This window comes from Coregonus lavaretus (genome assembly GCF_964263955.1).
Source record: "Coregonus lavaretus genome assembly, chromosome: 1".
Classification (NCBI taxonomy): Eukaryota; Metazoa; Chordata; class Actinopteri; order Salmoniformes; family Salmonidae; genus Coregonus; species Coregonus lavaretus.
The window spans coordinates 31,514,144-31,658,322 of NC_139988.1; the positions used below are offsets into that span (position 1 = coordinate 31,514,144).

The 144,179-nt window shown below is 42.0% G+C and overlaps 2 protein-coding genes across 3 annotated transcripts in view; one reads left to right on the plus strand and one right to left on the minus strand.

Annotated features, from left to right (window-relative positions):
• Nucleotides 1–28,415: 28,415 nt before the first annotated feature.
• Nucleotides 28,416–98,081, plus strand: LOC311134872 (testican-2-like; the record flags this gene model as incomplete). The annotated part of the gene is made up of 10 exons (XM_084168643.1): nucleotides 28,416–28,604; nucleotides 67,856–67,904; nucleotides 85,094–85,208; nucleotides 85,924–86,029; nucleotides 86,515–86,626; nucleotides 86,765–86,902; nucleotides 87,363–87,581; nucleotides 88,484–88,546; nucleotides 95,532–95,669; nucleotides 97,960–98,081. 10 exons carry the CDS (start codon nucleotides 28,416–28,418, stop codon nucleotides 98,079–98,081), a joined length of 1,251 nt encoding a protein of 416 aa, XP_084024769.1.
• Nucleotides 98,082–142,558: 44,477 nt separating this feature from the next.
• The window catches only part of LOC311134931 (small COPII coat GTPase SAR1A-like), an 11,610-nt gene continuing 9,989 nt past the window's right edge, over nucleotides 142,559–144,179 (minus strand). For both annotated transcript variants that reach the window (XM_084168696.1, XM_084168697.1), the window contains exon 7: nucleotides 142,559–144,179. This exon is cut by the window's right edge and continues 238 nt beyond it. The gene's annotated coding sequence lies outside the window, so the exon portion shown is untranslated.

Here is a 144,179-nt window from a genome sequence, read left to right on the forward strand (position 1 = left end):
CACCTGCTTATGACTTCTTTACACAAAAACTTGGCAACCCACTTAGCTTCTTTTCGCTTGGTTAAACAGGCCTCCGGCCATCGTGAAAATCTATCCACAACCACCAGCATATATATTTTCCCTTCAATTGGTTTTATCATATCAACAAAATCGATAACCAACTCACACATAGGACCTCTCGGTGTAGGAATGTCCCCAGGAAGAACAGTCACACCCCTGCGAACATTATTTTTCAGACAGATTGTGCACCTGTCTATGACATAGTCAACCTTTTCAAGCAAATATGGTGCCCAAAAACCATACTCCTTTGTGATCTTTCTCCTAACCTCCCCCTTGCAACATTAGCTAACCCATGTGCTTCCTGAATCATCAGACCTAATAGGTCTAGAGGCGCTACTATCAACCCCTCATGGTTTCTCCAAAGACCAGTAGCATCTTTGACGGCACCTCGGTCTAGCCATAACTGTTTGTCAATCGTAGAAGCAGCTTCCTGCATCAAAATCACATCCTTAAGCATAATTTTGTCTTCCAAGTCCACTCCATGAGTGACCAGAAAAACCTTGCCCAATTTGTCCGCTCCTGTGACGGCTTTTGCAGCTTCATCAGCAGCTTTGTTCCCTTGTGTGACTTTTGACACATCGGTTTTATGAGCTGCACACTTAGCTATCGCTATCTCTTTAGGCTTCATCATAGCATGCAACAATTTCATTATTTGCGCATGATGTTGTATCGGAGAACCATCCGTTTTCTTAAACCCTCGACCTTTCCACACTGCTCCAAACAAATTACATACACTATGTGCATATGCAGAATCAGTATATATCGTCACTTGCTTTCCTTCTGCTAACAAACACGCTTCTGTTAGCCCCACAAGTTCAGCAAGTTGTGCGGACGCAGGCTGTGGTATTACTTCAGCCTTTTCAACAACAAATCCAGTTCCTTGGGCTTTAACTACTGCATAGCCAGCACACAATTTATTTCCCACACGATAACAACACCCATCAGTCCAATACTCCAGGTCTGCCTCACGTAATGAAAAGGCTTGCAAATCTGATCTAAGCCTCGAGTATTTCTCTGCTTCTTGAACACAATCATGTGGCTCACCATCCTCTGAAGTTGGCGAATTCTCGGCTGGATTCACCGTATCACACCTCACTAGGGTGACATCTTCCTGCTCTAAGAGCCTATGATAGTCTCTGAGCCTAGGCATAGTCAATGTATATTTTCCATAGTTCAGAAGATTTCTGAGACTATGATGGGTAAGGATTGTTACTGGGTAACCCATCGTAACAGATGATGCTTTGTCATACATTGAATATACTCCCACCATTGCTCTATAGCACAGTGGTAGCCCTAGTTCTACTTCTGAATAGGCAGTAGAGTAGTAGGAAATAGGTTGAGGATTCGTCCCTGTACCTGTCGGCTGACAAAGAACTGCACAAGCATATTTACCTCCAGTAGAAGTAGACACATATAGCAAGAAATTCTTAGAGTAGTCTGGTAGTGTGAGTGCAGGTGCCTCCTGTAGCCTCTGTTTGATCGTTTCAAATGCTACAAGGCCTTCCTGTGTCCAGGAAAGATTACTATGGAGTTGACCATTCCCAGTATCTTTAACCATAGCTCTCAAAGGTCCCTACTTCATTCACTGCTCTCAAATCATGAACCATACAATAAGTCTCATCGGGTTTCTTCAAAGGCAACAAAGGTGTGTTACTCTGAGGATTTTTTATTGTCTTCAAAACAATAAAAAGACAAGTCCTTCAATTTGTGGTTCGATCCCTTGGATTGCTTCATCTTTCAATGGATACTGATTCTTCCAAGGAGGTCGGGCTCCTGGTCGAAGTTCAACTTTCACCGGTTGGGCTGATTTCACAAGTCCAATATCGGCACTGTGTTGAGACCACAAACCTTCTGGAACTTGTTGCAACATCTCCTCTTTCATAGTCTGAATCCATCTTCGCACTGCAAATAGATTCATGTGTAATCCGTACAGCTTGTGGCTGTCCTTGTCCTTGAGCCGAAATCATCATTTTGAGAAATCGCTGATCTTCACTCCTCCAAATCGCCAAATTCTCTTTCATTGGTACGAAAACAGCTTTCTCTGCTTCTGTCATCATTTCTCCTATATGTTTCTGCTCATAGTCTTCAGAAACCAACAGGGTCACATGTGGCACACTCTTCTCAATCTCAAATTCTTTATCCAGATAATCATCTGTGTTTATCTTCATAGCTGCTCCTTGTGGTCCTAAAATTATGCAACATGAGCTGAGTTGAACTTTCTTTGGTTGATGACTCAACCATTCCTCTGAGTTCGATTGGCCAGCATTCTTGAAATACTTGAGCGTACAATGAAATGGATATTCAGGAAGCCTCGCATCTGGCATGTTTGCCACAATGAATTTCTCCCATATTTTAGCCTGCTTCCAAAAATCTGCACTGAGATTTCCAATCCAAAATACTGAAGAAGAGTCAATCTCTGTCGTCATCAACAATTGGTAAACCTTTTCTTTTGGCACTTCTACCAGACAGCCGTCTGGCGTACATTTTATTGTACAATTCAATCTACACAATGCATCTCTTCCCAACAATGCAATAGGTGTATGTTTCGATACCAGTATGGGTATTGTAATTTTCTGATTTTTATAGAAGAGCTCAATTGGTTCCGTAAGAGGAATCAGCTGTTTCACTCTCTCAAATCCAATTGTCCAAATCAGTTGATTGGACATAGTGTGATGTGTAGCATCTTCAGGCCTAACACAGTTGAAAGCAGCTCCGCTATCCGCCATCACTTCCAATGGTTGGTTGTTTACTTTCACCTCAATTGTTGGATCTTTTTCCGGTCCTGATGCTACCAGCTGACACCCCCCTTTCGGATCTCTGGGCACCTCTAGAATCCTTGCTCCGGGCCCCTATAAGGGTTCACCGGTCCTCCAAATGATCTTGACTGGCCCCTGTATCTTCCTCTGAAATTCCCTCTGGTGTTTCCTCCTGGCCCATTACACTCACGGGCAAAGTGACCAACCTGTCCACAATTATAACACACTTCTGAAGATTGCTGGAAGTATGGCTTAAATCTTCCTCCTCTTCCTCTTCCTAAGCCTTCTCGTCCTCTTCCTCTCCAATTATGTGTCTGTCCGGAAACTGGCTGTGGATATGAAACAACTGGTCCCACTAGTGGTGGCTAGGACAATTACAGTTGGAACTGGTTCGGTTGAAGCTGTAGCAGTGATTGTTGATTTGATGAACACTGATTCTACATAACCAAAGCCTATTTCTTCTCCTTCTTCTTATTCTCCACCAGTTGTATTTGATTTAGTTTTCTGAGAGTTTCTTAGTCCTGTTCTTTCTGGTTGTGTTCCTTTTTCCTGTATAGATCCACTTGATGGGCTATATGATCTGTATAGACACCTTTTGCCATGCTTCCAAGTCCAACCACCTCTGCCAGTTTGCTCCTTACTGGTGAGGGCAGCCCCATCTGCAATTTAGCTTGCAAAATTGACTGCTCAATTTGACTCACATCTGGATCATTTCCAGTAATATTTCTCCACACTTGATGAGCTCTTGACACATAGGCTCTCGGATTTTCTTGTTGTCCTAGTGGGTCAATCAGAATGTTGTCAGGATGCACATTTGTTGGAAACGTATCTTTCAGTGCTCTCCACAGCCTATTTCTACTTGCAGCTAACAACTCAGGATCATTCACCGCAGTCCCCATATATCGATTAAGTCCAGCTCTCTGAAAAATGTCTTCCATACCTGGAATCCCAAGGAGATTAGCCAAAAGTATCTTAATGTCTCCTATGGCAGACTGTGTTCCCACCGTAATTTCTTCCAACTTTGAAATCCAAGGATATGCTCCATCTTGAAGAGTAGGCAGCTTCTCAAGTATATCTGACATATCGGTATTCTGCAAAGGCTTATACTCCAGGTTTTGTCCTTGAATTATCACTGGCATCATCTTCTTACTTGTGTTCCCTTTTCTTGGCCGCAATGTGTACTTCCTCTCCAATTTTTGGGATTCTTTTTTCAGCAGTTTTTCCTTCTGTATCTTCAACTTCTTGAGTTGTTCTTTCAATTCTCTTACTTCTTCTAAATTATTTGCGTTATCCAAGCATGATATGCATCGATCCATATCTCTTTCTATTTCTTCTGTGCTAGTCATTGTAGGATAAAATCCTCTTGAACATGAAGCACCTTTAATCTCCAAATTTTCATCGCTGTCTCCATCTTCACTTTCATCAGAGCTCGGATCTCTTGTATCCATCTTCTTCCAACTTCCGTCACCCCTTCTTTCCGCTCTGGCCGACCTCTGTCTGATCACAGGGTCATATCTACCCATGATCTCTTCTGAATCACTCTGATCATCATCATCATCTTCAAATTCCATCCTCCTGAACCTCACTCTACCCTTAGTTTCCAGACATGTCGTTTTCTTCTTACTTTTGGAGTTTGGATTCATCTTTATGGTCGTTTCTGCTTGTCCTCTCTCTATTATTCGTCCCTCTTCATCTCTGATGCAATAATCACCCTCCTGAATGATCACTGGAAGTTGAGGATAGACATCCTTAAACTCTATTTCTTCCTCGTAAGGTGGGGGTCTTTTTGCTGAATCCATATGTGAGAAATGTGTATTGACTTCTGCCATTAGTTTTTCTGTTACCTTCGGCTCTTTTGCCATTTTCTCTATACCTCTGTATCTTTTATCAGTTTTTGTCAATGTCAGGCCAAAGTTTATTCCATTTTCCAGATAACCTTGCAATACCATTAACTAATGGATTACTATTTTGTACTACATCAACAGGAGTAATTACTTTCATAGTTGTTATGTCCTTTTTCCCCATTGTAATAACTCTTTTATATTCCTTTATTGTGAATTATTGTATTATTATTATTATTATTATTATTATTTTAAACTAATTAATTTGTAAACCAAAAAATACTTTAAGCTATGTAGTTTATCATTCCCTCCTATTTTTTTTTTCTTCTACCAAATTATTGATTAGTGGCAATCTTACCACATCCGATAAAGAAAGGTAAAGGAAACTAATCAACTTCAGAGCAATCAAAAAAGAAAGACCTGTAATCCAGCAACACTACAGCACCCACAAACCAATTGCTTAATAAGCACCCAATCACTTTAATTTTACAGAATAATCTCAGTGCTGGATTTCCAACACAACTCTAATCAAAACAACCCATGCACAAAAAACCCTAATGTGCAATTCTCAATTACATCAATTGATCAGTCTGTTGCCAAGTCCCTGCCAAATGGTCACAACATGAAATATTCTATGCATACAAAATGTATCTATTATATCCTGTAGGGGAAAGTAAGTTTGTGGATAGAACAGTACTGGCCTTAATTGGACTGGATCCGGGGCAGCACACGCTATCGCGTGACGCACTGGTCAGCACCTCCTCTCTCTCTGTCTCCTCCTTCTCGTTTCTCACATCACAGGAGAACAAAAGAAACAGACAAGAATTTAGTCTTTTATGCACTCACTGGGTTATTTCAACCATACAATACCCTTTTAGACATACCTATGTTCACATTCGCGCTAAGAAATAAGCAAACAGCTTAACTCAGGAATATTATAAATAGCGCAATAATATTTTATTTTATTTATTTATTTTAATTTTTTTATCCATCAACATAGCTCTCATTTATAAATTCAATGGATCTCAATCCAATGGTTTCATAGTTAAGCAAGAATACTTTATTGTATGTACTCAGTCTCCCCCTTTCTTTTTTCAGCTATAAGTCTGCGTCTCCCAGCAGCTCAGTGCAGGCAGGGGAGTGGCCTATTCGCTCTATGCAACTCTAAACTCATAAAATCCCACACATGCGCAGCTCATTTACTAGTGCGATTTCAAGGTGAGAGGAGCTCTCCCACAAGTATTTTCTCTAAGTCAAACAGCAGACAGACCAGCTGTCCCTCCGTTCTTTCCAACACAGACAAACAGTAACACTGAACAAAACGCACAAACCAACACAAAACATAGAACACAAATCCTACTTTGAAGTTTCTTAACTTTACTATCTTCACTTTTCTACTCTAATCTGCAGATTTATAGTTATTTTCTTATCCATTACAAATCCTCTCTATACAATCATAACGTCCTCCCGGGGGCTCATAGTTTTTAAACAAATTTGAAAACGTTCTCTCAAATGGAGACTCATAAGGTTTTAACCGTAATTAACACACACTCTCTTTCTCTCACACACACATAATCAACAAGAATGCATCCATTCATACCGCATGCTTCCGTCACTCCTATTTCCTTTATAGTCCTTCCTAAATTTGTGCTACCTTGAGTTGCAGATATTCAATGAGAGGCTACTTCGAACATATACCTCGTCAACTATATACCGAGAGGTAACATACAATTGAATGTATATTCTACAATCTCACAGTTCCTTGAACTGACCTGAAAATTCACCTAGTGACTCTCCAGGATTTGTGGCCCATCTAATGATCGCCTCGTTTGAGGGCTTCCGTAGATCAGCGACGTCCTAATTAGTATACATTTTTCCTTAGTTCCTTATTCCTGTATTCTATTCCTTTTTCCCTTTAATGTTATTCAAGCCAAATATCCCTGGGCCCAGTGTTATCAATTCCTTTTTTCCTTAGATCTTGTATTATATTCACACTCCCCCCTGTTTGCGTTGTTTCCAACGCAAACAAATTTAGAAATTTAGAACGGAATCTTATCACACAGCAAAAAACAGCAAGGCGCACACACAAGTTCTCAACGGTGCATCCCCCAACGCACACACAGCCACACGAACTGACCAGTGCCCAAAGTGGTGAGAAAGCTCACCCTTATCTGCCGGACTCTGGAGCGAGAGTCAGCTCGGAGCCCATGATGCAACGCTGAAATAGACGCAACACGTCCCAAAATCCTCGTCGCCAATTTCTGTGGTGGCCGAACATGCTGCAATGCTGTGTTGGCAAGGAATCCGCTGACACTGTACTTGATTATAACTTTTATTACATCATAGATTACAGCATCAATTTACAGACTTCTGCAGAGTCTGGAGAACAACTAACCCAATCTCAAATATGATTATTCTCCCCGTCCTTTGTTCCAACATGGTATATATCCTATGTAACACAAAATGGCGTGTCTTGAATAGACCAATCCCTGGCCTCCACATAGGCCCATGTCCACCCTCTTAGGGGGCCCCTATAGTAACACTTTCCAGATGTTTCAGCAAAGTAGAGTTCATTTAACCAACCATATGAAAACCTCAGCCAAAGCTATAAATTGTTCAGATACTACAAGAGCCCAGACGCTCAGTCTGAACATTAACACACATTGTTTGCGGGACGGTTTTGGAAGCATAAGAACCTTATCTCTCCCGAGTGGCGCAGTGGTCAAAGGCACTGCATCGCAGTGCTAGCTGTGCGACTAGAGATCCTGGTTCGAATCCAGGCTCTGTCGTAGCCGGCCATGACCGGGAGACCCATGGGGCGGTGCACAATTGGTCCAGGGTAGGGGAGGGAATGGCAGGCAGGGATGTAGCTCAGTTGGTAGAGCATGGCGTTTGCAACGCCAGGGTTGTGGGTTCGTTTCCCACGGGGGGCCAGTGTGAAAAAAATAATGTATGCACTCACTAACTGTAAGTCGCTCTGGATAAAAGCGTCTGCTAAATGACTAAAAATGTTTTTAAAAATCTTTCATATCAGTGAGAAATCTTTTTCAAAAAACAAAAGCTTAAATTGATACACACCTTTATAGGGTTAAGGTTCCCACACGGCCATATTTCCATGTTACAGCGCTTGTTTAGGGAAAACAGACGGAAGACAGAGTGGACTACCTGTGCTAATTAGCTATCTGCGTCTCCGAACACCTGTGTGTAAACGTAAGACGGACGCCACAAACATGTTGAACTGCAAAATACTGTCGGCTGCAACTGTGTTAAAACTGGTTAAAACAGTGTACAGTAAGTGTGTATTTTGCATTAGAGAAATTATTTTGATGTGATATCAATCAATTTCAATCAATTTTATTTTATATAGCCCTTCTTACATCAGCTAATATCTCGAAGTGCTGTACAGAAACTGTATATGAAAGTAGAAGAGGGATTTATGCTTCTAGAAACATACTGCAATTGAGAATCGATTCACGTTTAGATGGAGTATTTGGCGGTTTTGGCTTCCAGAAACAATTCGCCATTAAACAGAACATATAAGGTCCTAAGGAGTAACGTTAGGCTCCTTTAGTCCAATAGTGGGCTATGTGCAGGGGTACAAGGTATTTGAGGAAGATATGTACATAAAGGCAGGGTCAAGTGCCTAGGATAGATAATAATAAGAGTAAAGTAAGAACCGAGTAGCAGCAGCATAGGATGAGTGTGAAAGTGTATGTGTTGTGTCAGTATGCATGTGTGTTGTGTGTGTGCGTGTATGTAGTACATGTGAATGTGTAGTTTTTGTGTGAGAGTGTCAGTGTGTGTGAGTGTGTACTGTATATAGTGTGTATATACAGTCTTGTGAGTGTGCATAGTCAGTGCAAGATGGGGTCAATGCAGATAGTCTGGGTAACCATTTAATTAACTATTTAGCAGTCTTATGGCTTGGGGGTAGAAGCTGAAGTCTTTGGCAATTTTTTCGGGCCTTCCTCTGACACCACCTGATATATAGATCATAGATGGTAGGGAGCTCGGCCCCAGTGATGTACTGGGCCATCCGCACCACCTTCTGTAGCGCTTTGCGGTCAGGGCGGTACATTTGCCATACCAAGCGGTGATGTAGCCAGTCAAGATGCTCTCGATGGTGCAGCTGTATAACTTTTTGAGGATCCAAGTGCCCATGCAAAATCTTTTCAGCCTCCTAAGAGGGAAGAGACGCTGTCGTGCCCTCTTCACGACTATGGGGGTGTGTGTGGACCATGTTAAGTCCTTAATGATGTGGACGCCCGCTCCACAACAGCACTGTCGATGTAGATGGGGGCATGCTCTCCCCTCTTTCTCCGGTAGTCCACGATCAGCTCCTTGGTCTCACTGACGTTGAGGGAGTGGTTAGTTGTCCTGGCACCACACTGCCAAATCTCTGACCTCCTCCCTGTAGGCTGTCTCATCGCCGTCAGTGATCGGGCCTACCACCGTCGTGTCGTCAGCAAACTTGAAGATGGTGTTGGAGTCGTTCGTGGCCACGCAGTTGTGGGTGAACAGGGAGTACAGGAGGGGACTAAGCACACACCTCTGTGGGGGCCCCGTCTTGAGGGTCAGCGTGGCAGAGGTGATGTTGCCTACCCTCACCACCTGGGGTAGGCCCGTCAGGAAGTCCAGGATCCAGTTGCAGAGGGAGGTGTTCAGTCCCAGGCTCCCAAGCTTGGTGGTGAGCTTGGAGTGGACTATGGTGTTGAAAGCTGAGCTGTCGTCTATGAATAGCATTCTCATATACTGTAGTTATTTCCCCTCTTGTCCAGTTGGGAGAGGGCAGTGTGAAGTGCAATTGAGAAACATGCTACTGGTGGGGAAATGCTGCATATTTTCTTTATGCAGATGTTAGAATAGTCACATGAAAATCTGTCGCCAATTGGATGGGAAACCTAGCTGATATTTGGAAGGGAGCTATAATCCAGTTATAATAAAAATAAAAATAAACAATGTGTGTCGTTATTGCTCGAAATCAGGCTTGGCTGCACTGCCTTCAAGATTGCTTCCGTACCCCGCTCCTCCACGCATGCGTAAATTTAGTTGAAAACGGCAGTGTCACTACCGTGTGGACCAATTGTTGTCAAAGATGGCAGATAAATGAAGATAGTTCACTCAGGCCTTTTACCACTGAAAATCCAATGTGATAGCAGCTGTGTCTAGTCTACTTAGTTCATTGACTTCCATTGAAACAGAAAAAAAAGGGCGTTGGATGTCTCTATTCTTTTGTAACTTTGTGAGTAATGTTTACTGTTAATTTCTGATTGTTAATTTCACTTTTGTTTATTATCTATTCCACTTGCTATGGCAATGTAAACATGTTTCCAATGCCAATAAAGCCCTTTGAATTGAATTGTCTTGCTTCCTCTTCCATCTCTGTTGAGACCCTGGGACAACTTCAGAGATTCATCTTTTGACTGTAGAAAAACAGGAATCTCTGAAGTTGTCCCATCTGAGGCAGGCATGCAAGGGAGGTGAAACTGCGAATGCGCAATTAACCGTCTTAGCAAAGGAACAAGGCCTTATTCTTGTGGGTTTTTTGGTTGCAAGCAAGTTTGCTTTAACACGCACAAGCATGTAATCTCCCATTCGTAGCTTTTTAAGAAATACAGCGGTAATGGCAAATATGGTGGATAATGAAGATGTCGCATAAAGGCCGTTTACCATTGAGAAAATTGGTCAAGGTTCATGTCTGTGTAAGTGGGCGTTCCTTCTCTCGCGTGAGCATGCGTTCAAGCATGCTCAAAGATGGTCACGCAAGAGAGGGAACACCCAGAGACAATGGGAAACTGCCCAATAACAGCTGGCTCTGGTCTTATTATTCAGTCTCTGGTAATGGCTATGTTCGAGAGCATCAAATTCATGATTCATTGTGGCTGAATAGTGACTGACTGAATGATCTGCAAATAATAATGAGTAGTTATGATGCAAGGTGATTTGTAGAATAGTCCGCCTACACTGTCGGCTGGAATGTCGAACAAGCCCATTGCGTAGCACAGCGCTACATTTTGCCCATTGGTTGCAATTGGCCACTTACAGTATGTCTCTACTTTGAAAATTGCTGATTTGCATGCCCCATGTAATACTGGATCTGTCCAGAGGATGGCCACAGTATATCACTGAAACACCTTTGCATTCAACCCAAGTTAAACATCCTTACCTGGTTGGACTCTGCAGTTTCTGATGCCTTGATAAAGGACTCCAAGGTAATCCTGTCAGAGTGTCAAATCCATGGAGATTTAACACTGATCAGTAACAAGGGCCAAATGTATTTCCCCTATGCTTGTCTTCACCTATTTTGTTGCTATAGGCTACTACAACAATCCCATGTATTAATTAATCTGGGAAAACAATGTGTATTTTGAAGCAGAAAGGGAATCAATCCTGGTCCAGTCCCTATCATTTGGTCTGCAGCTGACCCTGTGCCTCTCAACCCTTGTGTGTGTCTGGAAGTGTATTGATAAAGGCAGAAGACAAAGAATTTCCACTCTAACCAAATGGATGATGAAGTATATTTTATTTTCTATTCTATTCGACTTATTCTATTGTGTTCTATTCTATTTGGGTGTAGAGAGCCAGCAGTATAGTAGTGGTTTGTACTGTTGGCGTATAGTGCCTGGGGTAGAGAGTTAACTGTAATGTTACGTAGGAGAGGAAATCAAGTGTGACAAGGCTTGTGTTGTTCTTACAATCTGCTAGCAGGCCTGTGAGAGATGTTAGGCTGCTTTGGACTGCCCCAGGTTAGGCAACATGAATAATACATGATTAGACTGGCAACCGGATGGTTAAGTATGGAGAAGTAGTACTGAGAACTGTTCTACATCAAGGGACTGGGAGTGGTTAATTGTAGCACACTGAGCTGAGCACTCCGTGTGTACATTAATTAGAACAGGCTATTCAGAACAGCCAGTGGCATTCAAACAATCTCGCTCTCGCTCTCTCTCTCTCAATTTCAATTTCAGGGCTTTATTGGCATGGGAAACGTATGTTAACATTGCCAAAGCAAGTGAAGTAGATAGTACACAAAAGTGAAATAAACAAATATTAACAGTAAACATTACACTCAGAAGTTCCAAAAGAATAAAGACATTTCAAATGTCATATTATGTATATATACAGTGTTGTAACAATGTGCAAATAGTTAAAGTACAAATGGGCAAATAAATAAACATAAAATGGGTTGTATTTACAATGGTGTTTGTTCTTCACTGGTTGCCCTTTTCTTGTGGCAACAGGTCACAAATCTTGCTACTGTGATGGCACACTGTGGTATTTCACCCAGTAGATAAGGTAGTTTATCAAAATTGGGTTTGTTTTTGAATTCTTTGTGGATCTCTGTAATCTGAGGGAAATATGTGTCTCTAATATGGTCATACATTTGGCAGGAGGTTAGGAAGTGCAGCTCAGTTTCCACCTCATTTTGTGGGCAGTGTGCACATAGCCTGTCTTCTCTTGAGAGCCAGGTCTGCCTACGGCGGCCTTTCTCAATAGCAAGGCTATGCTCACTGAGTCTGTACATAGTCAAAGCTTACCTTAAGTTTGGGTCAGTCACAGTGGTCAGGTATTCTGCCACTGTGTACTCTCTGTTTAGGGCCAAATAGCATTCTAGTTTGCTCTGTTTTTTTGTTAATTCTTTCCAATGTGTCAAGTAATTCTCTTTTTGTTTTCTCATGATTTGGTTGGGTCTAATTGTGTTGTTGTTGTCCTGGGGCTCTGTGGGGTCTGTTTGTGTTTGTGAACAGAGCCCCAGGACCAGCTTACTTATGGGACTCTTCTCCAAGTTCATCTCTCTGTAGGTGATGGCTTTGTTATGGAAGGTTTGGGAATCACTTATTTTTAAGTGGTTATAGAATTTAACAGCTCTTTTTTGGATTCTGATAATTATTTGGTGTTTTTCGTTGTAGACAGAGGATATTTTTGCAGAATTCTGCATGCAGAGTCTCAATTTGGTGTTTGTCCCATTTTGTGAATTCTTGGTTGGTGAGCGGACCCCAGACCTCACAACCATAAAGGGCAATGGGTTCTATAACTGATTCAAGTATTTTTAGCCAGATCCTAATTGGTATGTCAAATTTTATGTTCCTTTTGATGGCATAGAAGGCCCTTCTAGCCTCAGATCGTTCACAGCTTTGTGGAAGTTACCTGTGGCGCTGATGTTTAGGCCGAGGTACTGTATGTATAGTTTTTTGTGTGCTCTAGGGCTCTATTTTTGTCTTACTGAGATTAAGTGTCAGGGCCCAGGTCTGACGTAATCTGTTGCGAAGATGTAGGTGCTGCTGTAGGCCCTCCCGGGGAAGGACTGCCCGCTCCATGATCTCGCCATCACGGTTGACAACTCCTCCTCGCAGAGTGCAAAACTCTTGTGTCCTCCTCGCAGAGTGCAAAGAACCTTGGCGTGACCCTGGACAACACCCTGTCGTTCTCCGCTAGCATCAAAGCGGTGACCTGATCCTGCAGGTTCATGCTCTACAACATTCGCAGAGTACGACCCTACCTCACTCAGAAAGCGGCACAGGTCCTAATCCAGGCACTTGTCATCTCCCGTCTGGATTACTGCAACTCGCTGATGGCTGGGCTCCCTGCCTGTGTCATTAAACCCCTACAGCTTATCCAGTACGCTGCAGCCCGTCTGGTGTTCAACCTTCCCAAGTTCTCTCATGTCACCCCGCTTCTCCGCACACTCCACTGGCTTCCAGTTGAGGCTTGCATCTACTGCAAGACCATGGTGCTTGCCTACGGAGCTGTGAGGGGAACGGCACCTCCTTACCTTCAGGCTCTGATCAGACCCTACACCCAAACGAGGGCACTACGTTCATCCACCTCTGGCCTGCTAGCCCCCCTACCTCTACGGAAGAACAGTTCCCACTCAGCCCAGTCAAAGCTATTCGCTGCTCTGGCACCTTTAAGGAATACCTGGAATAGTATAAAAGTAATCCTTCTACCCCTCCCTCCCCCACAAAAAAAAAGTGGTTGTCCCACTGGCTATCATAAGTTGAATGCACCAATTTGTAAGTCGCTCTGGATAAGAGCGTCTGCTAAATGATGTAAATGTAAATGACAGAAGCACCAGATCATCAGCAAACAGTAGACATTTCACTTCAGATTCTCTCTCTCTCTCTCTCATATATATATATATATATCTGCATTCATTTGGACCCCTGGTCTCCTAAAATCAAGACCTGTACTGATTTGATCAGCATCACAAGCAGGATATAGACTTACGGCCAATGATGTGCATAAACACTGGATGACGAACAGCGGGCGCCATATTGAAGCCACCGCGCAGCCATCTTCATTCTACACTGAACAACAATAAAAATATAAACGTAACAATTTTATAGCGTTACAGTTCATATAAGGAAATCAGTCAATTGAAATAAATTCATTAGCCACTAATCTATGGATTTCACATGACTGGGAATACAGATATGCATCTGTTGGTCACAGATACCTTTAAAAATAAGTTGTGTCATGGATCAGAAAACCAGTCAGTATCTGGTGTAACCACCATTTGCCTCATGCAGCGCAACACATTTCCTTCGCATAGAGTTGATCAGGCTATTGATTGTAGCCTGTAGAATGTTGTCCCACTCTTCAATGGCTGTGTGAAGTTGCTGGGTATTGGCAGGAACTGGAACATGCTGTCGTACAAGTTGATACAGAGCATCCCAAACATGCTCAATGGGTGACATGTCTGGTGAGTATGCAGGCCATGGAAGAACTGGGAAATGTTCTGCTTCCAGGAATTGTATACATATCCTTGCGACATGGGGCTGTGCATTATCATACTGAAACTTGAGGTGATGGCGGCAGATGAATGGCATGACAATGGGTCTCAGGATCTCTTCACGGTATCTCTGTGCATTCAAATTGCCATGTATAAAATGCAATTGTGTTCGTTGTCCGTAACTTATGCCTGCTCAAACCATAACCCCACCAACACCGCCACCATGAGGCACTCTGTTCTATTGTCCCCAGCACAAGGTGCACCTGTGTAATGACCATGCTGTTTAATCAGCTTCTTAATATGCCACACCTGTCAGGTGGATAGATTATCTTGGCAAAGGAGAAATGCTCACTAACAGGGATGTAAACGAATTTGTGCACAACATTTTTAATTTTTTTGTCATTTAGCAGACGCTCTTATCCAGAGCAACTTACAGTTAGAGAGTGCATACATTACTTATATATTTTTTTTAAATCATACTGGCCCCCCGTGGGAATCAAACCCACAACCCTGGCGTTGCAAACGCCATGCTCTACCAACTGAGCTACATCCCTGGGATCAACATGGGATCAACACATTACATGTTGCGTTGATATTTTTGTACAATATAAAATAGTTTTTTTGTAAGCTATAGAAATGCATTTATTAATGTCTACATTTGATTTTGACACGTTTATTCAATTACAGACACATTAATGCATACTTATAAATTATATTATGTGAGCTAAACATAAAAAATAGAAAATATATAAACATTTTCCTTAAAGTATATTTTTTAGAGTACTAATGTTACTGTCCCCATTTCAACAACAAAAATACTTAAAATTTGTCCTTGACACATTTTATTGAAATACTGTAGAATTCCATTCATTCCTATGAAGGACTGCTCCTACTGGGGAGTGCCAATATGACCGACCGGTGGCTTCAAAGCCCGTCAATGGCCAATAAATAGCATCAGCAATCCAGGATTTATATACAGGGCCTTCTGAAAATATTCAGACCCCTTGACTTTTTCTAAATTTTGTTACGTTACAGCCTTATTCTAAAATGGATTAAATAAATACAAATCCTCAGCACAATACCCCATAATGACAAAGCGAAAACAGGTTTTTAGAATTTTTGCAAATGTATTAACAAATAAAAAATGGAAATACCTTATTTACATAAGTATTCAGACCCTTTGCTATGAGACTCGAAATTGAGCTCAGATGCATCCTGTTTTCATTGATCATCCTTGAGATGTTTCTACAACTTGATTGGAGTCCACCTTTGGTAAATTCAATTGATTGGACATGACTTGGAAATGCACACACCTGTCTATATAACCTCCCAAAGTTGACAGTGCATGTCAGAGCAAAAACCAAGCCATGAGGCCGAGGCAATTGTCCGTGGAGCTCCGAGACAGGATTGTGTCGAGGCACAGATCTGGGGAAGGGTACCAAAAAAATTCTGCAGCATTGAAGGTCCCCAAGAACACAGTGGCCTCCATCATTCTTAAATGGAAGAAGTTTGGAATCACAAAGACTTCCTAAAGCTGGCCGCCCGGCCAAACTGAGCAATCGGGGGAGAAGGGCCTTGGTCAGGGAGGTGACCAAGAACCCGATGGTCACTCTGACAGAGCTCTAGAGTTCCTCTGTGGAGATGGGAGAACCTTCCAGAAGGACAGCCATCTCTGCAGGACTCCACCAATCAGGCCTTCATGGTAGAGTGGCCAGATGGAAGCCACTCCTCAGTAAAAGGCACATGACAGCTCGCTTGGAGTTTGCCAAAAGGCAAATAAAGACTCTCAGCCCATGAGAAACAAGATTCTCTGGTCTGATGAAACCAAGATTGAACTCTTTGTCCTGAATGCCAAGCGCCACGTCTGGAGGAAACCTGCCACCATCCCTACGGTGAAGCATGGTGGTGGCAGCATCATGCTGTGGGGATGTTTTTCAGCGGCAGGGACTGGGAGACTAGTCAGGATCGAGGCAAAGATGAACGGAGCAAAGTACAGAGAGATCCTTGATGAAAACCTGCTCCAGAGCGCTCAGGACCTCAGACTGGGGCGAAGGTTCACCTTCCAACAGGACAACGTCCCTAAGCACACAACCAAGACAACGCAGGAGTGGCTTCGGGACAAGTCTCTGAATGTTCTTGAGTGGCCCAGCCAGAGCCCGGACTTGAACCCGATCGAACATCTCTGGAGAGACCTGAAAATAGCTGTGCAGCAACGCTCCCCACTCAACCTGACAGAGCTTGAGAGGATCTGCAGAGAAGAATGGGAGAAACTCCCCAAATACTGATGTGCCAAGCTTTTAGCATCATACCCAAGAAGACTCGATGCTGTAATCACTGCCAAAGGTGCTTCAACAAAGTACTGAGTAAAGGGTCTGAATACTTATGCAAATGTCATATTTCCATTTTTTATTCTTAATAAATTAGCAAAAGTTTCTAAAAACCTGTTTTTGCTTTACCATTATGGGGTATTGTGTGTAGATTGATGAGGAGGAAAAAACGATTTAATCAATTTTAGAATAAGGCTGTAACGTAACAAAATGTGGAAAAAGTCAAGGGGTCTGAAAACTTTCCGAAGGCACTGTACATAATTGGTTACAGCAGAGTTGGCAGTAACCATAGAAATACCATGCTTTTGTAGAGTGAGGGCCACCTGGTATAAGAAGGGCTATGGTTGGAAAGCGTGACTGTGGATGTGTTTTAGAAGTGGGGTGTGCTGTGTTGGATGGGACTAACATAATGTATTGTGTTTACTCAATTTCTTTAAAGCAAAACATTGCCTGTTGCATCTTCATCCCTGCTATAAATTATAACTGAATATTTTACATTTACATTTTAGTAATTTAGCTAACTGTAAGTCGCTCATCATAAAAAAAACATTTAGCCTAGAAGAACAAGTCACCTACACAGTAATAAAACACTTTCAAAACAACTTCAAAATATAATATTTGTATAATATAATTTGCAAATGACCTGTGCTATAGGCTGTTAGTATGAACATTTGAATTAATAAATAACTAAACACAGCTGTTTTCAAATACAATGTAGTCATCTCTAATTTAATTGAGCGTAGGCATGAACATTTTAACATTTATTTAGCAGATGCTCTTATCCAGAGCGACTTACAGGAGCAATTGGGGTTAAGTGCCTTGCTCAAGGGCACATTGACAGATTTTTCACCTAGTCGGCTCAGGGATTAGAACCAGCGACCTTTCGGTTACTGGCACAACGCTCTTAACCACTAAGCTACCTGCCGCCCCATTAGGCTTAATAAATAACAAAACATGGCTGTCTACAAACACCAGGGCCGGCCCGCCCTACTCCCCATTCCCCAGTCCACCTACTCCCCATTCCCCCTACTCCCCAGTCCCCCTACTCCCCATTCACCAGTCCACCTACTCCCCATTCCCCCTACTCCCCATTCCCCAGTCCACCTACTCCCCATTCCCCCTACTCCCCAGTCCCCCTACTCCCCATTCCCCAGTCCACCTACTCCCCATTCCCCCTACTCCCCATTCCCCCTACTCCCCAGTCCCCCTACTCCCCATTCCCCAGTCCACCTACTCCCCATTCCCCCTACTCCCCATTCCCCCTACTCCCCATTCCCCAGTCCACCTACTCCCCTTCCCCCTACTCCCCATTCTCCCTACTCCCCATTCCCCAGTCCCCCTACTCCCCATACTCCCATTCCCCCCACTCCCCATTCCCCCCATTCCCCTCTCCCCATTCCCCCTACTCCCCACTCCCCATACCCCCCACTCCCCATTTCCCCCACTCCCCATTCCCGCTGCCTTTCAGCACCACAGCAGTGGAAAGAGGCCACTCTAGCCGGCCACAAAATGAAGAAATTGTAAAACTGATGTTGGACAATCAAATTCAATATTTAATACATTAAATTCGTTAAGGCTGGTTCATTGAGAGAAAGCTTATTTTACAATACTCCTGTGAAACTAGGCCTGCCCATGCATTTATGAAAGCACTTGTTTCCAAAGCTCAAATGATATCTCTCTTTTTACAGTTATACTGGATGATGTTAATAAATGGTATGTTTATTGTAATTTGAACTATCGTGGGGTCGTGACTCATGTCATATGTGATATACGTGGCTTATTGATAACAACTCTGGTTCCTATAGGCAGTTGGCTGCCTAGTGATTGCAACATTGTAACTCTCCAATGTGAATAGTTGGCAACGATGTTTCGTTTCCAAGTGCTGCTAAATAAGGTCAACTGAAATGCACCAATTGCGCATGATACATATCATTACTCTACTCTAGTTTATCAATCCATTCCAAATCTTTATACTATACATGACACAGGGGCGTCATATGTTGATCTTACCTAGGGCAGCAGTAGAACTGCTAGGACCGGGCCTGACGAACACAATAATGTGCCTCATATTTACTTGCATTTGCAGCGGACCTTGTCCTGCTCAAAGTGAGCCGCTGCTGTTGGGAAGTCAAAACTGTCAAACTCCTTGGAGCAGCTTGCGATTCGCATAAGCCTCCTTACTTTGTCCTCAAGAAGGTGCGATCTTGCGGCCATCTTCACACTGTTTTGGAGAAAGAATCCCCTCTCAGCGGGCACACTGGAAACGGGGATAATCAACACAATCTTTGCCAATTTTGTCCAGTCGGGGTACACTGAGCTGAAGTCCCTTATAAGGACCTGGCGTCTTTTACATGAGTAAACATAGAAACACCCAACACTCATGTCCCAGCAGCTTGAAGATTTATTAGCCTATGAAGTATATTTGCCTTTTAAGTAGGATCACATTGACTGGTTTTTCCATCAATCAATAAAAAGCATTTTTCTGTAATGGATTTAATTTTTTCGGACAATTTGGCCGGAACAATTTTATTTATAGACTTGTATTTATTTTTTACGGCCAAAAGCCGGCATTTACCTGCTAACGGAAACCCTGTGACTGCCATGCTTTACCAGATAAGACTGTAGTGTTTGATAAGTGAACACCTAGGATGGCAACAGTTCACGATATTAACCCCTAAACCGAGTCCAGTCCAGAATGCCCAGATAGTCTCCAATTACTCTACATTAGGCTTAAAGCGCACCTAGGCTATATCTAAAGTTGCTGTGGGCAGTGTAACACCGTTTTAGCGTTGGGATAAAGAACAGTGGGTCTCAGCAAGATTCGCCAAACATCACAGTTTCTCCTGTCACCCCAGGGAGAGCAGAGCAGATTTGTTTCTGCCTCCTCAAGCAATAAATCACACAACCCTAAATGGTGCATTGCCTCCACTCCAGTCACAAAGGCAGAGTCAGACAGAGGCAGAGTCAGACAGAGACTGAGAGAAAGAGAAAAGCAGAAAGAGAGAAGCAGAGACAAAGATAGAGACAGAGACTGATATTTTCATAGTATTAAACCATACCATGTCTGTGTAATATATTCCCTTCAGATGTTTTCTCCATACAATATCAGTTGAATAATACAATGTCTGTGTAGTCCCGTGTAGCTCAGTTGGTAGAGCATGGCGTTTGCAACGCCAGGGTTGTGGGTTCGATTCCCACGGGGGGACAGTATGAAAATGTATGCACTCACTAAAACTGTAAGTCGCTCTGGATAAGAGCGTCTGCTAAATGACTAAAATGTAATAATAAACAATGTCTGTGTAATAATACCTGATCTGTCTCTTCAAGCCCTAGGCGTTATATTATATAATTAGATGTGTCTCTTCAGTACTGAGTCATGCAGAGGATTGTCAAGGACTGAATTGTCCTCATTATTAGACCTTGAGATGAGAGAGGGAGGCTTTGTCTATTTGATCACGTAATCACTGTCTCCTGCTTAGTTCCAACTATTTTCAGATCGAGGACTTTTCTATGACCATATATTCCTAATAGAAGCAGTAATACTGTATGTACATGGGGATGGGAAATTTACATTCAAGACAATTTGTAAAGGGTGTAATAGGTGCAAAGGGTGTGACAGTACACTGTGTCTTGCATATCTCCCATTCATAACGACCAGAAATCTATTTCAGACGTTGAACTTTTGAATTTCATAATGCATTATTTAAGCACATTTATAACGCCTAATGAGCTATGCATGCTTTATCATGTTTCGTTTTTCTCATAATACATTTCTCACAAAATAAGCACTATGTGCAGAGAAATACATGGGTATAAAATAGGTCACTTCAGGACAACTTTCGGTGTAAAGGGATCAGACCTGGGTTCAAATACATGTGTATTTGAGTATTTGTTATTTAAAATACTTTTTTCTGTGTATTTGACTCTTTTAAATACACAGCCCAAAACAAGTACTTTTATTTGAGTATTTGAATCGTTATTTGTAGAAACCAAATAGTCTTCCAAATTGTATTTGGAAGGATTTTCAAATACTATTTTCAAATATCTGGGTAAAATGTATGGGATTGTATTTGAGTCAGAGTATTTTCAAAAACTTTCCAAGTGTATTTCCAAATACATTCCAATATTTAACTACTTGATTTTTCAAATAAAGGTTATCTGAATACTTCGGAATGTATGTAAAAGTAATTTAGATATTATGAAATACTATTTGAACCCAGGTCTGAAAGGGATGTGCAGTCTGTATTAGATAAAATCCTAGAGATAAGAAAATCAGATCATATCTGGTTGTGGCTGCCTGGCGCTCAGGGATCAGAAGACCATTACACATCCCAGATCTCTGTAATATCTGTGAAGTTAACAAACCAGTGGTGTGGTAGCCTAGTTATCAGAGAATCAGATCAAGCACTGTAAAACTAATGTGCACTGTAGGGAAATAGCTTACATGCTACTCTACTCACTGCAGCATTTAACTTGTCTAGAAAAAAAAGTGACACGGAGGTCGGTCAGTGCAGTCCCTCAGAAGTGCTGAGAGTAGGGGAAAACACACACGCATGCACGCACACAGCCACGCACGACACACACAGCCCCTTCCTCCCTGCTTAGAAGAGAAGAGCTGTTAGGTTGGGTGGGTCATTGATATTGAATCAATTTCAGTAAAGAGGAAAAAGCTACTGTACTGTAGCCTATGTAACGAGCCCTGCTAGCAGCATGACGTCAAGGCCAAGGACAGGAAGGAAAACGATGATGATCATAATTTATAAGCAGCTAGCCATACCTTAACTTCTCTCTCCCTTCGAACAGCACAAGCTGTTTCATGATGCCGTCTCTCTCTTTAGCACCACCTATACATTATTTAAGAAATAGGGTGTGTCCCAAATGGCACCATATTCTCTTTATAGTGCACTACTTTTGGATGCATTCATAAGATATTCTCAGAGATAAATCAGTCAACTCTAATGACTGCTGCTGTGACTGGCTTTATATATATTCTGCCGTCATATGAGGTCGACTATGTGTATTCTGCTTTTTGCTGGACAGACATGAAAAACAGTGTGGTGTATCACTCATTTCCAATAATGAAATTATGTTATACCACCTTATCTGTGTAATGTAGCATCCATAGCTACGGGAAGGAGGGGGTGCTGAGGGTGCTGCAGTATCCCCTGGAAAATCGGAATATATATATATTTTTTTAATATATATTTTTTCACAAAGGTAGTGCACTGGGCCTTTGCTTGTATTAGCGGACCGATTATATACTTCTGTAGCACTGGCAAAAACAGTATCTTTCAGGATTCAATAGTTGGACTTGTAAGAGTTGTTGCCCTGTCCATTTATGTGCAATTGTCATTCTAATGGCTTCCAGAAAGATCAAAACCCTGTCCTCAAACATCAAAAGGTGCATAAGTTATGGGCAAAGACATAAAACATCCTCATCAATTAGTTATTTATTGTTGATAAAATAACATGGAAAACAACCACTTTCTGTGCAGTATTAATTTACCATCCTTACAAACCACTTAATGTAAATGTACATGACTGTATTGTACATAGGCTGGTTGTAACTGTAGACTTTCCATCACCATGAAGAAAAACAATGCACAATACAGTAATTGAGTACATTGAGACAACTAATTTGTGATGATGTGGCTGATTAAGTTGCTCTGGATAAGAGTGCCTACTAAAATGGAAAAGGAATGATGAATAGACCATCTCAGTTTTCACATAGAAAACATTTGCAAAGTATTTTTTTTTTAAACTGGAAAACGTATATAAAGCAAGTATTTTTTATATTTCACAAGTATTATCAGATGAACTTTTCCGTACAAATAATTATCAGACTAAAGTTACAAATACTGGTAAACAATCAAATACATTTAGTTTAAATTGCTTCACAAAAGTAGTGCACTGGGCCTTTACTAGTCTTGTATTAGCGGACTGATATAGACTTCTTCAGTGCAGGCACATTTTTTTTTGTTGCATTCCCTCTCGGCAAAAAAAAATCGCAGCACTCCCACCCTTAAACTACTTCCCGCGGCTATGGTACAAGCTTTAGAATTAGAGCTCACATCCTTCCCTTTGGGGGAGCATTTAACCTAGATCAAGCACAGTCTGTTAACATAAAATGAGTTGTCTGTTAATTACTTTTTGAGGTCAAAGTAACTGGGCCTATTGCATTAACTGTCTTACCTTACCTTTGGGACTGCTTCTTCTAATGGATTACACAGTTCCTTTAGCACACACACACACACACACACACATTCCTAATGCACATTTATTATTTTGTTTATTTCTCAGAAACCAAGTGTATGTTCCAAATGACAGTCTATTCCCGATATAGTGCACTACTACCCCATGGGACCTGGTCAAAAGTAGTGCACTACATAGGGAATAGAATGCCATTTAGGATAGAACCATTGTAATGGGGACTCACTGAATATACCTAAATAGACAACTAATGAAAAACACAATGAAAGAACACTGGGCTTAACCACTTGAGTGTCAACAATCACTTAAAGAACTCTCCCTGCATCCATTTCTGATACTGACTCCATTGGTTGCCCACGGCTACAGTTTCCGTACTGACCATAACTCATATTTTCATAGGAGGCATGTGGAAGGTCATCATGAAGTACAGTACCGGTCAAAAGTTTTAGAACACCTACTCATTCAAGGGTTTTTCTTTATTTTTACTATTTTCTACATTGTAGAATAATAGTGAAGACATCAAAACTATGAAATAACACATATGGAATCATTTAGTAACCAAAAAGGTGTTAAACAAATCAAAATATATTTGAGATGTTCTAAAACTTTTGACCGGTAGTGTACATCCAGGGCATTTTTTTTTTTAATAAGCCTAATTGGATCTCACATATCTTGACCCTGGAGCCGAGCAGCATTCCAGTTATTCTCCCTCTCCTTGAGAAAGAATCGGACCCGAGGAAACTGGAATCACAGGGATCGTCATCATGATCGCTGCCATTGAGAGACAATATTTAGTCCCAGCTGCTGTAAGGAGGGTATACTGTACTTGATCTCCCACCTCCCCACCCTGGACCCAAGCATTCCCAGCTGATGTACTAAGGAGGGTACCTGAAACCGAGACTAGAATTACTCAGCCTTTTCTTCTGGCTGGCTCCTTTATTAAATAAGATGCTGTTTAATCAGCTTCTTGATATGCCACACCTTATCTTGACAAAATATACAATACTCACTAACAGGGATGTAAACAAATTTGTTCACAAAATCTGAGAGAAATAAGCTTTCTGTGCATACAGTATGGAACATTTCTGGGATCTTTTATATTTTTGTTCAATGTATTGCATTAGATGCTTCCTTAAGACCTAGAAGTACTGTAGCCCTAGATCCAGCAATGTCTTTTCTGGGATAGTGGTATTGTGGTCTGGACCTAATTGCCATCGTTACACCTCACTCCACTCATTTTGTGTCTTGTTGGTCTAGCATCCTTAACGCCAGTGTAGGCAACCTTATTACCAGTAGATGTATCCTTATCATACTGTATATTTGAGGTACTGTTGCTAAGATTCAGTTACTTGTTTGATTGATGTATGGTGTTCATTTCACTCTATTCTAGTAGCAGTGCGTGGGTAAAATGACATATGATCACAATGGGATTTGACAGGAGTGACGCCAAATCCAAGCTGGCTTCCCTTGACACTTTTTTTTGTGCGCCATGACCATTCACAGTTGAGCTCGATCAGTTTAGCTCAACGCTGATTGGCAAAAGTTTTAAACTTTTTTGTCAAGGGAGGCCCTTGCCTTCAATGCTACGGGTGGCAACAATGTCATACTCGTTTGGATCAGACAGCATCAGATCGATGGCCTACACGTAGAGAGACAAAGGGGCGCTGTTTCAATTGGATGCTTTCTCCTGTGAGATACATTCAGCCTCTTGCGAATTAAAAGAAAATTATGAAACAGAGACTAAATATATATATATATATATTTTCAATTTTATGGGGAAGCCTGGCTTCCCTTGGCACTGCTCTATACATACAGTGCCTTCAGAAAGTATTCACACCCCTTGACTTTTTCCACATTTTGTTACAGCCTTCATTTAAAATGGATTCAATTGAGATTTGTTATTCACTGGCCTACACACAATACCCCAAATTTGTACAAATTAATTAAAAATTAAAAGCTGAAATGTCTTGAGTATTCAACCCTTTTGTTATGGCAAGCCTAAATAAGTTCAGTAGTAAACATTTGCTTAACAAGTCACATAAGTCACATAAATTGAATATCCCTTTGAGCATTTTAAAGTTATTAATCACACTTTGGATGGTGTATCGATACACCCAGTCACTACAAAGATACAGGCGTCCTTCCTAACTCAGTTGCCGGAGAGGAAGGAAACCGCTCAGGGATTTCACCATGAGGTCAATGGTGACATTAAAACAGGTAGAGTTTAAAGCTACAATATTCACATAGAAATGTGAGTTATAGATCTGTCATTCTCATTGAAAGCAAGTCTAAGAAGAGGTAGATATGTTGTATGTGCCCTATTTCTATGATTCCCGTGAAGTTTTGTTTTTGCATCTTTTACTTTCGGTTTTGTACACCAGCTTCAAACAGCTGAAAATACAATATTTTTGGTTTTGAAAAATATATTTCACAGTGGTTTAGATGGTACAATGATTCTCTACACTATACTTGCTTGTTTTGTCACATAAACTGAAATTAGGTGAAATATTAGAATTTTAGCAACCAGGAAATTGTGGAGGGATTTCTGCATAGTGCACCTTTAATGGCTGTGATGGGAGAAAACTGAGGATGGATCAACAACATTGTAGTTACTCCACAATACTAACCTAAATAACAGAATGAAAAGAAGGAAGCTTGTACAGAATATTCCAAAACATGAATCCTGTTTGCAATAAGGCACTAAAGTAAAACTTTTAAAAAATTGACAAAGATTTTTATGTCCTTAATACAAAGCGTTATGTTTAGGGCAAATCCAACACAACATATCACTGAGTACCACTCTTCATATTTTCAAGTATGGTGGTGGCTGCATCATGTTATGCATATGCTTGTCATTGGCAAGGACTAGGGAGTTTTTTAGGATAAAAAGAAACGGAATAGACCTAAGCACAGGCAAAATCCTAGAGGAAAACCTGTTTCAGTCTGCTTTCCAACAGACACTGGGAGACAAATTCACCTTTCAGTAGGACGATAATCTAAAACAGATAAATCAAATCAAATCAAATCAAATCAAATTTTATTGGTCACATGCGCCGAATACAACAGGTGCAGACATTACAGTGAAATGCTTACTTACAGCCCTTAACCAACAGTGCATTTATTTTAAACAAAAAAAGTAAGAATAAAACAACAACAAAAAAAGTGTTGAGAAAAAAAGAGCAGAAGTAAAAATAAAGTGACAGTAGGGAGGCTATATATACAATAGAATAAAGTGACAGTAGGGAGGCTATATATACAGGGGGGTACCGTTGCATAGTCAATGTGCGGGGGCACCGGCTAGTTGAGGTAGTTGAGGTAATATGTACATGTGGGTAGAGTTAAAGTGACTATGCATAAATACTTAACAGAGTAGCAGCAGCGTAAAAAGTATGGGGTGGGGGGGCAGTGCAAATAGTCCGGGTAGCCATGATTAGCTGTTCAGGAGTCTTATGGCTTGGGGGTAGAAGCTGTTGAGAAGTCTTTTGGACCTAGACTTGGCACTCCGGTACCGCTTGCCGTGCGGTAGCAGAGAGAACAGTCTATGACTAGGGTGACTGGAGTCTTTGACAATTTTGAGGGCCTTCCTCTGACACCGCCTGGTATAGAGGTCCTGGATGGCAGGGAGCTTTGCCCCTGTGATGTACTGGGCCGTACGCACTACCCTCTGTAGTGCCTTGCGGTCAGAGGCCAAGCAGTTCCCATACCAGGCGGTGATGCAACCAGTCAGGATGCTCTCGATGGTGCAGCTGTAGAATTTTTTGAGGATCTGAGGACCCATGCCAAATCTTTTTAGTCTCCTGAGGGGGAATAGGCTTTGTCGTGCCCTCTTCACGACTGTCTTGGTGTGTTTGGACCATGATAGTTCGTTGGTGATGTGGACACCAAGGAACTTGAAGCTCTCAACCTGTTCCACTACAGCCCCGTCGATGAGAATGGTATACACTGGAGTTGCTACTAAGACGACATTGAATGTTCCGGAGTGGCTTATTTACAGTTTTGATTTAAATCGGCTTGAAAATCTATGGCAAGACTTCAGAATGGCTGTCTAGCAATGATCAACAACCAACTTGCCAGAGCTTGAAGAATGTGCAAATATTGTACAATCCAGGTGTGCAAAGCTCTTAGAAATGTACCCAGACAGTCTCACAGCTGAGTCTAATGTGTATTGAGACAGGGGATTGAATACTTATCTAATCAAGATATATTAGTGTTTTATTTTTCATATATATATTTATTTTTTACAAATGTTAGAACTTTTCTTCCACTTTGACAGAGTATTTTGTGTAGCTCATTGACAAAACATTTATATTAAATCCATTTTAATCCCACTTTGTAACACAATAAAATGTGAAAAAAGTAAAGGGGTGTGAATACTTTCTGAAGGCACTGTAAGTACTTGCCCTCCACTTGCAGGTTGTGATGAATGTGAGACATGCAAAGTCTTAACAATAAAGAAAAAGGCTATATGCAGGCCTGCTAGTCAGTCACGATTCCCATCTGAATTCAATTTAACTCTGTGCATTCATGTGTGCGTTTTAAATCTAAACGATTTTCTCTCCCCTCGCTCTCTTTTACTGGCAAACTGATTGCTTTCTGTGGAGAGATTAGATTATCTCCTTCGAATACTAGCTTTATAGAGAGGAACACAAAAATTGTATTTTCAGTGAAGGAATAGTAAAGACAGCATCAATTAATCCATTATTTAAATTACAGCGCGTCTACAACAGAACTCTCTTGGGGCTGGCTGATCCCACCTAGGTCAGCGATAGACAGGTAGGAAAGTGATAGAGGAAATTAAATAGGCAGGATAGTAATAGATAGGAGACTGATATAAAGTGATAGGTGACTCCCAGCTGTGAATTATTTGCACAGATTCATGATCTCTGTTACATCTGAACATGACCAAACGGGTATTGGGTTGTCCGTGTACCTCGAGAGTGACTGTGTTAGCCCACTAAGCTAAAGCAAATGGCAGTGACTTTGCTGATAACTTCTTTATTGAGGAAAAATTTGCTTACTACGACTGTGATGTGGTTATCTTCAGATGAATGCTCTAACTGTAAATCGCTCTGGATAAGAGTATCTGCTAAACGACTCAAATGTCAAATGAGTGGTCACAATAGGACGTTTTAACTGCATGATGTATTGCTTTCTTTAAGACAGTGGTATATTAATATCATACAATTAATCAGTTAAATTAGGTAAGATATGATTACACCATCCACCCTTTATCAATTGAAGCATGAGTAATGTCCATATATAGGTCCTATTCAATGGGAGCAATGAGAGTAACCTCGCCAGGTGCTATACATTTCGTAACACATGACAGCGTCATTTCCCCCCACTCCTCCCCTCTCTCTTTCGCGACAGCAGTAGTAGGAAGGCGCATCTGCGTAAACAGGTCACATTTCACTCTAGTCGCATCCTCGTCTTCTCGTCCATAAGGGAAGCTAGAGCGAGTGCCGCGCGCCTTTTCTAAGCGCTTACCATGGTGGGAATGACGGGATTGGTGGTCCTTCTCGTCCCGGTGATGATGATGGTGGGATCCACCTTGCAGTCGGAAATTAAGAACGGGAAAGAGCCTGAAAAAACGGGGAATTTCATGGAAGACGAGCATTGGCTGTCCACCATTTCACAGTACAGCCGCAAGATCAAGCACTGGAATCGCTTCAGAGACGTAAGTCGCTGTTCTGGTTGATTGAGAGATCCGCGGTAATGCGGTAAGCTGTGTTGATAGGGAAACAGATGCCAGCGGCAGGATTCCGCCCGAGGCACGTCCTTATAATAACCATGTAACGTTAGCTATTAAAAATATCGCCTAGTCAGACCATTATTACTGTTCCAGCTGGCTGATGTGCGTTATTATAGGTAATGTTAAAGAGATACATCGGGATTTGGGCAATGATGCCTTTTATCTACTTCCCCAGAGTCAGATGAACTCGTGGATACCATTTTTATGTACTGTGTCCAGTATTAAGGAAGTTAGAGATAACTAGCATTAGCGCAATGAGTAGAAGTCTATGGGTATCTGCTAGCCTGCTTATTTGAAACAGGAACAGTTTCGTTGCACACAATACACACTGATTTGGCATTGGAGATATAAGATTAACACACAGGCATATATCTATGTCCATTCTTAGCCTGTAATTTCAGAAATTTGTGTGGTATTAAAAAATATTCTGCTAGTAAAATTATGTTGAGTTGCATGACATGTTTATAAAAGGCAATTTTTTTCTCAGATCGGCAAATACGATGATAGATTAATACAATGCTTTTACTATAAAGGATATCTTTCCACCCCTACTCTTGTCCATGGTGGTCTGCGAACCCACAACCTTCTGGACTGCAGCCCTGTGCAATATCAAAATTCCTGTGTTGACACAATGCTTACAGGATGAAGAACAGTTTCTAAAACTGCATATCTAAGGCTCTAGTCTGTCCAATAAATGAGGGTAAATGGTAGATGTTCTCTGCTATCCATATTTTACATTTACATTTTAGTCATTTAGCAGACGCTCTTATCCAGAGCGACTTACAGTTAGTGAATACATATTTTTTTATACTGGCCCCCCGTGGGAATCGAACCCACAACCCTGGCGTTGCAAACGCCATGCTCTATCAACTGAGCTACATCCCGGCCGGCCATTCCCTCCCCTACCCTGGACGACGCTGGGCCAATTGTGCGCCGCCCATGAGTCTCCCGGTCGCGGCCGGCTGCGACAGAGCCTGGATTCGAACCAGGATCTCTAGTGACACAGTTAGCACTGCGATGCAGTGCCTTAGACCACTGCGCCACTTTGTTTACATTATTATTTTGGTTATTGGGGAGGATAATAGTCAATGTCCAAAATAATTGTGCCATTCTGGGTCAATTGTGTCATATTGTAAAGGGCAATTACGCTTTAACTCAAATTTTTCACTTTAAAACCTCTTAGATGTAAAGTCCCCTGTTTAGGGTACCTGCGTGGGTCTGGTACTGGTTCCAACTGACATTTTTGCTTATAAATCGATCGGTGGACACCGTAGATCGAAATGGCTTGTATTGAGCGATAGCCCTGGTTTCCACAGACATCAAAGAAACCACAGCGAAATGAGTGGGATCTCGCATTTTGCAACACACAGTTTGAAAAAGCATGTGATCAAACAAAGCTTCGGACGTCATTGATGACGTACTTCTGATAAAGTGATGCGCATCGGCACACTGCTTCAAAGTTAGCTGCTTAGCGATTTCGATGCATGCCTCCGAGCTCCGGTATCAAGCGTAACATCACTAGCCAGCACCCCATATGCCTAAGGTTTGAAGCTCTCTCTGCCCCGGGATAAGATATTATCTTCCCCAGTTATTTAAGTTGAAATTATTGCCTTAAAGGTAGTGTGGTATCTACATAATATGATGCTAATTATGCTGTGAGACCAAGGAGTCCGCTTACACTGTACTTTGATTATAAAGGTTTATTTATATCACAAGATTTCAGCGTAAATTGACAGACATCTGCAGGCATCTGGAGAACAACGGACTCAAAATAATATGTTGTTCTGTCCTCCTTTGTTTTAACCGTGGTATTTATATCCTATGCCCTATGTAACATAATATGGGTGTTTTCCCATAAACCAATCCCAGGAGGCCACCTAACAGACTTCTTCTAACACACCATTTGCAAACATCAACAAAGTCATAAACTGTTTAAACACGACATATTTCCCCCCTTCGAGACTTATTAAGTCTCGAAAACAAAAAGAATAGGATGACAAATAACAATTTCTCTTATTGAGTAACTTTTAACAATAAACCAAATTTTATGGAGTGTAAATACATTTCTATGAAATATGAACAAATCTTTATGGAGTGTGAGAGCGAAAAACCTGTCTGGCAGCTTTCTTTCCAAATATCCATCAATCAATCAAGACAGTAAAATTCTCTCACGGCCCCTCTGCCCCAGGCAACCACTTAAGTACTCCAGATCAATTCATACATCTTTATCAATGCATTTTAAACTATGATGCAATTTGAATACACATGAAAGCCTCAGCAAACAAAATACAATCAAAAATGTCCACATTCAGGCTGGTCGACCCATCGGACTCTCCTGTGGATTCTCTCTATCCCTGCCTAGACCCAATATCCCTAAGCATCCACGAAATAAACAAAAACATCTGAGATCCCCACATGTACCCAATAACAGCAAATATCATTCTTCAAAAATTAATACAGAAAGAATATGACACAAATTATGTATTACACATGCAAATATGTCTATATATCATTGCAGACACTGGAATGTAGTCCACTACACTTCATCTCCTCAGCAGTGTCGACTTCCAATGCATCGTCGATGATGGAATCTGAACATTTCCACACCTTCCTTGTTCCACTTCCTCCAGTCCATTCATATTGTCCCTTCACATTGTCCATGTTTGAGTATTTGAATCCCCTCTACACATTCCCCCATATGCTTCTGGAAGAAAAGAAAAGACCAAACAGTATCTTTTGCAAAACAACACATTCAAATTAAAACATCAATATCAACTAAAAATGATATATAAAATGATATATAAAATGAATCTCATTCCATTTCCCCCCTTGGATTCATCACAAAATACTAAAATCACCATAATATTTAAAAACGTGAAAAATGATCGGATATTCAAAATTGATATCTATCCATCAATACTCCTTTGAGTCTTGACAGAAGGTTAAACCCTCTTATCGTTTCATTTGCAAAACCCTTCAAATTATAGGTAATATTATCTATGTTATCTTCCCAAAATTTTACACCATACCATGGAAAAAATCCCCACTTCTCTCCTAGACTTATCCTCCAATGGTAGGCTTCCCAGACTATGAAACTTCTCTCTTTCAGAATCAGATTTATCTCTTTCCCCGAGCTTCCCTTCTTTTAATTTTAAAACCTCATATGGAAGCTTCAACTTCAACATGTAACAACATTATTTCCATCCATAGGGTAAGAATATATTCTTTCTCACCACAAACCCCTAAATATCTCTAAAATTCCCAATAGTCACCTTACCATGCAAAAACTTCTCTCCTTACTAAATGAAACATCAAAAGTTACATTATATTTCTCCTTACTAACCTTATGTTCCTGCTTACCCCAAAGTCATCATATAATCATCACCATCTGATATTCCCCTAAACATCCCCTTTCCATCATATGTTTTATTTTCAACAAAAACGGCTTTTAGCCCTCACTGGTTTCACCTCCAATGCTTCAGGAATCGCTGTTAACTGATTTTCCTTCCCATCTAACAAATTCACATAGGGTAATTCATTTAACCAAGAACACTTAAACCTAGGCCTAAACAAATGTTTCGACAACGACATTATTGTATCTGTTAATGATTGTTGCTGATACAACAGCCATGATAAAGCATAAGATTGACACGTACTTGATAGAGGTTTAGCCACCGTCTCTAAGATAGAACCCCATGTGCCTGGTGCTGGAATTCTCAACAGACATGGACCCTCAAGATTCCTCACTGATCTTACAGAATGAGTTAACTGCTTGAACCAAAGATTCCTACCTGCCCATCCATCTTTAATTTGCAAAACAGAAGAATCAAATCCATATGCCTTCCATTTAGTTTCTCTCTTCCCTAACGAGCGGTATTGATCAGATATATCTTCTTGTCTTCCATTAAAATCAAAGAACTCATCCTGTACCTCCATGATAGTATTCTCCCTAATCTTTCCCTCTAACATTACTCAAAATAAGTTAGCAATCACTCATAACCCTCTTCCACTTCATATCATTTTACAAAATATACTTCCTTTCACTAGGTGAAACAGCTTCTACTTCTTATCCTCATAACAACACTTCTTCTCCATAATTATCTCTCCATGTGGGAGGAACGTCACCTCTACACATTCCATCTCTCACATCTACAAGGAAGATGAGCTGTACCACCCATCCTAACCCTAATGACAGTCTTTTCCTCTAAAATTGGTGCTGGAGCGATTGGCTCCCTTGTAATCAAATGTGATATATTTATAGCTTTAATAACTGTCAATGTTGAAAGAGTTGAATTGCTTCTCACTGTTGTTATAATAGGCTGAAGTGTTGATGTCATTGTTGTTGATTCATCCATTTTCCCTAAAGCTTTGAACTCTTTTCTTGTATTTCCATCTATCACCACTAGTGTCACTACATTAACTCTCAGTCCCAACTCTAATCCCTCACTTTCAAACTGTGGATTATAAAAATTACATTTATAATCACCTTGATAACCCTGCTGGGAATTGTACACAGAGACTACAATCACCCTCAATCTTCTCTTATCATTCAGCAACGCATACTTTCTCAATGCAACTGCTCCTAACAGATCTAAACTCCTGCCATATCTATCTTCCCACTGAACTCTAAATTTCCCTTCACCACTGTTCTCTCTCCCTACTAACTAACATTGAAGCTGAGCTGACTGTCCTAGAGTTCCTTCAACCCTAGGTTTCCTAACTTTTTAGTCTGACTTTTTCCCTAATTTTTCCCAAAACCATTTCACTGATTTATCCACAAATTCCTTTCCCACTAATTTGAGGATATGTGATCGGGTAATCCCCACCTGCTTATGGCTTCTTTACACAAGAACTTGGCAAACGACTGAGCATCTTTTAGCTTAGTTTGACATCTTATTCCCCTCTTGGTGTAGGAATGTAACCAAGAATAACAGTCACCCCCTGTAAACATTATTTTTCAGACAGATTGTCCACCTTCCTATGACATAGTCAATCCATTCAAGCAAATATGGTTCCCAAAAACCCTGCTCCTTTATAATCTTTCTCCTAATCTCCCCCCTTGCAACATTAGCTAACCCCTAGCTTCCTAAATCATCAGACCTAATAGGTCCAGAGGCGCTACTATCAACCCCTCATGGTTTTGTCGTATCGGGTGAATGCTGGCAATTATTGCTGATAAACAAAGGAGTCTGCTCATACTGAACTTGGATCATAAGGTTTATTCATATCACAAGCTTCAGCATAAGTGACAGATGTCATGACATCCGGAGAACGGCGTCCCAGATTGCAATGGCCGCTCTGACTTCTTCTTCGTTTAGCCCCTACTTATAAACAATGCAAAAAGGGGGGTGCTCCCTCTTCTGGCCAATCCCCAGTCTCCCCTGTCTACAACACACTTCCTGTCTGTTGTATGTGGCGTTACACTAAAACATTCCCTCTTGATACTAAAATTAACGTCCTCTCTGGTTCCACTTAAAACATTAACAACGTCATAATCTTCATACACGACAGTTTCTCCCAAGACAACAATTGATTCCTACTCTAAGGATTTTTTCTATTGTCTTCAAAACACCTGCTTTTGAAAGTCCTTCAATTTCTGGTTCAATCCCTTCTTTCCTCTCTTGCCAACTTCCTTCTGATCACAGAGTCATATCCACCCATGATCTCTTCTCAATCACTCTGATCATCATCATCTTCTTCTTCATCTTCAAGTTCCATCTTCCTGAACCTCACTCCACCCTTAGTTTCCAGACATCTCGTTTTCTTCCTACTTTTGGAGTTTTGGATTCATCTTTATGGTCGTTTCTGCTTCTCCTCTCTCTATTATTCAATCACTTTCATCATGTTGATGACGTCAGGGTTAAAAATCCCTTTCACTGGCCATGGTTGTTCAATGTCAGGCCAACGTTTATTCCCTTTTCCAGATAACCTTGCAATACCATTAACTAAAGGATTACTATTTTCTACTACATCAACAGGAGTAATTACTTTCATAGTTTTTATGTCCTTTTTCCCCCTTGTAACAACTCTTTTATATTCCTTTATTGTACATTATTTTATTATTTTAGACAATGTAGCTTATAGTTTCCCTCTTTTTTTTCCTATTTTTTCCCCAAATTAATAAATTAATAAATTAATTTATTCATCAATTTACTTATTTATTTATTCATTTTATTTTATTTTACCAAATTATTGATTAGTGGCAATCTTACCAAATCCCATCAGAAAATAAATGAAAGTAGTAAACTTCAGAGCAACCCAAAAAATAAAGACCTCTAATCCAGCAACACTACAGCACTCACAAATCAATTGCCTAATAAGCACCCAATTACCTTAATTTTACAGAATAATGTCAGTACTCGATTTCCCCCTCAACTATAATCAAACCCACTCATGCACAAAAACTCCAAAATGCAATTTTTAATTACATCAATTGATCAGTCTGTTGCCAAGTCCTTGTCAAATTGTCATAACATCAAATATGCTAGGCACCCAAAATATCCTCTATGGGAAGGTAAGTTTTGTGAATAGAACAGTACTAGCCTTGATTTGACTTGATCCGTTGCAGCACACTCTGTCGCATGATGCACTCGTCAGCACTTCCTCTCTCTCTCTGTCTCCTCCTTCTTATCGTCTCTCATATCACAGAAGAACAAAGAAACAGACAAGAATTTAGTAGTTTATGCACTCACTGGGTTATTTCAACCATTCAATATTCCTCTGTTCACATTCGCGCTAAGAAATAAGCAAACAACTTAACTCAGGAATAGTATAAATAGCTCAATAACATTTTATTTTATTTATTTTTAATCCGTCAACATATCTCTAGTTTATCAATTCGATAGGTCTCAAGAAAACAGTTTCATCGTTAAACAACAGCCAATTTAACACAAAATACACTATTAGTGTCTAAATCTTTCTCCTTTCTTCTCTGTCTGCTCTGAGTCTGCGTCTCCCAGCAGCTCAGTGCAGGCAGGGGAGTGGCATATTTGCTCTACGTAACTCTAAACTCATAAAATCACACGCATGTGTAGTACATTCACCAGTGCGATTTCAGAGTGGAGGGAGCTCTCTCCCAGCTCTCTCCCAGCTAGACAACAGAAAGTAGACAGTCCCGCTGTACTTCCTCTCTTTCCCCTCATAGACAAACAGTAACACTTAACAGAACTCACAAACCAACATAAAACACAAATCCTACTTTGAAGTTTCTTAACGTCACTTATCCTAATCTGCAGATTTATAGTTATTTTCTTATCCATTACAAAACATCTCTATACACTATTAAAAACTCCTCCCTGTAGGCTCATGATATTCTAATAGTTAGTTAACGTTCTCTTTTTATAGAGAGTCATAACATTTTTTAACCTTAACGTCCTTCCAGGGGGCTCACATATAGTTAACAACCACCAACGTTCTCACCCACGGAGACTCACAAGATCTCCAACACAAATCCCATCCCAACATGAGTCGACACACAGCTCAGACACAACAGAGACGTCTCCACTCCACCATTTTTCTCTCTCCCACACACACATACACAGTTTAAGAGGCTTTTCCATTGCGCCGTATATTTCCATTACCACGAGTTCGCGGACATTCAATGAGCGGTTACATCAAACATATACTTCGTCAACTATAAGTTGAGCGGTAACTTGCAACCGAATATATATATATATATATACCACAACCCCAAGTCCCCGGGACTTACCTAAATTCACCTAATGCGCTTTTAGGATTTTCGGCCCATCCTAATGATCGCCTCGTTTGAGGGCTTCCATAGATCCGCAATGTCCTAATTTGTATACATTTTCCTTGGCCTTATTCCTTCAATAGTTATAGACACTCCCCCCTGTTTGCGTTGTTACCAGCGCAAACAAATTTAGAATTTTAGAACGGACTCCTATCCCACAGCAAATAACAGCAAAATTGCACACATAAGTCTTTTAAACGGTACATTTCTCCAGCGCACACACCCATAAGCAAGCGAACCAACCAGCGCACAAAATTGTGAGAAATCTCACCTTATGAGCCGGCGTCTTGAGCGGGAGTCACTTCGCAGCTCATGAATGGAACACTGGAGAGACGCATCACGCCCCAAACGTTCCTCGTCGCCATTCTGTGGTATCTAAATAATATGATGCTAATTATGCTGTGAGACCAAGGAGTCCGCTTACACTGTACTTTGATTATAAAGGTTAATTTATATCACAAGATTTCAGTGAAAATTGACAGACATCTGCAGGCATCTGGAGAACGGACTCAAAATAATATGTTGTTCTGTCCTCCTTTGTTTTAACCTTGGTATTTATATCCTATGCCCTATGTAACATAATATGGGTGTTTTCCCATAAACCAATCCCAGGAGGCCACCTAACAGACTTCTTCTAACACACCATTTGCAAACATCAACAAAGTCATAAACTGTTTAAACACTACAGTAGACAGTGAAATGACGTTGTCACGAGCAGCACCGCAGATATTGAGATGAGCAAAATGCAAGACTTCGCTCTCACACATAAACACAGTATCTGCGCCTGTGCACGAGTTTGCTTCAAGAGCTGTTCACAACGTGTTAGCCAGGGCACCAAAACAGCAGAGAAGTTGAACCTTGCGCTTCAACATTTAGTTGTTGCTGACACTATGCCAGGGGTGTCAAACTCATTCCATTGAGGGCCTAGTGTCTGTTGGTTTTTGGGTTTTCCTTTCAATTAAGACAGATAACCAGGTGAGGTGAGTTCATGACTAATTAGTGACCTTATTTCATCAATCAAGTACAAGGGAGGAGCGAAAACCCGCAGCTACTCGACCCTCTGTGGAATGTTTGACACGTGCTTTATGCTGTTTATGTTCTGCATCTAGTTCATATCGCTGAGTCTACCTTTAAAGGGGCCAGTAGTTGATTTTGAAGGTTTGACATGTTTTTTTGAGTAAGAACGTCTTTTGGGACCTGAAGGTTCCCCAAGCTACCTGTCGAGACTTTTGAGTTGAGTTAAATAAATCCCCATTTGAGAACTGAACTGCCTTGTCTGACTCTTGGTCTGACTCTTGGTCTTGCACTACCACACATGTGACACAATCCTCCACCTACGGAGTTGTGACACATCTTTGAACAGAAATAAATGAAAAATGCCAGAAAACAAGTTAAAATAGTATTTTTCAGGTTAATCTATGAAGAATCACCAATGACACTGTTTAATAAGCCAAATTACTAAAATGAATGTTGACCCTCCTTTGAGGGGCAGAAAGTTGAATATTAATGCAACAATGGAAAACCATATTCAGAGGCAGAACATAAGAACATGCACACAAATATGCTTCACACACACACACAAACACAACAACATACATGAATATTAAGTATGTATTCTATTTCAAAAAGAAGACCTACAGTATTCATCACTTGCATTGGATTGTGTACGACCGACAGCTGTTTCACATTTGATCAAATCTAATCTCCCAACTGTAAATAGACTTCATCCTTGATTCTTCTGCTTTCTATATTCCTGGTATAGTCTTCTTCTTCTGTTCTGTGAATCACGGTTGAGCAAACATGCATTATCCCCTGGCCTCCTCTTCATATGGCCATTGTGATGATGAAACAGTCAATTTGCACTCAATTAGTAGCCCATGTTCAATTTGAAATCTTACCGCAGAGCAAACGGACACTGAAAGAGGCAAATCAAATTGTATTGGTCGCTTACACATATTTTGCAGATGTTATCGCAGGTGCAGTGAAATGCTTATGTTTCCCCGTTGTCTCTAACTCCCTTAAATGTCTCAAACTCTCCTTTTCCACCCAGGTTTCACAGTCACACAAACTGGTCAAAATGTTAATTTGGTAAGATGTTCAATGAGAACTCCATTATAGGGGTGATGAGCTATGATTGCTGATATTACTCTATCAACCTGGATCAAACTCAGATAGGCACATCCGATGAGTCTGGCTACGTCTCAAATGGCACCCTATTCCCTATGTAGTGCACTACTTTTGACCAAGACGTATAGTACTATATAGAAATAGGGTGTTATTTGGGACGTAACCGCCATCATTGTGTAGCAGCTTACCAGTCAAGCCACCATCTTACCCATTCTTGTTATAAAAATAAATTAGATGCCACTGCATGGTTGAAATTGCAGTCGTTCTGCACATTATGCATAATTGATCGGATTTAGTCTCTCTGATTGCGGAAGCCAAATCAACAGTGAATACAATTTTATGCTCAACTAACTTCCCCTTATTAACGTCACATTGTGAAGTCATACTTTTGAATCAGTCTGATCAGCATTGGAGACAGTGGGCATGTCCCAAATGGCACCCTATTCCCTACATAGTGCACTACTTTTGACCAGAGCCATATGGTGTTTTCTATCTTTGATCAGTTTAGAATGTTGACCAGACAGACTGCTAATGAGACGCACCTGTGGGAGAGGATCACACACTCATTATTTTTAGGAGAGTGTGTAGTGGCACCGAAATGCACTCACACAGTAGCACACTGTTGGAATAAAAACAAACAGAGCTGACCTATCCTTAGGTCTCTCTCTCTCGTTCTCTCTCTCTCGTTCTCTCTCTCTCTTTGAATCAGTTCTCTCTCTCTCTCTCTCTCTCTCTCTCTCTCTTTGAATCAGTTCTCTCTCTCTCTTTGAATCAGTTCAATCTGCATTCCCCCTCAACCAATTCTTCCCACTTTCTCTCTTTATATCCTACTCCTCATCACCCGTCTCAATTCAATTTAAATTTAAGGGCTTTATTGTCATGGGAAACATGCCCTCTCTCTCCCTCTCTCTCTGTGCTGGTTCCACAGCAGCGGGCCAGGGCTGTGTGGCTAAGTCCCTGCCTGCACCTGTTATTTTCCTCCACTTCATTTTTAATTAACAGAAAACGTTCAGTGCATTCACACAAACCTCAGTCCCCCATGCAGTCAATGCCAGCCAAATAAAAAATGCAGGATGGCTGGATAGATCGGTGGGCACGCAGGTGGGGGGGGGCAGTTTGGTTGTCAAAGCGAAGCTCATTATGAAGACTCAGTGATTCAGGCCAGGATGTGGTAATGATGGTGTTGGGTTCAGTGTGTGTCTGTTGTTTGCCAGCTTGATCATCAAATCAGTTGGATGCTGTTTCGCAGAAGGATACATTTCTAAAGTATTTGAAGAAGGCCAATGGGTTCTGTTTCCACTTTACAATGTGGCCTTAACTATTTCTTTTTGGGAGGACTGAAGAGGCGGCTGTTTGTTGGTGACAGTGCAGCCAAATACTCCATTAAAGATGATCCTATTCAGGAGATTACTGTGTGGGTGATGTCAGGGAATTATTACTGTAGCCTACTGTACCAGTCCTGGATATTGCCCTTGTTTGGACTGTCACAGAGAAGCTCAATGCATTCTTTCCCTTTAACAGCTGTTTATTTAATTATTATTTATTTAAAGTATGTTTATGTTTTTAGATTGAGATATTTCATGTACTGCTCTCATTTGGTTCATATTTACAGCTTTGTCAAGAAAGACCCCCTCACCAACATTCTTTGTTGTCTTATTTTAGAGCTCTGATAAGCTTCCGGCCCTTTTCACATGCAGAATACGTTTGTCAGATCTAAGGCAGCGTAGATATTGTGAACACAGATCAGCAGGCATGGCGTAGATAGAGTGCACCTAGATAAGCACTGACAGAGAGAGGGGTTGAGAGCATCATGGGGGTGTTTTGGCTCAGCATCAGAGATTGTGGCTCTTTGACAGCATATATTGAGTGTGCCTAGATCATCAGGCATGGTGTCGATAGTGTGTATAGATCAGTACAGACAGTGAGAGAGGTTGAGAGCACAGTGCTACACTGTGGGGTGTCTTGTCCCAGCACCAGAGAGAGAGATGGGATGTAATTGAGTGAGGACAACAACAAACCAAAAAATCCTTTCATCATCCTCCACTATGCACTCTCAGACGGCATTCCAAATGACACCCACACCCTATTCCCTGTTTAGTGCACTACTTTTAACCAAGGCCCATAGGGAAGGACACTATTGTGAATTGCTGTAATTTCCAGGAAAGACACAATAATTTATAAGTGTCATAGTCGGTCTCTGAAATGCCACTGAACTTGTTGTGTTGTTTTGCCTTGAGGCACCTGGGCCCTGGTAAAAAGTAGTGCACTATACAGTGAGGGAAAAAAGTATTTGATCCCCTGCTGATTTTGTACGTTTGCCCACTGACAAAGAAATGATCAGTCTATAATTTTAATGGTAGGTTTATCTGAACAGTGAGCGAGAATAACAACAAAAAAATCCAGAAAAACGCATGTCAAAAATGTTATAAATTGATTTGCATTTTAATGAGGGAAATAAGTATTTGACCCCCTCTCAATCAGAAAGATTTCTGGCTCCCAGGTGACTTTTATACAGGTAACGGGAGTGCTCCTAATCTCAGCTTGTTACCTGTATTAAAATACACCTGTCCACAGAAGCAATCAATCAATCAGATTCCAAACTCTCCACCATGGCCAAGACCAAAGAGCTCCCCAAGGATGTCAGGGACAAGATTGTAGACCTACACAATGCTGGAATGGGCTACAAGTCCATCGCCAAGGAGCTTGGTGAGAAGGTGACAACAGTTGGTGCGATTATTCGCAAATGGAAGAAACACAAAATAACTGTCAATCTCCCTCGGCCTGGGGCTCCATGCAAGATCTCACCTCGTGGAGTTGCAATGATCATGAGAACGGTGAGGAATCAGCCCAGAACTACACGGGAGGATCTTGTCAATGATCTCAAGGCAGCTGGGACCATAGTCACCAAGAAAACAATTGGTAACACACTACGCCGTGAAGGACTGAAATCCTGCAGCGCCCGCAAGGTCCCCCTGCTCAGGAAAGCACATATACAGGCCCGTCTGAAGTTTGCCAATGAACATCTGAATGATTCAGAGGAGAACTGGGTGAAAGTGTTGTGGTCAGATGAGACCAAAATTGAGCTCTTTGGCATCAACTCAACTCGACATGTTTGAAGGAGGAGGAATGCTGCCTATGACCCCAAGAACACCATCCCCACCGTCAAACATGGAGGTGGAAACATTATGCTTTGGGGGTGTTTTTCTGCTAAGGGGACAGGACAACTTCACCGCATCAAAGGGACGATGGACGGGGCCATGTACCGTCAAATCTTGGGTGAGAACCTCCTTCCCTCAGCCAGGGCATTGAAAATGGGTCGTGGATGGGTATTCCAGCATGACAATGACCCAAAGCACACGGCCAAGGCAACAAAGGAATGGCTCAAGAAGAAGCACATTAAGGTCCTGGAGTGGCCTAGCCAGTCTCCAGACCTTAATCCCATAGAAAATCGGTGGAGGGAGCTGAAGGTTCGAGTTGCCAAACGTCAGCCTCGAAACCTTAATGACTTGGAGAAGATCTGCAAAGAGGAGTGGGACAAAATCCCTCCTGAGATGTGTGGAAACCTGGTGGCCAACTACAAGAAACGTCTGACCTCTGATTGCCAACAAGGGTTTTGCCACCAAGTACTAAGTCATGTTTTGCAGAGGGGTCAAATACTTATTTCCCTCATTAAAATGCAAATCAATTTATACAATTTTTGACATGCGTTTTTCTGGATTTTGTCGTTGTTATTCTGTCTCTCACTGTTCAAATAAACCTACCATTAAAATTATAGACTGATCATGTCTTTGTCAGTGGGCAAACGTACAAAATCAGCAGGGGATCAAATACTTTTTTCCCTCACTGTTGCAACACACTGTTGACATAGCAAAACACTGCTGACATAGCAAAACATGTTGGAGAGAAGAACGTATACAATGTTCTGGAGTCCAGAGACGTCCCACGTGTTCTCCTCTTAGACCATGACTGATTAGATCCACGATCAAAGGAAGGAATCTGTGTTACTTATCGTGGAGAGTCTGTGTCTGGTTCTCAGGAGACTAGATCGTAAGACCATGATGTAGCACAAAGCCTGTACATGTGTAGCAAAGCAGTACTGCAGTAGAGGCTCCTACGGATGGAACTGAAGGTTTGGTTTTAACCTTTGATCTATTATGAAAGATGAACTAAGGGCTATCAGGGTTACAACCTCTACTCAATGGCTGGATCCGTGTTAAACTGAGACTGTATGTTATCATCAGTGATATGACATGAGAGAGGGAATGAAAGCGGGGAAGAGTAGTTTGAGATGCAGAGGAAGGAAGATGGGAATTAAGAAAGAGGAGAGGAGGGATGGAATGAGGTAAGCGGGAGAGAGAAAGAAAGAGAGAGAAACCGAAGGAGAGCGAAGACCGAGAGCCTCACATATAGAGAATGAAACAGAGACTGAGAGGAAATGGAGATGAGGACAGTGCAGAGTCTTAGATGGTCTAAAATCATCTTTGGGTCGGCGGTCGGATGCCAGGCGAAATGATAGCTGCCCAGCAGGTAGTGTGAAGCAGCAGGGTGGAACTGAATTTACTCTGAAGCAGAGAGGCAAAGCAGAACTCACTTTATTTTCCTCTCTCTGTCATCTCAGAGGGTAATAGCTTCTGTAAAGAAATAACCCCCCATTTACCTCAATGATGAACGGTTGGAGACTCAGTTGGTAAGAGTGTGGTGCTGGCAACCCCATGGTTGTGGGTTCACTTCCTGCAGAGAACACATACTGATACTGCGGTCAGTCATTGAGTAATGTTAGAAATGAAGGTGTTGATGGTCTTTCCCTATGAGATTAGTGTTGCTGATTGCTCGTGTTTTTAAATGCCTCCTCTGATAAGATACTGATATTTGCTCCTTCCTCGTCTACAGATGATGGAAGACCTTTTGGATCACCAATAGTGTATGAATAGTCATGCATACATAGATTATCATCTGAGGTGCATGTCCCACTACCTTGGTATTGTGATCCACCCCATCCCCAGTGCTTTCTTTGGGACAACTAAACAGGATACAGCATGTGACAGCTGACATCTACTTAGAAATACCTGTCATTCACAGACAAGCATGTGCACGTGAGTACATCCACACACACTGGCTGAGTCTCGTCCCAGTGATATGAGGGATTATAACCTGTCAGTCAGGGTGTGGATACACAGCAAGGGGTGGAGCTGTCTGACATGTCAGATACTGAGACAGCCAAAGTTAAGCAGATTCCTGTCATATACATATAGCTACACACACAGAGAGAGAGAGTAGACATCACTAAGGGATTCTTACATGACATCAGGTGTTCGGCTCATTCATTTAAAATAGTTGAAACTGACAGTGTTACTATATCCCGCTTTCAACAGACCTGTGATTGTGATACGAGTGGATATATTTTTTGGGGGGTATTTTGTGTTCGCTGCATACAGGCATTTGCATACCAGAATGATTTGTGATATCGTGACCCTCTTTCACCCTTTTGACATTGCCTTGTTGCCACAAACTGCAATTAAACCTTGTGACATTTTCCCAAATGATGATGCCACCTTGCTACCGTGTGCACTTTAGCAACTATATGTGTTTCGCAGTCAATTTCCATGATACACGTACACAAAATAATCAATTCTCCCTGAATAAATGTTTTGAAGCCTGCCCTTCCCTTCATAAAAACATTGATTTCCACTTCTTGACAGGACAGCTATTCCACTGGGCCTGGAAGAATACCAAAAACCACACACGCACACACACACTGTTAAATAATGCACAAGCCACAGCATCAATAACAGGAACATCAGAGGTGTCCGATTAATGGTCGGGCCATAAACTCTGTGACACACACACAAGGCCCGCTAATGTGTGACTCCATAAGGTCGGATAAGGTTAAACTACATGAGCCAATAATTCACAGATCAGACTTCCGGTAGACAAGATGGCGTATTGAATACACAGCGGTACAAATCACCTCAAGATAAAAACATAATATCCAATATCAGTAAGTTAGACTAAATATTAGCACTTCATATATTCGCGGGTAATAACATTCAATCTGGATAATAACACAAAACAAATCATAAGGCTAGAGAAAGTTAGACAAATATTACAACAACAAGCAACACCCAAACATGACAGAAGATAAACGAGGAGAATCAATCTCCAAGAGAACGTGACTCCTCGACTGATACAGATGATTTATGCTTTTCACCACTGGGACTGGTAAGTGTGGAAAGCGATCTGTTGAAGTCGATAAATGACAAACTGGGCATACTAGAGTTGGTCAGTAATGATGTAAAAGAGTTGAAGGCGAGTCTTGAAATAAGTGACGGAAAAGCTGTGAGAATGGAGAGCGATACAAAAAAACTAAAAGGGACAGTCACGAAGATAGAAACAGATGTTAAGGAACTTAAAAAGGAGAACAACTTTCTGAGAGAAGCCTTACTAGACATACAAACTAGATCGATGAGAGAAAATCTAGTACTTACAGGTATCCAAGAAAAAGGAGAGGTTACCGAAAAAATTGTGAAGGACTTCTTTTTTACAGCGCTTCAAATCCCACTCGAGGCTGTTGATAAAATCCAACTCGAACGTGTACTCCGTTTCGGACAAAGAGGACAGATATGAGCGTCCAATCGTTGCCAAATTTGCTTTTTTTAAGGATAAAGTAATGGTTAAAAGCCTAGGTAAAAGGCATGAAAATAGGCATCAATTATCAGTTTCCGAGGGAGATTGGGTACAGAACTTTGCGCCGTTCTGCAATCTTCAAGGAAAATAGATTAAAAGGAAAACGTGTTGCTCTCATTGTCGATAAACTGTATATTGACAACCAAATGTTCCGCGACACAAAGACTACTCCATGGTTATTCTGAAAGTTCTAATAGAGGAGTCGAATAATGGAACACCCAATACTAGCCATGGTAGGGATTGTAATAATAATAAAGCACTTTTATAGTATGTATAGTATTTTATAAAGGGATAAGACGGTATTACAAGAAAAGATAACAAGCAAAATAATACATCTTCAAATACAACTAATTAGAACACAAGTACTCAATCAACATAGTAGAGATAAAAACATAGCAAACAGAAGACATAGAAGGTACAGTATGTTGGTATGTGTGGATGTATTGTGAGGTGTGCGTTTTTGTGTTTTGAAAAAGTGTGGCGTTAAGTGAGTGAGAAAGGAAATGGTTGCATATTCCAGAACCAACGTGTGTCTGTGAGCAGGGGTTGTGAGAGAGCTTTCAATTTTGTGCAGATGAGGGATATACATTTTAAAATATAGTATACAGTATCTCACAAAAGTGAGTACACCCCTCACATTTTTGTAAATATTTGAGTATATCTTTTCATGTGACAACACTGAAGAAATGACACTTTGCTACAATGTAAAGTAGTGCGTGTACAGCTTGTATAACAGTGTAAATTTGCTGTCCCCTCAAAAACTCAACACACAGCCATTAATGTCTAAACCGCTGGCAACAAAAGTGAGTACACCCCTAAGTGAAAATGTCCAAATTGGGCCCAAAGTGTCAATATTTTGTGTGGCCACCATCATTTTTCAGCACTGCCTTAACCCTCTTGGGCATGGAGTTCACCAGAGCTTCACAGGTTGGCACTGGAGTCCTCTTCCACTCCTCCATGACGACATCACGGAGCTGTTAGAGACCTTGCACTCCACCTTCCGTTTGAGGATGCCCCACAGATGCTCAATAGGGTTTAGGTCTGGAGACATGCTTGGCCAGTCCATCACCTTTACCCTCAGCTTCTTTAGCAAGGCAGTGGTCGTCTTGGAGGTGTGTTTGGGGTCGTTATCATGTTGGAATACTGCCCTGCGGCCCAGTCTCCGAAGGGAGGGGATCATGCTCTGCTTCAGCCCCAGACCATGACACTCCCACCACCATGCTTGACTGTAGGCAAGACACTTGTCTTTGTACTCCTCACCTGGTTGCCGCCACACACGCTTGACAACATCTGAACCAAATAAGTTTATCTTGGTCTCATCAGACTACAGGACATGGTTCCAGTAATCCATGTCCTTAGTCTGCTTGTCTTCAGCAAACTGTTTGTGGGCTTTCTTGTGCATCATCTTTAGAAGAGGCTTCCTTCTGGGACGACAGCCATGCAGACCAATTTGATGCAGTGTGCGGCGTATGGTCTGAGCACTGACAGGCTGACCCCCCCCCCCTCCCCCTTCAACCTCTGCAGCAATGCTGGCAGCACTCATACGTCTATTTCCCAAAGACAATATGACGCTGAGCACTCAACTTCTTTGGTCGACCATGGCGAGGCCTGTTCTGAGTGGAACCTGTCCTGTTAAACCGCTGTATGGTCTTGGCCACCGTGCTGCAGCTCAGTTTCAGGGTCTTGGCAATCTTCTTATAGCCCAGGCCATCTTTATGTAGAGCAACAATTCTTTTTTTCAGATCCTCAGAGAGTTCTTTGCCATGAGGTGCCATGTTTAACTTCCAGTGACCAATATGAGGGAGTGTGAGAGCGATGACACCAAATTTAACACACCTGCTCCCCATTCACACCTGAGACCTTGTAACACTAACAAGTCACATGACACCGGGGAGGGAAAATGGCTAATTGGGCCCAATTTGGACATTTTCACTTAGGGGTGTACTCACTTTTGTTGCCAGCAGTTGAGACATTAATGGCTGTGTGATGTGTTATTTTGAGGGGACAGCAAATTTACACTGTTATACAAGCTGTACACTCACTACTTTACATTGTAGCAAAGTGTCATTTCTTCAGTGTTGTCACATGAAAAGATATACTCAAATATTTACAAAAATGTGAGGGGTGTACTCACTTTTGTGAGATACTATACAGCTAATATTTGTTTTTTATTGTCCTATCATGATGGAACGATCCCCAACCCTATATCCTAGACACCCACCTGAGCGACCCATACACCAAAGAGAAGTCCCCATCTGTTTTATGGGCCTGCTGTGAGTTGCCTATATGCAGCCAAAACAGAAAAATAAATGCGGTCAGAGACCTACTTGAGCAGCACTGCCCCCTCAAGATTCTGAGCCTGCCTGGCAGGATTGGTCCTACAAAGCCAGAGCCCCCTGATGGGAGAGCATAATATACAAGGAAATTCTCAAAGCTGCTGAGAACCTTGACGACCTTGTACCTAGCCGGTGTGGATTCCGTAGTCCCCTGTAGCTCAGTTGGTAGAGCATGGCACTTGCAACGCCAGGGTTGTGGGTTTGTTTCCCACGGGGGGCCAGTATGAAAAATGTATGCACTCACTAACTGTAAGTCGCTCTGGATAAGAGCGTCTGCTAAATGACTAAAATGTAAATGGGTACCCCCACCCAGTGCTGGCAACACTGGCTGCAGTAACCCATGGGGAGGGGGTCACACTCAGACAATCAGAGAGGGGGCTTATTATTGTGGCCCAGTTGGCACAAAATAATCAAAGGTTTGACTGCACGGAGGTGCTTGGGAAAAATGGTTACAACGGGGGACCAGAGTGTTTGTGTCTCAGCTAAAGAGGGTGGATCTGATCTCAATCACCTAGGACTTGACATAGACATCTCACATTGTTGTAAATTTTTGCTCAATCTTGCATGCTTTCTCAAACAGCTGTAACTGTATACAGTGAGGGGAAAAAAGTATTTGATCCCTTGCTGATTTTGTACGTTTGCCCACTGACAAAGACATGATCAGTCTATAATTTTAATGGTAGGTTTATTTGAACAGTGAGAGACAGAATAACAACCAAAAAATCCAGAAAAACACATGTAAAAAATGTTATAAATTGATTTGCATTTTAATGAGGGAAATAAGTATTTCACCCCTCTGCAAAATATGACTTAGTACTTGGTGGCAAAACCCTTGTTGGCAATCACAGAGGTCAGACATTTCTTGTAGTTGGCCACCAGGTTTGCACACATCTCAGGAGGGATTTTGTCCCACTCCTCTTTGCAGATCTTCTCCAAGTCATTAAGGTTTCGAGGCTGACGTTTGGCAACTCGAAACTTCAGCTCCCTCCACAGATTTTCTATGGGATTAAGGTCTGGAGACTGGCTAGGCCACACCAGGACCTTAATGTGCTTCTTCTTGAGCCACTCCTTTGTTGCCTTGGCCGTGTGTTTAGGGTCATTGTCATGCTGGAATACCCATCCACGACCCATTTTCAATGCCCTGGCTGAGGGAAGGTTCTCACCCAAGATTTGACGATACATGGCCCCGTCCATCGTCCCTTTGATGCGGTGAAGTTGTCCTGTCCCCTTAGCAGAAAAACACCCCCAAAGCATAATGTTTCCACCTCCATGTTTGACGGTGGGGATGGTGTTCTTGGGGTCATAGGCAGCATTCCTCCTCCTCCAAACATGGCGAGTTGAGTTGATGCCAAAGAGCTCAATTTTGGTCTCATCTGACCACAACACTTTCACCCAGTTCTCCTCTGAATCATTCAGATGTTCATTGGCAAACTTCAGATGGCCCTGTATATGTGCTTTCTTGAGCAGGGGGACCTTGCGGGCGCTGCAGGATTTCAGTCCTTCACGGCGTAGTGTGTTACCAATTGTTTTCTTGGTGACTATGGTCCCAGCTGCCTTGAGATCACTGACAAGATCCTCCCGTGTAGTTCTGGGCTGATTCCTCACTGTTCTCATGATCATTGCAACTCCACGAGGTGAGATCTTGCATGGAGCCCCAGGCAGAGGGAGATTGACAGTTATTTTGTGTTTCTTCCATTTGCGAATAATCACACCAACTGTTGTCACCTTCTCACCAAGCTGCTTGGCGATGGTCTTGTAGCCCATTCCAGCCTTGTGTAGGTCTACAATATTGTCCCTGACATCCTTGGAGAGCTCTTTGGTCTTGTCCATGGTGGAGAGTTTGGAATCTGATTGATCGCTTCTGTGGACAGGTGTCTTTTATACAGGTAACAAGCTGCGATTAGGAGCACTCCCTTTAAGAGTGTGCTCCTAATCTCAGCTCGTTACCTGTATAAAAGACACCTGGGAGCCAGAAATCTTTCTGATTGAGAGGGGGTCAAATACTTATTTCCCTCATTAAAATGCAAATCAATTTATAACATGCGTTTTTCTGGATTTTTTGGTTGTTATTCTGTCTCACTGTTCAAAAAAACCTACCACTAAAATGATAGACTGATAATTTCTTTGTCAGTGGGCAAATGTACAAAATCAGCAGGGGATCAAATACTTTTTTCCCTCACTGTGTGTGTGTATGTGTGTGTATGTGTATATATATATATGTGTGTGTGTGTGTGTGTGTGTGTGTGTGTGTGTGTGTGTGTATATGTATGTGTATATATATATAGAGAGAGAGAGAGAGGTGAGAGCATTGGAAATGCTTTTGGCGGTTGACCTGCTTCTGTTTTGTGGGTGGCACTGTGTGCTGTTTTCGATGGATGGGTCCTGGCCTCACGGGGGCTTAGGGATTAGTGGAGAACAATTGGAGGGTTACTTAGTAGCAATGCAAATATTATGGTACAGCTATATGGACACTCAATCACTATGGTATTTTGTATTGGTACATTTACAAACATATATAATGATAAATAGATTTGAAACTTGTATCTCATTATGGTATGTGGTGAAATAAGTATAGCCAGTTATAATTGTAATGGCTTAGCAGATAATAACAAAAGAATAACAATATTTACATGGCTCAAAGAGAAGGAATATAATATCTATTGTTTACAGGAAACTCATTCAACAATTCTAGATGAAGTTGCGTGGAAAAAGGAATGGGGGGGGGGGATATACTTCTCCCATGGGCAAAGAAACTCAAAAGGGGTGATCTGAATTTGCAAACTTTCCAAACAGATACGCAAGGTAGATGGATTATTTTATATATGTTATTGGACCATAAACAGATATGGCTCATTAACCTTTACGGACCAAATAATGATGATCCTCACTTCTTTGACAATATATATAATCAATTATCAACCCTGCAAGCAATTCAAGACTCTATTATTATGGTGGGAGATTATAATCAGGGGTGCACATAACTTTTTCAGTGAGTTACTCAGGTGAGTACCAGCATATGTAGCGTGGTCTTAATAAGTGCAGTCTTCCTCACTGTCTTCCTCAGTGCCGCCACCACTGTCCTCTTCAGTGTCGCCCCCACTGTCCTCCTCAGTGTCGCCACTACTGTCCTCTTCAGTGTCGCCCCCACTGTCCTCCTCAGTGTCGCCACCACTGTCCTCTTCAGTGTCGCCCCCACTGTCCTCCTCAGTGTCGCCACCACTGTCCTCTTCAGTGTTGCCCCCACTGTCCTCTGCTTCAGCTTCCTGCATGGTAGATGATGAAGATGCTGCAGATGCACCTCCCTGTCCTTGGTTGAGCCTCCGATTAGCTGTCTCCATCCACAGGTCAACAGCAGGCTTTGGGTCAAAAGTCTCTGTGGTCTGCTTTGACAGGTGAATGTGCATCAGGGCTGAGAGACGAGCATGTGACAGATGAGATCTGTACTTGGTTTTTATTATGTTGAGATGTGAGAATCCCCTCTCCCAAGCTGCACTGCTTAAAGGCAGTGTAAGAGACAGCTTAACCACCTTGTTGATTTTGGAGTTAGCATCTGGGTTACTTGTATTTACTATTTGGACCAAGTCATACACAGAAGAGGCTCCCAAGCGTTTTCCTGCCTGCTTTAAGCGCACCCATTCTGTCACAATGGTATCTTTGTCAAGTTGCAAGGTGGCCTCATATTTCTTGAGAATGCTGCAAACTGTTGTGTTTCTAAAACTGTGGAGGTCTTGCATTTCCTGAGGCCATGTTGAAGGATCAAATAGTAAGAAATGATCACATGACTTGAGGGAGTCATATCTGATTTCAAACATTCAATTAACCCCCTGAGTAAGTGTGTCTTGTCTCTGTCAGCATCAGCATTGGAAACAGTGTGTGCCCTGTGGCTTTCCCCATCAAGCAGAAGTGTGAACTGTCCAATGGCCACCATGAGTTCATCCTTACATTCTCCAATGGTCAGCTTTTCCTTCTGAAACCTAATGGATGTGGTCTTCAAAATGTTGCAAATGTCAAGCATGTTTGACAGAAAGCACTGAAAACGCTCTGTGCAGATATGCTGCAAGTCACTGTTATCACTCGTAACCAGTTGCATTTTAATGGCTGGCAATAGTCTTGATATTTTTAAGTGTTTCATGCCTCCATGCAGACCATCTGATATTATGAAACTTACCCAGTTTCACAAAGGAGATCCCATTTTCTTCACATAGCTTATTCAGTGCAGCAGTTTTTTTTGCTCCACCTTTTTGTAAATAAAACTGCAGCAGCTTGACCACAGAGCGATTAAATGTCTCACAGTAAGGAACGTTACGATCAGCTGATTTCGCGCAATTCTCCAGTGTGTGTGCGGTGCACAGAATGTGCACAAGGGAGTCTCCAACCACAGCAAGTTGCCAGAGTTTTGGCACAACGCCGTTGTAGATTGACAGCAGCCCCGTCTGTGCACACAGCGACCAACTTTGTTGTCCAGTCATCCAAGCCGGTGTCCTGGAAAAGTCTCACAAGTCCGTCTGTTATGGCCTGCACGGTTCGGTCAGCACCCAATTCAATCAGTCCAATAAAGTCCGAAGTAAACTCTCCGTTGCTGGACACAGACACAATGTAAACGATTTCCTGCTCAGTTTTTGTGATGTCCTCAGATCCATCAAAAAGCAGCCCCCAAAATTCAGCAGACTGCAACTTGGCTCGTAACTCCCCGATGATGGTGTGAGCGATGCTCTGCATGATCCGTGTGCCCCCTTCACGTGAATGATATGCACCTCCGACATTTACTCCTAGCCGCTTCAGTAAAGGAACATCCTCAGAATAGGAAGACATGGGACGTGCGTGTTTAGCTTTATGGAAGGCGAGGAGAAAAATATTAAACAGAGCTTGCCGCTGTTCTTCATTCAGCTTGTCTCGCCATCTGGCAAGTGGGCGACTGGACATTTCTTCTCGGCTAGCTTAGCAATGGCTTGCGCCACATTCGTGTGCTCCTTGCTCTTTTCATGTTTGTCAAATAAAGGATGGTTGAAATTCTTTGCCTTTATAAAATGCACCCGTTTTGTCTGCTAGATGTGGATTTGAGCGGCAAATCTTGCACCACATTTCAGTGCGCTCATCGTTCGCTTCAAGCCACTGCACATCTTGGAGCCACTTTTCCCGAAAAAAGTATTTTCTTCAGTTCTGGCTCCAGTTGGCGTTTCTTTGTAGGTGGCGAAACGCCAAAGAAGCTGCTTAATGTCTGTTGCTTTTTGGACATCCCTGACAGTAGTTGACAAGCAACATGTCATTTGTAAGGTTAGATGAGAAGATCGGTCAAGTACGCAAAGGCGCGTAGTAACACAAGTGGCATTACGCATTCCTGATTTTTGTCGCGCTTGCGTACCTGCGTACCAGTTATGTGCACCCCTGATTATAATACCGTTTTAAATAGCTCAATGGATCGTAAAGGAAATCACACTACAAACTATCACCCTCATGCTCTTAAGGAAATTGTGAATGTCATGGATACATTAGAACTAGTAGATATATGGAGGCTTAAATATCCTGATCTAGTGAGATATACATGGCGGAGACTCAATCAAGTTAGTCGTCTTGACTTCTTTCTTATGTCATTCTCGTTGGCACCAAAAGTTTTAAAAGTGTTGATAGGGGACAGAACGCGGTCGGACCATCATATAATTGCCATATACATTACTCTTTTATAATTTATAACTGATTTATAACTGATTTTTTCCGACATTAACATAGGTACAGCAAATCCCCTTATTGTATGGGACACCTTTTAAATGTTCCTTTTAGAGGCCATGCAATTCAGTACTCATCTCGAAAACAAAAGCAATTTAGGTCAAAAGAGTCCATACTAACAAAGGAAATGGGTCTAACAGAACAGATAGCAATAAAAACTGTAACATAGAGGCTCAGAATAAATTAGAGGAAAAACCAAAAATAAATGGAGAAACTTATTCACGAAAGATCAAGTGTAATATATTATAAAAAAATAAAGCAAGCTGGATGGAACATGGGGAAAAATGTACCAAATTATTTTTTAATCTTCAACATAGAAATGCTACCAAAATTAATTTACTGAAACTGGTTACAAATGAAGGAGTCACCCATGATTCACCAAATGATATTTTGAAGGAGGAAACAAAGTACTTTAAGCATATGTTTTCATTTCAATCCCTTCCATCTCCTCTAACTGAAGCTAATTGTAGAGATCATTTTTCTATTGATAATGTAAAATTAACAGCCATGTGAAGGTGAAATTACAGAGGAGGAACTTCTGGATGCAATTAAAGACTTTAAGTCCGGGAAAACTCCAGGGTTGGATGGCATACCAGTCGAGGTAAACCAAACCTTTTTTGATATACTCAGAGGACCGTTATTAGCATGTTTTATCCACTCCTATGTAAATTGTAGATTATCAGACACTCAAGAAGAAGGTCTGATTTCATTATTACTGAAACAGGATACAAGTGGGAAATATAAAGATCCAGTCCATTTCAAAAATTGGAGGCCCCTTACACTTCAGTGTTGTGATGCAAAAATTCTAGCAAAATGTATAGCGCATTGAATTTAAAAAGGTATTGTCGGACATTATTCATTCTAATCAGACAGATTTTTTACATGGACGATACATTGGAGAGAATTTAAGGCAAGTACTGGAAACAATAGAACACTATGAAAAATCTGGGAAACCATAGCAGACTTCGAAAAGGCATTTGATAAAGTACGACTGGGATTTATATATAAATGCCTGGAGCATTTCAATTTTGGAGAATCTCTTATAAATTGGGTTAAAATCATGTATAGTAACCCTACGTGTAAAATAGTAAATAATGGCTATTTCTCCGAAAGTTTTAAACTGTCAAGAGGAGTGAAACAAGGTTGTCCACAATCGGCATATCTATTTATTATGGCCATCGAGATGTTAGCTATTAAAATCAGATCCAACAATAATATCAAAGGATTAGAAATCGACGGCTTAAAAACAAAGGTGTCATTGTACGCTGATGATTCATGTTTTCTTTTAAATCCACAACTTGAATCCCTCCACAGCCTCATAGAGGATCTAGATACATTTTCTAACCTCTCTGGATTACAGCCAAATTATGCTAAATGTACTATATTACATATTGGATCACTAAAAAATAAATGTTTTACATTACATGTAGTTTACCAATAACATGGTCTGATGGTGATGTGGATATACTCAGAATACATATCCCAAATGAAATAAATGATCTCACTCCAATAAATGTTAATCGAAAGTTAGCAAAAATAGATAAGATCTTGCTACCATGTGAAAGGTAAATACCTGTCTATCACACTGATTAACTCTTTAGTATTATCCCAGTTGACCTATTTGCGTATGGTCTTGCCTATGCCTAGCGAACAGTTTTTTAAATTATATGAGGGAAAAAAGATTCAATTTTATTTGGAACGGCAAGCCAGACAAAATTAAACGGGCCTATTTATATAATGAATATTCGGAGGACAGAAATTATTAAATATTAAAGCATTAGACCTATCACTAAAAGCTTCAGTCATACAAATGTTATACTTAAATCCGAACTGGTTCTCTAGCAAATTAGTAAAATTGTCTCACCCAATGTTCAAGAATGGCCTTTTTCCCTTTATTCAGATTACAACCTGTCACTTTCAGGTATTTGAAAAGGAAATAATCTCCCAAATATCACTATTTCTTAAACAAGCCATAGAAAGTTGGTTGCAATTTCAGTTTAATCCTCCAGAAACGACTGAACAAATAATGCAACAAATATTGTGGTTAAACTCAAATATACTAATTGATAAAAAAAACATTATTTTTTTGACAAAATGTTTAAAAAAGGTATAATCTTCGTAAATGATATTATCGGTAGGACTGGTGGAGTTATGTCGAACATGCAGCTAACAAAAACATATGGAAATGTCTGCTCTACCCAAAATTACAACCAATTAATTGCAGCATTACCACAAAAATGGAAGAGGAAAGTGGAAGGCGGAAAAAGTAATGTCTGTCGGCCCTGCGTTAAAGACCATAATTGGTTAAAGAAAATTGTGATAAATAAAAAAGTATACCGGTTTCATTTCTGGACCAAAGGATTGACAGCCGTCCCATATAGATTGCAAAATAGTTGGGAAGAGATTTTTGACGTACCTATTCCATGGTGAACTGATACGCAAAATGACGCCGGATTCAAAACTTAGAATTGTTCTATTTAAATGATTATACAAAATTCTTGCTACCAATAGAATGTTATTTATATGGGGGATACAATCTTCCCAGCTCTGCAGATTTTGTTGCGAAGAGACAGAATCATTAGATCATTTGTTTTGGTACTGTCCATTTGTAGCTTGTTTTTGGACACAGGTCCAGGAATGGCTAAAGGATTGCAATATTTACCTGGAGCTAACCCTGCAGATAGCACTACTGAGTGATCTGAAATGTCATAGTCAATCGATCAATAATATAATAATACTTTTAACAAAAATGTTTATTTTCAATTTACAATCTGTAGAAACAATGAGAATAGAAAGGTTCAGAACTTTTGTAAAACATCACAGTACAGTTGAAAAATATATGGCAAATAGAAATCCAAAATGGATGGTGTTAAGAGATAGATGGGTAGTGTTGCATGAAGTTGAAGGATGGGACTAATAACTAACAACAACAAATAAATAACAACAAGATAACTAATGTAAAGCATACTGTGTCCATAATAAGTATATAGGTTATAGGTTGAGAGCTTTTGTGAAAGAGCACAGTTAGAAAGATATCCCATATAGAAGCAAACTGGATGGACATCAGGTTGAGGGTAGAGGAAGTTCAGGAGTAAAAACAAACAACATAGAATTATTGTAAAATTGACTGTGTCCATAAAATGTATATAGTATGTATAAGTTGGAAGTAGAGGCCTAAGCATTGTTGTTCACTAGTTTACTCAAATTAGGGAAGGGGTGGTGGGGTTGGAAAGTAATAAAGGGAAATTTGAAGAGACAAATTTTAAAAGAGAAATAATAATAATTCACAGAGCCAAACAGCAAAGATAGATTTAAAGATCATCTACAGTCAAAATCATGTTTTTCATGAAATTGGATGATACTTAGATGAAACCAGATCAAAGTATGATGACCAAAGTATGAAAAATGACTGTTGCTTTTACATTGATAAAGTTACTGGTCCGCTCCCCACTGTCAAACACTTGGATTCAGGAGGTGGGATTATTAAGGGGATAGGGTGACATCACCTTAACGCTCTCATTTTAATACACCAATTGTAACATGCATGTTTGCAGAGGGCGTGGTTTATATACAGTTGAAGTTGGAATTTTACATACACCTTAGCCAAATACATTTAAACTCAGTTTTTCACAATTCCTGACATTTAATCCTAGTAAGAATTCCCTGTTTTAGGTAATTTAGGATCACCACTTTATTTTAAGAATGTGAAATGTCAGAATAATACTGTAGAGTGATTGATTTATTTCAGCTTTTATTTCTTTCATCACATACCCAGTGGGTCAGAAGTTTACATACACTCAATTAGTATTTGATAGCATTGCCTTTAAATTGTTTAACTTGGGTCAAACATTTCGGGTAGCCTTCCACAAGCTTCCCACAATAAGTTGGGTGAATTTTGGCCCATTTCTCCTGACAGAGCTGGTGTAACTGAGTCAGGTTTTGTAGGCCTCCTTGCTCGCACACGCTTTTTCAGTTCTGCCCACAAATGTTCTATAGGATTGCGGTCAGGGCTTTGTGATGGCCACTCCAATACCTAGCCATTTTGCCACAACTTTGGAAGTATGCTTGTGGTCATTGTCCATTTGGAAGACCCATTTGCGACAAAGCTTTAACTTCCTGACTGATGTCTTGATGTTGCTTCAAAATATCCACATAATTTTTGACTCAAATGATGTCAATTAGCCTATCAGAAGCTTCTAAAGCCATGACATCATTTTCTATGAATTTTCCAAGCTGTTTAAAGGCACAGTCAACTTAGTGTATATAAACTTCTGACCCACTGGAATTGTTATACAGTGAATTATAAGTGAAATAATCTGTCTGTAAACAATTGTTGGAAAAATTACATGTGTCATGCACAAAGTAGATGTCCTAACTGACTTGCCAAAACTATAGTTTGTTAACAAGAAATTTGTGGAGTGGTTGAAAAACGAGTTTTAGTGACTCCAACCTAAGTGTATGTAAACTTCCGACTTCAACTGTAGCTCGATAACTACTCTATGTGGAAAAATGTGACTTTAGGGTGTCAGCAAATTTTATCAAAAGTTTATGCTATTCATCTATGGCAAAGATACTTGTATGTTTCCCTTTTCATCTGTGTCAGGTTTTTTGGGGGGTCCTTTTTTATTTATTTATTTATTTATTTTGTATTTATTTTTTGGCCCAGGTCGTTAGGTCGGGCACTGATGTTGGGCGATTTAGGCATGGCTCGCAGTCGACGTCCAATTCATCCCAAAGGTGTTTGATGGGGTTGAGGTCAGGGTTCTGTGCAGGCCAGTCAAGTTCTTCCACACCTATCTCAACAAACCATTTCTGTATGGACCTCGCTTTGTCCACGGGGACATTGTCATGCTGAAACAGGAAAGGGCCTTTCCCAAACTGTTGCCACAAAGTTGGAAGCACAGAATCGTCTAGAATGTCATTGTATGCTGTAGCGTTAAGATTTCCCTTCACTGGAACTAAGGGGCCTAGCCCGAACCATAAAAAACAGCCCCAGACCATTATTCCTCCTCCACCAAACTTTACAATTGGCACTATGCATTGGGGCAGGTAGCGTTCTCCTGGCATCCGGCAAACCCAGATTAGTCCGTCGGACTGCCAGATGGTGACGCGTGATTCATCACTCCAGAGAACGCGTTTCCACTGCTCCAGAGTCCAATGGCAGCAAGCTTTAAATCACTCCAGCTGACGCTTGGCATTGAGCATGGTGCTCAGCCATGGAAACATATTTTATGAAGCTCCTGACGAACAGTTCTTGTGCTGCCGTTGCTTCCAGAGTTAGTTTGGAACTCGGTAGTGAGTGTTGCAACCGAGGACAGACGATCTTTACACGCTTCAGCACTCGGTGGTCCTGTTCTGTGAGCTTGTGTGGCCTACCACTTCGCGGCTGAGCCGTTGTTGCTCCTAGACGTTTCCACTTCACAATAACAGCACTTACAGTTGACCGGGGCAGCTCTAGCAGGGCAGAAATTTTAAGAACTGACTTGTTGGAACGGTGGCATCCTGTGACGGTGACACATTGAAAGTCACTGAGCTCTTCAGTAAGGCCATTCTACTGCCTATGTTTGTCTATGGAGATTGCATGGCGGTGTGCTCGATTATATACACCTGTCAGCAACGACTGTGGCTGAAATCGCCGAATCCACTAATTTGAAGGGGTATCCACATACTTTTGAATATACAGTGTATTTCTACAGACATTTTAAATTTATTTTTTTATTTCTACTACAGTAGTTACATAGCAATAATAAAGTAATTTGATATACATTACATCTGGATAGACAGTACCTATACATTATACATCGTGTTTTCAGTCATAACAATTATAGAACATTGAGTTTTTCAATCCATCCCTCAGCTACTCTGTCCATCTCGCCTCTGTAAACCGCTCTCTTATGATTTCCATGTGCTACAGTTGAAGTCAGAAGTTTACATACACTTAGGTTGGAGTCATTAAAACTAGTTTTTCAACCACTCCACACATTTCTTGTTAACAAACTATAGTTTTGGCAAGTCGGTTACGACATCTACTTTGTGCATGACGGAAGTAATTTTTCCAACAATTGTTTACAGACAGATTATTTCACTTATAATTCACTGTATCACAATTCCAGTGTGTCCAGAAGTTGATAGAATATAGGATAACAACCTCTCCCTCAACGTGACCAAGACAAAGGAGATTGTGGACTACAGGAAAAAAAAGAGGACTGAGCACGCCCCCATTCTCATCGACAGGGCTGTAGTGGAACAGGTTGAGAGCTTCAAGTTCCTTGGTGTCCACATCACCAACTAACTATCATGGTCCAAACACACCAAGACAGTCGTGAAGAGGGCACAACAAAGCTTATTCCCCCTCAGGAGACTGAAAAGACTTGGCATGGGTCCTCAGATCCTCAAAAAATTATACAGCTGCACAATCGAGAGCATCCTGACTGGTTGCATCACCGCCTGGTATGGCAACTGCTCGGCCTCGGACCGCAAGGCACTACAGAGGGTAGTGCGTACGGCCCAGTACATCACTGGGGCCAAGCTTCCTGCCATCCAGGACCTCTATACCAGGCGGTGTCAGAGGAAGGCCCTCAAAATTGTCAAAGACTCCAGCCACCCTAGTCATAGACTGTTCTCTCTGCTACCGCACGGCAAGCGGTACTGGAGTGCCAAGTCTAGGTCCAAAAGACTTCTCATCAGCTTCTACCCCCAAGCCATAAGACTCCTGAACAGCTAATCATGGCTACCCGGACTATTTGCACTGCCCCCCCACCCCCACCCCATCTTTTTACGCTGCTGCTACTCTGTTAATTATTTATGCATAGTCACTTTAACTCTACCCACATGTACATATTACCTCAACTAGCCGGTGCCCCCGCACATTGACTCTGCACCGGTACCCCCCTGTATATATAGCCTCCCTACTGTTATTTTATTTTACTTCTGCTCTTTTTTTTTCTCAACACTTTTTTGTTGTTTTATTTACTTTTTTATTAAAAAATAAATGCATTGTTGGTTAAGGGCTGTAAGTAAGCATTTCACTGTAATGTCTACACCTGTTGTATTCGGCGCATGTGGCCAATAAAATGTGATTTGATTATACACTAAGTTGACTGTGCCTTTTTAAACAGCTTGGAAAATTCCAGAAAACTATGTCATGGCTTTAGAAGCTTCTGATAGGCTAATTGACATCATTTGAGTCAATTGGAGGTGTACCTGTGGATGTATTTCAAGGCCTACCTTCAAACTCAGTGCCTCTTTGCTTGACATCATGGGAAAATCAAAAGAAATCAGCCAAGACCTCAGAAGAAAAATTGTTGACCTCCACAAGTCTGGTTCATCCTTGGGAGCAATTTCCAAACACCTGAAGGTACCACGTTCATCTGTACAAACAATAGTATGCAAGTATAAACACCATGGGACCACGCAGCCATCATACCGCTCAGGAAGGAGACACGTTCTGTCTCCTAGAGATGAATGTACTTTGGTGCGAAAAGTGCAAATTAATCCCAGAACAACAGCAAAGGACCTTGTGAAGATGCTGGAGGAAACGGGTACAAAGGTATCTATATCCACAGGAAAACGAGTCCTATATCGACATAACGTGAAAGGTCACTCAGCAAGGAAGAAGCCACTGCTCCAAAACCGCCATAAAAAAGCCAGACTACGGTTTGCAACTGCACATTGGGTCAAAGATTGTACTTTTTGGAGAAATGTCCTCTGTTCTGATTAAACAAAAATAGAACTGTTTGGCCATAATGACCATCGTTATGTTTGGAGGAAAAAGGGGGACGCTTGCAAGCCGAAGAACACCATCCCAACCGTGAAGCACGGGGGTGGCAGCATCATGCTGTGGGGGTGCTTTGCTGCAGGAGGGACTGGTGCACTTCACAAAATAGATGGCATCATGAGGAAGGAAATGTATGTGGATATATTGAAGCAACATCTCAAGACATCAGTCAGGAAGTTAAAGCTTGGTCGCAAATGGGTCTTCCAAATGGACAATGACATTTACATTACATTACATTTACGTCATTTAGCAGATGCTCTTATCCAGAGCGACTTACATTATTATTTATTTTTTCATACCCCCTGTGGGAATCGAACCCACCACCCTGGCGTTGCAAACGCCATGCTCTATCAACTGAGCTACAATGACCCCAAGCATACTTCCAAAGTTGTGGCAAAATGGCTTAAGGACAACAAAGTCAAGGTATTGGAGTGGCCATCACAAAGCCCTGACCTCAATCTTATAGAACATTTGTGGGCAGAACTGAAAAAGCGTGTGCAAGCAAGGAGGCCTACAAACCTGACTCAGTTACACCAGCTCTGTCAGGAGGAATGGGCCAAAATTCACCCAACTTATTGTGGGAAGCTTGTGGAAGGCTACCCGACACGTTTGACCCAAGTTAAACAATTTAAAGGCAATGCTACCAAATACTAATTGAGTGTATGTAAACTTCTGACTCACTGGGAATGTGATGAAAGAAATAAAAGCTTAAATAAATCATTCTCTCTACTATTACTCTGACATTTCACATTCTTAAAATAAAGTGGTGATCCTAACTGACCTAAGACAGGGAATTTTTACTAGGATTAAATGTCAGGAATTGTGAAACTTAGTTTTAAATGTATTTGGCTAAGGTGTATGTAAACTTCCAACTTCAACTGTATATATTTTTCAACTGTGCTGTGATATTTCACAAATTCTGAACCTGTTTAATCACACAGTATCTACAGATTGCGAGTTAAAGATAAATAGTTTTATTAAAAGTATTATTATATTGTTGATTGATTGACTATGGCTTTCCAAACCTCCCAACAATGCTCTTTGTAGGGTTAATTTGAGATACATTTTGTAATTTTTCAGCCATTCCTGAACTTGTGACCAGAAACAAACTACATAGGGGCAATACCAAAATAAGTGATCTTCGTAGCATAATCTGCAGCGCTGAGATGGTTGTATGCCCCATATACATACAATTCTGTTTGTGGAAAGAATTTTGTATAATAATTTAAATTGAAAAACTTCAATTAAAGTTTTGAATCGAGTGTTTTTTTGCGTATCAATTCATAAACCATGTGCCACGGAATCGGCACATCAAAATCTCTTCCCAAATATTTTGCAACCTGTATGGCGCCACTATCAAAATTTTGGTCCTCAACTAAAACGGATATATATTTTTTATTATTACCTTTTTTTTTTTGCCAAATTTGGTCTTTAATAAAGGGCAGACAAACAAGTTCCCTACCTTCTCCCCCTTCCACTTGCCTCCTCCATTTTTGCGGTAATGCTGCAATCAGTTGGTTGTAGTTTTGGATAGAGCAAACATTTCCATATATTTTGGTTAACTACACGTGACATAACTCCACCTTTCCTATTCATAATATCAGTAACAAAGATAATTCGTTTTTTTAAATGTTTCCATAAATAATGTTTTTTTCATCAATTAGTATATTTGAATTTAACCATAATATTTGTTGTAATATTTGTTCTGGCTTTTCTGAAGGATGAAACTGGAATTGCAACCAGCTTTGTATGGCTTGTTTTACAAAGGGCGATAATTTGAAAAAGGTTCAATTTTCATTTAACTGAAAGTGAGAGGTTGTAATCTGGATAAAGGGAAAAAGGCCATTTTGTAACAAGGGGTGAGCCATTCTTACTAATCTACTGGAGAACCAGTTTGGGTTTAAGTAAAACTTTTGTATGCTTTTAGTGAGAGGCTTAATTATTTAATATTTCATAATTTAGCCCCCCAAACTCATTATCATTATATAAATAAGCACGTTTAATTTAGTCTTGCTTTCCGTTCCAAATAAAGTGAAATATTTTCTGCTCAAATAATTTATAAGATAAATCGTTCGTAAATAGGTAAACTGGGATATAAGTATTTATTTTTCCATGGTAGCAAGATATGAACTATTTTTGTTAACTTCCTATTAAAATGAGTTGTAATACGTTCCTTTATTTCTTTAAGGATATGAATACCTGTGTCTGGTGTTAGCTAGTTACTGGCTAGCTGGGTCTTCAGCCAGCATGGAATAAAAGGGGGGGAAGGGTCGTTCAAAACTCTGACACAGTTGTCAAGTCAACACATCCATCAGTGCTGCTGTGAACCGCATCACAAGAGACATGCCAAAAGGGAGATGTGTATATTTTTTTGACATAATTAGCTAGGTTTCCATCCAATTTGCGACAGATTTTCATCAGAATATTCTAAAATCTGCATAAAGAAAATGTGCGCATTTTCCCACCCAACAAACTTGTTGCGGATAACAGTAAGTGCATAATGACGCAGTGCACACAAAATGTACTTTTTCTCTTACGTTTTCATGTACTGAATAAAAATATTAAATGTAATGTGTCCATCGCATTTTCAACTCTACCGATATTTTTGTCACAAACTGTTGGGTTAAATAGAAAATGTGCCTACTCTGGTCTTGGCACGTGCTCTCTAGCCAACAGCTGGCAGACACAGTGCGGGTAGGCTGTACGGGTAGGCTAGTCTACATGATGAGAGATTATTATGGAAAAGAGCGAGAATATTTGTCAAATGGCAGTCAAGCATCAATCATCATATCACCAGAATAAGACCCTCGATATTTATTGGAAAGGAGCATCAAGATCACAATGCACTTTCACCACCCTGTGAAGTTCATCATAACTTATTTCATCTGTAGCCTAATAAACTGCATGGTTTCCCGAGTCATAGTGGGAGGACCCACACCATATCATCGCGTGACTCCATGTTTACTTCGATATGATGGTTATTGTTAACAATATTTGCACATAAAGGCATTTCCACCACCATTTTAACCGCAAAAGTCATGTTAATGTGAACTACGTCATCACGCACGGTCTTTTTGATGGAAACACATGGTGGGAAAATGCGCATATATTATTTTATGCAGATTTTAGAATATTGGCATGGAAATCTGTTAACCTAGCTAATGGCAAAGACTCAACTCTGTCATTTAGAACCTCCCAGACCACAACAGTCTCTCTCCCCCTCCCTTCACTGAGAATGAGCTCATTTCCCTGAACCCATTTCTCTCCTCTTCCCCTATCTGTCCCCATCACTCTCTCCGCCTCAATTCCAGCCAGAGTATTTACAGTAAACTGGGTTGTGTCTCTGACAAGGGAGGAGCTGAATTAAAAAAAGGTCATGAACAGTCATTCTGATTCCCATTTAAAATAGCCTTTTGAGTGACTAAAATATCTAAAATAATATTTGTTCTGGATAGAAATGCTCAAAATTTGAGAAACATTAATTTCTCTCTCATTGCTAACTACCAGAAAGTTTGAAAAGATAGGCTGAGTGGGCGAGGAGATTATATTCATGAGCTCACCTTGACTGACAGCACTTTGAAATGCCCATCTCAAGCAACTTGGATGCAGTGAGCAATATTGCAGTAAAATCCTCTCAAGCTAATTTGGTGGTACACAAAGCAACTCAAGCAACATTGAAATTGCATCACTAACCACGTTTCCATCCACAGTTATGTGAGTAAAGTCATACCATATAAAAAAAAAAAAATCACTGACTCAATAATCCATGCCTTCTGGGAATGCTATAAAGTCCAAAAGTTATGGGCGGAGTGAGAAAGTTGGCTGTCAGAAATATTACAATGTAAATTTACTTTTAATTTGTCGGTCTGCATATTTCAAGACATAGCATATGAGGGTGCAGTGAGATACCCGATGGGTTGGACGATGCTTTTCTCGTCAATCATGTTGAAAAAAACATATATTTAAAAACTGGAAATCAACCAATCTTCCATTAGCACAATGGAAAGGTCAATGCTTTATTATCTAAATGTTGAAAGCGCGTGGGCGATGGAGAGAAACAACATGGTGCAATTTGAGGCCATGTGGCAGAGAGTGATACGGGCGCTGGAGATGGGGGTGTGATCAGGTGGATCTGGGCAGGGGTGATGTTGTGGATGTTTGTGTGCGTCTGTATGTGGATGTTTTGTATAAAAATAAATCATAAATAAAATCGTACAAAAAACATGTCGTTTCGGTACAATTTTATAAATGCAGACAGATCATTTGTTCATTCGACATGGTGGGATCTTTTTGTGTCTGTAAAATTAATTATGCGAGAAATGGTGGTGGAAATGCCTTTATGTGCAAATGTTGTTAACAATAACCATCATATCGAAGTAAACATGGAGTCACGCGATGATATGGTGTGGGTCCTCCCACTATGACTCGGGAAACCATGCAGTTTATTAGGCTACAGATGAAATAAGTTATGATGAACTTCACAGGGTGGTGAAAGTGCATTGTGATCTTGATGCTCCTTTCCAATAAATATCGAGGGTCTTATTCTGGTGATATGATGATTGATGCTTGACTGCCATTTGACAAATATTCTCGCTCTTTTCCATAATAATCTCTCATCATGTAGACTAGCCTACCCGTACAGCCTACCCGCAAGGCTTTCCATCGCATTTTCAAATCTGCTGATGGTTTTGTCACAACAATTTTAGCATTATATAGTTAATGTGCCCACTCTGGTATTGGCACGTGCGCTCTAGCCAACAGTTCGCAGATACAGTGCGGGTAGGCTACCTACATGATGAGATTATTATCGATAAGAGCGACATTATTTTTAATTGTCAAACGGCAGCCAAGCATCGGTCATCATGTCACTAGAATAAGACCCTCGATATTTATTGAAAGTAGCATCAAGCTCATCACCGTGCACTTTCACCACCCTGTGAAGTTCATCATAACTTATTTAATCTGTAGTCTAATAAACTGCATGCGTTCCCAAGTCGTTGTGGTAGGACCATAAACCATATCATCGCGTGACTCCAAGTTTACTTCGATTGTTATTATATCAATATTTGTTAATAAAACCGTTTCCACTGCCATTTCAAAAATATTAAATTTTACAGACACAAAAAGATCCCACTTTGTCTAGCGTATTTTGTTTTGCTGTTTCCATCAGGCCTGTCGTGTCATTTGTTATTCGACATGTACTTTACTCGCATATAAAGGTTGGATGAAAACCTGGTTAGAGATGGAAAATATTTACCTCCATGAAAACAGTACCAAGGAGCAGAGAGAGGAGATCCCAGGACGCCTTTATGAGGTTGTCACGCGTTATTGTTTCCATAGGGAGCTTTTTGGCACTGGTCTTCCTGTACAGTCAATTTTTACGGTAATGTATGTCTTACGGAGTATACCATCGCTAAGGAGGCAGACCGTATATTTCACCAAATGGCTGCTATTTACTGTTTTGAGGCCAAGCGATAGGCCTAAGCCAGTGTGGTTAATTTCTTTGCTGTTTGCGATAGGCCTAAGCCAGTGTGGTTAATTTCTTTGCTGTTTGCTATAGAGTATATTCACAACCAAATAGATACAGGGAGGATATCACAATGTAAATGTGTTTTTATTTATTGATACTGGGGAAATATGCTTGCCCTTTACTTTACTTCTGTTGTGCATTCAGTTTTATGAGGATAAAAATGCTTTGTTGCAGAAGCAATTATATGTGAATTCACTGCTAACAAAAGCTGGTTGCTATTCATTGTGTCTTTGTGGAGACCTTAGCAAGAATCAAGAGACGCTGTATACTGAAAATGGTGATGAATATTGATTAATACACATAGATATATTTGATGTTACACTTCTTATCCTCTAAATATCCCTCTGTTTTCTTCTCTTTTGCATCTCGTTCTACCAGGAAGTAGAGGTCAGTTTCTTTTTTATTCTACTCTTCTCTTTTTCTTTTGTCTGATGTCTTTTTTTAATGCTTCTAACTCACTTTCATTGTCTCTTTCTCTCTCTTTATTGCCATTTCCTCTCTCTCCCCTGCCCGCCTTAGCCTCTCTCTCTCTCTTTCTCTCTTTCAACTTGTCAATTTTAATGAGGGTGGTTACTGTTCTAATTAAAGGAAAAATCCACTCCAAAACTATCTTTTGGTATTTTTTTAAAAATTAGTCCGCTGTTGATAGAGTCCCAACATCTTTTGCAGGTCAGCAATTAAGTTTTCAAGATATAGGACTTTTCAAAGTTTTGTGGCAAGTGACAATTTGCTTTTTGAAAGTCCTACATCTTGAAAACTTGATTGCTGACATGCAAAACATTTGGGACTATATCAAAAGTGGACTAATGAAAAAAAGACCAAAAGATAGTTTTGGAGTGATTTTTCCTTTAAGTATAAAAAGTAAAGAATACAATTCAAAGCCCGCTTCCCCCTGAAGCCATATGTTCCACCGCCATTGGATGTGTCCTGAATGCATCCCAGACTGTATTCCCTATATCGTGCACTACTTTTGACTTTACACCAGAGCCCGATGGGATAAGTAGTGCATTATATAGGGTATAGGGTGCCATTTGGGACAGACATTGTGTGCAAGAATGTTCTGATGCCGTACTACAGAATGCCATGCTGCTCCTTAAATCCCCATGCAGACCCATAGGTCTCTGGTCAAAAGTAGTGCAATATATACGGAATAGGGTGCTATTTGGGAAGCAAACATTGACTCACTCATTGAGTTAATCATGATGCTTCTTTCACTGTGGGTTAACCTGGAACTCTCTGTCTCTGCAGGATGACTATGTGCGGGCCTTGGATGAGAATCAGGGAGGCTCTAATGAAAGTATGTTTCACCAAAGTTCTTTCAAGTACCTTTTAATCTATTACAGTGCCTTCAGAAAGTATTCACACACCTTGACTTTTTCCAAACACACTACCCCATAATGTCAAAGTGGAATTATGTTTTTAGAAATGTATACAAATTAATTAAAAATGAAAAGCTGAAATGTCTTCAGTCAATAAGTATTCAACCCCTTTGTTATGGCAAGCCTAAATAAGTTCAGGGGTTAACATTTGCTTAACAAGTCACATAATACGTTGCATGGACTCACTCTGTGTGCAACAATAGTGGTTAACATGATTTTTGAATGACTACCTCATCTCTGTACCCCACACATACAATTATCTGTAAGGTCCCTCAGTCGATCAGTGAATTTCAAACACAGATTCAACCACAAAGACCATGGAGGTTTTCCTCACAAAGAAGGGCACCTATTGGTAGATGGGTAAATATAAAACAAGCATGGTGAAGTTATTAATTACATTTTGAATGGTGAATCAATACACCGTCACTACAAAAATACAGGCGTCCTTCCTAGCTCAGTTGCCGGAGAGGAAGGAAGCCTATCAGGGATTTCACCATGAGGCCAATGGTGACTTTAAAACAGTTACTGAGTTTAATGGCTGTGATAGGAGAAAGCTGAGGATGGATCAAACACATTATAGTTACTCCACACCTAATTGACAGAGTGAATAGAAGGAAGCTTGTACAGAATTTAAAAAATCCAAAACATGTATCCTGTTTGCAATAAGACACTAAAGTAAAACTGCAACAAATGTGGCAAAGAAATCTACTTTATGTCCTGAATACGAAGCGTTATGTTTGGGGCAAATCCAACACAACACATCACTGAGTACCATTTTCAAGCAAGGTGGTGGCTGCATCATGTTATGGGAATGCTTGTCATAGGCAAGGACTAGGGAGTTTTTTTAGGATAAAAAATTAACAGAATACCGCTAAGCACAGGCAAAATCCTAAAGGAAAACCTGGTTCAGTCTGCTTTCCAACAGACACTGGGAGACAAATTCACCTACTGGGAGACAATAACCTGAAATGCAAGGCTAAATTTACACTGGAGTTGTTTACCAAGATGACATTGAATGTTCCGGAGTGGCCTAGTTACAGGTTTGACCTAAATTGGCTTGTAGATCTATGGCAAGACTTGAAAATGGCTGTCTAGCAATGATCAACAACCAACTTGACAGAGCTTGAAGAATTTTTAAAAGAATAATGTACAAATATTGTACAATCCAGGTGTGCAAAACTCTTAGAGACTTGCCCAGAAAGACTCACAGCTGTAATCACTGTGAATACTTATGCAAATGAGATATTTTTGTATTTCATGTTCCATAAATGTGAAAAAATTACAGAAAACATGTTTTCACTTTGTCATTATGGGGTATTGTGTGTAGGTTGGTGAGATTTAAACATATTTAATCCGTTTTGAATTCAGGCTGTAACACAACAAAATGTGAAATAGTCAAGTGGTATGAATACTCTCTGAAGGCACTATACAGTATGTTTGTGTGCTGTCAATGTCATTTACTATGGACTTTATTTACGAGAATTCATCAGCTAATCAGGGTTTTTTCTGGATCAAAAAGGAACATTGGTGGTGGGCTTGGCAGGGGCCATCAGCGCGGTTGGATTTTAGAGAAAATGTTAGAGGCCCCCATCTTGGTAGTGTGCAGACATTCTTGCATGTTTAAGCCAATTTCCTGCATTTCTACGCATTTTGCCATGCAGCTGAGAGAAAATGTTGCCGTTGTACAGCACATTTCCTATGATTCTACATATTCTGCCATGGAGATGGGAGAACATTTTGCAGTTTTAAAGCTATTTTCCTGCAATTCGATGCATTTAACCATGGCTAATGCTGTGTTCTTTTGATCAAACATAATAACAAAATCTATACTGATAAATGCATTTTATTTTTTTATTATCCCTGATTGTCTAGCTTTCTATTTGGTTGATTGATAGTTCTCAAAGATCATATTACAAAAAATATATATAGGTCCATTATCTTTTCTACATACTTTATATCTGGTTTTAGTCTTTTTTAAGTTAACACTGAAAGCGTTTTTCCATCCTGAAAATGAATTTCACCCCGCCCCCAACAAATATATATTTACACTGTTTAGACTTAGGCGACCCCAAAAAATGCTTAGGTGGCCTGCCAAAGGATTTTTAATGGCAGAAGAATCCCTGCCAACCACTCTTGAGAGCTGACTAAATCAGTGTAGGCTGGCTAGCTAGCTAATCATCTGAGGGACCAGTCAGCAACATCACAGGGACCAGTGCTGGGCAAGGAAAATGTGGTTGAAGATCACTGGGTTTATCAGACACGACACGGTACATAAGAATGAGAATCAATGCACCACGACACGCTTCAGCCCAGGTTGCATTAAAGGGGAACAAAAAGGTGCTCAACTGAGGTACCAAACGTTACTGTGGTGTATTAGACACAACAGGGTAAATGTTTGTTTACAATCCCATTTGTATTCTCGAGTCAGATGTTGTCCACACATGTAGTGGCCTCTCAGTGAAAAGTTCAAGTGATGTTAGAGATGTTAGCTCACTGTAGCAGCAGCCGTCTGACTGTCTCTTTCTCTCCGTGGAGGTTCTGAGCTCTGCTGTCGACCACCTACAAATCAATGTTGAGTACCCTGTCTTTTCTCCACTCCTCTGTCTATGACATCCAGGCTGCATCCCAAATGACACCCTATTCCCTATATGTTGCACTACTTTTGACCAGAGCCCTATGGGCCCTGGTCAAACGTAGTACGCTATATAGGGAATATGGTGCCATTTGGAACATAGACTAAAATCATGTCCACGACCATTGTCTTGATTTGCAGCTCAAATAAAGTGGTGGGAATGGAATGGCTGAGTCCATTAGTACGGCTACATCTCTGAGCTTAATTAGCGGGTAATTATGACTTTCTGTAGAGGGCTGGAGAGAGAGAGAGAGAGAGAGGGAGAGGGAGAGGGAGAGGGTGGGAGGGAGGGAGTCAGTGTGATGTCTTCACTGTAGAGCCAGGCTGATCAGATACCATTTCAGGCCTCGTTAGTCTAAATCCAGAGAGGATAGACAACCAATCACACTCAATACTGTCACACACAATGGCTGTGTTTACACAGCCATCCTAAGAACCGAATTCAAAAATGTTTTACATAGGCCTATCCAATCTTTTTACTGACTGAATCTGTATTAGAATGGATAACCACATGCAGGGTCAAATTAGGAGAGTTTATGGCAGCACGCTCTTATGGCATAACATGGATAGAGATGGAGAGCAATGAAGGGAAAAGGAGTGAGAGATGATGTGACGAAGATACAGAGGGAGGAGGGTATAGAGTGGGAGACTCGGGATGTAATAGAGACTGCTGAGAGCGAGGAGATAGATAAAGAGACAGAGAGATAAAGGGAGATGGTTGTTTAAAGAGAGGGAGTGTGACAGGGGGTACTGAGAGGGAGAGAGTGAAAGAGAGAGAGAGTTCTCAGTAATATAGCAGATTGAGCTGCAAATCAGTCAGTCCAAAAACTAGACCTCCATCAGACCGCAGTGCACAGAGCCTGTTGCTATGGAGACGTCATCATTGTGTTGCAGGCACTACTTTAATCCATGGAAGCCTGTTAAGTTATCACTGGGCTAAGGCAACCACCTTATGCTATTGTACAACACACAACGCAACTCCAAGCCTGCCAGCACCAGTATTGTGGCTGCTGCTATACCAACAAGATTTATTTACAAATGTTTTCTATAAACATTATGAGGATGGTCTTTTCTATTTGCCTTTTCTTATTTCTTTAGCAAAGGTTAAATCCTCTGAAGAAGACACAACAGAAGGTTATGCAGTCGACTGTCTGTAGGGCTCCAACATAGGCAAAGGCACAAATCAGAGAAACAGATTTCTCTTTATTTTCTCCTTCTCTCTCTTTCCATTTGTCTCTCTCATTTTCTCTTTCCCCTCACTCTCTCCATCTCTATTTCCTCTCCCTCTCTCTCCGTCCCTCGCGCTCCCTCTCTCTCTAAGGGCCAAGTTGGCAGACAGCCTGCTCTGTCCTGATCCTGCTGATGCATTAGTGTGAATTCGCGGGAGGGAGGGAGGGAGGGAGGGAGGGAGGGAGGGAGGGAGGGAGGGAGGGAGGGAGGGAGGGAGGGGGAGAGAGAGAGGGGGAGAGAGAGGGGGAGAGAGAGGGAGAGAGAGGGGGAGAGAGAGGGGGAGAGAGAGAGAGAGAGAGAGAGAGAGAGAGAGAGAGAGAGAGAGAGGATCTTGGTCATTTTGTAAATATATATTATTTTCTGAAATTACTACATGTACCCATTACATTGTTATTAAATTATTAGAGATTTACATTTTAGTCATTTAGCAGACGATCTTATCCAGAGCGATTTACAGTTAGTGAGTGCATACATTTATACACAAATCGTTTTTGCACCCACCATGTGTCATGTCCGCAATGGTCATGTGAGGTGAAATGTGTATATTTTGGGATGTGAGCACTCGAAACGTTGTCAATAAAGCGGTGAATTGGGAGCTTCAACAATGTGCGGGCCTTCTTGTTCTTTACAGGTTGGATCTTTACCATGACTCTTCTGTGGCTCTGTCGTGTGGGTGCGCATGCATCCATGTGTGTGAGGCACAACAGGCCCGTGGCGGACGAATAGGGGTGTATTGTTTTGGATTTGCTTTTCCAATCTGATCTGTGGGTTTGCTATGATAATCTGCTGAGGAACTCTGTTTGACTGATTTAGTCTTCTTCATCCTACATTGCCATAACATGAGATGATACAGTATGTTGTGCATCACATAAGAGCTGATTTTAGAAGAGAATGCGAAGAGAGAACAGCGATTCTGTTATGAGAATGCTTGAGATTTGAGAATGAATATAAATGTCAAGGGGTTTAAGTCCTGCTAATTGATAAAGCACTCATTGGTATTGTGTTGTAAGGACCCAGTTGCCTGCAGTAGCCAAAGGTATTGATGGATAGCGTTGGTGTATAGAGATGGGGGAGGGAGAGAATGTGTCATCCGGTTCAGGCTTTGGTGGTCTTGGTAGTTGCATACAGTGGTAACATATGAGTGTGTGCGTATGTGGTGTGTGTGCGTCATCTGGTTCAGGCCTTTAGGAAGCTGCAGACCGCAGTGACATATGAGTGTGTGTGGTGCTGACACACAGCCACTGGCCTACCGGACACTCCCGCAAGGGGGGGGGGGTTGACCTTTACTGGTACAATAGCAAGTACACATTCTTGGTCCCCTGCCCCAGTATGCCCACAGTGCTCTGCTCGCTTGTCCTTCTGATGACTGCTCTGCAGTTCCTCTGTCTCTCTGATCAATATGAAGCACACTTGGGTGAGTTTGGTTACATACACTGCATTTGAGCCTATTGCAGTCTCTTGTGCCCACTTGACAAGCAACCAAAACAAATTCCTTTTTCCTTTAGGAAACCAATCTTCTCCCTGTGGCTCCTTTTCCTAAATTGTGGACACAGCTCCCATTTGTGACTGGCGTTACAGAACAGACATGTGATGTGTTGGGTTTGGGGGGGTTTGCTGTGGTGATGACACGCTGGTAGCAAAGCTGCTCCCTGTAGATTTGTGAATAGACGTGTGAATGAGCCTTGACCTGTGGCCTTTGAGTCTTGTTTCTGGATTGTGTAGGATCTTGAATATCGCCGAACTCTGGATGTGGCTATTCTCACTTGTTTTTCAATGAACAGGATGAGATCAAGGATTCTAGCACGTCTGCTCCTGTAACTCACAAGCAACTGACCTCCACCTCTTCCTGACTTTGTAGGGTAATTTCAGGATGATGTTCTTTAAGCTGGAGGCCAGATCCCCCCCCTTCCCCCCACTGGCTATCCTAAGTTGAATGCACTGATTTGTAAGTCGCTCTGGATAAGAGCGTCTGCTAAATGACTTAAATGTAAATATCTTCCATTGCATTGCAACAACCTCTGAGGTATAACGCATAGGCCTGTAATGCCTTGTGGTCTTCAGATTTGATGCTAGGCCAGCTAAAAGCCTTCTCCATGCATTGGCAATCTTGTATTCATTACCGTAGTACTCCTTTTAATAAGCCCCTGGCTTTCTAATAGCCTTATCTGGAGCCATATGTTGGCAGCTCCTAATTAGCTCTCGAGGCTTCCCTCTGGTGTACTGTTCGAGAAAGTGCAGTTTGTCTTGGCTAGTTTGGCCTCAATACCATGTTCAAATGACTGAATGAAGGACCTGTACTGTAAAATGTCACCATCAAAAACAGTAATGTCTCTAGGTGGCAGAAAGGAATAATGTTGCTGTTTGACTAGCATAGCAGTAACTTCATTCTGTCTTTGGAGAATGGTGATGAGAGGGTTTTCTATGTTTTCCTGTGAAATGTCCTGAGCACCGTCCTGTGAATTACAAAGTCTTGCCTGTTCTCCCTATGGCCCTCTATGTGAGTTGGTCAGCACAGATGGGCCTTGTCCTGTATAGGCCTACAGACTTGGGTTAGAGTCTTGTGCAGCAGTGTGCTCTCCATGAGCTACTGTCTGAATCCCACTGTGTACTGATTGTTCTGATTGAGCTGAAACACTGTGAGCCTGGGCTGGTTGAATGTCAATGTGCTCAATTAATTGGGGTCCTTCTTTGGGATGCACACTTGGTGCATGTCTGGCAGAAGTGCCCCTTTGCCCTGTGTGAAATTCAAGGTCAGAGATCTTGCATCTCTCTGCCGTTTCCTCAAAGTAGTCATTCATGCCATCTATTGTTGTTGAGTTGGCCTTTCTTCCCCTGCAGATGTCAAGACCGTGAGCTTTGCTGAGGCAGCTGCTATTTCAGTTTGCAGCTCAAGAGTCTCCCTCTTTCCCTCAGTTCCATCTTTTGTTGGTTTAATTCCTCCTCCTTATCCTCTAGATGGTGTTTGAACATTTAGAGCAGCAGCCTTTGTTATTAATGCTGCTCTTTCAGCCTCTGCTCGGATGCAGGCTGAGGATGTGGAAGATACACCTGAGTGTGACCTCCTGTTAGACCTGCGGCTGGAGGTTTGGGACACACTGTCAGTAGATTTAACATCATCTTTCTCATCAGTGCATTCATCAGGTTTCTCTGCTGCTGGGGCTGCACCTGAAATCCATTTGGACACAGTAACAAGAAATGCATGAATATGCTGCCATTTGGGTTCATACCAATTCAACATGTCATTTTTTTCTTTCATCCTCAGGTATTTATTTTTATTTAACCTTTATTTAACCAGGTAGGCCAGTTGAGAACAAGTTCTCATTTACAACTGCGACCTGGTATCATGTGATAGGAATCAATCAAATCTTTGAATCCATTCAACATTTCATTGAACTGAAGCAAGTTTTTTTTTTTTACAACTTCAATATTCTTATTGTCAGTCATCAGATCAGTAACAATGTTAATTTTGCCATTCAGCTTTCCCAGTTTAACCCTTCTGGATTTGCACATTTGGGAAACTTTCTTCTTCAAGGCCTTTTCTGATAAAGACTCCTCCACTAGCGCCATGTCGCCCCCATACACAACGCTATCTGCAGTGGTAGAATTCTCTTCAGACGTATTCCCTCAATAGGCTATCACAATAATATCTATATTTCAATATGCAACCATGAACATGGATCAATAAGCGCTCCGGTGCGCTGCGCTCCTTTAACAGTGTAACTATATCATTCATCTTCACACTTCAATGAATTAGGCAGAGGAGATTGGAAATCGGTTTCTTTGCATTCAATCCTTTGTCCAAATAAGTCACTCCAATAGCAAACTTTCCATTTAATTTGAATGCATGATAAATGTAGCCATTAATCAATCCAACAGTTTGTGTGCTTGTTAGGCTACTTTACATACCCAAGTGTGTCTTTTCTATGCTGTAGTCTTGAGGCCACGCAAGTCTTTTGTTCCTTTTTTTACACGTCTTTCCAAACAATCCAGCTTTTCAATTCCAAAAGTATTTTCCAGCTAAGTCTTTTGACTAAATGTAGTGGCTAAATTGTTCAACATAATTGTCCCTATACAATTTCCATTTCAATCCTTTAGCCACAATGGAGAGTGGTGAAATGTTAGTCTTGACGCGTACAAATCCAATGTCCAGAGTTTGATTCAAGTTTTAAAATAATAATCAATTTATTTGTTCTTCTGGATACAAAAATTTAAAGAAAATTCTACCAAAACGAATTCTGATAATTCAAACTAAAGAAACAAACAGCATGGTAAACATGGAACATTGAATATTTTCCCGGTATTTTACAAACGTTCCATCCCGAGAAGAAATCACTTTTCTCCCGGGTAACCTGGTATTTCCCGCCAAACCCGGAAGTGTCATTCAAAATCATTATAAAGCATATAAATAGGCCTATGTCTGGATTTGATTACAGCTTTGATAAAAAATGTAAGCCTGATGCTACCTGAGCCTGATGAGCCATACATTAAATACATTTAATGAGCCCAAACCCCAAAAAGCCCAAATGATTGTGCCATTATCCAATACATATTGTATATGATATACAGTTGAAGTCGGAAGTTTATGTACACTTAGGTTGGAGTCATTAAAACTTGTTTTTCAACCACTCCACAAATTTCTTGTTAACAAACTATAGTTTTGGCAAGTCGGTTAGGACATCTACTTTGTGCATGACAGAAGTAATTTTTCCAACAATTGTTTAGACAGATTATTTCACTTATAATTCACTGTATCACAAATCCAGTGGGTCAGAAGTTTACATACACTAAATTGACTGTGCCTTTTAAACAGCTTGGAAAATTCCAGAAAATGATGTCATGGCTTTAGAAGCTTCTGATAGGCTAATTGACATCATTTGAGTCAATTGGAGGTGTACCTGTGGATGTATTTCAAGGCCTACCTTCAAACTCAGTGCCTCTTTGCCTGACATCATGGGAAAATCAACAGAAATCAGCCATGACCTCAGAAAAACAATTGTAGACCTCCACAAGTCTGGTTCATCCTTGGGAGCAATTTCCAAACGCCTGAAGGTACCACATTCATCTGTACAAACAATAGTACGCAAGTATAAACACAATGGGATCACGCAGCCATCATACGCTCAGAAAGGAGACGTGTTCTGTCTTCTAGAGATTAACGTACTTTGGTGCGAAAAGTGCAAATCAATCGCAGAACAACAGCAAAGGACCTTGTGAAGATGCTGGAGGAAACAGGTACAAAAGTATCTATATCCACAGTAAAACAAGTCCTATATCGACATAACCTGAAAGGCCGCTCAGCAAGGAAGAAGCCACTGCTCCAAAACCGCCATAAAAAAGCCACACTATAAAATTGTTTTTTTTTAAAAATAGAACTGTTTGGCCATAATGACCATCGTTATGTTTGGAGGAAAAAGGGGGTGCTTGCAAGCCGAAGAACACCATCCCAACCGTGAAGCACAGGGGTGGCAGCATCATGCTGTGGGGGTGCTTTGCTGCAGGAGGGACTGGTGCACTTCACAAAATAGATGGCTTCATGAGGAAGGAATATTATGTGGATATATTGAAGCAACATCTCAAGACATCAGTCAGGAAGTTAAAGCTTGGTCGCAAATGGGTCTTCCAAATGGACAATGACCCCAAGCATACTTCCAAAGTTGTGGCAATATGGCTTAAGGACAACAAAGTCAAGGTATTGGAGTGACCATTACAAAGTCCTAACCTCCAATCCTATAGAAAATATGTGGGCAGAACTGAAAAAGCGTGTGCGAGCAAGGAGGCCTACAAACCTGACTCAGTTACACCAGCTCTGTCAGGAGGAATGGGCCAAAATTCACCCAACTTATTGTGGGAAGCTTGTGGAAGGCTACCCGACACGTTTGACCCAAGTTAAACAATTTAAAGGCAATGCTACCAAATACTAATTGAGTGTATGTAAACTTCTGACCCACTGGGAATGTGATGAAAGAAATAAAAGCTGAAATAAATCATTCTCTCTACTATTATTCTGACATTTCACATTCTTAAAATAAAGTGGTGATCCTAACTGACCTAAGACAGGGAATTTGTACTAGGATTAAATGTCAGGAATTGTGAAAAACTGAGTTTAAATGTATTTGGCTAAGGTGTATGTAAACTTCCGACTTCAACTGTATAGGCTACTGCACATTATGCATGACAGAAAAACATAACAGCCCATAGATGTAGCTAGCTATATGCTCTCTTGGATAAATAAATTAAACTAGCTCCAGTAGGCTTATCTTTTTGAGTGTGAACTTTATTACTGTACTGTACTGTATTATATCGACTGGAATTACTCACCTTGTTCAAACCATGATAAAGCAGGGAGAAAACATGCAATTCTGGTGCAGCTCATGTGGCTTACAAAGTTACAAGTATAGGCTAGCGAATTTGATTTTAATTTTGAAATATAGTAGGGTCTATTTGTATAATTTAGTAGGCTGACTCATATATATATATATACAGTGGGGAGAACAAGTATTTGATACACTGCCGATTTTGCAGGTTTTCCTACTTACAAAGCATGTAGAGGTCTGTAATTTTTATCATAGGTACACTTCAACTGTGAGAGACGGAATCTAAAACAAAAATCCAGAAAATCACATTGTATGATTTTTAAGTAATTCATTTGCATTTTATTGCATGACATAAGTATTTGATACATCAGAAAAGCAGAACTTAATATTTGGTACAGAAACCTTTGTTTGCAATTACAGAGATCATACGTTTCCTGTAGGTCTTGACCAGGTTTGCACACACTGCAGCAGGGATTTTGGCCCACTCCTCCATACAGACCTTCTCCAGATCCTTCAGGTTTCGGGGCTGTCGCTGGGCAATACGGACTTTCAGCTCCCTCCAAAGATGTTCTATTGGGTTCAGGTCTGGAGACTGGCTAGGCCACTCCAGGACCTTGAGATGCTTCTTACGGAGCCACTCCTTAGTTGCCCTGGCTGTGTGTTTCGGGTCGTTGTCATGCTGGAAGACCCAGCCACGACCCATCTTCAATGCTCTTACTGAGGGAAGGAGGTTGTTGGCCAAGATCTCGTGATACATGGCCCCATCCATCCTCCCCTCAATACGGTGCAGTCGTCCTGTCCCCTTTGCAGAAAAGCATTCCCAAAGAATGATGTTTCCACCTCTATGCTTCACGGTTGGGATGGTGTTCTTGGGGTTGTACTCATCCTTCTTCTTCCTCCAAACACGGCGAGTGGAGTTTAGACCAAAAAGCTCTATTTTTGTCTCATCAGACCACATGACCTTCTCCCATTCCTCCTCTGGATCATCCAGATGGTCATTGGCAAACTTCAGACGGGCCTGGACATGCGCTGGCTTGAGCAGGGGGACCTTGCGTGCGCTGCAGGATTGTAATCCATGACGGCGTAGTGTGTTACTAATGGTTTTCTTTGAGACTGTGGTCCCAGCTCTCTTCAGGTCATTGACCAGGTCCTGCCGTGTAGTTCTGGGCTGATCCCTCATCTTCCTCATTATCATTCATGCCCCACGAGGTGAGATCTTACATGGAGCCCCAGACCGAGGGTGATTGACCGTCATCTTGAACTTCTTCCATTTTCTAATAATTGCGCCAACAGTTGTTGCCTTCTCACCAAGCTGCTTGCCTATTGTCCTGTAGCCCATCCCAGCCTTGTGCAGGTCTACAATTTTATCCCAGATGTCCTTACACAGCTCTCTGGTCTTGGCCATTGTGGAGAGGTTGGAGTCTGTTTGATTGAGTGTGTGGACAGGTGTCTTTTATACGGGTAATGAGTTCAAACAGGTGCAGTTAATACAGGTAATGAGTGGAGAACAGGAGGGCTTCTTAAAGAAAAACTAACAGGTCTGTGAGAGCCGGAATTCTTACTGGTTGGTAGGTGATCAAATACTTATGTCATGCAATAAAATGCTAATTAATTACTTAAAAATCATACAATGTGATTTTCTGGATTTTTTTTTTAGATTCCGTCTCTATTAGTTGAAGTGTACCTATGATAAAAATTACAGACCTCTACATGCTTTGTAAGTAGGAAAACCTGCAAAATCGGCAGTGTATCAAATACTTGTTCTCCCCACTGTATACCTTTCATAATATTTCCCGTAAAGTGAATAGCCTCTCCTCTTTCTCTCTCTATTGTTGCATCATTCCTTTCTCGCTTTCAACAATTAACTGAAATAAGTTTTGTTGTCTTTATCTTCATTGCATTTACATTTACGTCATTTAGCAGACGCTCTTATCCATCATTCTGATGACATGATTGAATAATATAGGACTAGAATAAAATGTGTAAGGGTTTCTCTTCTCTTCACAAAGATGTAATGGTTATGGGTCTGAATAAATAACTGCTATTATAGCTTACCACCATCGCGCATTCGCTCTTCTTTCAAACTACCCGTGAGTTCTATTGGCTTCTGTATTTAACATTCAGCAAACGAGCTTGCGTCCCTCTTCGAATAGTCTGTTGGTATAAGAAATGCTAAAAGAAATCATGTCCAGCAAGCTATTCTAGGGTAGCTTTTCTTGCATGGGTCTCCAAGAGCTAAGGAGCATTTTTTAAGGAGAGAGGCCAGTGGAGCACAAGTGTGTGTGTATTGCACAAGAGACAGAGGCTATATATTAGAAGCTTATTATGCATTATATTAGCTGCAGCAAATATAGGCCTACCTGTCACATGATGAGATGATAGGTCTACATGCATTGTGAATTGCGCTCCATACTGAGATGGGCAGTCTGTCCCCACCCTGAGCATTGATGATTCATCATGCAGAGAGCAGCGAGAAGGCCGTAGAGAAGCCAGATTTAGACATTGCATATAATTGAACAGTTCCATTTCACGTCATGCTGTTCATATAAATAATTTATTATAATTTACCGGTTTCTCGCAGTTATTTATCCCAGTGAAAGGGAGTGGTTTTGACCAATTCGGCACATTTGGGTAGACTTGATACAAAATAGTCCAGTATTGCAATGCTTCACTGGATCAATCTGAAACTTTGCGCACACACTGCTGCCTAGTGGGCAAAATCGAAATTACGCCTAAACTGCAATATTATATTGTGGCCTTTCGCTTGCATTTCAAAGATGATGAAAAAAATAATAATAATAGAAAATGCATGTTTTTTTGTTTGTATTATATTTTACCAGATCTAATATGTTATGTTCGCCTACATTCATTTCACATTTCCACAAACTTCAACATGTTTCCTTTCAAATGGTATCAAGAATATGCATGTCCTGAGCTACAGGCAGTTAGATTTTGGTATGTCATTTTAGGCTAAAATGGAAAAAAAGTGTCAGATCCTTAAGAGGTTAACTGTTTTCTCCATTGGCCTGAGAGGGTGTACACACACTTGACAGGGGATTAGTGGCAAACACACATACAACCGAAATTCATAATGAATTGGAAACATACAAATATACAATATAACCTATTTGGCTCCTACACCGTTAACAGCACAAACAAATTGTGCACTCATAAGTTTAATGCAACGGCAGTAATGGAGTTTATCGAAATGGAAATGTTTATACTTGGTGGGCATGAATGGAGAATGGTGGTTCAATGTGATGAGAGAGCAGTAGAGAGCTTGCATCATCACACAAGCCATTATTTATAGGGATTATATATACAGTGGGGAGAACAAGTATTTGATACACTTCCAATTTTGCAGGTTTTCCTACTTACAAAGCATGTAGAGGTCTGTAATTTATATCATAGGTACACTTCAACTGTGAGAGATGGAATCTAAAACAAAAATCCAGAAAATCACATTGTATGATTTTGAAGTAATTAACTTGCATTTTATTGCATGACATAAGTATTTGATCACCTACCAACCAGTAAGAATTCCGGCTCTCACAGACCTGTTAGTTTTTCTTTAAGAAGCCCTCCTATTCTCCACTCATTACCTGTATTAACTGCACCTGTTTGAACTCGTTACCTGTATAAAAGACACCTGTCCACACACTCAATCAAACAGACTCCAACCTCTCCACAATGGCCAAGACCAGAGAGCTGTGTAAGGACATCAGGGATAAAATTGTAGACCTGCACAAGGCTGGGATGGGCTACAGGACAATAGGCAAGCAGCTTGGTGAGAAGGCAACAACTGTTGGCGCAATTATTAGAAAATGGAAGAAGTTCAAGATGACGGTCAATCACCCTCGGTCTGGGGCTCCATGCAAGATCTCACCTTGTGGGGCATCAATGATCATGAGGAAGGTGAGGGATCAGCCCAGAACTAAACGGCAGGACCTGGTCAATGACCTGAAGAGAGCTGGGACCACAGTCTCAAAGAAAACCATTAGTAACACACTACGCCGTCATGGATTAAAATCCTGCAGCGCACGCAAGGTCCCCCTGCTCAAGCCAGCGCATGTCCAGGCCCGTTTGAAGTTTGCCAATGACCATCTGGATGATCCAGAGGAGGAATGGGAGAAGGTCATGTGGTCTGATGAGACAAAAATAGAGCTTTTTGGTCTAAACTCCACTCGCCGTGTTTGGAGGAAGAAGAAGGATGAGTACAACCCCAAGAACACCATCCCAACCGTGAAGCATGGAGGTGGAAACATCATTCTTTGGGGATGCTTTTCTGCAAAGGGGACAGGACGACTGCAACGTATTGAGGGGAGGATGGATGGGGCCATGTATCGCAAGATCTTGGCCAACAACCTCCTTCCCTCAGTAAGAGCATTGAAGATGGGTCGTGGCTGGGTCTTCCAGCATGACAACGACCCGAAACACACAGCCAGGGCAACTAAGGAGTGGCTCCGTAAGAAGCATCTCAAGGTCCTTGAGTGGCCTAGCCAGTCTCTAGACCTGAACCCAATAGAAAATCTTTGGAGGGAGCTGAAAGTCTGTATTGCCCAGCAACAGCCCCGAAACCTGAAGGATCTGGAGAAGGTCTGTATGGAGGAGTGGGCCAAAATCCCTGCTGCAGTGTGTGCAAACCTGGTCAGGTCCTACAGGAAACGTATGATCTCTGTAATTGCAAACAAAGGTTTCTGTACCAAATATTAAGTTCTGCTTTTCTGATGTATCAAATACTTATGTCATGCAATAAAATGCAAATTAATTACTTAAAAATCATACAATGTGATTTTCTGGATTTTTGTTTTAGATTCCGTCTCTCACAGTTGAAGTGTACCTATGATAAAAAATTACAGACCTCTACATGCTTTGTAAGTAGGAAAACCTGCAAAATCGGCAGTGTATCAAATACTTGTTCTCCCCACTGTATGTGTGTCTCTTAATTGGCCTGGGCTATTGTTTGCATTCAAGACCAGGTCGTTTTTATTTCTCTGTTTGTCACTGTCAGAGTAGCCACTTATTTCGGTAATTTGTGTGCTTTTCAAAAAGATTCTGCTTATGTCATCTATCATGTAAATGAATAGAATTGCATTAAATGCATACAAATAAAGCAAATTTATTTTCCAGATCCTGCAACAAAAAAAAAAAAGTGTGTTAATCCAAAAAACATGTCTGCTCAACTGTATGCCACTACGCAAATGCGATTTATAGATGCATGCAATGCTCTATTATAAAGGGCATTTTCTTCACCCCCCTGGCAGCACCCCCAACTCAAAACATCTTCCCGCAGCCATGCAAGGTGGCTTTCCTCTTTTGTTCTCTATTGTTCCTCAAGCAAGGGGGAGGCCGATGACATCACAGATTCCCATCAGACCAACTCCTTGAATGCCCTACTCCTTGAAGTTTGCAGTTGTGATTAAAAAACACTAATTTGCTCAAAACATATTTTTTTACCCTTTAGTGTGTGTACTTTACTGTATTTATACTTGGGATATCGCTTTTCAACAGGACGTCTTTTAATCCATGAGGTTCAGCTGTGTTCACTCACAAGCCAGCAGGCACGTTCCAGTCTGATTACTTCTAGCTTCAAGTGCAGGGGAGGGCATGGATATGAAGTTGCTACCCCTCACAGCACCACAGGTAGAAGAAAGACCATTCTAGACCATCTACAAAGATCCCTCTAGGCCCCATGAAGAAAAAGTGTCATTCCGCCTAGGTCTTCCTCTACATACCCTACTGTATAGTCTCTATACATGCAATGCTCACCTACAGAGGAGGTTTTAACTGCATGGTTTTAGCATTGAACCACATGCTAATTGACACGTCAGAACACAAAAGCAACGCCACCTCACTGCCTGGAAGGTGCATCAAAGCTGGGACCGAGAGACGGCTATCTCAAGGCCATCGGACTGTTAAATAGCCATCACTAGGCGGCTCCCACCCGGTTACGTAACCCTGCACCTTAGAGGCTGCCGCCCCATATACATAGACTTGAAATCACTGGCCACTCTAATAATGTTTACATATTTTTGCTTTACTCATCTCATATGTATATACTGTATTCTATTCTACTGTATTTTAGTCTATGCCACTCCGACATTGCTCATCCTAATATTTATAATATTTATATATTCCTTAATTCCATTATTTTACATTTAGGTTGTGTGTATTGTTGTGAATTGTTAGATATACTGCACTGTTGGAGTTAGAAACAGAAGCATTTCGCTACACCCGCAATAACATCTGCTAAACATGTGTATGTGGCAAATAAAATTTGATTTTTATTTAATTTGGAACAGATCCATTGACAGAGCACAGTCCCTTGAATGTCCTTCCGCTAGACCTAAGAGCAGAGGGGGCCTATAATTGACAACATCTGGACCTGGAAGGCCTGTTTGGCTTTATCTACTGGGTAGTGAAGTTGATGTGCATGTCACTGTAATGGCTATATGAGGATGGGTGGACTTCAACCATCAGACATGTAAATATTGACATTATTCGCCAAACGAATGAGTAGTTATGTTGAACTGCACTGTAAGACTACCACCATCTGACATGCAAATGCTTACATTGTTTTGCAACTAGTAAGTTAATAGAAGGAAAGTAGCTTGAATCACTCCAATTGAGATGACCGAGGGAATTGAGAATGGGGGGAGTGAAAATAGAGATTGTGGTGGGGGGGGGGGATGGAATACAGAAAGAAAGAACATGTAGAAAGTGGACACAGCAGAAGGTTTACATCAAGAGACAAGCAGAGAGAGAAAGAGAACTGGATAGTCACAGGGAGAGAGAGCTAGTGAGAAACATACATAGAAAGAAAGACTGCTCTTCTCGTTTCCACAGAAAAGGAACATTAGATGGATAAAGGGGAGGGAGAAGGCGAGAAACACAGATGTTTCTATAGTCTGATCTCCTTGTCTTTCCACAGATGTTGACACTACCAAGGACCCCTGTCAGAAGGTGAAGTGTAGCCGACACAAGGTGTGTATTGCCCAGGGATACCAGAGGGCTGTGTGTGTCAACCGCAAGAAGCTTGAGCACAGGTGAGTGTGTCTAGCCCCCAAGCAAGATGGTTGATGAATTTGACTTGACGTGCACTCAAAGAGATAAATGTGTGAACACTAAGCACATGCGCGCACACATACTAACGCAAGCAAGCACGCACCCACTCACATGCGCACACACACACTGTGACCTTCAAGGACTAGATGCAGTATGCTGTCACATCCCAGTCAATGGAAATTCTAATGTTGCTAAGGTTAGTGCCACATAACTAGAATGAGATTCTATTTATATGGTTAGCACCCTAAAAGTGAAGTGTTTTCCCTCATTACAGTCTGATGTTGAATGATTCTGCTGCTGTGCTGTAGACAGATGATTAACCACCTCTAGGCATACTGTACTGCACTGTTACTGTACGTCCCCAGGGAAACTCTAGCTCTATAAATACCCTGTGGTAGTTATGATACGAGGAAGGATCCTCAGGACATGTCTGTGGATGTGTTACCGGGTAGAAAACCACTCAACTAGATTATCACAACACAAACTTTCACAAAATATAATATAAATATATAGTAGGATTATGAGGTGGAATTCATTAAAGCCGAACTGATGTATGCAACTCAGTTTACTGTGATGTTGCACGTGGGAAGTACTTTATTGTAGCCACCAAGCCATGGTAAGCATTATAGAACCTCTGTGCCCTCTGTGTACTGAGTGAAGCGTCCTGCTGAACTACTGTGTGTGTGTGCTCTGTAGACTGAAGCAACCTTCCCTGAGTTCTCCTGAGGGAGGATGCCAGCCCTGTCCCATCTCCTCCTCTGTTCCTGTGTGTGGCTCTGACGGACACAACTACGCGTCACAGGTACAGCAACACACATGCACACACATAATGACATGGGGGGAATTGAGTTATATCCCAGATACAGATGAAATATTTATAAAGGTGACTGTCGACTGACTGCACACCCTCATTCAAATCTCTCTCCGAAACTATCATTTAGATGAATAGAGCGTAGTCATTTCATTTCCTTTTTCCTCTTCAACATATCATTTCTCAACAAGGTCAGAGACGGTCCCAGAAGACAAAGCATAACACAATAGAAACACATGGGAGAGATGCCTCACCACAACAACCCTCTGGTCCTCCTGTTCCTCTCAGGCTATTTATCACAACCCTTTGTCATTGTGTTGTATATCTCTGGACACTGTTCACCTCTAACAGTATCTATATCATTATGTACAAGCTCTAGATCCAAGAGACACAACACAACGGCCGTGTTTTAATTCACTGATAATAACCACAAAACACAGAGAAACATCGCCTGATAAGAGATGTTTGTGTTGCAGTGTAAATTGGAGCAGCAGGCGTGCTTCACAGGGAAGGAGCTGACTATGAAGTGTTCAGGTCTTTGTCCTTGTCCAACCGCACCCCCCGTCACAGAGACAGAGGTCAAGCATGGTGAGTACGTAAATGCATGCATACACACACACACACACACACACACACACAAATGTGCACACACACCCAAATGCACACACATGCTCACACACACAAAACTGCAATGCTATACAATAACTCTTTCTCTCTCCTTCTCAGAGAGTTGTACAGGACAGGACCTCTCTGATCTGGGGGAGAGGCTGAGGGACTGGTTCCAGCTGCTGCAGGACAATGCCAAGCTGAACAACAACAGCAAGACTGGAGCCAGCAACACAGCAGGGGCTAACACTGGATCAGGTAAGAGATAGAACAGATGCAGAGCCTGTGGTCTAGCGGTAACGCTCCCGGCTTATACACGTATACTCCTCTCCCCACCAGAGATCGTGGTTCAAACTCCGCTCCAACCCTTTCATTTCCTTATCCCACCTGTCTGCCTCTGTCATTGCATGAATGTCTCAATAAAGTGAACAAAAAAAGAGACAGTAAAGTTATTATAGGGCCAGCACTGCATCAGGTAAGATTAAAATAGGACCACCAACATACTGTATCAGTTGCAACAGTGAAGATATTCTCCTTTCTTTTGCAATCTAGTGACATTTTGACTTACTGTAATCCTGACGTCTACCATTGTTATATATATTTGATCTGTATATGTGGGTTTAACTCATTCCCCTCCCCCTTTTCACTGTGTGTGTGTGTGTGTGTGTGTGTGTGTGTGTGTGTGTGTGTGTGTGTGTCTCTCTCTCTCTGTCTGTAGTCCTGGACAGGAGCGTGGTTGCCAGCTGTAAGGACTCTTTAGGTTGGATGTTCTCAAAGCTGGACACAAACAGTGATCTGTATCTGGACCAGGCTGAGATTGTAGCCATTAACCTGGACAAGTACGAGGTCTGCATCCGACCCTTCTTTAACTCCTGCGACTCCTACAGGGATGGGAAGGTGTCTACGGCCGAGTGGTGCCTCTGCTTCTGGAGAGAGAGTGAGTAAATTGTGGGGAGAGGGGTGTGTTTCTGTGAGGGAGTGTCTGTGAGGGAGTGTGTGTGAGAGACGGCAAGGTCTGCACCGTTGCCTGGTAACTCTGTTTCTGGAGAGAGAGTGAACATGGGGGATATTGTGTGTGTAGATGGTGGGGTGGAGTGTGTATGTCCGTGTGCAGTTATGTGTGTGCGTTTGTGTGTGCATTTTCCATGTGACCTGGCATTCAGAGTTCCCTACTGTGCCTGTGGCTATACTAGGTACAGGTATAACAACCTCCGTGTCCTCTCCCCTCTCGCCCTTCACCCCTTTTGTCCCTCTCACAGTCCATCACAGTTTGTCTCCCCCCTCATTGTTTTGGGGTAATGGCCACCATTGTGCAGTAACAACATGACTGTAGCTTATTGACAGGCTGGTCCTCCCAGAGCTCTCACAGATTGTATGTGTGTCAGCCAAGCAGAAACCAGACAAGACCTGTGTTTACCACTGGCCCTGCCTGGAACCACTGTCTGCGTCCCAAATGGCTGTGTTGTGCACTACTTTTGGCCAGAGCCCTTTAAAGTAGTGTACTATGTAGGGGCACAGCTTCTTTCGAGTCCAAATCCACTGCATAGCCTACAGAGGGGAGAACCTGAGAAACACAGTAGTTCAAAGTAGCATTTCAATCATGCATAATAATGAAGATTTGTGTGAATGTTTGACTTCAGAATTTTCTACAGATTTTCTACGCCTATCTGAATTTTCTAGGATTTGGCCAATTGATTTCAAAGTTTAGCATTGACTTACCAATAAAAGCTCAACCCCATGTGTATTTCTGTGTGTGTGCATGCACACATGTGCATTAGTGTGTGTGTGTGTGTGTGTATTGGAGTGCTGTACTTCAGCCTAGATGTGTTTCCCTCTCAGAGCCCCCCTGCCTGGCTGAGCTGGAGAGGATCCAAGTACAGGAGGGAGGCAAGAAGAAACTGGGTATGCATTATGTTCCTGCATGACTCACATTTCCCAGATGAACATGTGTGCTTTGTGCCCGAGTGAGCGTATGTGTGCCAGTGTGTGCCACCATCAGTGTGCGTATGCTTACTGTGTGTGTGTGTGTATCACTGATAGAGGAGTTTCATTAAACAAATGCCAAGCAGGAGGCAGGGATAATCCCCTGATCAGCCCGGTGGATTATAGCTCCATACTGACAAACGGCTAGGGGTTGTGGGAACCAGGGTGTGTGTGTGTGTGACGCTATCCACATGGCAGTGTGTGTGTCCGTGACACAATGCGGACTGTGTATGTGTGTGTGATGCAATACACTGAGTGTACAAAACATGCTCTTTCCATTTCCATTTCCATTTGAGTCATTTAGCAGACGCTCTTATCCAGAGCGACTTACAGTTAGTGAGTGCATACATTATCTTTTTTATTTTTCATACTGGCCCCCCGTGGGAATCGAACCCACAACCCTGGCGTTGCAAACGCCATGCTCTACCAACTGAGCTACATCCCTGCCGGCCATTCCCTCCCCTACCCTGGACGACGCTGGGCCAATTGTGCGCCGCCCCATGGGTCTCACGGTCGCGGTCAGCTACGACAGAGCCTGGCATAGACTGACCAGGTGAAAGCTATGATCCCTTATTGATGTCACCAGTTAAATCCACTTCAATCAGGGGAAAAAAGTATTTGATCCCCTGCTTTTTTTTGTACGTTTGCACACTGACAAAGAAATGATCAGTCTATTATTTTAATGGTAGGTTTATTTGAACAGTGAGAGACAGAATAACAACAAAAAAATCCAGAAAAACGCATGTCAAAAATGTTATAAATTGATTTGCATTTTAATGAGGGAAATATGTATTTGACCCCCTCTCAATCAGAAAGATTTCTGGCTCCCAGGTGTCTTTTATACAGGTAACGAGCTGAGATTAGGAGCACACTCTTAAAGGGAGTGCTCCTAATCTCAGTTTGTTACCTGTATAAAAGACACCTGTCCACAGAAGCAATCAATCAATCAGATTCCAAACTCTCCACCATGGCCAAGACCAAGATTGTAGACCTACACAAGGCTGGAATGGGCTACAAGACCATCGGCAAGCAGCTTGGTGAGAAGGTGACAACAGTTGGTGCGATTATTCGCAAATGGAAGAAACACAAAATAACTGTCAATCTCCCTCGGCCTGGGGCTCCATGCAAGATCTCACCTCGTGGAATTGCAATGATCATGAGAACGGTGAGGAATCAGCCCAGAACTACATGGGAGGATCTTGTCAATGATCTCAAGGCAGCTGGGACCATAGTCACCAAGAAAACAATTGGTAACACAGTACGCCGTGAAGGACTGAAATCCTGCAGCGCCCGCAAGGTCCCCCTGCTCAAGAAAGAACATATACAGGCCCGTCTGAAGTTTGCCAATGAACATCTGAATGATTCAGTGGAGAACTGGGTGAAAGTGTTGTGGTCAGATGAGACCAAAATCGAGCTCTTTGGCATCAACGCAACTCGCCGTGTTTGGAGGAGGAGGAATGCTGCCTATGACCCCAAGAACACCATCCCCACCGTCAAACATGGAGGTGGAAACATTATGCTTAGTGGGTGTTTTTGACATGCGTTTTTCTGGATTTTTTTGTTGTTATTTTGCCTCTCACTGTTCAAATAAACCTACCATTAAAATTAGACTGATCATGTCTTTGTCAGTGGGCAAACGTACAAAATCAGCAGGGGATCAAATACTTTTTTCCCTCACTGTAGATGAAGGGGTGGGGATTTTAAGCCTTGAGACAATTGAGACATGTATGTGTGCCATTCAGAGGGTGAATGTGCAAGATAAAATATTTAAGTGCCCATGAACGGGGTATGGTAGTAGGTACCAGGCGCACCGGTTTAAGTGTGTCAAGAGTTGTAACACTGATGGGTTTTTCACGCTCAACAGTTTCCCTTGTGTATCAAGAATGGTCCACCACCCAAAGGACATCCAGCCAACTTGACACAACTGTGGGAAGCATTGGAGTCAACAAAGGCCAGCATCCCTGTGGAATGCTTTCGAGACCTTGTAGTCCATGCCCCGACGAATTGAGGCTGTTCTGAGGGCAAAAGGGGGTGCAATTCAACATTAGGAAGGTGTTCCTTGTTAGTACACTCTGTGTATATTGTGTGTGAGGTTTTCGTGTTTGTGTGTGTTTGCATGTTTGTGCCTGCTTGTGCATGCATATCGTGGGTTGTGTGTGTGTGTGTGTGTGTGTGTGTGTGTGTGTGCTGCTGACTTGGCTAAGCTGTGTATCAAGGCTCTTCAAGGACACGGAGTGGAGCAAAGAGGAGACTGGGCAGAGTATAGGAGAAATTCTGCCAGTCTGATACTCTGACACAGTTCCCTTGAAAGCCAATCACCCAGGGACTAGAGGGCTGCCTCAGCTGATAAGAATACACCCCAATGCAACATTATGCCATTTATTTACATTAACACATTTTTCAACTTATTTTGCATTTACATTAAGTCCTATGACATCCTATCCCAATTTCATCCCTTTTTGGGGAGCAAATTCAGTCCCTCAGTAGGAGGCTGTTTTAAAAAGTAGTGCATATATTATATTATTATAACCTACAGCTGATATATTCTAAAGTGTCAGTGATAAGTCTCAGTAGTCTTGTAAAGGTTAACTAGTCCAGATTCAGAGCGTGTGTGGTCTTGTTCTCTCGTCATTAGCCAGCCCCTTGGTGCAGCAGTAGTATGCTGGCCATGGAGTATTAGAATGTCATTCTATCTCTATGGTACTGACTACACAGTTATTCACCTCCATCTCCTGCCTTCTTAATGAATGGATATGTGTACATGAAACTTGAAATATGGCTGATGAATTGCCAGAATGTATAGCTTACTGGCCTACAGTAAGTTGAAGCGGTGTCGTCCTATGCTGTTGTAGTTGCAAGGCATCGAAGAACTGGCAAATTGTGGGTTTTGTCACTGTGGAGTAGGCAAGACGCCCCACAAACGACTGACACCAGCCCTTTGTGACGTTATTGGTCTTCCCCATGTCCTTCAGGACAGCATCGTAGTAGTTCCACATTTCTGAAATCAAAAGATTGAAACATGTTAAACACCCATTTGCCATTGTAATCATCATTGTTGCAATAGCCTATTATATTGACATTAGAGTAATAGCATATTATACTAACATTACTATTAGTATATAATTATTAACCTATTAGTAGGGCCTATTTTGTTAGCCTATTTCGTGTTATTAGTAGTATAATACCATTGCATGGCCTAATAAAATGATTGGCCTACAGGCATCCAGACAAGTACATACAGTGGGGAAAAAAAGTATTTAGTCAGCCACAAATTGTGCAAGTTCTCCCACTTAAAAAGATGAGAGAGGCCTGTAATTTTCATCATAGGTACATGTCAACTATGACAGACAAATTGAGAAAAGAAAATCCAGAAAATCACATTGTAGGATTTTTAATGAATTTATTTGCAAATTATGGTGGAAAATAAGTATTTGGTCACCTACAAACAAGCAAGATTTCTGGCTCTCACAGACCTGTAACTTCTTCTTTAAGAGGCTCCTCTGTCCTCCACTCGTTACCTGTATTAATGGCACCTGTTTGAACTTGTTGTCAGTATAAAATACACCTGTCCACAACCTCAAACAGTCACACTCCAAACTCCACTATGGCCAAGACCAAAGAGCTGTCAAAGGACACCAGAAACAAAATTGTAGTCCTGCACCAGGCTGGGAAGACTGAATCTGCAATAGGTAAGCAGCTTGGTTTGAAGAAATCAACTGTGGGAGCAATTATTAGGAAATGGAAGACATACAAGACCACTGATAATCTCCCTCGATCTGGGGCTCCACGCAAGATCTCACCCCGTGGGGTCAAAATAATCACAAGAACGGTGAGCAAAAATCCCAGAACCACACGGGGGGACCTAGTGAATGACCTGCAGAGAGCTGGGACCAAAGTAACAAAGCCTACCATCAGTAACACACTACGCCGCCAGGGACTCAAATCCTGCAGTGCCAGACGTGTCCCCCTGCTTAAGCCAGTACATGTCCAGTCCCGTCTGAAGTTTGCTAGAGTGCATTTGGATGATCCAGAAGAGGATTGGGAGAATGTCATATGGTCAGATGAAACCAAAATATAACTTTTTGGTAAAAACTCAACTCGTCGTGTTTGGAGGACAAAGAATGCTGAGTTGCATCCAAAGAACACCATACCTACTGTGAAGCATGGGGGTGGAAACATCATGCTTTGGGGCTGTTTTTCTGCAAAGGTACCAGGACGACTGATCCGTGTAAAGGAAAGAATGAATGGGGCCATGTATCGTGAGATTTTGAGTGAAAACCTCCTTCCATCAGCAAGGGCATTGAAGATGAAACGTGGCTGGGTCTTTCAGCATGACAATGATCCCAAACACACCGCCCAGGCAACGAAGGAGTGGCTTCGTAAGAAGCATTTCAAGGTCCTGGAGTGGCCTAGCCAGTCTCCAGATCTCAACCCCATAGAAAATCTTTGGAGGGAGTTGAAAGTCCGTGTTGCCCAGCGACAGCCCCAAAACATCACTGCTCTAGAGGAGATCTGCATGGAGGAATGGGCCAAAATACCAGCAACAGTGTGTGAAAACCTTGTGAAGACTTACAGAAAACATTTGACCTGTGTCATTGCCAACAAAGGGTATATAACAAAGTATTGAGAAACTTTAGTTATTGACCAAATACTTATTTTCCACCATAATTTGCAAATAAATTCATTAAAAATCCTACAATGTGATTTTCTGGATTATTTTTTCTCATTTTGTCTGTCATAGTTGACGTGTACCTATGATGAAAATTACAGGCCTCTCTCATCTTTTTAAGTGGGAGAACTTAAACAATTGGTGGCTGACTAAATACTTTTTTTCCCCACTGTACCCATGGCAAATTCCGGTGCTCTTCTTCGTCGTTTTTTACCGTTTCCCATCGGGCGCCCAATCCATGTGTCCTCAAAGTCGGCCACAAATGTGGACAGCGCCGGGTCCTGAAAGAACAGAGTTTCCTTCATCTCCTTGAAACATCTCAACACATCAGCTGGTGGGACGAATGTGAGCCTATGAGGCATCTTGATGGGGAGGGCGAAGTTGGGGTCTCTCCAGTACTTTGATGCCACCTCCAGGATAGCGGGCAGTTGCTGCCTAAAAAGTGGACCCAGATGGAAGAAGCATCCCTGGTTACGGACCCCCGGAAACACCTTCTTGAAGGCCTTTACGGGAGCTGCTGGCTTGAAGTCAGTCATGACGGATTCTGGTTTCAGTTCATTAGTGCAAGGAAGGCACGAGTGTATGTCCGCAAAAAAATATAAAATAGTAGGCTGTTAGATTGCATGTTGATGTTTTTGAATGCATCACTAACTGAAACTACCCATTTCCACTAGCATTGCTACATTCTCCAAAAATGCTAGCCAGTTTTGTATCCTTGCTAAATAACCAGCTAAATGTTTGAATGGTTTGGAAGAAACAACCACAGCCTAGGGATGTCAAAAATAAGATAAACTTTTTTTATTTTTATAGTGAACTATCCCTTTAAAACAACTTTTTAATAGGCTAATGAATGATGATGCCTAGGCCTACCTCAGACTTATCGGGCAGCATAATAATGGCTGCTGCAATCACGTACTCCTGTCGCATCAGGTCGTCTTCATTTGGTGAATATGTGGGCATCCCGTGGATGGTAAATACCTGCTGGAACGGACATGATACCTTTTTGAATGTTCCATTTGCAAACCAGTGATCACAGTTGCACCGGAATTCCAAGTTGTCTTTGGTTGTTAAGATCAGAAACCTGTCTGGGTCTCCACAATGCGTGGTTTGGTAGATCTCGGATATTACCAGGTTGGAGAGGGTTGCAGGTCTAACCTGGCCTCCACCCACCGCCGTGCCATGGCCCCCAGGGACTGTAGCCAGTACCGGCGGCATCTGCTTGTCTTTGTTCTTTTGCCGGTGCCTCTGTATACACTTTTTCAAGTTATTTTCTGAGGGCAAATAATGCCTTCCAACACCTGGCACGGCCGATGTAGCAGGCTCCAAAACGTGCAGCATGCTTTCCTCAGTCTCCAAACTCCTCTTCTTCAGGTTGTTCAGTACCTGTCGGACTTCTGTCTGCTTTCCGTCCGGGATGTGGTTGTGGTCTCCAGACACCTTGGAGATAACCCCGTCAGTGAGGACGATGCGACTTCGGCACAAGTATGAATTGTACTCAGTGCATTTCCAGAAGGATTTGTTGGCCATATCTCATTCCTTTCTATAGGTGTATCCGCCATGCCCCAGGATTCTGCTTCCACACACAGAGAGGACAAACTTGGGTTCTATAGTTCCAAAGTTGGGTTTCATTGTAGCTCCATTGGACCTCCTCAGAAATTAAAGACTGCTGAGGAAAGGGGTGCTCTATTTGTACAAAATATTGGGGTTATTAGCATACTAGTGATTTGCCAGTCTATTGTTGGACTATCAAGGTCCTTCCAAAACTGCAGTTCCTCCACACAATGGGCATGTGCCTATTCAGAATGCATTATGTTCCTATTCAGATGCATTTCAGAAGTGTTTATGTTGGGAAAGAATGTGCACCTATAGCTGCACCCACAGCAGTTATGCCAATAATAGGCCACAGGTGTTAATGTTTGGAATGTTTGGATCACCTTTATGACTATATAAATATATATTGTTTTCTACAATCATGTGACAATGAGCCTTTTTTTCATCTGTCAATGACCAAGCTGTCTTCTAATACAAACCACAAAATGTATCCTTAAATATATAAAATCATAGGATAATTAATAGTCAGTAATAGGCCTAGAAACACAACTTATTTGATATGTAACTGAGTAGGCTAATGAAAATGGAATATCACATACACCGCAATACAAATATATGTATTCTGTCTAAAAAAGCATGTGTGCCTCCATATTTAACTTCCCCTTGTGTGTGTGTATGTCTTAGGCCTGTTCATCCCTAGCTGTGATGAGGACGGATACTACAGAAAGCTACAGTGTGATCAGGCTAGAGGAGAGTGCTGGTGTGTCGACCAACACGGAGGGGAACTAGCCAGCTCCAGAATCCATGGCAACCCTGACTGTGGTAATAGACCATCAGGGTTCAATTGCTCTCAAATCTCAAACTGATGGTGAAAACCCTGGCACACACTCAGTATAGCACCTCACTCATGTACTTGGTAGGCTACAGACCAGCACACACAATCGGTACGCCAAAACACACACACCCTCACACACTCATTATTGATACCCATACACAGTCGAATGATCAGTATTGACCCATCACACACACTCTTTACCCCAACACATACTCACACACACGTTGCAGAACCTCGACACACACAGTCTATATAGATTGTCATACACACTCGATACAGATCCCTACACACACTCTGTACAATGCAGCTAGGGCTCAGGTCCACAGCACCACTGGCAGTCAGACACAGTGCCACATTCAAATCATGTTGTCAGGGATCATTTGCATTCTAAAGGTCCACTTGTCGCTGAGAGTAAAGTATTTTAAGATAAGTGGTTGTCTGGCTGGACGGAACCTGCTCCTGATAAGAATGGCTCCCCTGGCATGGTTCAGAAACAGCCATTAAAACCCAGACAAAGTCAAACACATGCCCTTTACTTCACCACTTTCAAATTCACTCAGTGTTTTTTAACAAATGTATTTCTTGGATTAAATAGATAGCCGGGAAGTACAGTCGTGGTCAAAAGTTTTCAGAATGACACAAGTATTGGTATTCACAAAGTTTGCTGCTTCAGTGTTTTTAGATATTTTTGTCAATGTTACTACGGTATACTGAAGTATAATTACAAGCATTCCATAAGTGTCGAAGGCTTTTATTGACAATTACATTTAAGTTTATGCAGTGTTGACCCTTTGTTTTCAAGACCTCTGCAATCCGCCCTGGCATGCTGTCAATTAACTTCTGGGCCACATCCTGACTGATGGCAGCCCATTCTTGCATAATCAATGCTTGGAGTTTGTCCGAATTTGTGGGTTTTTGTTTGTCCACCCGTCTCTTGATTGAACACAAGTTCTCAATGGGATTAAGGTCTGGGGAGTTTCCTGGCCATGGACCCAAAATGTTGATGTTTTGTTCCCCGAGCCACTTAGTTATCACTTTTGCCTTATGGCAAGGTGCTCCATCATGCTGGAAAAGGCATTGTTCGTCACCAAACTGTTCTTGGATGGTTGGGAGAAGTTGCTCTCGGAGGATGTGTTGGTACCATTCTTTATTCATGGCTGTGTTCTTAGGCAAAATTGTGAGTGAGCCCACTCCCTTGGCTGAGAAGCAACCCCACACATGAATGGTCTCAGGATGCTTTACTGTTGGCATGACACAGGACTGATGGTAGCGCTCACCTTGTCTTCTCCGGACAAGCTTTTTTCCGGATGCCCCAAACAATCGGAAAGGGGATTCATCAGAGAAAATGACTTTACCCCAGTCCTCAGCAGTCCAATCCTTGTACCTTTTGCAGAATATCAGTCTGTCCCTGATGTTTTTCCAGGAGAGAAGTGGCTTCCTCGCTGCCCTTCTTGACACCAGGCCATCCTCCAAAAGTCTTCGCCTCACTGTGCGTGCAGATGCACTCACACCTGCCTGCTGCCATTCCTGAGCAAGCTCTGCACTGGTGCCCCGATCCCGCAGCTGAATCAACTTTAGGAGACGGTCCTGGTGCTTGCTAGACTTTCTTGGGCGCCCTGAAGCCTTCTTCACAACAATTGAACCTCTCTCCTTGAAGTTCTTGATGATCCGATAAATGGTTGATTTAGGTGCAATCTTACTAGCAGCAATATCCTTGCCTGTGAAGCCCTATTTGTGCAAAGCAATGATGACGGCACGTGTTTCCTTGCAGGTAACCATGGTTAACAGAGGAAGAACAATGATTTCAAGCACCATCCTCCTTTTTAAAGCTTCCAGTCTGTTATTCTGACTCAATCAGCATGACAGAGTGATCTCCAGCCTTGTCCTCGTCAACACTCTCACCTGTGTTAACGAGAGAATCACTGACATGATGTCAGCTGGTCCTTTTGTGGCAGGGCTGAAATGCAGTGGAAATGTTTTTTGGGGATTAGGTTCATTTTCATGGCAATAGGGACTTTGCAATTAATTGCAATTCATCTGATCACTCTTCACAACATTCTGGAGCATATGCAAATTTCCATCATAAAAACTGAGGCAGCAGACTTTGTGAAAATTAATATTTGTGTCATTCTCAAAACTTTTGACCACAACTGTATACATGCAGGCAACGGAAGTTAACTTCGAATGAAATGTCATATTTGGATACAGGTACATTAATTAATTAAATCTCTCTCTTTCTTCTCCTCCCATCTCTCTGTCTCTCAGTCTCTTCTCCAGATGAGGCGGTGACATATTCAGGAGATTTTGGCAGTGGGGTCGGATGGGAGGATGAGGAAGATAAAGAAGCGGAGGAGAATGAAGAGGAAGGAGAGGCGGATGACGGAGGATATATTTGGTAGAGGTGAAGAAATAAGCCTAGCTGGTCCAACATTACTACCGGAGCATCTCAACTTCTCTCACTTTCTTTGTCTCTTACATACACACAGAAATAATGATCCTGAAAACCTGAAGAGATGGTTGAAAAAACACACTCAGAACAACACTGAATCAGTCCTGGACTGAGGGGGGTTGGCGGGATAGATGGGGGGGGTGGGGGTGGTGGTGTGACAATGTATGATATCAATAGCTAGAAACTGTGGTCTGACGAGTCAGGAGATGTGTCGTAAATACCTGTGAATATCTTGGCTCTTTTTTCTGTTGTATGTGCAAGACAACTTTCTCCTGGAGCAGTTTTTAGCAGCTTAAATGTTTTTATTAAAGGCAGGAAGCAGCTGGAGGTTATGTGCTCATGTTAGGAACTGGAGGTGCTTTTGGGCGTCCTCCCCTTGCGTCCTTTCCTTCATTTCCACCTTTATCTGCACTGATGTGAAAGAACTGGACAGGTAATTACCGTCAGGCTTTCGCCTTACTGTTTTCACCAATCCAGTGCTTTCAGATCAGTGCAGATGGAGAGGAGACAAGGAGAGGAATCCACTTTAGACTAATTGCATATTCCTGTTGCATCATTTGACTTTCCTCATTCCATCCCGTATGCTTCACCTCTCATGACAGTAGTGCTCTGTCTCGTCAAGTTTATCACGCTACACTGCTAAATGTGAATAAACTGTATCTGAAGATAGATTTGCCACTATTATTATTATTATTATTATTATTATTAGTCCTGTATTGCTAATGCCTTGAGAGACTGGCAGAATGTACTGCTTGACTGACAAGTGTCCATTGTATTATCTGCAGATCAACATTGTGTTTAATAATAAAATAAATTGGTTCTATGTGGCCCAACCAGGCCACCATATTCCTGTCATACTGTCCTTTCCTTGGTCCTTTGTCCACTCCACTCTGGACTGTTGTTCTGTTGTGTCTAGCAGTTCTGTTCACTTCCATTTCTCATAACCTTTTTCTGCAGCTTCTGAGGCTTACATCTATCGGAGGCTAGCAAACATATATTACATAGTATGTAAAGAATGTACATTGTGTGGATTTTTTTTAGCTGAAGCAGGATCCAGGCCATACTCTGCAATTCTAGCAAAACAATACCATAGAGGCCCCTTCTACCCAGCATCCTGAAGGCATTTCTCAGCTCCTTTCCCTGTAAACTACTGCCATGTAAACCAGTAACTGTGGTGCTTTATCTTGTAATATGTAAGTATGAGCCTTCATAGCTTCCCCAATCCCCCTTAGCTCTAGTGCCTGGTATTGTGCTATTTCAAATGGACAAGTAATCAATCCTTTTAAATCATGTTTCTCAGCATCATATTTCTGCCATGATGGAATCCGGTAATAGCCGGTGGGGTCAAGAAGAAGATGTAATGTATGTTACCTCAGTGTCTACAACAGATCTGGATTCAAATAATTTCAAAATCTTTCAAAAACTTTGAGCATGCATGAAGTGCAAGGTGGGTGAGGTTTTCAGTTTTGTGACTTCTATTCATCCTTTGCATCAGGCAAGATCAATCAAACCTAGCTAAAGTATTTTAAATGATTTCAAATAGTACTTGAACCCAGGTTTGGCGTCTATAAGCCTTTTTCCTGACGCTCCTCTCTCCGAGTGCAGGGGCGAGAATAACAGATGTGTGAAAAGGGATCTTGACAGCTTTTTCCTCTGAGCTAGCCAAAGGGGCCAATCAGTCTGTGCAACATGTCAGATAATCCGATTTCTCGTCCCATCCCTCCTGGCCGGAAGCGAGCCGAGTGTAACGTTACCAGGTGTAAATCTGACACTTGAGGGGTCGATGCAATGGTTTTAGTTTTACCTCCAGACTAAAGTGTATGGTACAGTATGAAAGTAGAGAAGATGAGATGGTGGAAAACCCTGAAGGTGTTAGATACTAATCTGTAGCAGAGATTGTGTATCTAAAGCTTTATGTGTGCTCTCATGCTGTGAATACTCACTACAGCTCATTTTATAAGCCCTTATACGCTAGGCACCTGTGTGTATATTCTGTTACATATGAAGATAGTGTCAGTGGATCAGAAAGCAGAGAGTAATATGAATGAACCATGTATGTACTAAAATCAGACCCATTTGAAATACCAGTATTTCAGCTCTGGGACCAGTTTCTTAAAAGCATCTTTAGGCTACTTTGGAACTACTTAGCATGTTAGCTAACCCTTCCCCTAATTGTAACCCTTTTAGCTATCCTTTCCCCTAACCCTAACCTTAACCCTTTTAGCTATCCCTTCACCTAACCCTAACCTTAACCCTTTAACCTAACTCCTAAACTTAACCCTAACCCCTAGCCACCAAGCTAGAATTCGTAATATATCATATGTTTTGCAAATTCGTAATATTTGTATGTTTTGCAAATTCGTAATATTTGTATGTTTTGCAAATTTGTAACATATTGTACGTTTTGCAAATTCGTAACATATAATATGAATTGTAATTCGTAACATATCAAAGGGGTGATGGACATCCACACATTAATACATACCATATGAAACGTAACATATCATACTAAATGAAGTGTCCTGGATTTACGTAAAGAATAATACAAAATGCTCTGAGACCAGGTTGCCCAGAACCTTTGCTATTAACATTGCACTTAAAAACGCTAGTAATCTAACGCCTACATCAGCCCACTTGTAGAACAGCTAAGTGCGTCGTTAGATGCTTTTTGCCCTCCCGCATCACTTTATAAACAGAAGATCTCCGCAAAAAAGGAAATCACATAGTTTATCAGTCTCTCTGTGAACGCTGATAACTATAGAACAAAGTTGACTACAAATACAAAGTTGCCAATATCTTTGCAATTGATACAAACAAGTGACGTGGGCTATACAAAGATGCTTCAAATGAAAACCGAGATGACTGCATTCAAATATAAACAGTAGGCTATCGACCTAGTTCAATCATATTGGAATACACTGAACAAAAATATAAACGTAACATGCAACAATTTCAACGATTTTACTAAGTTACAGTTCATATAAGGAAATCAGACAACTGAAATAAATAAATTAGGCACTAATCTATGGATTTCACATGACTGGGAATACGGATATGCATCTGTTGGTCACAGATACCTTAAAGAAAAAGGTAGGGGCGTGGATCAGAAAACCAGTCAGTATCTGGTGTGACCACCATTTGCCTCATGCAGCGCGACACATCTCCTTCGCATAGAGTTGAGCAGGCTGTTGATTGTGGCCTGTGTCCCACTCCTCTTCAATTGCTGTGCAAAGTTGCTGGATATTGTCGGCAACTGGAACACCCTGTCGTACACGTCGATCCAGTGCATCCCAAACATGCTCAATGGGTGACATGTCTGGTGAGTATGCAGGCCATGGAAGGACTGGGACATTTAAAGCTTCCAGGAATTGTGTACAGATCCTTGCGACATGAGGCCGTGCATTATCATTCTGAAACATGAGGTGACGGGAGGGGATGAATGGCACGACAATGGGCCAAAGGATCTTGTCACGGTATCGCTGTGCATTCAGATTGCCATAGATAAAATACATTTGTGATTGTTGTCCGTAGCTTATGCCTGCCCATAGCATAACCCCACCGCCACCATGGGGCACTCTGTTTACAATGTTGAAATCAGCAAACTGCCATCTGCCCAGTACAGTTGAAACCGGAATTAATCCGTGAAGAGCACACTTCTCCAGCGTGCCGGTGGCCATCAAAGGTGAGCATTTGCCCATTGAAGTCAAGACCCTGGTGAGGAACACGAGCACGCAGATGAGCTTCCCTGAGACGGTTTCTGACAGTTTGTGCAGAAATTCTTTGGTTGTGCAAACACACAGTTTCATCAGCTGTCTGGGTGGCTTATCTCAGACGATCCCGCGGGTGAAGAAGCCAGATGTGGAGGTCTTGGGCTGGCGTGGTTACATGTGGTCTGCGGTTTTGAGGCCGGTTGGATATAATGCCAAATTCGCTAAAACAACATTGGAGGTGGCTTATGGTAGAGAAATGAACATTCAATTATCTGGCAACAGCTCTGGTGGACATTCCTGCAGTCAGCATGCCAATTGCACGCTCCCTCAAAACTTGAGACATCTGTGGCATTGTTGTGTGACAAAACTGCACATTTTAGAGTGGCCTTTGATTGTCCCCAGCACAAGGTGCACCTGTGTAACGATCATGCTGTTTAATCAGCTTCTTGATATGCCACACCTGTCAGGTGGATGGATTATCTTGGCAAAAAGAGAAATGCTCACTAACAGAGATGTAAACAAATTTGTGCACAACATTTGAATGAAATAAGCTTTTTGTGCATTTGGAAAATGTCTAGGATATTTTATTTCAGCTCATGAAACATGGGACCAACACTTTACATATTGCATTTATATTTTTGTTCAGTACACATTTCATGTTCAATCAATTGAGTTCTATTTTACTACTTGTAGGCTACTGTCTGTAATGTGTCTCAATATAATTAATGTGTGTAGCCTAACATGTGCACAATGATCGGTGATTTACTGCATTTTTATTGGGTATAAGCCACCTCAATATTTGCAGCCGTAGGTGGTAATATCGCTCTAGGAGCTGATTCGTCGTCAGTTTTGTGAAATAATTCTAATTCTTTTTTTCGATCCTATCAATATCAACACATGCTCCAACGGCGCACTTTTCGACCGTTCTCTCTTCTGCCTGTGGGGTTCTGTTTTCTCATGATTGGATCTGTGTGTGATGAATGGCTTAGAAGGAATGCATTAATGATAAGCATAGGTTTGTACTATACTGATATAAATTGTTTCACATAACAGGCTGTGATTCATGTAAGGAACGTTAGGGGGAAGGACAGATAAGACTTGTATTTCTTACAGATACGAACACTGCCTCTTTGTTGTCTGTGAACCGTTGTCTGTGAACCGTCCTTGAACATATGAACTCACAGTACAGTGGTGTCTTTTGGGTGCTGACTCCACAGGTTGCTATGATAAAAACTTATGCCTGGCAACAGGGATGCGCCAAGGGTTTGGGACCAGCCCGTGCGCCAACGGATAGGCTGAGTAAGTCTAAACCACGCTCAGTCTCTACTCTGATTGGCCAGCAGGGAGTGGGAAATATCTCTGTCAGAGTATTTGAAGAAGAACCTGTAACAATGGATTAGTTCTCTGTCTGCCCTGCGTGGTATTTCAGTGAGCCCGTATACGAACCATCATACTTATCATACATACATTTTGCATGTAATAAATTTAGCTTGGATTGAATATCTCTTGATTATGTTTTCTCTTATTCCAATACCAGATTTGAATTACGCAATTTCTAACAATTGGTGACCCCGACATGATCTGGTAGCGGAACTTCGCTGGAATTCACCCAGCCTATTGGACATCACTGTCGTCGAACTGTGTGTTTCACAAAGTGCCCGGGCTTCTGAAACAGGTAAGCAGACACCTATTGTTATGTAACTAAAGTTCTGCACATTGGCTTTATCCAAATTAATTTTGTGAAGCACCTGTTTGATGTAAGTGAACCCTATTGTACTATAAGTAACAATTACAGTATACTACTTCGATTTCATAATATACTATGCAAATGTTTGATAATTGTGATGGTTAAACCCATGGGAGTGCGAGCTATGACTGAGGCTCATAGGAGGTACTTTAAAATAGATTAGACAGTGCGAGCTGTGATAAACTCATAGGAGGTACTTTAAAATAGTTTAGGAGTGCGAGCTATGACTGAGGCTCATAGGAGGTACTTTAAAATGGATTAGACAGTGCGAGCTATGATAAACTCATAGTAGGTACTTTAAAATAGATTAGACAGTGCGAGCTATGATAAACTCATAGTAGGTACTTTAAAATAGATTAGACAGTGCGAGCTATGATAAACTCATAGTAGGTACTTTAAAATAGATTAGACAGTGCGAGCTATGATAAACTCATAGGAGGTACTTTAAAAGTTAGACAGTGCGGGTGTTGTCGTATGCATGAGAGTGTGAATGATAAACCTGTATACCTTGATAGAAAACTAATTGGGAATTAAAACGTCTGTGGCTGTCCAAACTGTATAATTTGGGGATAACTGTTGGGTTTGTGGTTGCTTAAACCATATAACCCGTTAATAACAATTAGGAACATAAAGCTAAAGTGATGAATTGTGTGACTGAACTGAAACATTTGAGCTGATATGATTGAACTGTGGCGTTTGGTGTTAGACATAGCATAATACTGGTTTTAGGTGCTTGGGTTGAGGCTTTTTTTGTTGATTATTTGATGTAATGTTTGATGTTTGACACTGCAAAATACTGGTTAAACAATTAGACTGAAATAATTTGGTTTATCGTTGAAATATAAATATGCACCAACTTTAACTAATTAGGTGGGAATCATTTGATTTAAATAAATAGATTAAAGTACTTTAAATGACGACAGAATATTGGAAACACTAAAACGAGAAATAGCTCCTCAAAGCCTACTCCCGCTGGAGGGGGAAGAGAGAGTTGCGAGGGGAGGGGCTGGAGAGAGCGAAAGTGTGGCTTTTGGAGCCAGGAAAGACTGGGAGTTGGCTGGGAACACCACAGGGTGATTATTTGAGAGGTGCCTGTGGGTTTCTGACGAGGGATGTTCTAAACTTGCTCACCCGAACGTAGACGTACATCATGGGTGAGAAAGTAGAGAATATTCACATTTGCATTTTTGGTAATTTGGCAGACGCTCTTGTCCAGAGCGACTTGCAGGAGCGATTGGGGTTGAGTGCCTTGCTCGAGGGCACATCGGCAGATTTTTCGCCTGGTCGGCTCGGGGATTGGAACCGGCGACGTCTCGGTTGTTGGCGCGGCGCTATTGATCACTAAACTGCCTGCCGCCCCATATGAGTTTAAGGTTGTGCCGTTGTTTGATCATGTGATAAGGTTTAATGGGTAATCGGACCATAACTAATGTGGGTATGGAAGTAATGTATAAACAGTGGGGAGCCAATAGGGGGCTCCATTGAACTATTATGGTTTATTTGGCATTTCAATGACATAAGGTGAAATCTGTATGCATGAGGGGAATTCGATCATGTATTATTATAGTATTATGGACACTCCGTAATAAATAAACTGAACCAAACAAGACGTTACTACAGCAATAGAGAATGGTTAATGTTGTTATGTTAGTTTTTAAACCCGATGATAGAGGTGAATGCAGAACGCTGTTAGAGAGTGGGTTTTATTTTTGCTACTAGGGTGTTTGAGAAGGAAGGGCTGATGACGTGGCTGGTTGTGCGACATGGAAGTTGTTGTTGTTTGGCGTGCTTTGAAAGCATCGCAGATGGTGTGGAGTGACTGGCGATGTATGTAGAGGGTTCCTGGTTCGAAAACAGGTAGGGACAGTGAGTAAAGCTTTCGCATTGGAGCTATATACCTAGATTACTATGTGGATTGAGAAATGTGAACGGTTGAATTAGATAGCTTAAGTAGAAGTATTCTAGAAAGGTCTATGAAAATATGTTACAAGGTCCCCATGCGATTTCCCCGAAGGAGCAAGGGGAGGGGTGAGAGAGAGTTCAAATGTTAGGAACATTAAATGTATGCTTATCAACGATAGCAAGTATTTGTTTTATTAATTAGGGCCTAATCAGAGAGAACAGTTAAAGAAATTGAATAGCGAACTGAAATGGGTTAGCGGGAAAATATAAATTGTTGGTACATTTTAGAACGATAATTTATTTTGGTTACGGGGATGCAAGTGGCATTGGCTGTTGTGCTGGGGGAATAGCGCCAGCCTGTGGTGGGTTCTGGATCTTTGGTGAAGCAGGGGGGACAGGAACAATAGAAGGGGATACATATTTTCCTAGGGGGTTGAACAAATAATTGATAATGGATCATTTGAGATGAGATCACATGTAGCAGAGTTGGGGTAATCAATTAAATAATCATTGTATACTCGAGGAATTTTGAGTGGTTTTATGGATTAGTTATGAGGAATTAGATTGATACAAACAATTATTGATGGGTTAAGACTGGGGATATCTGTATCATGTTTTGTGTGTACTACCATTTTTAGATTATAACCAGGAGAAAGAGATTAGCTCATCTCAGTTAGGCAGTATTTAGGTCATAAAAGTGAGCTACCAAATAAAGTGAGGCCTGGCTATTTGTGGTTGTTATTTTTCAAATTGGGTTTTTCAAACAAAAAACAACACACCTAGTATGATGTTTATAAAGCCTTGTTGTTTTAATTTTAGGGGATTTTCAGCAGGTCAAGGGTGATATGTCTTAGAGGAGCACACACAGTGAATTTTATGGAGTTTTTTAGGTTTTGGCTGAGTTTGGGGTATATATGATTTCTTATGAGAATGAATGTCATGAGGACTTAATGAACACTTGGGATAAGTAACATTTATGAAATATTTAGAATAATGGTAATGTTTGGTATACTATGGGATGGAACAGTTCGTTGAATAATTTCAATTGCCTCTGAACTCTGTTTTAACATTCTGGTGTTAATTAATCATCCACACTAGTAAATTCTAAAGGCATGAGAGGAGGACTTTAAGAGTTTATTTTACTAAGTTGAGGGTAATTTATAATACTGTGAAAAGTGTGAAGAAGATTATAATTTGGTAATAATATACAGTGGGGAAAAAAGTATTTAGTCAGCCACCAATTGTGCAAGTTCTCCCACTTAAAAAGATGAGAGAGGCCTGTAATTTTCATCATAGGTACACGTCAACTATGACAGACAAATTAAGATTTTTTTTCTCCAGAAAATCACATTGTAGGATTTTTAATGAATTTATTTGCAAATTATGGTGGAAAATAAGTATTTGGTCACCTACAAACAAGCAAGATTTCTGGCTCTCACAGACCTGTAACTTCTTCTTTAAGAGGCTCCTCTGTCCTCCACTCGTTACCTGTATTAATGGCACCTGTTTGAACTTGTTATCAGTATAAAAGACACCTGTCCACAACCTCAAACAGTCACACTCCAAACTCCACTATGGCCAAGACCAAAGAGCTGTCAAAGGACACCAGAAACAAAATTGTAGACCTGCACCAGGCTGGGAAGGCTGAATCTGCAATAGGTAAGCAGCTTGGTTTGAAGAAATCAACTGTGGGAGCAATTATTAGGAAATGGAAGACATACAAGACCACTGATAATCTCCCTCGATCTGGGGCTCCACGCAAGATCTCACCCCGTGGGGTCAAAATGATCACAAGAACGGTGAGCAAAAATCCCAGAACCACACAGGGGGACCTAGTGAATGACCTGCAGAGAGCTGGGACCAAAGTAACAAAGCCTACCATCAGTAACACACTACGCCGCCAGGGACTCAAATCCTGCAGTGCCAGACGTGTCCCCCTGCTTAAGCCAGTACATGTCCAGGCCCATCTGAAGTTTGCTAGAGTGCATTTGGATGATCCAGAAGAGGATTGGGAGAATGTCATATGGTCAGATGAAACCAAAATAGAACTTTTTGGTAAAAACTCAACTCGTCGTGTTTGGAGGACAAAGAATGCTGAGTTGCATCCAAAGAACACCATACCTACTGTGAAGCATGGGGGTGGAAACATCATGCTTTGGGGCTGTTTTTCTGCAAAGGGACCAGGACGACTGATCCGTGTAAAGGAAAGAATGAATGGGGCCATGTATCGTGAGATTTTGAGTGAAAACCTCCTTCCATCAGCAAGGGCATTGAAGATGAAACGTGGCTGGGTCTTTCAGCATGACAATGATCCCAAACACACCGCCCGGGCATCGAAGGAGTGGCTTCGTAAGAAGCATTTCAAGGTCCTGGAGTGGCCTAGCCAGTCTCCAGATCTCAACCCCATAGAAAATATTTGGAGGGAGTTGAAAGTCCGTGTTGCCCAGCGACAGCCCCAAAACATCACTGCTCTAGAGGAGATCTGCATGGAGGAATGGGCCAAAATACCAGCAACAGTGTGTGAAAACCTTGTGAAGACTTACAGAAAACGTTTGACCTGTGTCATTGCCAACAAAGGGTATATAACAAAGTATTGAGAAACTTTTGTTATTGACCAAATACTTATTTTCCACCATAATTTGCAAATAAATTCATTAAAAATCCTACAATGTGATTTTCTGGATTTTTTTTCCTCATTTTGTCTGTCATAGTTGACGTGTACCTATGATGAAAATTACAGGCCTCTCTCATCTTTTTAAGTGGGAGAACTTGCACAATTGGTGGCTGACTAAATACTTTTTTTCCCCACTGTATATGATTTGAACCATAAAATAACAGAAGAGAGAGTGGAGGGATGGTAATTGGATAATGAATTACCGATATTACCTAAGTGATTGTTTAGGTAGGTGGTAGTATTGACACATGGGCAAATCATGTGTCAAAAAGGGGGATGGTAGGATTAAATAATAAATATATACGAAGGAGAGGACAAAATACTAAAAAAAAAAAAAAAAAAGCTTAGAAATTGAGAACTGAACATGTGTGAAGATAGTTTATTAACCACACCCGTATGTCAGGGGTTTTGTGCCCCACAGGTGAACTAAAGGAGAAGGTGACCCACTCTATCTAACCAGGAGACTGGTGAGCATCCAGTCCCTAAAAGAAGAAAAACTGGAAGCAGGCCTGTTGGGAAGGGCCCTATCAAGTCCTATTAGATCCACCTGGGTGCATGTCACACACTGCAAAAAGGTAAACCCAGTTACACCTGATGAACAAACACAGAGTTAGGAGAAAGAACCGATCACCACTAGGGCTCGGGGGTTGGCTCCTTAACGAAGATTCCCTTACCCTGTCTGATCATCCCTGTGTGAGTTCGATAGAAGGTAAAGCAATGGGTTGGCCTCTGGCGTCTGACATGTTCTCAGGGCGAGGGTGGGGATTCACAGGTCTCCTGAAGGTAGGTAGCTGTCTGATTGTGGGGGCCATATTCCTAGCACACACAGACCCTCCTGATCAGCCAGAAGTAGTAGTTAACCTAACACAAGTTGATAAAATAATACCTGAGCACAGTCTACGAAGGCATAGGAGACAGCTAGACGTAGGGAAAGGGGAAGTACTAGGGACTTTAGGGAAGGACATCACCATATGTATGTCACCATGTACATCCTGGGACTATGTAGTTGCTCATACCAAGCGGGGGGGGGGGGGGGGGGGAATATGTCAATCTCCATACACAGTTTAGGGACAGGTGTAGTATTGTGAAAGTAGGGAATTACCAGAAAATGGCAGTGCGACCCATATAAGGGTAGGTACTGTCTGAAAGTCTGAAATACGCTAAAACAGGTTACAGACCTGAACAAGTGAGATATCCTCTTCAACTGGGGCACCATATAGAGTAAACCTCTCTGAGGGAGGTAGTGAGACCGGGGCTGTGGTAAAGATGGTGCAAACTATAGACCTGAAGAAAGTAGGACAGGTGTAGACGGGGTGTAGAAATCTTGACCTGTGGTTGGAATGGGTTTAGTATACGGCAATAACTATGTCTAAAGAGGACTGTTATGCCTGTGGGACAGCCAAACCAAGGTTAACAACTACTCCGTTCCCCTTGACAGGCTTTGACTCTCTGTCAGGTTTATCCTCCATTATTAAATTGTTCAAGCCACCTGGGAATGTGGTGAAGGAGTCTTATGGTAACTTGCACTATCTGTTTCCCCCGATAACAAAGTCATCCCGACCTTGGTTGCCTCCATTTGTTTTTCTAGGACTAATAAGATAGGATACAGGGTAGGGCATCTTAGCTCCTGCTCCCACACAGAGAATGTCACAACTAAAAGAGACCATGACTAATCTCTCCTCTTTGTTGCAGCCAGAGGATTTTAGGAACCAAAACCAGGCCCGTGCTGACATCTGATGGTTGTGTGGTGATAACTGATTGTGAACTCACCTACATACGCAAACAATCAAACGTGTCAGAGACTGGTGAGTTGTCACGTAGAAAGTAGGACCTCCTCCCGGGATCCTTTGATGAAAGGATATATATTGATGGGATAGGAGTACCTCGAGGGGTTCCAGAAGAATTCAAAGCTAGGAATCAGATCGCAGCTGGGTTTGAATCAAGTCTTTTCTGGTGGTCAACAATTAATAAAAACGTAGATTGGATAAATTATATTTACTATAACCAGCAAAGATTTATAAACCACACTCGTGATGCAATAAAGGGATTAGCTGAGCAGACAGCGGCAACTAGCTTAATGACATGGCAGAATAGAATAGCTTTAGATATGCTTTTGGCTGAGCGGGGCGGAGTTTGTGTTCTGTTTGGATATATGTGCTGTACTTTCATCTCCAACAATACAGCACCGGACGGGTCCGTGACCAAAGCGCTTCAGGGAGTCACCACGCTGACGAACGAACTGGCTGAGAACTCTGGTATTGATAGTTCCCTAAATGGTTGGTTTGACAACATATTTGGTAAATGGAAAACTATTGTTGTAACTATTCTGGGTGAAGTTATAGCTTCTATGGGTATACTTGTTCTTTGTGGATGTTGTCTTATTTCCTGTGTCTGAGGGTTGGTGAGAAAAGGAGATGGAGAAGGCGGTTTCCCAACAGATGGTGAGATACGGCCCAATCCCGGACTCCGACCTAAGGAATGAAGGATATGACCTACCAGGCTTGGTGGAGTGACACCCTAGAGGGTGTCTAAAGGGGGCCAACATTTACTTCCCTGTTTGTGTTTTATGTTTTAATAATCTTATGTTTTGTGTTCTATTAATCCTGTGTTTTATGCTTTATTAATCAAGTTAACCATTGTGAATGTTTGTCTTTCCTTATGTGAAGGTAAAGGATTCCTGGGTGACTGGTAGCCAACTCAGTACAAGTTAGGTGTAGATGGAAGGACTGAAGGCCTTTTTATTATCATTATTGTCTATTAATAAAAGTGTGATTCTTTTTGTTTGTATTGTATTTTAATGAGTGACACCCTAGAGGGTGTCAAAAGGGGGAATCCAAATTTCCCTGAAATTTCTTATTTTGGGTTTTCTTATTTTGGGTTCACACCCAGTGGGTGTGAAAAGGGGGATTGTGGGGTTCTGTTTTCTCATGATTGGATCTGTGTGTGATGAATGGCTTAGAAGGAATGCATTAATGATAAGCATAGGTTTGTACTATACTGATATAAATTGTTTCACATAACAGGCTGTGATTCATGTAAGGAACGTTAGGGGGAAGGACAGATAAGACTTGTATTTCTTACAGATACGAACACTGCCTCTTTGTTGTCTGTGAACCGTTGTCTGTGAACCGTCCTTGAACGTATGAACTCACAGTACAGTGGTGTCTTTTGGGTGCTGACTCCACAGGTTGTTATGATAAAAACTTATGCCTGGCAACAGGGATGCGCCAAGGGATTGGGACCAGCCCGTGCGCCAACGGATAGGCTGAGTAAGTCTAAACCACGCTCAGTCTCTACTCTGATTGGCCAGCAGGGAGTGGGAAATATCTCTGTCAGAGTATTTGAAGAAGAACCTGTAACAATGGATTAGTTCTCTGTCTGCCCTGCGTGGTATTTCAGTGAGCCCGTATACAAACCATCATACTTATCATACATACATTTTGCATATAATAAATTTTGCTTGGATTGAATATCTCTTGATTATGTTTTCTCTTATTCCAATACCAGATTTGAATTACGCAATTTCTAACATGCCTTTGTAGGAAAGATGCATAATTAAAACACTCCTAACCCTAAATTCCATCGCTATCGGGAAACCTGGCCCTGGTCCACTCTTCATCGTGGTAATTAATGTTACCTTATCATGGTGGTATGGTAACATTGAGGAGAGAAATTACATGATGATACATAAACATTCTCATATTTCAAAGTCACAACTTTCTCTGTGTAGCCTGTAGCCTCCACACACTCCTGACTCCCTCATCCGTCATATCCAAGGCCCGGAACACACCGATGTCGCCCTTCTGGCTGTATCTCCATAGCAACGGCTACAGGACAGTCATTGGGACACTGAAGTTCAGTTGAGGGTAGGTCGCCTTGGCTGCGAAGTCTCTGGTGTTACTGGAAACCAGACCTGGAATACAATAAGGACAATCAGCCATGAGGTTAGGGTTTGAGAGAGAGAAGGGTCTGAAATGTGGTAGCCATTCATTTACAATACTTTTATATACACTGAGTGTAGACAGTGGCGGCCGTTTAAGATGAGGGAGGACGATTTTTTTTATTCGCATGAGCATGGCCTTATTTCTATTATAGCATATTGGATGACTGTCATTCATATTCCATTCACCCAGTTCAAAGTAACATCGATAGGTTTAGGCTACTACATGATACTCTAATTTTCCCAATGCCCATCATGAGGTTGCAACAACCTTGCCTATGAATTAAAGTTTACGACGTAGGTGCACACAGGTCGAGAGAAAAAAATTGAGGTGACAGACAGTTACACATGGACAGACAGTGACACATTCAATACCGCCTTGCACACTCTTGCCTGCATCTAGCTGATCTAGGGTGTAATCATTAGCTAGTCCAACAGTTGCAAACAAGAGTTTCTAATGGACAAATTCAGGTATGTTTATCACTGTTTCCTTCCGTTTGCTTCCGTTTAAGAAACGTTTTTCAACAGAATCGGTGGAATGAATACACCCCTGATCACACGTAAACACAGTTCACTTTCATAGCATCCATGTGGACTACAGGAAAAAAAAGAGGACTGAGCACGCCCCCATTCTCATCGACGGGGCTGTAGTGGAACAGGTTGAGAGCTTCAAGTTCCTTGGTGTCCACATCACCAACGAACTATCATGGTCCAAACACACCAAGACAGTCGTGAAGAGGGCACGACAAAGCCTATTCCCCCTCAGGAGACTAAAAAGATTTGGCATGGGTCCTCAGATCCTCAAAAAATTCTACAGCTGCACCATCGAGAGCATCCTGACTGGTTGCATCACCGCCTGGTATGGCAACTGCTTGGCCTCTGACCGCAAGGCACTACAGAGGGTAGTGCGTACGGCCCAGTACATCACTGGGGCAAAGCTTCCTGCCATCCAGGACCTCTATACCAGGCGGTGTCAGAGGAAGGCCCTCAAAATTGTCAAAGACTCCAGCCACCCTAGTCATAGACTGTTCTCTCTGCTACCGCACGGCAAGCGGTACCGGAGTGCCAAGTCTAGGTCCAAAAGACTTCTCAACAGCTTCTACCCCCAAGCCATAAGACTCCTGAACAGCTAATCATGGCTACCCGGACTATTTGCACTGCCCCCCCACCCCATCCTTTTTACGCTGCTGCTACTCTGTTAAGTATTTATGCATAGTCACTTTAACTCTACCCACATGTACATATTACCTCAACTACCTCAACTAGCCGGTGCCCCCGCACATTGACTCTGCAACGGTACCCCCCTGTATATATAGCCTCCCTACTGTCACTTTATTTTACTTCTGCTCTTTTTTTCTCAACACTTTTTTTGTTGTTGTTTTATTCTTACTTTTTTTGTTTAAAATAAATGCACTGTTGGTTAAGGGCTGTAAGTAAGCATTTCACTGTAATGTCTGCACCTGTTGTATTCGGCGCATGTGACCAATAAAATTTGATTTGATTTGATTTGATATTCCTTCTCGCATCTATGCGCTCTTCCCCTCTCACCTTTTCGCTTCGTTTGCAGACTTCAATGCACTACACATCAGCTGTATGTGACCAGGCAAAAAAAACTTTCCAAGCCAGACCATATCATAACCGCTACACACATCCTGCATAGTTGTCTAAAGTAACGTCAAAGTCAACAACATAGCTAATAGAACTAACACGTTATTAAACCCGCGACAATCATGCAGTAACGCTACAGTGTATACTCAGTAATCAGTTTAGCAGCTACACCGGCAGGCCCCAGTGGCAATAAATTAGTCAAACCAAAAGCTTACCTTGACTTGGAAGAGTTCCAGTGTTGTGTTGGATAGTCATAGCCAGCTGGCTAACATAGCATCCCTCTGTTTGAGCAGGGTGTTTGATTAGGCTGAACTAGCTATCTGCATTTGCTAGCTAAGTAAGTGAAACCTCTCTCTCTCTCTCTCTCTCTCTCTCTCTCTCTCTCTCTCTCTCCCCATCGCTCTCTTGCTTCTTCATTTTAATTTCAATTTTATAAAACTGTTCAACTATTGTCTTTCTCTTTGACACAACTACTCACCACATTTTATGCACTGCAGTGCTAGCTAGCTGTAGCTTATGCTTTCAGTACTAGATTCATTCTCTGATCCTTTGATTGGGTGGACAACATGTCAGTTCATGCTGCAAGAGCTCCACCGGAAGTTGTCATAATTATTGTGTAAGTCTATGGAAGGGGGTGAGAACCATGAGCCTCCTAGGTTTTGTGTTGAAGTCAATGTACCCAGAGGAGGATGGAAGCTAGCTGTCTTCCGGCTACACCATGGTGCCACCCTACAGAGTGCTGTTGAGGCTACTGTAGACCTTCATTGCGAAACAGTGTGTTTTAATCAATTATTTGGTGACGTGAATATATTTAGTATAGTTTTATCTAAAAATAATAACCTTTTTAATGTTTTACAATTTTTCGTTTTATGAAATTCACTAAGGAGGATGGTCCTCCCCTTCCTCCACTGAGGAGCCTCCACTGGTGTACAAAACTAGGAACACCTTCCTAATATTGACTTGCACCCCCTTTTGCCCTCAGAACAGCCTCAATTCGTCAGAGCATGGGACTCTACAAGGTGTCGAAAGCGTTCCACAAGGATGCTGGCCCATGTTGACTTCAATGCTTCCCACAGTTGTATCAAGTTGGCTGGATGTCCTTTGGGTGGTGGACCATTTTTGATACACACTGGAAACTGTTGAGCGTGGAAAACCCACCAGCGTTGCTTTTCTTGACACACTCAAACCGGTGCGCCTGGTACCTACTACCATACCCCATTCAAAGGCACTTAAATCTTTTGTCTTGCACATTCACCCTCTGAATGGCACACATACGCGTCTCAATTGTCCCAAGGCTTAAAATCCTTCTTTAAACTGTCTCCTCCCCTTCATCAACACAGATTGAAGTGGATTTAACAAATTACATCAATAAGGGATTATAGCTTTCACCTGGATTCACCTGGTCAGTCTGTCATGGAAAGAGCAGTCAAGATAATGTTTTGTAGGCCCCGTGTAGCTCAGTTGGTAGAGCATGGTGCTTGCAACGCCAGGTTTGTGGGTTCGTTTCCCACGGGGGGCCAGTATGAAAATGTATGCACTAACTAACTGTAAATCGCTCTGGATAAGAGTGTCTGCTAAATGACTAAAATGTTAAATGTACACTCAGTGTATTTTCTATGGTCAACAAGTGCCCCCCACTGTTCAAAAGGGGTATAACTCTTTCAAAATCAGTGGTTGCCACCATCCCACCTTGAGGGTTTTGACTAGCTGGTGTACAGCTACGACCGGAAGTTACTTTTTCGTAGCAGGTATGGAGAACTTACGCAGCAGGTTAGGAGAGTTAACGTAGCAGGTTAGGATAACTTACACAGCAGGTTAGGAGAACTTACGCAGTAGGTTAGGAGAGTTTACGTAGCAGGTCAGGAGAACTTACGCAGCAGGTTAGGAGAGTTAACGTAGCAGATTAGGAGAATTTACGCAGCAGGTTAGGAGAGTTAACGTAGCAGGTTAGCATTAGCTAAAATGCTCTCCTAACCTGCTACAAAAAGTTACTTCCGGTCGTAGCTGTACCAGTGGCGGCTGGTGAAAAATATTCTCGGTGGGGCTGTGCCATACTTTTTTTTTCCTGTAACCATCGCGATATATTTTAACACAAACTGCAGGACAGCAGTGCTCAGTGAAACATTCAGTAATTATTTAATGCCAATATTAAAAAGTTGAGGCATTCTTACACAAAAACATATTACACAAACCCAAGCCTTTCATTTGCATTTAAAGTGAACTTTTCACCATTGGTAGTAAACAGGCAACGCAACAGGCATGCTGTCAGAACAGAGTGGAAAGTGGACAATAACATGAAATTATTATAAAGTTTATAGGAAATCTTACACTGTATAAAAGGATGTATAATATAGAAATGGATATCAAGTGGATGAACTCAAACCTTTGACTGGAAGAATAGCATACAGTATTTTATGATCATACTAAATGTGACTAATTGTTAATGTGCTCCAGAACTGCAACAATTAATTGATACAAAACAACATATATACAGTAATATTAGCAAAGACACTATTAAGACTTTCTAGAGTACCATATATAACTGGATTTTTTATGCTAAGGTCAACTATATACAAAGAAACATGCGGCCAGAGCTGCTCTGTGTGTGTGTGTCTGTCATCTTATTTGTACAGGAATTTTATATATATATATAGACAGACAGACAGACAGACAGACAGACAGATAGTGTGTATATACACACAAACTATGTCTAGTAACTGCTTTTAACCTGTGATGTACATAATTAACTGATGTTATTACGTTTTAAAGCCTTTTTCTATTACATTTGTGAGAGGGATGCAACATCATTTTGTTCTGCTGTGCACTTAGCAATAAAGTTAATCTTCAATAACAACTAGGCCTCTTCTAGAAATTGACCTGGTGGACACCTGAATAATTATTACAAACTGTGTAGTACTTTCCTGCATTATTATCAACGTCTGATTGTGTCTTCTCTTTCCTTTTAAAATACTAAAACAAATATAATTGTGACGGCTCTATGATAATCACTCACTTTGATGACCAGACACATTTAGGCTTTTAAACTGTTGTAAGTGAACTATTCATCTTTCTAACAACATCTTTATCAGCCAATAGTAAATATAGTTATTTACCTGATTGTTAGCATGCTGTCTGTGAACCTCTGGACAAGTGCTTTAATGAAGACAGGGTCGATGTTCCTCTTCTGCAGCTGGCTGAAAAGCATGTCCACATTTGGCATGATCTTGTGGAACAGTGCCAGGAAAAAACAGAAAGCCTCGTCTTCGAGCATCCTCACAAAGCCCCCCGCCTCTCTGACAGTCGGGGCATCAAAGTTCCCAGAGTCTCTGATGGTCTGGAAACACGTTAGTGGGTGGAAACGTCAGTCGTCTCGTCAGCTTGAATGGCGATAAAATCAGCACTCTTTACTTCCTCCAGGATGTAATCCTTAAGCACTGACAGCATACATTCCAACAGCTCGTTCTGTATCGTCTTTGACGTGCCCTTAAAAACGGTAGCTGTCTTCAGGTGCTCCTCCAGCACACTGTCGAGGGAGGCAACAAAATCCACTAAGCCCCGGAAAATGCCGGGGTTGTCCGAGGAGTCAGTCTCCTCGTGCCCACGCAAGGCCAACTCAAAAGCCCCACAGAACTTCACACAATCGATAATTTTGGATAGAATGTGCCTGTTTTTATCCACCTCCTCATTGTGTTTCCTCACCGCAATCCTGTGGCCGTCATCCAGCTGCGTAGCAATGTTCACCCTTCCTAATACAGCTAGCTTTACAGAGTTGTCCATGTGTGCCCTGGTGTTCTCATGTTTCTTTACCTTCTCTGACAGGTGCTTCATATCCCTCACTCCGGTACCTGTCCATGCTGAATCTGACCCCGTCGTTTTAAAAAGCAAGCACGGAAAGCAAAATAAAGCATTAGCATCAGTGCACCCAGCTAGCCAAGCCTTCCTGGTGTACCAGCTACGGGAGAAGCCGCGCATATACTGCTTCCCTTTCTCGCTAGCCTGCTGTCTGATTGAGAGGTCAGGTTGATCTGGGCCCAGCTCTTTCACCCGAACTTTCTCTGACAAAGTTCTCCTCTCAAACGGATCTTGGAGGAGAGATTTCACCGAGTTAGGGTTGGGTCTTGGAGGAGTAACGTTTGCGCTCGCCATTGTCGTCTAGTAAAAATGGCGCCACTGGAGCCCGGTCCTTATTTTATCAGGGGCGAGCTTGGGGCGATAAAATAATCGCCCTCCTTGGATTCGAATTAAAATCGCTGATTAGCTACATTTTATGTCATACATTCATATCTTAAATTAGCAATTGGCTTAACTGCTACGTAGACCCGCCTCCTCGGGGCACTTTCTGTATCGCCCAGAGCTGACGAGGCGTTTGACAGGCAGAGGAAAGGTTGCGATTGCGAATATGATTTTCTATCATATCTTACACATATTACTGTGTGCATTCCATATTTCAAACACACAAATATTGACATACTGATGTTTTTATTATTATTATTATTATTTTTATTTATTTTTTATTTTATTTTTTTAAATAATTTTATTTAAGGGGGCGGCGCCCTAGCGCCCTCTATCGGCCAGCCGCCACTGAGCTGTACTCAATCTAGTCACATCCCTCCTGGAGAGCTGTGTACAGGCTTTTGTTCCAGCCCTGGCTGATCATCAGGCCCTTGACCCTGAATCAGGTGTTTTAGAGCAAGGCTGGAACAAAAGCCTACACACCCAGTAGCTCTCTCAAGAGTAGGGTTGCCTTACCTAGCGGCTCTCCTGATTCTGCACGCAACACAGCTCCCCCCCGCTGGCACCTGCCTTCACTGCAACGGTGGTCTGCAGCATGACGGCCGTGACAGCTGATGACCCTGGACAGGATGTCACTGGTCAGAGAGGGACCACAGCGCTGGCCGAAGGCTCCGTAACCCACCACTACATCCTCAACTGGGGACAGGCACGGGGAGACATCTCAAATGACACCCTATCACCTATTTCCAGATCATTTCAATCTCTCAATCACATTTTGTTTATAAGGCCCTTTTTACATCAAAGTGCTTTAAAGTAACCCGGCTTAGTAGACCTATAGACCCTAAACTGCAATCAGAAGCACAATGGCAAGGAAAAACTGCCTGGAAGGAGGAAACCTTGAGAAGATCCAGACTTGGCAGAAAGGCCCATCCTCCTCTGGCTGTCCTCTTGTGCAGAGAAAAAAAATTGCCAGCCGTGAAGATGTCTGTATCTGTCTGCTAATGCAGGACTAGTAAAGGCACAGTGCACTACATTTGAGGAAAACAATTTTTTTTCAAAATAATAATAATTATTATTATTTATTTTTTTGATTTTTCAGGGGGTGCTGCAGGACCCTCAGCACCCCTACTTCCCGAGGCTATGCCCACACCTGTGTGAGGGTGGTAAATAAGTGTAATAAAAACATTAGTGAACCAACAATTGTTACAATTTACAGTACCAGTCAAAAGTTTGGACACACCTACTCATTCCAGGGTCTTTCTTTATTTTTGACATTTTTCTACATTGTAGAATAATAGTGAAGACATCAAAACTATGAAATAACACATATGGAATCATGTAGTAACCAAAAAAGTGTTAAACAAATCAAAATATATTTTAGATTTTAGATTCTTCAAAGAAGCCACCCTTTGCATTGATGACACCTTTGCACACTGTTGGCATTCTCTCAACCAGCTTCATGAGGTAGTCACCTGGAATGCATTTCAATTAACAGGTGTGCCTTGTTAAGTTAATTTGTGGAATTTCTTTCCTTCTTAATGTGTTTGAGCCAATCAGTTGTGTTGTGACAAGGAATACAGAAGATAGCCCCATTTGGTAAAAGACCAAGTCCATTGTGATGAGTTGTGAAGGAAGGAGTCAGGCGCAGGAGGTAAAATACCGAAGTCCAGAGTTTATTCCGTTTACATAAATCAAACTCTCCAAGTGTCAAAACGAAACTAACAAGGGAAAACATCCACCTTGGCATAAACACTAAGAATAGTAGCTCAACCGAGCTACACGCTCTCACAACAAACAATCACTCACAAAGAAAAGGGGAACAGAGGGAACACTTCTACACATACTAATTAGGGGAATGAGCACCAGGTGTGTGTGATTGACAAGACATGACAAGTTGAGTGATAAGAATGGGATCGGCAGTAGCTAGTACTCCGGTGACGATGAACGCCGAAGCCTGCCCGAACCAGGAAGGGAGGAAGCGTCGGCGGAAGTCGTGACAGTACCCCCTCCCGTACCGCAGACTCCTGGAGTGGACCAGCTACCACCGGCCTGAGGAGAGACACATGAAACGAGGGGTTAATACGGTAATCAGAGGGGAGTAACAACCTGTATGTCACCTCGTTGATTCTCCTCAGGACTTTAAACGGCCCCACAAACCGCGGGCTCAGCTTCCGGCAGGGCAGGCGGAGGGGCAGATTCCAGGTCGAGAGCCAGACCCGATCCCCCGGTACGAACACCGGGGCCTCCCTGCGGTGGTGGTCAGCGTTGGCCTTCTGACGGTGCACAGCGCGCTGGAAGCGAACGTGGGCAGTGTCCCACGTCTCCTCTGCGCGCCGAAACCAGTCATCCACCGCAGGAGCCTCGGTCTGGCTCTGGTGCCACGACTGGTTGGTAACCTAAAACACATTGGAAGGGTGTTAGATTAGTGGAGGAGTAGCGGAGAGAGTTCTGAGCATATTCTGTCCATGGCAGGAACACCGACCACTCCCCCGGCCGGTCCTGACAGTAGGTCCGCAGGAACCTACCCACATCTTGATTCACCCTCTCCACCTGCCCATTACTCTCGGGGTGAAATTCAGAGGTCAGGCTGACCGAGACCCCCAGACATTCCATGAACGCCTTCCAGACTCTAGACGTTAACTGGGGACCTCGGTCGGACACTATATCCTCTGGTACCCCGTAGTGCCGGAAGACGTGAGTAAACAGAGCCTCCGCAGTTTCTAGGGTCGTGGGGAGACCGGGCAGAGGAAGGAGGCGGCAGGACTTGGAAAAGCGGTCCACAACGACCAGGATAGTGGTGTTACCTTGGGAGGGGGGAAGATCAGTGAGAAAATCTATACTCAGGTGAGACCATAGTCGTTGTGTAACTGGTAAAGGTTGTAGCTTACTCGCTGGGAGGTGCCTAGGTGCCTTACTCTGGGCGCACACTGAGCAGGAGGAAACATACACCCTCACATCCTTAGCCAAGGTAGGCCACCAGTACTTCTCGGGTCAGGCAGCGCATTGTACGACCGATACCTGGATGACCAGAGGAGGGTGACGTGTGTGCCCAGTAGATTAGACGATCACGGATAAGCACAGGCACGTACTGCAGCCCAGCTGGACACTGTGGTGGAGATGGATCTGTGCGTAATGCCTGTGCTATATCTGTGTCCATCGCCCATACTACCGGCGCCACAATGCATGAGGCCAGGAGTATGGGGGTGTTGTCTCTGGGCCTCTCCTCTGTGTCATACAGCCGAGACAGTGCGTCTGCCTTCACGTTCTTCGTACCCGGAATGTATGAGAGTGTGAAATCAAACCGGGTGAAGAAGAGGGCCCACCTGGCCTGGCGAGGATTCAGCCTCCTCGCTGCCCGAATGTACTCCAGGATACGGTGGTCTGTCCAGATGAGGAAAGGGTGTTTCACCCCTTCTAACCAATGTCTCCACACCGTCAAAGCTCGGACAACAGCCAACAGCTCCCGATCACCAACGCCGTAGTTCTGCTCCGCCGAGCTGAGCTTCTTAGAAAAGAAGGCACAGGGGCGGAGCTTGGGTGGCGTGCCTGAGCGTTGGGATAAGACAGCTCCTATCCCTACCTCGGACGCATCCACCTCCATTACGAACGGTAGTGATGGATCGGGGTGAGCCAGTACCGGGGCTGAGGTGAACAGACCCCGCAATCTACTGAATGCCAAATCAGCCTCAGCAGACCAGCGGAGCCGGGACAGCCCACCCTTCAACCAGGAGGTAATGGGAGCTGTGACTTTGCCAAAACCCAGAATAAACCTTCGATAGTAGTTGGCAAAGCCAAGGAAGCGCTGCACCTCCTTTACCATGGTTGGAGTCGGCCAATTACGCACAGCTGCAATGTGGTCTCCCTCCATCTCCACACCTGTGGTGGTAATGCAATATCCGAGGAAGGAGATTGACTACTGGAAAAACTCACACTTCTCTGCCTTGGCATAAAGATAATTTACCAGCAGTCGGACCAGTACTTTGCGAACCAGGGACACATGCTCGGCGCGCGTAGCGGAATACACCAGGATGTCATCGATGTAGACCACCACACCACGACCAGGCATGTCCCGAAACACCTCGTTCACCAAGGACTGGAAAACGGATGGAGCATTCATCAAACCGTAGGGCATCACCAAGTATTCATAATGCCCCGAGGTTGTGCTGAATGCTGTTTTCCACTCACATCCTTCCCGAATACGCACCAGGTTGTAGGCACTCCTGAGGTCTAATTTGGTGAAAAAACTAGCCCCATGCATTGACTCAATCACTGAAGGAATGAGGGGAAGAGGATAACTAAATCATACCGTCACATTATTCAGTGGTCGATAATCAATGCACGGGCGTAAACCGCCATCTTTCTTCTTCACAAAGAAGAAACTCAAGGAGGCAGGTGAAGTGGAGGGACATATATACCCCTGGCGCAGGGACTCGGTGACGTATATTTCCATAGCCTCCGTTTCAGCCTGCGACAGGGGATACACATGACTCCTGGGAGGTACAGCATCTACCCTAAGGTTTATTGCGCAATCCCCCTCCCGATGAGGTGGTAATTTAGTCGCTTGCGTCTTGGAAAACGCGAGCGCCAGGATCATGGTATTCGGGGGAATGCGCACGGTGGGGGTACCGTATGGACTTTCCACCGTGGTCGCACCAACGGAAACACCTAGACACCTACCCGGACACTCACGCGACCACCCCGTAAGAACCCTCTGCGGCCATGAGAAATTGGGTTTGTGAAGGGCTAACCACGGGATACCCAAGACTACAGGGTAAGCAGGAGACTCAATAATCATAAAGGTGATCTGCTCAACAAGTGTCTCCTGCGTAACCATGGTGACTGGTACAGTAACTTCCTTCACCAACCCGGACCCTAATGGTCGACTATCTAGTGCTCTGATGGGGAGTGGAATGGTTAGGGGAACCAATGAAATGCCTTGACGGTGTGCAATTGCCCTGTCCATAAAATTCCCAGCTACGCCTGAATCGACTAGCGCCTTACACTGGGAACCTACCAAGTGATCTGGAAAGGAGATAGATAAAGTACAGTGCACTGCAAAGGGTTCTGAACACGTTTGGGTGTCCGTTACCTGGGGTGATGCGTGAGTACCCTGCCTACCGCCTCCAGACCCAAAAGAACGTTGACTGCGACGTGAGGTGGATTGTCCCTTCGTGCCACCAGAGTGGCACTGTCGCTGTCCTCCTGCGCTCTCTCGACTGGCGGCTCCTCCCAGCTCCATCGGCATGGGGTCAGAGTCGTCCGGAGTGGGAACGGGCAGACCCCTACCAGGACGTCCTCTGGCTGCTAGCAGATTGTCCAGCCAGATGGCCATGTCCACCAGTTGGGAGAACGATAGCATGGCATCCCGGCAGGCTAGCTCCCGTCGGACGTCCTCCCTTAGGTGGCACCGGAAATGGTCGATCAGGGCCCGCTCGATCCACCCAGACTCAGCTGCCAGCGTCCGGAACTCCAGCGCGTAGTCCTGAGCGGTCCTCGTCCCCTGCCTCAGATGAACCAGTCTTTCGCCCGCCTCTCGACCCTCAGGCGGGTGATCAAAAACTGCCCGAAAGAGGCGAGCAAACTCCCCGTAGTCCTCCAACGCGGTACCACCCGGTACCACCCTTGTTCCACATAAATCCCTTACATCATGCGGCAGTCCCATCAAACGCCGGTGGCCGGGATATCTGGATCCCTCCATGGGCTGGGTGTAGGTGACTGGAACCGGCTGACCAGCTGGTCTCGATAGATCGGGTCCTCTCCTCTCCAGGCTGGCCAGCATCGAGGAGTGCTACTGGACCCTTGCCACAACTCCAGGCATGCAGTCTTCTCCTGCTGACTCCATTCGGCGGGTGAGTGATTCTGTGACGAGGTGTTAAGGAAGGAGTCAGGCGCAGGAGGTAAAATACCGAAGTCCAGAGTTTATTCCGTTTACATAAATCAAACGCTCCAAGCGTCAAAACGAAACTAACAAGGGAAAACATCCACCTTGGCATAAACACTACGAATAGTAGCTCAACCGAGCTACACGCTCTCACAACAAACAATCACTCACAAAGACAAGGGGAACAGAGGGAACACTTATACACATACTAATTAGGGGAATGAGCACCAGGTGTGTGTGATTGACAAGACATGACAAGTGGAGTGATGAGAATTGGATCGGCAGTAGCTTGTACTCCGGTGACGACGAACGCCGAAGCCTGCCCGAACCAGGAGGGGGGGCAGCCTCGGTGGAAGTCGTGACATCCATATTATGGCAAGAACAGCTCAAATAAGCAAAGAGAAATGAAAGTCCATCATTACTTTAAGACATGAAGGTCAGTCAATACGGAACATTTCAAGAACTTTGAAATTTTCTTCAAGTGCAGTCGCAAAAACTATCAAGCGCTATGATGAAACTGGATCTCATGAGGACCGCCACAGGAAAGGAAGACCCAGAGTTACCTCTGCTGCAGAGGATAAGTTCATTAGAGTTACCAGCCTCAGAAATTGCAGCCCAAATAAATGCTTCACAGAGTTCAAGTAACAGACACATCTCAACATCAACTGTTCAGAGGAGACTGCATGAATCAGGCCTTCATGGTCGAATTGCTGCAAAGAAACCACTACTAAAGGACACCAATAAGAAGAAGAGACTTGCATGGGCCAAAAAACACGAGCAATGGACATTAGGCTGGTGGAAATCTGTCCTTTGGTCTGATGAGTCCAAATGTGAGATTTTTGGTTCCAACCACCGTGTCTTTGTGAGACGCAGAGTACGTAAATGGATGATCTCTGCATGTGTGGTTCCCACTGTGAAGCATAGAGGAGGGGGTGTTATGGTGTGGGGGTGCTTTGCTGGTGACACTGTCTGTGATTTATTTAGAATTCAAGGCACACTTAACTAGCATGGCTACCACAGCATTCTGCAGCGATACGCCATTCCATCTGGTTTGTGCTTAGTGGGACTATAATTTGTTTTTCAACAAGACAATGACCCAACACACCTCCAGGCTGTGTAAGGGCTATTTGACCAAGAAGGAGAGTGATGGAGTGCTGCATCAGATGACCCGGCCTCCACAATCACCCGACCTCAACCCAATTGTGATGGTTTGGGATGAGTTGGACTGCAAAGTGAAGGAAAAGCAGCCAACAAGTGCTCAGCATATGTGGGAACTCCTTCAAGACTGTTGGAAAAGCATTCCAGGTGAAGCTGGTTGAGTGAATGTCAAGAGTGTGCAAAGCTGTCATCAAGGCAAAGGGTGGCTACTTTGAAGAATCTAAAATATATTTTGATTTGTTTAACACTTTTTGGGTTACTACATCAATCCATGTGTTATTTCATAGTTTTGATGTCTTCACTTTTATTCTACAATGTAGAAAATAGTAAAAAATAAAGAAAAACCCTTGAATTAGTAGGTGTGTCCAGACTTTTGACTGGTACTGTACATACAAATATATATACATATATACATATCAGCAGAATAAACTCTAAAAATAGCATTTAGGTATCATGATGACGTGTAGGAAATATAAGAAATGTTAGCGCATTTAGTTACACAGTAGGGAGACGATGGCTTGGTGGAGTACAGGACATCACCCACCACGGCATGAAACCTATAGGGAGGAAAAAAGGACTTTAAGAGTGATGGATCCTTCACATTGATCTGTATAATGTTGTGTGGACTACTTTCGTCTTCATGCTGGTCATCATGCTGGTATGGAATAAATGTGTACTGTAACATTTCGTATCTCCCTGTCGATGAGGGAGGACTAAATATTTTTTCATGAGCATGGCCTTATTTCTATTACAGCATGTTGGATGACTGTCATTCATATTCCATTTACCCAGCTCAATGTAACATTGATAGGTTTAGGCTACCACATTTACATTTTAGTCATTTAGCAGATGCTCTTATCCAGAGCGACTTACAGTTAGTGAGTACATTTTTCATACTGGCCGGCCGTGGGAAACGAACCCACAACCCTGGCATTGCAAGCACCATGCTCTACCAACTGAGCTACAGGGGACTACCAGAATTTTCCGTATACCCATTATGAGGTTGCTACAACCTAGCCTATGAATTAAAGTTTCCAATGTAGGTGCACAAGTCGAGAAAATTATTAGAGTAATCAAGGTGATATCACATAAAAGGGGTAAAAAGTACCCCCAAAAATAAAAAAAAATAACAGCTGGCAGGCATATTTATGGTCACTTTCAACATCTCCTTGTCCTAGTCTGTAATTCCCACGTCTTAAGCTGACCACCATCATTCCGCTTCCCAAGAACTCTAAGGCTTCATGCCACAATGACTACCGCCCTGTAGCACTCACATCTGTAATCATGAAGTGCTTTGAAAGGCTGGTTATGGCACACATCAAATCCATCATCCCAGACACCCTAGACTTTGGTTGTCAGTTGAACAGTGTTTCCTTTGGTACAGCTGGCTTCTGGGTTAACGAGTGTGGTTTGGCCGGTCATGTTTCAGAGGATGTATGACACGACCTTCGCCTCTCCTGAGCCTGTTGGGAAGTTGCAGTGATGAGACAAGATTGCAAAAGGGGGTAAAATGACTCAAGTGAAAGTCACCCAGTAAAATACAACTTGAGTAAAAGTATTTGGTTTTAAGTATCAAAAGTAAATGTCATTGCAAAAATGTACTTAAGTTTCAAAGTACAAATATGAATAATTTCCAATTGCTTATATTAAGCAAACCATACAGCACAATTTTCTTGTTTTTATTTTATTTACGGATAGCTAGTTGCACGCTACAACACACAGACATCATTTACAAATGAAGCATTTGTGTTTAGTGAGTCCGCCAGATCAAAGGCAGTAGGGATGTCCTGGGATGTTATCTTGATGTGTGCGTGAATTGGACCCTTTTCCTGTCCTGCTAAGCATTCAAAATGTACTTTTGGGTATCAGAGAAAATGTATGTAGTAAAAATTACATTATTTTCTTTAGGAATGTAGTGAAGCAAAAGGAAAAGTTGTCAAAAATATAAATAGTAAAGTAAAATACAGATACCCCAAAAAACTATGTAAGTAGTACAACAGATCCATAGATGACGCAATCTCAATTGCACTCCACACTGCCCTCACCCACCTAGATAAGAGGAATACCTATGTGAGAATGTTGTTCATTGACTAAAGCTCAGTGTTCAACACTATTGTCCCCTCCAAGCTCGTCATCAAGCTTAGGACCCTGGGACTGAACACCTCCCTCTGCAACTGGATCCTGGACTTCCTGACGGGCCTACCCCAGGTGGTGAGGGTAGGCAACATCACCTCCGCCACACTGACCCTCAAGACGGGGCCCCCACAGGGGTGTGTGCTTAGTCCCCTCCTGTTCTCCCTGTTCACCCACGACTGTGTGGCCACGCATGACTCCAACACCATCATAAAGTTGGCTGACGACACGACGGTGGTAGACCTGAACACCGGCGACGATGAAACAGCCTACAGGGAGGAGGTCAGTGACCTGGCAGTGTGGTGCTGGGACAACAACCTCTCCCTCAACTTCAGTAAGACCAAGGAGCTGATCGTGGACTACAGGAGTACGCCCCCATCCACATCTACGGTACTGCAGTGGAGCGGGTCGAGAGCTTCAAGTTCCTCAGTGTCCAAATCACTAAGGACTTAAAATGGTCCATACACACGCACACAGTCATGAAGAAGGCGCAACAGCGCTTCTTCCCCCTCAGGAGGTTGAGAAGGTTTGGCATGGGCCCTCAATCCTCAAAAGGTTCTACAGCTGCACCATTGAGAGCATCTTGACTGGCTGCATCACTGCTTGGTATGGCAACAGCACCGCCCTCGATCGCATGACTCTACAAAGGGTGGTGTGGACAGCCCAGTACATCACTGGGGCCGAGCTCCCTGCCATCCAGGACCTCTATATCAGGCGGTGTGAAAGGAAGGCCCACCCAAGCCATAGACTGTTCTCTCTGCTTCCGCACAGCAAGCGGTACCGGTGCATCAAGTCTGACACCAACAGGCTCCTGAACATACTATTTTGATGGCACCGGAGAAGATGGCTGCCGTTTTACAGCCCTCTAACCAATTGTACTATTATGTGTGTTTTTTCGCGTTATTTGTAATTTATTCTGTACATAATGTTTCTGCCATCGTCTCTTATAACCAAAAATACCTTCTGGATATCAGGACAGCGATCACTCACCTCGTATTGGACGAAGATTTTTTCTTCAACGAGTCGGACGCGAAGGATATCCTGATTGAACATTGGCTAATAGGATTGATGGAAGAGGCAGTTTACTCGCTCGCTGTCGGATCCTTACAAGGCACCCCGACCTATGTCCACGATATCTCCGTCTCTTTCTCCTGCAAATGACGGGGATTTGGGCCTTGTCGTCATTCGCAGGAGAAAGAGACGGAGATATCGTGGACGTAGGTCGGGGGCCTTGTAAGGATCCGACGGCGAGCGAGTAAACTGCCTCTTCCATCAATCCTATTAGCGAATGTTCAATCACTTGAAAAAAAATTAGATTACCTAATATTATGGTTATCCTACCAACGGGACATTAAAAACTGTAATATCTTATGTTTCACCGAGTCGTGGCTGAACGACGACATGGACAACATACAGCTGACGGGATATACGCTACATTGGCTGGATAGAACGGCTGACTCCGGTAAGACAAGGGGTGGCGGTCTGTGTATATTTGTAAACAACAGCTGGTGCACAAAATCAAATACTAAGGAAGTCTCAAGGTTTTGCTCGCCTGAGATAGAGTATCTTATGATAAGCTGTAGACCACACTATTTACCAAGAGAGTTTTCATCTATATTTTTCATAGCTGTCTATTTACTACCACAAACCAATGCTGGCATTAAGATTGCACTCAATGAGCTGTATAAGGCCATAACTCAACAGGAAAACGCTAATCCAGAGGCAGCGCTCCTAGTGGCCGGGGACTTTAATGCAGGGAAACTTAAATCCGTTCTACCTCATTTCTACCAGCATGTTAAATGTGCAACCAGAGGAAAAAAAAACTCTCGACCACCTTTACTCCACACACAGAGACGCATACAAAGCTCTCCCTCACCCTCCATTTGGCAAATCTGACCATAACTCTATCCTCCTGATTCCTGCTTATAAGCAAAAACTAAAGCAGGAAGCACCAGTGACTCGGTTAATAAAGAAGTGGTCAGATGACGCAGATGCTAAGCTACAGGACTGTTTTGCTAGCACAGACTGGAACATAATCCGGGATTCTTCAGATAGCATTGAGGAGTACACCACATCAGTCACTGGCTTCATCAATAAGTGCATCGATGACGTCGTCCCCACAGTGACCGTACGTACATACCCCAACCAGAAGCCATGGATTACAGGCAACATCCGCACTGAGCTAAAGGGTAGACCTTCCGTTTTCAAGGAGCAGGACTCTAACACAGACGCTTATAAGAAATCCCGCTATGCCCTCCGACGAACCATCAAACAGGCAAAGAGTCAATACAGGACTAAGATTGAATCGTACTACACCGGCTCTGACGCTCTTCGGATGTGGCAGGGCTTGAAAACTATTACAGACTACAAAGGGAAACACAGCCACGAGCTGCCCAGTGACGCAAGCCTACCAGACGAGCTAAACCACTTCTATGCTCGCTTCGAGGCAAGCAACACTGAAGAATGCATGAGAGCACCAACTGTTCCAGATGACTAAGTGATCACGCTCTCCGTAGCCGATGTGAGTAAGACTTTTAAGCAGGTCAACATTCACAAGGCAGCAGGGCCAGACGGATTACCAGGACGTGTACTCCGAGCATGTGATGACCAACTAGCAAGTGTCTTCACTGACATTTTCAACATGTTCCTGACTGAGTCTGTAATACCAATATGTTTCAAGCAGACCACCATAGTCCCCGTGCCCAAGGACACTAAGACAACCTGCCTAAATGACTACCGACCCGTAGCACTGACGTCTGTAGCCATGAAGTGCTTTGAACGGCTGGTCATGGCTCACATCAACACCGTTATCCCAGAAACCCTAGACCCACTCCAATTTGCATACCGCCCCAACAGATCCACAGATGATGCAATCTCTATTGCACTCCACACTTCCCTTTCCCACCTGGACAAGAGGAACACCTACGTGAGAATGCTATTCATTGACTACAGCTCAGCGTTCAACACCATAGTGCCCTCAAAGCTCATCAATAAGCTAAGGATCCTGGGACTAAACACCTCCCTCTGCAACTGGATCCTGGACTTCCTCACGGGCCGCCCCCAGGTGGTAAGGGTAGATAACAACACATCTGCCACGCTGATCCTCAACACGGGGGCCCCTCAGGGGTGCATGCTCAGTCCCCTTACCCCTATACATATCTACATATATCACTCCAGTGTCCCTGCACATTGTAAATACACTACATGACCAAAAGTATGTGGACATCTGTTCATCGAACATCTACTTCCAAAATCATGGGCGTTAATATGGAGTTGGTCCCCCCTTTGCTGCTATAACAGCCTCCACTCTTCTGGGAAGGCTTTCCACTAGATGTTGGAACTTTGCTGCGGGGACTGTTGGGCGATTAGGCCTGTCTCGCAGTCGGCGTTCCAATGAATCCCAAAGGTGTTCGATGGGGTTGAGGTCAGGTCTCTGTGCAGGCCGGTCAAGTTCTCAACAAACCATTTCTGTATGGACCTCACTTTGTGCACGGGGGCATTGTCATGCTGAAACAGGAAAGGGCCTTCCCCAAACTGTTGCCACAAAGTTGGAAGCACAGAATTGTCTAGAATGTCATTGTATGCTGTAGCGTTAAGATTTCCCTTCACTGGAACAGGCACAAATATCTATCTGATTACTAATTTAACACAAATAAACATCAACATGCTCAAAATGTTAACCTTGTTGATTCTACACTCTACTTCTGCATCTCCTCTCATTGCACCAGAAGGAAAAGGGTGGTGTAGCGATAACTTGAATCGTTACATGATTGGCTTTCACTTCTCCAGCTGTTTCTGATTTCATTGAATGGTACCTGGGTTAGTGCTATCTAGAATCCTTGGGACATCAATACCCTAAACCTAACCTTAACCCCGGGGTAAAGCAAATTGAGGTGATAGCATTGGAAATGCTTTTGGCGGTTGACCTGCTTCTGTTTTGTGGGTGGCACTGTGTGCTGTTTTTGAAGGATGGGTCCTGGTCTCTCCGGGGTCCTAGGGATCCGAAGGGGGTGGTCTGCCGATCACTGGGATGACAACCCAACTTGGGATTGGGAGGGGCTTTAGCGGGGGGAATAGTGGAGAACAATTGGAGGGTTACTTAGTAGCAATGCAAATATCATGGTACAGCTAATGGACACTCAATCACTATGGTACTTTTTTATGGTCAATTTACAAACATATATTATGATAAATAGATTTGAAACTTTTATCTCATTATGGTAAATGGTGAAATAAGTATAGCCAGTTATAATTGTAATGGCTTAGCAGAAATTAAGAAAAGAAGAATAATATTTACATGGCTCAAAGAGAAGGGATATAATATCTATTGTTTACAGGAAACTCATTCAACAATTTTGTGTGGAAAAAGGACTGTGGGGGGCTAAATATACTTCTCCCATGGGCAAAGAAACGCAAAATGGGGGATGATATTAATTAACAGTAATTTTGATCCGAATGTGCAAATTGTCCAAACAATCCGCAAGGTAGATAGATGATTTAAAATATGTTATTGGACCATAAACAGATATGACTCATTAACCTTTACGGACCAAATAATGATGATCCACGCTTCTTTGAAAATGTATATAATAAATGATCAACCCTGCAAGCAATACAATACTCTATTATTATGGTGGGAGATTATAATACTGTTTTAAATAGCTCAATGGACCGTAAAGGAAATCACAATACAAACTATCACCCTCATGCTCTTAAGGAAAATATGAATGCCATGGATACATTAGAACTAGTGCCTTGCAAAAGTATTCATCCCCCTTGGCGTTTTTCCTATTTTGTTGCATTACAACCTGTAATTTAAATGGATTTCATGTAATGGACATACAAAAAATAGTCCAAATTGGTGAAGTGAAATGAAAACAATAACTTGTTAAAAAAAAATTAAATAAAAAAATAACGTAAAAGTGGTGCGTGCATATGTATTCACCCCCTTTGCTATGAAGCCCCTAAATAAGATCTGGTGCAACCAATTACCTTCAGAAGTCACATAATTAGTTAAATAAAGTCCACCTGTGTGCAATCTAAGTGTCACATGATCTCAGTATACAGTGGGGAGAACAAGTATTTGATACACTGCCGATTTTGCAGGTTTTCCTACTTACAAAGCATGTAGAGGTCTGACATTTTTATCATAGGAACACTTCAACTGTGAGAGACGGAATCTAAAACAAAAATCCAGAAAATCACATTGTATGATTTTTAAGTAATTAATTTGCATTTTATTGCATGACATAAGTATTTGATACATCAGAAAAGCAGAACTTAATATTTGGTACAGAAACCTTTGTTTGCAATTACAGAGATCATATGTTTCCTTTAGGTCTTGACCAGGTTTGCACACACTGCAGCAGGATTTTGGCCCACTCCTCCATACAGACCTTCTCCAGATCCATGTTCTATTAGGTTCAGGTCTGGAGACTAGCTAGGCCACTCCAGGACCTTGAGATGCTTCTTACGGAGCCACTCCTTAGTTGCCCTGGCTGTGTGTTTCGGGTCGTTGTCATGCTGGAAGACCCAGCCACGACCCATCTTCAATGCTCTTACTGAGGGAAGGAGGTTGTTGGCCAAGATCTCGCGATACATGGCCCCATCCATCCTCCCCTCAATACGGTGCAGTCGTCCTGTCCCCTTTGCAGAAAAGCATCCCCAAAGAATGATGTTTCCACCTCCATGCTTCACAGTTGGGATGGTGTTCTTGGGGTTGTACTCATCCTTCTTCTTCCTCCAAACACAGCGAGTGGAGTTTAGACCAAAAAGCTATATTTGTCTCATCAGACCACATGACCTTCTCCCATTCCTCCTCTGGATCATCCAGATGGTCATTGGCAAACTTCAGACGGGCCTGGACATGCACTGGCTTGAGCAGGGGGACCTTGCGTGCGCTGCAGGATTTTAATCCATGACGGCGTAGTGTGTTACTAATGGTTTTCTTTGAGACTGTGGTCCCAGCTCTCTTCAGGTCATTGACCAGGTCCTGCCGTGTAGTTCTGGGCTGATCCCTCACCTTCCTCATGATCATTGATGCCCCAGGAGGTGAGATCTTGCATGGAGCCCCAGACCGAGGGTGATTGACCGTCATCTTGAACTTCTTCCATTTTCTAATAATTGCGCCAACAGTTGTTGCCTTCTCACCAAGCTGCTTGCCTATTGTCCTGTAGCCCCTCCCAGCCTTGTGCAGGTCTACAATTTTATCCCTGATGTCCTTACACAGCTCTCTGGTCTTGGGCATTGTGGAGAGGTTGGATTCTGTTTGATTGAGTGTGTGGACAGGTGTCTTTTATACAGGTAACGAGTTCAAACAGGTGCAGTTAATACAGGTAATGAGTGGAGAACAGGAGGGCTTCTTAAAGAAAAACGAACAGGTCTGTGAGAGCCGGAATTCTTACTGGTTGGTAGGTGATCAAATACTTATGTCATGCAATAAAATGCAAATTAATTACTTAAAAATCATACAATGTGATTTTCTGGATTTTTGTTTTAGATTCCGTCTCTCACAGTTGAAGTGTACCTGTGATAAAAATTACAGACCTCTACATGCTTTGTAAGTAGGAAAACCTGCAAAATCGGCAGTGTATCAAATACTTGTTCTCCCCACTGTATATACACCTGTCCTGAAAGGCCCCAGAGTCTGCAACACCACTAAGCAAGGGGCACCACCAAGCAAGCGGCACCATGAAGACCAAGGAGCTTTCCAAACAGGTCAGGGACAAAGTTGTGGAGAAGTACAGATCAGGGTTGGGTTATAAAAAAATATCCGGAACTTTGAACATCCCACGGAGCACCATTAAATCCATTATTAAAAAATGGAAAGAATATGGCACCACAAAAACCTGCCAAGAGAGGGCCGCCCACCAAAACTCGCGGGCCAGGTAAGGAGGGCATTAATCAGAGAGGCAACAAAGAGACCAAAGATAACCCTGAAGGAGCTGCAAAGCTCCACAGCGGAGATTGGAGTATCTGTCCATAGGACCACTTTAAGCTGTACACTCCACAGAGCTGGGCTTTACAGAAGAGTGGCCAGAAAAAATCCATTGCTTAAAGAAAAAATAAGCAAACACATTTGGTGTTCGCCAAAAGACGTGTGGGAGACTCCCCAAACATATGGAAGAAGGTAGTCTGGTCAGATGAGACTAAAATTGAGCATTTTGGCCATCAAGGAAAACGCTATGTCTGCCGCAAACCCAACACCTCTCATCACCCCGAGAACATAATCATCGGCAGGGACTGGGAAACTGGTCAGAATTGAAGGAATAATGGATGGCGCTAAATACAGGGAAATTCTTGAGGGAAACCTGTTTCAGTCTTCCAGAAATTTGAGACTGGGACGGAGGTTCACCTTCCAGCAGGACAATGAACCTAAGCATACTGCTAAAGCAACACTCAAGTGGTTTAAGGGGAAATGTAAATGTCTTAGAATGGCCTAGTCAAAGCCCAGACCTCAATCCAATTGAGAATCTGTGGTATGACTTAAAGATTGCTGTACATCAGCGGAACCCATCCAACTTGAAGGAGCTGGAGCAGTTTTGTCTTGAAGAATGGGCAAAAATCCCAGTGGCTAGATGTGCCAAGCTTATTGAGACATACCCCAAGAGACTTGCAGCTGTAATTGCTGCAGAAGGTGGCTCTACAAAGTATTGACTTTGGGGTGGTGAATAGTTATGCACGTTCAAGTTTTCAGTTTTTTTGTCTTATTTCTTGTTTGTTTCACAATAAAAAATATTTTGCATCTTCAAAGTGGTAGGCATGTTGTGTAAATCAAATGTTTTTACATTTTCTACATTTAGCAAACGCTCTTATCCAGAGCAATTAGGGTTAAGTGCCTTGCTCAAGGGCACATCAACAGATTTTTCACCTAGTCAGCTTGGGGATTCGAACCAGCGTCCTTTCGGTTACTGGCCCAACGCTCTTAACCACTAGGCTACCTGCCGCCCCCAAATGATACAACCCCCCCCAAAATCCATTTTAATTCCAGGTTGAAAGGCAACAAAATAGGAAAAATGCCAAGGGGGGTGAATACTTTCGCAAGGAGGCTTAAATATCCTGACCTAGTGAGATATACATGGCGGAGACTCAATCAAGCTAGTCGTCTTGACTTCTTTCTTATGTCATTCTCGTTGGCACCAAAAGTTAAAAGAGTGTTGATAGGGGACAGAATGCGGTCGGACCATCATATAATTGGCATATACATTACTCTTACTGATTTTCCACGTGGGCGAGGATATTGGACATTTAATCAAAGCCTATTGGGTGATAACTTGATTTTAACTAGGACAGAGGAATTTAACTGAATTTTTCCGACATAACATAGGAATAATGGATGGCGCAAATCCCCTTATTGTATGGGACACTTTTAAATGTGCCTTTAGAGGCCATGAAATTCAGTACTCATCTCGAAAACAAAAGCAATTTAGGTCAAAAGAGTCCAAACAAACAAAGGAGATAGAAGGTCTAACAGAACAGATAGATAGCAATAAAAACTGTAACATAGAGACTCAGAATAAGTTAGAGGAAAAACTAAAATAAATGGAGGAACTTATTTAAGAAAGATCAAATGTAATATATTATAACAAATAAAGGAAACTGGATGGAATATAGGGAAAAATGCACCAAATTCTTTTTTAATCTTCAGCATAAAAATGCTACCAAAAATAATTTACTGAAATTGGTTACCCATGATTCACCAAATTATATTTTGAAGGAGGAAGCAAAGTACTTCAAGCATATGTTTTCGTTTCAGTCGCCTCCATCTCCTCTAACTGAAGCTAATTGTATGGATTTTTTTCTATTGATAATGTAAAATTAACAGCCATACAGAAAGACTAATGTGAAGGCGAAATTACAGAGGAGGAATTTCTGGATGCAATTAAAGTCCGGGAAAACTCCAGGTTTGGATGGCATACCAGTTGAGGTATACCAAACCTTTTTTGATATACTCACAGGACCGATATTAGCATGTTTTAACCACTGCTATGTAAATTGTAGATTATCAGACACTCAAGTAGAAGGTCTGATTTCATTATTACTGAAACAGATACAAGTGGGAAATTGGAGGCCCCTTACACTTCAGTGTTGTAATGCAAAAGTTCTATCAAAATGTATAGCGCATAGAATAAAAAAGGTATTGTCGGACATTATTCATTTTAATCAGACAGGTTTTTTACATGGACGATACATTGGAGATAATATAAGGCAAGTACTGGAAACAATAGAACAAAAATCTGGGAAACCAGGCCTGCAATTCATAGCTGACTTTGAAAAGGCTTTTGATAAAGTACGACTGGAGTTTATATATAAATGCCTGGAGCATTTCAATTTTGGAGAATCTCTTATAAAATGGGTTAAAATCATGTATAGTAACCCTAGGTGTAAAATAGTAAATAATGGCTATTTCTCCGAAAGTTTTAAACTGTCAAGAGGAGTAAAACAAGGTTGTCCACTATCGGCTTATCTATTTATTATGGCCATCGAAATGTTAGCTATTAAAATCATATCAAGGGATTAGAAATCCAGGGCTTAAAAACAAAGGTGTCATTGTATGCTGATGATTCATGTTTTCTTTTAAATCCACAACTTGAATCCCTCCACAACCTCATAGAGGATCTAGATACATTTTCTAACCTCTCTGGATTACAACCAAATTATGCTAAATGTACTATATTACATATTGGATCACTAAAAAATACAATTTTTACATTACCGTGTAGTTTACCAATAAAATGGTCTGATGGTGATGTGGATATACTCAGTATACATATCACAAAATAAATAAAGGATCTCATTCCAATACATTTTAATAGAAAGTTTGCAAAAATAGATAAGATCTTGCTACCATGGAAAGGTAAATACCTGTCTATTTGTGGAAAAATCACACTGATGAACTCTTTAGTATTATCCCAGTTTACCTATTTTGCTTATGGTCTTGCCTATGCCTAGCGAACAGTTTTTTTAATTATATGAGAAATAAATATTCCATTTTATTTGGAACGGCAAGCCAGACAAAATTAAACGGGCCTATTTATATAATGAATATGAATTCGGAGGACATAAATTATTAAATATTAAAGCATTAGACCTATCACTAAAAGCTTCAGTCATTCAAAAGTTATACTTAAATCCGAACTGGTTCTCTAGCAAATTAGTAAGATTGTCTCACCCCATGTTCAAGAATGGCCTTTTTCCCTTTATTCAGATTACAACCTCTCACTTTCAGTTATTTGAAAAGAAAATAATCTCCCAAATATCACTATTTCTAAAACAAGCCATAGAAAGTTGGTTGCAATTTCAATTGAATCCTCCAGAAACGACAGAACAAATAACGCAACAAATATTGTGGTTAAACTGAAATATACTAATTGATAAAAAAAACATTATTTTTCACCCCAAAAAAAAAAAAAAAGTATAATCTTCGTAAATTATATCATAGGTAGGGCTGGTGGAGTTATGTCGCACATGCAGCTAACAAAAACATATGGAAATGTCTGCTCTATCCAAAATTACAACCAAATAATTGCAGCATTACCGCAAAAATGGAAGAGGAAGTGGAAGGGGGAAAAAGTAAGGAACTTGTCTGGCAGCCCTGCATTAAAGACCATAATTGGTTAAAGAAAATTGTGATAAATAAAAAAGTATACCAGTTTCATTTAAGAACCAAAGTATTGACAGCCGTCCCATATAGATTGCAAAATAGTTGGGAAGAGATTTTTGACGTACCTATTCCATGGTGAACTGATACGCAAAATGACGCCGGATTCAAAACGTAGAATTTTTCTATTTAAATGATTATACAAAATTCTTGCTACCAATAGAATGTTATTTATATGGGGGATACAATCTTCCCAGCTCTGCAGATTTTGCTGCGAAGAGACAGAATCATTAGATCATTTGTTTTGGTACTGTCCATTTGTAGTTTGTTTTTGGTCACAGGTCCAGGAATGGCTGAAGGATTGCAATATTAACCCAGAGCTAACCCTACAGATAGCACTACAGGGTGATCTGAAAAGTCATAGTCAATCGATCAATAATTTAATAATACTTTTAGCAAAAATGTTTATTTTCAATTTACAATCTGTAGAAACAATGAGAATAGAAGGATTCAGAACTTTTGTGAAACATGACAGTACAGTTGAAAAATATAGGTCAAATAGAAATTCAATATGGATGGTGTTAAGGGATAGATAGGAGGGGTTGAATGGAGCTGAAGGTTGGGACTAATAACAACTAATAACAACAAGATAACTAATGTAAAACATACTATGTCCATTTAGTCAGCCACCAATTGTGCAAGTTCTCCCACTTAAAAAGATGAGAGAGGCCTGTAATTTTCATCATAGGTACACGTCAACTATGACAGACAAATTGAGATTTTTTCCCCCCAGAAAATCACATTGTAGGATTTTTAATGAATTTATTTGCAAATTATGGTGGAAAATAAGTATTTGGTCACCTACAAACAAGCAAGATTTCTGGCTCTCACAGACCTGTAACTTCTTCTTTAAGAGGCTCCTCTGTCCTCCACTCGTTACCTGTATTAATGGCACCTGTTTGAACTTGTTATCAGTACAAAAGACACCTGTCCACAACCTCAAACAGTCACACTCCAAACTCCACTATGGCCAAGACCAAAGAGATGTCAAAGGACACCAGAAACAACATTGTAGACCTGCACCAGGCTGGGAAGACTGAATCTGCAATAGGTAAGCAGCTTGGTTTGAAGAAATCAACTGTGGGAGCAATTATTAGGATATGGAAGACATACAAGACCACTGATAATCTCCCTCGATCTGGGGCTCCACGCAAGATCTCACCCCGTGGGGTCAAAATGATCAATGGAACGGTGAGCAAAAATCCCAGAACCACACGGGGGGACCTAGTGAATGACCTGCAGAGAGCTGGGACCAAAGTAACAAAGCCTACCATCAATAACACACTACGCCGCCAGGGACTCAAATCCTGCAGTGCCAGACGTGTCCCCCTGCTTAAGCCAGTACATGTCCAGGCCTGTCTGAAGTTTGCTAGAGTGCATTTGGATGATCCAGAAGAGGATTGGGAGAATGTCATATGGTCAGAAAATAGAACTTTTTGGTAAAAACTCAACTCGTCGTGTTTGGATAAAGAATGTTAAGTTGCATCCAAAGAACACCATACCTACTGTGAAGCATGGGGGTGGAAACATCATGCTTTGGGGCTGGTTTTCTGCAAAGGGACCAGGACGACTGATCCATGTAAAGGAAAGAATGAATGGGGCCATGTATCGTGAGATTTTGAGTGAAAACCTCCTTCCATCAGCAAGGGCATTGAAGATGAAACGTGGCTGGGTCTTTCAGCATGACAATGATCCCAAACACACCGCCCGGGCAACGAAGGAGTGGCTTCGTAAGAAGCATTTCAAGGTCCTGGAGTGGCCTAGCCAGTCTCCAGATCTCAACCCCATAGAAAATCTTTGGAGGGAGTTGAAAGTCCGTGTTGCCCAGCGACAGCCCCAAAACATCACTGCTCTAGAGGAGATCTGCATGGAGTAATGGGCCAAAATACCAGCAACAGTGTGTGAAAACCTTGTGAAGACTTACAGAAAACATTTGACCTGTGTCATTGCCAACAAAGGGTATATAACAAAGTATTGAGAAACTTTTGTTATTGACCAAATACTTATTTTCCACCATAATTTGCAAATAAATGTATTAAAAATCCTACAATGTGATTTTCTGGATTTTTTTTTCTCATTTTGTCTGTCATAGTTGACGTGTACCTATGATGGAAATTACAGGCCTCTCTCATCTTTTTAAGTGAGAACGTGCACAATTGGTGGCTGACTAAATACTTTTTTCCCCCACTGTATATAGGTTATAGGTTAAGAACTTTAGTGAAAGAGCACAGTTAAAAGATATGGCATATAGAAGCAAACCGGATGGACATCATGAAAATGATCAGAGAGGTTGAGGGTAGAGGAAGTTCAGGAGTAAAAACAAACAAAATAGAACTATTGTAAAATTGACTGTGTCCATAAAATGTATATAGTATGTATGATCTGGAAGTAGAGGCCTAAGCATTGTTGTTCACTAGTGTACTCCAATTAGGGGAGGGGTGGAGGGGTTGGAAAGTAATAAAGGAAAATATATATTTTTAAAGGATGCATGTGTATATGTATGTATGTATGTACAGTATATATATATATACAGTTGAAGTCGGAAGTTTACATACACCTTAGCCAAATACATTTAAACTCAGTTTTTCACAATTCCTGACATTTAATCCTAGTAAAAATTCCCTGTCTTAGGTCAGTTAGGATCACCACTTTATTTTAAGAATGTGAAATGTCAGAATAATAGTAGAGAGTGATTTATTTCAGCTTTTATTTATTTCATCACATTCCCAGTGGGTCAGAAGTTTACATACACTCAATTAGTATTTGGTAGCATTGCCTTCAAATTGTTTAACTTGGGTCAAACGTTTCGGGTAGCCTTCCACAAGCTTCCCACAATAAGTTGGGTGAATTTTGGCCCATTCCTCCTGACAGAGCTGGTGTAACTGAGTCAGGTTTGTAGGCCTCCTTGCTCGCACATGCTTTTTCAGTTCTGCCCACATATTTTCTATAGGATTGAGGTCAGGGCTTTGTGATGGCCACTCCAATACCTTGACTTTGTTGTCCTTAAGCCATTTTTCCACAACTTTGGAAGTATGCTTGGGGTCATTGTCCATTTGGAAGACCCATTTGCGACCAAGCTTTAACTTCCTGACTGATGTCTTGAGATATATATCCACATAATTTTCCTTCCTCATGATGCCATCTATTTTGTGAAGTGCACCAGTCCCTCATGCAGCAAAGCACCCCCACAGCATGATGCTGCCACCCCCGTGCTTCACGGTTGGGATGGTGTTCTTCGGCTTGCAAGCCATCCCCTTTTTCCTCCAAACATAACGATGGTCATTATGGCCAAACAGTTCTATTTTTGTTTCATCAGACCAGAGGACATTTCTCCAAAAAGTACGACCTTTGTCCCCATGTGCAGCTGCAAACCGTAGTCTGGCTATTTTATGGCGGTTTTGGAGCAGTGGCTTCTTCCTTGCTGAGCGGCCTTTCAGGTTATGTCGATATAGGACTCGTTTTACTGTGGATATAGATACTTTTGTACCTGTTTGCTCCAGCATCTTCACAAGGTCATTTCTACCAGGCTTGTGGAGGTCTACACATTTCTTTCTGAGGTCTTGGCTGATTTCTTTTGGATTTTCCCATTTTCCCATGAATATGCATGTTTTGGAGATTTAAAAACAATTCTGTACAGGCTTCCTTCTTTTCACTCTGTCATTTAGGTTAGTATTTTGGAGTAACTACAATGTTGTTGATCCATCCTCAGTTTTCTCCTATTACAGCCATTAAACGCTGTAACTGTTTTAAAATCACCATTGGCCTCATGGTGAAATCCCTGAGCGGTTTTCTTTGTCTCCGGCAACTCAGTTCGGAAGGATATCTGTATCTGTAGTGACTGGGTGTATTGAGACACCATCCAAAGTGTAATAACTTCAGCATGCTCAAAGGGATATTCAATGTCTGTTTTTGTTTAGTTTTTTTTTCTATCTACCAATAGGTGCCCTTCTTTGTGAGGCATTGGAAAACTTCCCTGGTCTTTGTGGTTGAATCTGTGCTTGAAATTCACTACTCGACTGAGGGACCTTACATATAATTGTATGTGTGGGGTGCAGAGATAAGGTAGTCATTCAAAAATCATTTTTAACCACTATTATTGCATAGAGGGAGTCCATGCAACTTATGTGATTTGTTAAGCAAATGTTTACTCCTGAACTTATTTAGGCTTGCCATAACAAAGAGGTTGAATACTTTTTGATTCAAGACATTTCAGCTTTTCATTTCTTATTAATTTGTAAAATGTTCTAAAAACAACATTCCACTTTGACATTATGGGGTATTATGTGTAGATGAGTGACACAAAATCTTAATTTAATCCATTTTAAATTCAAGTTGTAACACAACAAAATGTTGAAAAGGTCAAGGGGTATGAATACTTTCTGAAGGCACTGTATAGGAAAGGAATAACTTACCGAGTGGGCTGTTAGACCACCATTCTCTCTATGGGTCTTTAGTGATCTAGATCAAACTTGAGGCAATTCAAATATAATAATAATAATAATAATAATAATAATAATAAGCCATTTAGCAGACGCTTTTATCCAAAGCGACTTACAGTCATGTGCGCATACATTTTTACGTATGGGTGGTCCCGGGGATCGAACCCACTACCTTGGTGTTACAAGCGCCATGCTCTACCAATTGAGCTACAGAGGACCATAAATTGTAGTCTCATATCCATTGCAATTTTAAGAGAACCAACAGTAAATGTGTCATAGATCATGCATTTAAGAACATCAAATGCAAATAAAAAAACATAACAGATTGTCCAAAATATTTATTTTGATACTGATCAAAACAGAAGAAAAAAATCATAATCAATAAATGACTGTCCATGTACTGTAAGAGGGCATGCAGAACAATTTCACATTATTTATAAAAAGGATAAAAGGCACCCTCTATCTACTGTACACTCAGATAGTGTGTCTGTCCTACAAAGCCTATATTCTTCAGTACCACACAAGTACTATCATATTATAGCTATTAGCAGCCAATAGTCACCAAGTACTTATTTTACAGTCACAAAAACCATTGATACGGTAGGTAGGTAGGTTGGTAGGTAGCTGAGCATTAAAATGGTAGACTATAGGAAATTGCATACATTATCTGTGACCTACAACGTATGCAGCCACACTGTTGTGATGAAAACCCTGGTATTACAAAATACTGCACTTTTGTATTATAAACAAGCATTAATTAATTAAAAGTGATAATGCACTTGTAGTTACATTCATGTCATCGGTTGGTAGTGAAACAACTTGAATTGATCGATCAAAAACAGTCATTTTACTAGAGAACTTTGTCCTCGTTGGTAAAAACCTGTCTGGTATGTAACTGTATTTCTAATGCACAAATAACCTGAAATAGCATGTCTTGAGGAGTGCTGCTATATTGAGGGGTGAGACCATAGAATTACATATAGAACAGAATAATAGGCTATCTATGAGTGAGACTATTATTCTTGAAGGAAGGAGAATTCTACTAGAATAGCCATGTAATAAAACATCATCTGCATAGATTCTGTGTTTTGCTTTGTACACTAAAATACTGTATGTTTATGGCACCATTGCTTTCCTTTTATAATATGCATTTGAAAAGAAAAATGCTTAGAATAAATGTTGATTGAGCTTGCCTGTTGCAATACAACCAACAGAAAAGTCGCAGAAGTACAAACCTGGCAATCCAGGCAGGCTAAAGCAAATGCTCAAAGTATGTAAAACATTTCTAATAGTATGTGCACCCAGGCCTGGTATGTAGTACATGGAAGGAGAGAGCAGCAATGGTGAAAATACATAAACGCGGAACTGTTACACCAATAACCCCTCCTCTGTAATCCAATGCCAGCGACTTAAAAATAAACGGGGTTACGAACTGGTTCAAAGCAATGGCATGTCCTACCCTGTAACTTCATAATAATTGGGAGGGGAAATAGTACTGTAATAATAATAAAAAACTGTTTGACTGACATCATGAGGAATCATTCAAAATGCACACCACCACAGTACTTTCAGAAAGTAACAGATAATTATTGAAAACTAAGCAATGTGTAAACTACACAATATCGGGTTTGCAGGTCTTGAAGTTTGAATTCACTACATAGGCCTCAGACTATAAAATGGTGTACCAATTATTAATAGATTATACTGTTTGAGGGTTATCAAACAATCACTAACCCTGCATATTTCAACACTGTTTGAACCCAAAGACATATGTCCAAAACACAAGAGTATAAATACTGTATCAATAAAAATATATTTTTCTTAGAAATATATTTACTTATTGAAGGCACACTCTCTCAAACGTAAAAATTACAATAAATATAGCACGCTAGCAGTTAATAGCTTTTACAGCAGGTAGATTTGTGAGGCATGTCCTCTTGGCTGACCTGAACTGGTTACACAT